This window comes from Anopheles ziemanni, chromosome 3 (genome assembly GCF_943734765.1).
Source record: "Anopheles ziemanni chromosome 3, idAnoZiCoDA_A2_x.2, whole genome shotgun sequence".
Taxonomy (NCBI): Eukaryota; Metazoa; Arthropoda; class Insecta; order Diptera; family Culicidae; genus Anopheles; species Anopheles ziemanni.
The window spans coordinates 34714596-34855031 of record NC_080706.1 but is presented as its reverse complement, the minus strand read 5'-3'; the positions used below and the strand labels follow the sequence as shown (position 1 = coordinate 34855031).

Sequence of the window (140436 nt, the reverse complement as noted above, 5' to 3'; positions counted from 1 at the left end):
TTGGATTTCAAAACATTTTTTTTTTTCAATAAAAATGTCTATTTATCGAAGATCAATTAGATTACTGTTTTAGTTTCACAAAAAGAACATCCAAATTAATTTTACTACATCATCTTATTTTTTGCTTGTTATATATTTTCATGAATATTTACTTTCGGTTGCTTAAATATTCAGTTGTTAAATTCTAAAACGCTACTTTTCAAACCCGCGATAGTTCATCAAAAGCAAAACAGTGCCCAATTTGTTCGTCCCATTTTCCAACATAAATTCCAACACCAGCGCAACAATGATAAGGAATGTAATTGCTCTCAATTGCACGGAATGGGCAACTATTTGTTACGGTGCCTAAGAAAGAAGCAAGGAAAAAATCTCCACAACATATAGAAGCCAGACGAGTTACCCGGTCAGTCGAGCGTCCAACGCAATTGACTTTGTGGGGAAACAAAAAATGCACACACACACACACACAGCAGAAATACAAAATAGTAATTTCTCAGGTGGTGCTGCGGCTGCCCACGAACTATACACTTAATTCTCAATTAGCGCACAACGCCTCGGCTTCACCGTTCCATCCAGAACGGAATTGCGCACGCATCCGCTTCCGTTCATAAATAATTCGTCTCGTAAACTGTAATGCGCGCCGGAAGCAGCGTCGTCCATCTGCGAGCGCGTCCATCTTGTTACAATTATTAGTTAATTAAAACAGAACGACCAACAGAACAGAAGCGCAAAGCTACTGACGACGGGAACAACGGCTGCTTCCAAAAATGGACAATTCATTTGTTAAAATCCACTTAAAATCCACTCTGGCCGCGTCTGTTCAGCGTTGTTCAACAGATGGGTTTATTTAAAAAATAAAAAATAAGACACGTAGCGAACATAAAGAGTGCATTTACAGTGCATCCGCGAGGTGCAGCGTCTGTTCCGAGAGTCCGTTAAGAGTGGGCACATTCCAACGTTCCATTTGGCCATCCAATTCGCTTTTGTTTCTGACAATTCTAGTTCAGGCAAGTCAAGAGTTACGATTGACAATGGAAATTAATTTGATGATGCCCCGTTCCGTGCAGTATTCTGTGAGTGTATCCGATGCAATGGTCAATCTTTCCTGCCCAAGTTAAGAAAATATTAAAACGATCATCAGCCACTTGAAAATCGACTTTCCACGACGCGATCGTGTCTCGAGCATCGTCGAACAACGGCGGTTCGCACCAAAATGCATCCAAAACCGGGTGGATTGATGAGCTCATCCTTTCCCCCGAGAGGGTGCAATTTTGATGGAAATATTACTATGTTTTCTTTGCGAACGTCAGCCAACAAAACTGCTGCCCCTCAGACTGGCCCAGAATTGCCCTTTGTCCAGACGTCCAGACGATGGGTTGAAATAGGCAGCACAGACGCACGCACAACAGCGAATGGGTGGCCATCATTTCTGGAGCATTATTGAGACGTTCAATTTAAATTTATAAATTCGGCCTGTCTGTCCGGCCGGCCACACTCGCCAGACATTTGACGGCACTGAACAGGAAAAACCGCGCCCGGTTGAATTATGTTTGCCCAGTTTTTGCTCGCCCGGTTCGCTTCTACAAAAAATATGAATCACTCAACCTACTTGCTTCGCTTGGTTTAAGCTGCCGTTAGAGCGTGGGGAAGGGAAGCGAAGGGAAAACACTGCCATAGTAACAGACCACCCGAACCCGTCCTACACCAGATGGCTTTGATATATGCGATCTCTGCCACGATCGTGTAAAATTAGAGTTTCTAGCATCCCCAGGGGTGGTTGTGTTAATTCCACCAACCAAAACCAGTCAGGCGGACACCTCGCTGTAATGAAATACTTGCAAACAAAACGGTTCACTACTTCTACGTCCTGCATTTTTGGTTTGCTAGTTCCTTTTTTCAAATGTAGGTAAAATTCTCCACATATCATTCGAAAACTATCAACGCAGAGTAATTAAAATTTTTACTTAATTCAATCAAAGTAAAAAGCAAAACAGATTTTAAATAACTACACACTTGCTAAAACTAAATGCTGATGACTAAAGGGTCATGTTTTTCTCCTAATGCAGGCTATTCTTACTCAAGAAATATAGACCATGTTTACGTCCTCTAAAAATACATGTAATTTCATTTCTCAACTTTACATAATAACCATCCATTAAATGAAAAGCATTTGTTACAGATTTAATTCTAAAAAAGGGCTCAGCAGCAAAATTGTTTCCCGTTTCACTTTATGAACAAAAACAGTATTATTTATCAAAGAAATAAACATTGACGAAAATTTTAAATAATTGATAGACTTTAGTATTACATCAATGACTGTTACTGGATAGTTTTTTTATGTGGAGTTGTTACAGGAGAATCGATAAATGGTTTAATAATTGAGTAAAAAGACCAGTTTTAGATGTTTCTAAAAAGACAAAACTGGAATAAGAGATGCAGCAGACAACCTTAGCAATAAACCTTAGCAACTTATTTCCCGCAAACATGAGCCAACACGAGAACGGTACGGTTCAGATTAATGTATCTGTCAAACATTTCGCTCCGCACAGCCTTGGGATACGCAGCGCTAATGAAAACCGCAAAATAAATCAAATGAAAATGTTTTTCGCACCTTTTCCGGTGTCCGCGCTAAACACGAGTGGATTCACAACTGCAACCGGGCAGAAAGTTGACACGGATTCGGGACAGCGAAAAAGTGCATCGTCGATTGCCAACATGCCACCGCCATCGGGATCGGTGTATGAGAAAATACGCATGCAAAACCTGCTCGCTCAAAAAAAGTCGCCACATAAATTAACACGCTCCCGCACGCACCGTGTGTGTGTTAACAGGGGGAGGGAAAATCGGACACGAACGTTCCCACGAAAATGTGCCCGGCGGATCGATGCACTTTTTTTTAAGGTACACCGTTTTCCTTCCACGTTGCTAGTCGGTTGTTCCACTTCCCGACGGCGAGGACGCCACGGGCGGATGTGAAAGAAAGGTAAATCGAAAAAGACAAAAAGAAGTCCTTGCCAGAAGGCAGCGCAAGTGCTTGTGTGTGAAGTTGGTTGCGTGTAGCGCACTGGCGCCGTACCCGAATTGCTCGGATTCGGCAGTTCCCGGCTGTTCCCGGCACGACCCCTGGATGTCCCTTTTTCACCGCATTTTCGACCCTGACCGAAACGAGCCACGGTGTCGCAGCACACGCAGCATGATACATGGAACTGCTTTTTCCGCAAACACTACCCACCCTCGACCCCTTATTATCGCTCACTCTGTCCTTCTGCAGTGCACCTCGTTTCGTTCGGTTCTCTTCGGGACCGTATGGTAACGGAAGATACCTTTGCGCACGATGCACCAACCAGTTATGTGAAAATTTCACGTTGCTTCAACATTACGCCATCGATCAGGTAGCGGCGGGCAATAAGTCTCCGCTGCAAGGCTTTGAAAACCCAGGGCCCAAGGAACGGTGGGAGTTAGAGAGGAAAAGGCCCCGGGATGCGCACCGTATTCAAATACCGGCGTCATCGTAAACCGTTCGGAAAGGCACCGAGTCGTTCGGGCCGTCGAGCAATTGGCCATAAATTGTACACCATTTCTTAAAACCCCTACGACCATCGGAGTGGATCTTAAGGTGGTCGGGTCCAACAAGGTACGTTCGATGCAACCAACACTTCGTGCATATCCGCTCTGCTCATCAGTGACTTATTAGTCTCACCAGCATCTCGAAAAGGCCTCCGGTTCTGCGCACAACCGGGATCCGGGTGATTTATGATACCGCGCGGAACGGGGATAACAACTACTTCAGTGCTCTTCAGACGTGACGCCACAACAACACGACACTCTCGCCCCACACGGTCCGGGAGTTCGATCCCGAATGACATTTACACCTAATATTCATTACCGCAAACGAGATGATAGCTTCGGGACCCGCATCCAGTCCAATGCCATCAATCATCCTTCGAGCAGCTCCTTAGGGCGGTGTGTGAGTGTGTGTGTGTGTGTGGGTGAACGTCGACGAGCCGACGAGTGGTAAGTAACGGCTGATTAGCTACCGGTTCCGTGCAGAGGTCGTACTGACGCCACCACACCAAAGATCAGGTATGAGGCGCACGATCGAGCACCGACGAGAAAAATGTCTATTCTGGAAAGTGTTGATTTACCTTCTCCTTCTCCTCCTCCTTCGGATCACAAGCCTTCCACCCCATATCTGCCTAAGCCTATTACCGACATACCGATCGCGGTCACCGACGAAAGATCAACGAAACCCTCGAGACGTCAACACACTCCCGGGCGATCAAATTCTCCGTGTCAGCACATCTTCCGCATCAATCATTCCCCGTCCGGAACGGGGCGAACCTGCCATCAACGTCACCGTTGATCTGCTTTCCTAATGAATGAGATCTTTACCTCCAGCCTCCCGTGGCCCGAACCTAATCCTTCCCGTCCCATGTTTTCACCCGGGAACAAGAGTGCGCCACAGCTCACCTGGCAAAGAGCAGCAACATAGGCGGAACGTCCCATCAAACCACCGAACAAAGCAACACCAGAAGCCCTCGGCCGGCAGCAGAAACAACGAAAGTTACTTATCTAATAGCGCTAATATTTTGAGCCGTCGCTCCACAACAACAACCACCAGGACCCGTTTCGTCACGGAATGCCCAAAGCTTGCATCAGATAACCCTCCCGTCCGCCGAGAGATCAGCCGCTGCACACCCGAAGGGACACTATTGTAGTCGGCGTACGGCGTACCAGCGAACGGACAGACGCCAACGCAGGCCGGCTGTCAGAGGCACGGTAGCCCCGGACAACAACAGATCCTATAAATCGGAGCAAAGTGTACGATCGATCTGCCACTTAAGATCGTACCCGCTAGATATGGCCGTTGCGCCATTCCGCTGGGAACTAGGAAGATCGAACGCAAACATCGATCGTCGGGAAAGGAATAGAGGCGAAAAAGGACTGACAGCGTACCGGACCGGAGACCGGATCCGTTCCGACTACCTGTCTTACGGAAAGCATGTGCAGACGCGGGCCCATCGTACAGGGGCGATATGTTTGCCTTTTTTTCTCACTCCTTCGCAACTCATAACTAACATCCTAAATCTGAAACGATAGCAAACAGTTTGGAAGTGGCAAAATGGGAAGATACCGGTAGGCCCCTACCGGAAATGATGATTTATTGACACGCAATGGTCAATATCCGTGGACCAGGTTAAAAATCAAGGGTCTCGATGTGAAAAAGGATAATGGAGTCATGTTAGAATCACTTGGTCTAAGATGTTTGTTTCGGGGAAAATGCCTCGCCGGGTGACGTCTAGTATGCAAAGGGAATGCTGTTAACAACCTAGGTAGGATGACACTGTATCGTTGCATTTAGATCTAAAACGAACAATACACATTTCTTTAAACAATCCTAAATGAAAACTAAGTCGTGGTGACCTAAAACAAACAAGCGTTATTTGCTTCACGTGCCTGTTCTTAAATTATGTTAGTGGTTCAACAATGATATTTTTTAAGTTCTCTGGATGGCATCAACAAAGCATTTCCATATATTGTAGATGAAACTACATCACAATAAATATGTTAAAAATTGAGCTTCGTAATTGGTATACCGTTGAACAGGCTTCAGATGCAAATAAAATTATCGATTACTTGCAACCATCCTATTTTTTCTAGAATGATAAATTCTGATCACATTGGTTTTAACTGTGGTACCCATTATTGAATTGACTTATTTCTCATCACCTGATAGGAAGCGTTAAATTCAACTGTTACACACCTGAAGAAAGAAAAAAAAACACATCACCGAAATCAGACATAACAGTTGTACCAAAAAGCTTTTGAACACATAAAAGTTCATCATTGTGGAAAGAAAAATGCACGACAAATTCAAACATGTTTAGTAAAAAGTAAATATAAGTTGCCACCAGGACGAGGTTTGAAATAAAATGATTGTACAATTGAAAAATTGCTTTTTGATCAATAATATTTGTTACTTTATTATTTGATGACACAATCACAAGTTGGTTCCGTATTGTCATATATTCGGATTCTAGCCAAAGAGTGTCGAATTTTTGCATTGAATTTCCTTTTTAAATTAGTTTAAATTTAAAAATTGCTACTCATTTTTGCACTACAACATTCAGATAAATCTGACAGCAATGCAAAGGTTATTGCGTAAGGTATTAGAAAAAAACAACTAGAGTTTGGTAACGTAACAATGTTAAACTAAGAGACCATTCGGTTGGCCATCGTCCTTTTATCTCGCACAGCATTTTGAAACATAAAGGGTATTATAAGATCAATAAAGGTGTAGGAATGAAGAGCTAAAAACATCATGTCTCATTAGAAAATCGTTCAACTTTTCAAGGTGTCGTCGAACTTCGATAAAAAAATGTTAACATCGATCGAGTATCCTTAAACGTCATTAGAAAATTGGCTGGACAAAGGTCGGTTTGTTTTGGTTTTTGTGATTTGTGAAACAACTGAGATTTGTTTAAGCACTTCACATCATTTTAATAGTTTGTGACAACAAAATTACTTTCTACAATTTACTTTTTTGTGATGCAGCTATGTGATTACTGCATGTTAATTTCCAACACTAACTCTTTTTTGTGTTATGTCGAGTATGATGTTACAAATGAATGCTAATGCAAACGACGCGGTGAACCTGAAACCAAACAACTCACATTCTTCCGCGCAATCTCTCATAATCACACCCGCATTCTTTCATCTCGTCTTTTTCTCCGCTAGAGTGGGTAGTACAAGCTCACCCCACAACACTAACCTGTGCACCAATTTTCGAAAGTGACCCGAGTACAATGTTTCTGGCACCAATAAAGTGCAAAATTGATGAGGTTGCTTTCCCGTGATGAACGAATCTTAAATGGCACGTCGGCACTGCTGCAGCCGATAAGACGTTGCTTGCCTTCGGGGGGCCAAGCCTTCGGCCTGCGCAAACAGCTACCGTTTCTGGCCAAAGGGGAGGAAAAAGTAAACTGAGTGGGTAAGTCACTACCGTCCCGCGGCAGCGTTCGTCGGTTTTAATTGCATCTTCAAACGCGAACTGCCCATCGATCTTGCGGCACGAATCCCGGGCTTCCAAAGGTTCCCGCAAGCAAGCGGATGCGAAGGAGTTGACGTGGTGCTTTTAGTGATTGCTGACCTCCGCCAGTCGGTGGGTGGATGTTTTGGATGCCAACTTAATTGTTTCCCTTCGTTTAAGCTACACTTTTTAGTTGCAAATTGAAACCTCGGCATATTTGGTTCGTTCCTGTTCCACCATTTTTTAAAAAGGGACTTTATACATCACCTCGAACGAACCTACCGTGCTGAAGCGAAGGCTCATTTCGGCCACCGACAAACACCGATCGCCGTGGAGCCAAAATAATGTTCGGTTAATCGCCAAACCAACCCACGGCAAGGCACAACCACTCGCGGCGGCTTCGCTAAATTAGGAAGCTTATTAAGAAACTTTAATTAATCGCCAACCGCCAACGTCACTTTTGGGCAACCGACGTTTGGTGGGTGGAATCTTAGGGTGACCGTTGTTGATGTTTTTTCTTTCCCCAAAGCTACCGAAAAATACCACCACCCTCCTCAACGGCACGCTCCGTTCTACCCTCGTTACGCAACGAAGACCCTCCCTCGAGCACACCGCAACGTCTCCGGCATGGCCGACAAATTGTCTTACGGCCCGACCACATGCCAACGGTCCATTAAGTGCCACAAATTATGGTCCTACGAATTACTGGTTGGTTTCCATCACCCTCACGCGCCCGTTCTCCCATTTTCGCTCGTTCGCCCCGCATCACACGCTCTGGGAAATGGGAAAACTTTTCACCCTCGCCCTCTCTCGCGGGGAGTTTTCTTTTGTGTGGCCATTGTGCGTTTGCTCCGAATGGCAAAAGCCATCGCAGTGGCGCGGGCGTGCGCAATACCTTCCCCGAGGGAGCGACCTTCTGCCATATTGTTTCCAGTCCCCGTTTCCCGTTCCCTGCGTTCGGGGCTAATTAAAATGTCCGAAAGGTTGTGGATGACGGAACTCGCGTCCCTTCTTCGTTTACCCGGGTTACTTCCGAAACGGAAAAAAACACCCAATGGAAGACCTCCCTTTAGTTCTTCCAATTTTCGAAAGTGTGCCCAGCCTAGGGTCAGTGGCGGCCATATTGTTCTTCCCAAATCGATGCCGAAGAGCCGGCGTGTTGCAAAGTTGCATGCCGTCGGTCAATATATCTTGAGCCGTTGGTTTTATGGTCCCTCGTTCGTGCACGGGCGCCTCCATCTTACCGGTGACACCGGTGTCAGGTCGTAACAGGACAGTTTAATTTCTTCCCAATCAATTTGGCCCTGCCCGTGGTATGGCTTTTCCTTTGACGCCCATTAAACCGGCACCCATTGGCAGTGGGAAAGCCAACATCGGCCGATGATGATGGTGATGATGATGACCGATGCCGATGACGGGTTTCTCCCTGCGCCGAGGAAAGTCACCTTTTTTATGTCTCTATTTGCTCATGGATCATGTTGATGATTTGTCCACCGCCACGTTCCCGCCGTTCCGTTGCTGCTGCCGGCGGCCGAAAGGCTTCCAACAAAATTCCTACGCACGAAGAAATGTCTCACTTACGGACGGGCAGTTCATCCGCTTAAAAGATGTGTTCCAAGTAGGGAAACGATCGCACCATCACCAGAACACTCACAGGCAGGCTCACTTCCCTCAAGCGAGCCCTCGGGGGAAGGGTTTCAGCCGGGCGAACGAGGGAAAAAAAAGCCAGAGCCACCGTGTGGGCCGTACGCTGCAGATGTGTGTGCCGAGCGGTGCGTAAAAAGCAGAACGAACCGATGAGTTATAGGAGAATGCCATTAAGCCGCCAAAGAAACAACCAAACGTTCAAAAAAAAAAACACCCAAACCCTTAACCGCACATAAAACCGCGCCGTACAACTGCGGAAGAAGCTCTAAAATCTTAAGTGCTCCCAAAAACGACAGTTAAACCGCAGCTTTAGGGGTAGTTCCCGACCTCCGGCCGAGCAGTAGTAAAGGCGACCAGAACAAATGACTTCTCCCATCGGGAGTGGATTGACAAAATACCGACCTCGTACAAGCGTTTTCATTGCCTTGGTCATGATGAGTCGTTAGGAAACAATTGTTCTTTGCATCTTCAAGGTTCAGCTTCCCATTTCCTTCATCCAATGAGTTGGTAATAATGTATTTGATTCTAAGAAGCGAGTCAGTAAAAAGAAAGGATTCATTCCGAGGTGAATCTAACAATTGTTCTTCATCACGGTAGTTAATTCGAGCACGACCTCGAGTGAGAAAGAACATTTCGAAAATACTCTCCCAAAGGGGTCATAACTATACAAAATTATCATGACTTGTTTCATCTTCATTTTATACTTTTGCAATTATTTCTGTGGTAAATCATCCAAACATTCAAACTCTTTGTTGTGTTTTACAAACTTCTATAGTCATTTTCGGTGAATCAAAAAGTAACACGACTCGCCGAAAAGCTGAGCGGAAAGCAATAATACAAGCGCATTAAACATTTTACTGGAGTTTAAGTGTTATAACAAATTAAAGTGAACTAACTACCTTTCCTTTCACCAATATTTTAAAAGTGTAGATCGGACTGATACGATGAGCACCTTTCGTTTGACGGGTTGCTTTTTATGTTATCTCGGCACATCTTTATCCTATCGATAATTTCATTAAGCCATCAGTGTTATTAAATGACACTTATTCGAACAACCCTTGTGTGGCATGAAATTCAATCACATTACACGAAACTTTAGCGACAATATCATCCCATTTCGAACGGTTATTTTCCCTGGGAGGTGGAAGGTAACATCTCTTATCCGTCGCAATGTTCACACATAGCTGACAAACAGCCAGATGTCCTACATCGATAACTTCATTTCGGCAACCGGGGCTGACGCTTCCGTGAATCGATCTCCAGCATTAAAACGCCACCGACCGAAGTCACGATCGCATCAAAGTATCATATTTCAGCGATCACCGGATTCCTCCGGTCTACCCCGTTCCGTCCCGACATGGTGCAGCATTGGATCGCGTGGTACGCGTTCGAAGCGTACATTAAGGACCTTCCGTCCTTCCGCAGCACGGCCAGCCTTACCGAGCGTCGGCATTGACGAGAATGCACCCGCGCATCACGAGCAGGCAGCGGCGTACGGGTTTTGTTTATTTTCACCATCTCGCTCGTCCGTCTCGGGCGGCCGCACTTTTATGGTAATGCCACTTGAGATTCCATCGAGACGAACGGTTCGGCAATTTCCCCTTTTCTTTTTTCACAAACCCGCGGAGAAAGCTGCTCTTCGACTTCGGCCAACCTCAGCAAAACAGACAGCGGTGCATCGCGACGGTTCACCGTGATGAACAATTATAGAAATTAGTCCTTGCACTTAGCCCCGATAGCCCGACGCAGGGGCCCACTTCACTTTGAGAGGACATGTTTGATTTAGTTGCGATCGTGTTGTTTGAATGGCAAGAGATTGAACATATGTGTAGTTGCTCACGCTAGAAGCATAAGGTGAAAGTGTCGGTAAATGACAAACGGGAAAAAAAGAAACTATTTGAGTCAGTCAGTGTTCTGAGAGCAAGAAATTAAAATTTGAGATTAACGAACAGATTTTGATAAACAATTAGGCAATATCCATTAGAATGAAAAAAATATGTTAATAGTACCAAAAGTACAAGTCTCTGCTGTTCCACAACGCTTATAGACATAACACAACAAACTCTAACATTTTCAGGAGGCTATATCTACTCTCAAGTCACAATTTCGATGGTTTTTAATAATGTGTTAGGTTTATACCAACCTTATTTTGACATAATTTTTAATGCTATGAATTCCATAAAATCTAATCCATTTGTCTAAAATACTATTTTTATATATTTTTCATTTCCAGCAATCTATAAAAGGCTACCAAGTTGTCAATCACATTAACAGATGCTTTAGATTGAACGTGGAATTTTGATCATGCCTAATCCTGAAAGCTTTTTTATTACATTTTTATAGTCCAATCCTTTCTAGTAGTCGAGACCGTCAAAACAGTTCCTATTATTAAAAAAACAACCTGTCTACCGTCAAATATGAAACAAGTAGGCCAGACACTGACTCAATCTTTGACCGATAGACGGCCAATGCAAACTCCAGCTAGCGTTGAGGATAACCGCAACTGGGAGATGTGGATTTCATTACTAGGCGCGCCTTTTTGTGGTTTCATGACGTACTGTTGTGATGTTGTTGATTTTCACTAAAACAAAAAAAACTATCACACACCCATCAAGGAACTAAGAACGATGATTCACGGACAGTCTAATAATAACATAAAGATATCTCTAGTTTCGTATACAACGTTTGCTAGTATACGTACAACCATTAGTAGTAACGATCGGTTCGCATTCCGTCGCAAAATGGAACCCAAGTCACGACATTTTTTTGTTTTGGTTTCTCCTTCTTCTTTTTTGATCCATTTGTTCGGCAAACTTGCGCAAATCACATTCCTCCGCGAATTATTCAAAAATGCTACCCGTGCCATACGAATCCGAAAAATGTAGCTGAGAGAGCGGGCGAGTGAGGGAGCAAAACAAAAAGAAAACCTTCCCCAGAGTGGTCTTAATTGAAATTTTCAATCAATGATCAATTAAAACAAATTGTTGTCGCATAAAATTTGCATACATCTAAGCGCTCTCTCGCTGGAATTCGGACGCGGAATGAGGGCCGAAAGGAAACACAAGGTGCAAAGTGTAAAGGTGGAAAAGCATCAGCCCCGCAAAAGGAACAGGCAACGTAATACAACCACACATACACACACACAAATAAACAAAAACCCCAAAAAAACAACAGAATCAACATCACCCTGGAAGGCGTCTCTACACATTAGCGGCAAATATATGTATACACGGGGCGGAAGGCGGATGCCTTTGTAACTTCCCAAAAATGTGGCCAAATCCCCGCGTGCGCCGGGGAAGTGTTCGCACACAGGCAGCGGGTTGGTGAGGGTAAGATTTTCGGACAACGCCACCGGAGCCTTAATGGAGCCATGGACAGCGGACATTGTGGGCAGAGCGTCACCGCGCATCGAGCCGGTGCCAGAAGGGGGCGAGAATCTTTAGCTGGGGGGGGAGGGATAAAAAGGAGCCAACAACAACGAAGCGACACCACTCAAAGCGAACCGGGCCGCGAGCCGCGGTAGGAATCAAAGGCTTCGCCGCCAATCGGCACAACCGAAGAGTGTGTCCGAGCCGATGGATTTCAATGTATTTTGAATAATTTTTCCCCAAAAAAAAACCACCGATTTTCCCCCTCGGGAGAGAGAACGAAGAATTCTGATCCCCGTCGGTCTCGCTCTTCCGTCCGATTTGGCAAACCCCGGGGAAAGGTGTTGCTCGGGCATTGTCGAAAGGCGAAAGGCCGCCGACACTCGGCTGCGGCGATGGCCACCGTAGGCCGGCGGCTTCAAAGGCGGACGACCGCGGGTAATGTTTTAAGTGAAATTTTATTTCATAATAAAAGAATAATTATGGTCATCTTGATCGACGTTCGGCGTACGTATTGAGCGCATCTAAGACATCCACACGAGAGTAGAAAAAAAAACAAAACCCACGAACCGCGAAATGAAGAGGACAAGAAACATAGAACATGGACCGGCGACCGTTAAACCAGCCTTTGGACGCACGATCGGGACTCGAGGCTAGAACTCGATCTCTAGCCTAGGGAAGGGGCGCATTAAAAGCTTTACGAGCGAGCAGAGGATGAACAGACAGAGAAAGAGAGGAGAGGGAGAACTAGCGGCAGTGTGTGTTGTGACAGTATAATGTTGTCTAAATGGAGGCTGATGAGTTGCTGCCCGGGACCCGGGAGGACCTCGCGGGTTAAGAATCAATCATGCCGTCCGGAGTATTGCAGCGAGCTGCGTGCGACCAGAGCGGAACGAAGATAACAGACGGAGGATACGATGAGGTGGCATGGCAAAGGGTTGTGCAAAAAAATACCCAACCAGCCAGTGCCGACGGATGTCGCGTTTGAGCCCGTCAGCGGAAATTCGTCACGATGGCCAGTGCAATGAGGCGACGTGTGCTTGTGCGGCAGAACCATTAATCTGATCGAGTGGTAAGATCTCCGGGTTTTATTTGCAGTCGTTCCTCATCGGCAGTAATCCGAGATATCGAAGCGAGACTGGAGACTTTTAGCAGAGCAAGTGTGATTTATTGACGTAAGATGCACCTGTCCGGGAACGGAATGCGTTTGAGTTTTAAAAGGATATCATAAAAAGGAATCCATTCAGAATGAGGTATAATCTGGTTTGGTTGGAATGAAAATAACATAAATAAGAAAAGAGAATTCCCCACTCTGCAGCTATGTGATGCTAGTACGATATGGTCAAAACCCTTTTTTATAAAATAAAATAAAAATAAAAAAATAAATAAATAAGGTTATTGAATAAATTGATAGTCTAGCAAAACGATTTCCAAAGTAACCATTTCTAAGGTTAAATAATGCAGCGAGCGTTAGCATTAATGTGCCATTAAAAAGTATAAATTCTCAGCCTTTTAACATATTTTGCTCCCAGCTGCTTTGGACCGAATTTGCACAACCAAAGTCGCCCCCAAAATCATCTGCACATCATCCTGCCCATTTCAGCGCATAGATTTGCATGATTGGTTTTCGGAGGAGATTTTATAGATTAGTTAAATTTAAATCGGTGCCGTCAAATGTCAAGTGCGATTTTGACATTTCCGTACTGGAGTGAATCCGCACGCTACGCTGAAGCCGTTCACACCTCAACGCTCGCGTTGGTTAAAGTAAACCAAAAAAAATATATTCCGCAGAAACCACGGAGATAAAAATGTAAACAGTCGTAAAAAAAGTTTTACGATCTCACATCGGTGTGATTGATCCACAACCAGTTCCCGAACCGGCCCACGAACGACGACGACGACGACGACGACAACGACGACGGCGGCGACGGTGATGATGATGGTGATGATGGTGTTGATGAGCGCCCTCTCGTCATCCATCCATTAGTGCATTGATCCGTTCGAACGGAGCATAACTTTAAGTGGAATATTGGATGAGTGCGATGAAGTGTTGCAAAAAAACAACAAACCAACCAACGAAAACACATTCACGGATAATAAAACGGCTCCACCTACACTGATGAGAGGAAGCATCTGCCGCTCCGGACTCCTTTCATTAGGCATCGGGGCTTTATGGTATGCAAAATAAAGCAATCCGAAAAAGGTCAGGAAATAGTGAGCATGCTTTGCAAACTTCTTTTATTATTATTATTGTAAACGTGTTCACATCAATCTGGTAAAAAAGATGCTGATTATAAGATATCATATAATCTTAAAACTAAACCAGCGAATTGACCCTAGCCAAGGTACAAATCGAGGTATTCATTCAAATAAGAACATCATACCAACCATTCACAAGACTCGACCATTCGACTTCCGATTCATTCACCAAATCAACCCATTTGATTCACGTGTGAGCATTAAGCATCCTCGAGGTTCCCAAAGCCGAACCGCCTGGAGGTCGATATTTGCCGAACTCGCCGGCGAAGCATAAAGCGGGGAACGAAAATCGCAAGACAAGACATCGCGACATCCGCCGGCATGATCACTCGCCCGATCGTGCGTACGGAAAGGAGGGGAAAAGATAAGGGCACACGAAAGTATGCAAAGATACGCCCCAGAACTGGTTGCCAAATATCCGTCGCTACCGCATCGCCGGAACTTGGCTGAGAATATTCTTATGTCCCCTCCCTCCCATTCCGTGGCGTGTCCCTGGAGACCTTCGTCAACGCTGGTACCGTGGACCGGCCGGGTGGACGGACGGATGGTGCGGACGTTTTGACTAATTTTCGCCGCCAAACTAGATACACGATTTTGGACTTAAAGGTTTAGGGGTGATCCGTTCGGTGCGAAGCTGTCCGGGAGATCGATCGCCGGTGGTCGCCCGTTTGATGGCGAGCTCCTGGACTTTTGCTCTCTTTGTTTTGACCGCTTGGGCTGGCGGTGACTTCGCTGCCGAGATTTTCGCGTCACCCCACGGTGGAGCACGAAGGCACTTTGAGAATGAGTGTTTTCGGTTCCACTTCCTTACTTCCACTAGCTTCCATGGAAAGGTTTTGCCAATTACCTAAAGCGGTGAATTTCGTTTGATCCGCGCGTCACGTGGAACACTATCCCGAGTATGAATGAATCGCTTCTTGTAGTTTGAATAACGATTGAGTGAACAACAAAACAGAAAATCGAAGAATACCTTTCGATAGAAAGAATAATAATATTTTTATTATCATTGTTAAATCAGTGATATAACCATTCAAAATAAACTCAGTTGGACAATACTAAGGCCCATACCTCCAAAACATCTTCAAACTTCGTTCGAATCTGATACAACATCAGAATATTTTAGTTTTAAAGTACAGTAAAGCAGTACTCTGCAATCAGATTTGATAATCACAAAACAGTGATGGTAAAGCCTTGATAGCAGCGATTTGAATACAGCCATGAATGGCTTGAAATCCTGTTCTTCTTTCATTAAACAAAGATCATTTGCATGACAAATGTATATTGAACTCCTACTCACTTATTAACCGACAAGTCTAGTTAACGCAAACATAAATAAGGATCTTCTAAGTTTTTATGAAATGTTTGTCCTATAAAATCTTCTCAATTCAAAATTCTGTCTTTTTCCCCGCTTCAAAAAAACTGAACCACTACACACTGTTGATGTATTATATATTAGATATTGGTTTTTGTTTATTATTAATTTTGCCACAAAAAAATAAGAATCAACTGAACCGACCCATTCAAGTTTAAGTTCAAATCCTAAGGCTATGTTTGAGTGTATAATAGAAAAGCTTGTATGTAGTTGAATTGAGATGTACGTATTTTTAATCAGTTTAAGAATAAGAATATGCAAATTTGGCAGCCGTTGGTTAGTTTTACTTTAACAAAGCCTTTATCCAAAAGAGCAGTTGGTTACTAATCATACTACAACAATGCATTTGATCAATCAATCCAGTAGAACCTTACATTATCTGAAATAGATTGATTTGTCACTTTCATCTATAAGAACTCAAATGCTCCAGTTTGTTTGTTGAACAAGATAGCAAACATATCGACAAAACAAGTTTTTTTAAAGTATTATTGAGCCATTGTTTTTCTTTACAAAATTAGTATCGCTGATGTCTCATTTTAAAAAATAAAGCTTTTTTTCGATGTATTGAATCGTTTGACAGATTTACTATTTTTAACAATACAATCGGCTTTTATGTGTTGAATCATTTCAAAGCCCCCTCGGCTGAACATTACGTCTATCAAAATCTTTATCAAAGTTTATACCCGCAACACCCGTTTATATTTGGAAATAAGTTAGTTGAAAAAGTTTCGAATACAAACAATGTAGTTAGTAACTCCTGAACAAAAAAATGTGTATTTTTCTGTCAACACGGTCATAGTGCGTTCGTTAAAACAGCCTTGACTTGCACCGTCAACCGTGGCGATAAAATCGTTTATCAATTAGCAACAAAGTAGATCACCCACCCAACTGGCCAGCATTTGCCGGTAGGACACTTATTGAGCTGCTGATTATGATCTCACCCGATGGCATGGCATGCGCGGGACCAGGTCGGTTCCTACTTTCGTCCCGTCGAATTGATTGCTGTCCCCTAATTGCTACCATTAAACCTAATGATTTACGTGCGAGAGTGTAGCTAGCGGGCTTAGGGCGAAAAAAGAAGAAGGAAAAATAGGTGCTACTTTTATCGGCCACCCTATTTCACTCGCTCCATTCGCCTTTTCTAATTGCAACGCGACGGACTCGATCTTGCTTGTAACCTAGCCGTAGCGTAACGCCAGGCGGGCAAGAGTGTGCAAGAAGCGTGTCGATTTGCTGAAGCATCTACCATTATCGTAAATAAGGTGTAAAAATAATGCCGTGCCCTGGCCATATCGCGCGCTGGCCTTTACGGTACAAATCAATTAACTCACCTAGATGGTATTGACACGCTGTCCTGTCAGCGTTTTGCACTCAAGGACTCCTGTACGATGGAGATGGTTGCAGGACCAATTACGATGAAATTTGATTTGAAAACCTTGCTCTGCTTTTCACCGGAATGCGGATGGTTATGCTTTCCGTTGTTCCTTTTCTGCCACTGGGTAACGATTTGTAGCGAAGAATTTACTGATAAACGACGGGACACGTATATCTATATAGAGATCACTTTTTTCCTTTAATTGTAGTAACTTTTTTTCGCCAATATTGTTGTATCATCCAGGGACTAGAAATCGTTTTCAACACTCTCAACTATTTCATCACGATTCCTGTGCTCTAATTAGAAGCAGCTAATACAAATATTGCACCAAGTTTCCACTTTCCTATGCACATACTAGTTTTCTGTTTGCTTTTTTATTAGGTGTTAGTTACTTTTAATTATTTTCCACCAAAACAAGCTCACTTATCGGAAGAGTATAAACATGCACTGATAACAGATTATCGTCGATTATGTTTTGATCTTGAAACCATCATTTGTCACACCACTAATTAACGATCCTAGAGCGTCACCAATCTGCACCGAAAATGATTCAAAAACTATCAAACAGCACGATGCAGCCGAACTTAATACACTCACTAACCGCATAGATATGCAGATATCGAATCTTATCGAATCAATCAAACGACCACAACGGCTCGGACGCCGACTACACCGTCGATATTGCAATCGAGATGAAAGAAGAACAAACGAAAAAAATCCGTGATCGTCGAGACTCGCAACACCGTCTTGTTCCTCTCGATAACTGCTACCAACTGACAGCCCGAACGATCGACGAAGCCGAACAGCGTCGAGGATGGTGTCTTTTTTGCCCTCTTTTGTCGTTGTTGTGTTTTCCTTGTTCCACCCGGTCGAAGAAGTAGGAAGCACCTTCCTGCGAAGCCGGTCCAACGAGTTTCTTTTTTTTTATGCTGCAGCGCATAAACAAACTTGTCCGCGTGAAGAAATAAAAGCATTAAGAAACGACCGCGTTAGAAGGGGAGGAACTACCAACCGAAAACCGGTTGTGACGAAAATAGCACATGAAAAGGTGATGGGAATATTGATCATTTCTCATTGAAAACTTTATTTTATCTCCAAGCATTTAATAGAAATGGATACTGCAATAGTTACTCTACCAAGCAATACGATTTTTATCTTCTTATGATCAATATTAAATGTGCAACAACGATTTTTGTGAACCCCAAAACCAGCCATTTGATATGATTTCGCTTGCTTCGTGTTTGCAGTAGGCGTGTCCTTTGGGAGAAGAAGAGAGACAGCTAGAGTAGACACATTTTCTATTACCGGTTCGCCTTTCTTTAATTACCGATTCGGTGACCGCCACAGTACAAAACCTGTCGAATTTACCGGTAATTGCTGTTTCTCCTCTACCAATCAGAACTCTCCATGCTACGTTGCATTTGTTTGAAGCTCACTTAAGTGTTTTATTTTAAGTTAATGTTGTAGGGTGTTACTTCTATTTCTTATGCACCGGGAATCGATTAAACTGACCTGCCCCTGCAGGTGATGTTTTCAGTAATGGCGTGCAACTCTGTCCCAGTGAGACACACAATACTTATTAGGGCATTCACACAAACGAGGCTTAAATGAAATTGGTCTTGCGACAACGAGCACTTCAAATTCTCGAACTTCTCCTCAACGATGTTGGCTGTCTTCATTTCTAAAAACTTCTCTGCCCCTGCCACGACCTTCTCTTTCCTTACAATCTCCCCAAGTACCAACTCCAACACGTTACCGGAACCTTTTAAGGAGCAACTTACGCCACACTTTACGGCTAATCTTTATGAAGCGCTCTTTGGCGAAACTTGAAGAGCCGCCGAAAGACCGAAATTCACGCTCCGGTCGCTTATCCGGGGGTGCACGTGCCTGTCAATTGTTTTATTGCCCCAACGATCACAAATGGGCACGCCAAACTATGGGCCACTTGAGCCGCTCCAAAATGGCCTCCTCGTATCGGGTACTAATGAAATGGTGATACTACGCGGATAGCGGATACCAACCGCCGATGGGTGAGCTTTTCGGGTGGCAACCAAAGACGACGATTTGCATTTTTTAAAGCAGTACCCCTAATCCAGCCGGTGAACCTCTCTTATCTCGGTACTTTTCGGCATTATTCTAACACATGAGGATCTATTAGAAGCCATGCAGTGCGGCATTAGAAGTGCCGAGCATTAACATGGATATAATCACTTATCTTATTTATTGCTTTATCTGTTTAATGACTACATTAATTTCCCATGACTAAACACGATCAGTTCGTTTGATGGTAGTAGAAAAATAATTCATTATAAATTCATTTGAACACAATTTTATTTTTATCGAACAAATTTCTTTATTCAAAGCGTTCAATATCGGTAAACACGGGTAAAAACAAAGTCCCTTCGTAGTTTGTTATGTTTCTTGCATACCGTTTCCAATATTTCAGTATAAATCCATTTGAACACAAAATGTGACATTTATTTTTACCAAACATATTCTTTACTCTGAGCGTTCAATATCGGTAAACACACGTAAAGTAAGTTTCCGTCATAATTTGTGACGCTTCTCGCATACCGGTTTCACTGCTCGGTATCTGAAGCAAGTTTGAACCTACTTTTACTCGAATGAATTTTCAACATATATCGGACATGTGCAATTGCTTGCTTCCATTTGTTATCAAACCATTTCACTTCCGCTTTCAACGCCTATCACTTGACCGATATCATAACGAACAATACCTATGTTGATGGTTGTTGAAGAACAAACAATCGTCTAGAAGAATTTTTTTCGTGCATCCTCCAGACAAAGTGCATTTGCATAAGTGCATAGGCTGAAAGCATTTTCAGTTGTGGTACTTTCAAAAGCAATGAACCTTTTTGAAGAGAGAACCACGAAACTTTCTCCATGAAACAACCTTTCTCCTCTAGAACCATTGACAGTGATTAAAAAGGAATTTTGAATAACAGCGAATCCTGTTATCGGTAATAAGGCTACCATTGGTCACCAAGCATCCTGAATTAATCCGATAGAGCCTGCGGAATCTCCCACACGACGCGTCCAGCCTAGCGGAGGCGCCATCCAGAAGCGTCAGTCCGCACAAACCGGCGATCCCGAACGTCAGATTGCAGACAATAGACACATAAAACTGTCACATAAAAAACGAAACCCAACTGGCCCCTGGCGCCTCTCCTGGGTGACCTGTGAGGGTGTCTGTGTGTGTGTGTGCCGTCCACCTGGGATGCGACCGATTCGTCTGGCTCCTTGCGATCCTGCGCATCTCGCCAGCGTGCTCTCGTTGCGTAACCACTGGCCATCGTCCTGTCCGGGCCCTTTTCCCGAATGGCAACGAATTGGGCAACCAACAACAGCATCGGTATTTATGGCTCGATCCCTTTTCCCCTGGTTTCCTAGTGTGTGCTTTCCTGGCGACACGTAGGCAGTCGGGTTTGTGCCTAATGTGCCTCATGTGTGTTTTCTTCCGTCCAACCTACAGTGATCACGACCCGTTGATGTTGCACCAGCGTGAAATTAGCTGCAGGTCTACATCGACGGTAGACCCATAATTTATCCTCCTTGAATGACTTCTAATGTGTTTTTATCTTTACCGTTTTTTACCTTCACATAACGGAAGAAAAATCAATGAATGAACTGAAGCGTGTGCAAACTAGAGCATAGTATCGGTTGAGCATAAAATAAAATTCAAACCTCAGATGATGATGACTCATACCACACAACCACCACAGGCTCAACAATAAATCAGTTAGAAACGGTATAAGATTCTTTAAAAAGTTTTTAAATATTATTATTTAATGATTTGGTGATTATTCGACAACCAGGAAAGTGGTCCATAATGATTCTACATTCTCAGCGTCATAGCGTCAGTAAATATTTAAAATTTAATTTTCTACTTAAAACGCCCCAATTGATTTCCTTGATAAATATTAAACAGTAACAACAAGGACATTTCCATAAAGATTTGGAATATTAAGAAGTTTTTCATACGATACATAAGGCATCTCATATTGGTTTACCTTTCAAACTATTATTGTACTTATGATAGAGTAAAAAAACCTTTTCTTTGCAGACGGTCCTTGACTTCAAATTTTAGCTAGAAATGTATGTATTGCGTAACAATACATGTCATACATCCAACTCACAAATACCAGACGTCGAGCTTATTTCTGTATAGTTTCAGTTTATGATATGTCTACTAACATATCACGCAATTAAAAAGTGTTCAGTGTTTTCATTCGCACCTGATCGCAGCACGTTCGTTTTCGTGATCGTCGCAGCAGCATTACCTTCGAATATGATTTATGAGCCCTCATTGCCTCAAATCAGACTAATCTTATCGCCAAACAGTAAATACAGTTTTACCCGTTTCTGATACCTGCACGCGAACGGTGGAAAAAGGGGAGCCAGCCAGGGGTACTTCTTCCTTTTAAAAACCTACGAAGTATGACCCGTTTCTGGCCGTTCCCATTTGCAACCGCCGAGGCTGATCGAAGCCACGCGACGATCAGCTTTCGGAAAAGCTCTCCCACAAGCAACCCCTCTCCTTCGGGGCCAGGCCGAATCAATTCCGTCGGTAGCAACTTTATTAACAGCACGCACATTTCTTTTTACTGCACACCCGTATCGTGGTGCCAATTAAATTTTGGTTTTATTCACTGATAATATCCAAAGCCGAACTCGAGCAGTTGGTGTGTGTGTGTGTGTGTTTTTTTTTCCTGCAACTTGCTTTCCCACCAGGGAAACGACGCGGTGGACGCACTAGGAAAAATGGAACTGCACCTCGAACCGCCCCGGGGGTCTCGGAATGCCTCGGCTCACGGCGCCATTTTATGACGGCCGCCTACGCGTTTTTATCGTACGCGTTACCATTTCTTCGATAAGTCGCCATAAAAATTCGTCCCTCCGCCATCCACGACCACGATCATGCGCTGTGGGGGAAGCCAGCGATCGTCGGGTCGTTGATTTGTGATTGGATTCTTTAGCGCGCATTCGTTGGTTCGTTGTCTGTGTGGTTAGGCCGAGGTAACATTGAATAGATTTTAAAAGCTACGAATGGAAGAAGGGCAATAATGAGTACCTTGAGCTTGCAGTGATCGTATTTACTGCAAAAAGCAACGCCAGAAGAATTGCTGATGCTGCAAAAAGTCACAGCGCCAATGGATATCTTCATTTCTATGCCTCTCGAAACCTTTCAATTGCTGATGGCGCACAATTTTAGAAGCCACAAGATTCAACTGAAGCAACCCATTGTTTTGCCTGCGCTTCGGAAAATAAGGTTAAATTTTTCCCGTTTCTAACTCACCAAAGCTGGAGGTGGAAAAAGGCTTTCCAGAGCGCCCTCCCCTTTGCGCGCACGGGAAAATGGGTGGGCGCACGGAACCTTTCTATTTTCGGTAGATTTTACGACTGAGAAATGGTCGTAAAATTGGACCCACTCGCCCGAAAGGAGGCACCGTGGGCCATCGTAGGCCGAACGCCAACCCCGAGCCATCGAGCCCATAAACCAACCAACTAGACCATCAAATGGCGGAATGCAGCGAATGCGCGGCGATTGGTTTGCTGGCCGGCCGCCAACGAGAGAGAGATGATTACACTGTTATTACCCGGGGCCCTTTATGGTTGAGCCGCAGAAGAAAGGCCTTTCTCGGCCGGGAATCGGGACTGCGGTGGCGGACAGCGCCAGCGGAGCGCCGATCTTCCAAGCCCTTAATGGCGTAATAAAATGAGTCCTTATCGGGCACGGTGGCATTAAAACGGAAACGAAGGAAAGTAATGAGATGGAAAACATTTCCCTTTTTTCCCGCTTCCCCGCAGTAATTTTCTTTGAAACACTAGAAACATTGTCTGTAGGGGTCGGAGAGAATCGTAGTTTTGTTTCCTCGAGAGAAATGTTTTCGTATAGCACAGAAAGGCAATGATTCGTTTTATAAGAAGTTAACTTTTTCAGAGCGATTCAATTTATATATATAGCCATATAGTAAAAACATTACCAAAATTAAACTTCTCAAGAGAATTTAATAAGTTTACATACAAATAGAACTTGGAACTAGCACAGCCTTGCCTTAAAACTCAATAGAAATATCAAATAGTTAGATTGCTTCCAACGGTACTCTTTATATCGGAAAGTGGAAATCGGCATCTTTTATCTATTTCATATTATATTTATCATCAAAAAATATCAGTAAACGTACTATAAAATCTATGGAGCAGAGTAACGAACAACATATTACAAACGCAAAAAAAATAGTGTCTTCTCTTCTAGCTAAAAATAACTTCCAAAAACCCACACCAGACCGAGTCCTTTGGTTCTTTTTACGCTTCCAAAGAAGTCGTTCTGCGCTACTGTTGCAATAATTAATTTCTGGCAGTTCCGTTGCAACTTAATACTTCCGGTGGTGGCATCTTACGAAATTAAAGTAAAGAAGGTAGAAGTAAAATTTAAATAGTAATCTATTGGATAAACTTTGAGACCTTGGACAAGTTCGTTCGAAAAGACAAGTTTGTTGAAAGGATTTTTAGGACCTTAGAAAATTGCACCATTAAACAACTATGAAGCTTGCAGTATAGTGCCATTATGTTAGGAATCTATGAATCACTATGATGATGACTCAAGATTCATATACAATTAACGTTCCTGTAACGTGTTCAAAGTAAATTACCATACATGATTTCTGAGTTAATGAGCCCATTCAACTAACGGTCACTGCTAAGTACACGCCAATTAAATCCACTTGCATGCCTTGTAGTAACTGCATATCGCTGCCAGCGTCCCGCGCTATATCTTATCCGAGGCAAGAAATGAGTACTTTTGCTACAAATATTCCATTATGCAACAACTTTATTAAGGTGTCGAATAAAGCATCGGAACGTGAAAGCTCGCCCAAAATCCACCCGCCACCTTTCGGCTTCACACACGAAGAAGCAGTCAGAGGAAGGGCTTACAGGGTCCTAATCGGGTGCTGATCAACAACGTGGAAAAAGGGACACTCCCGGGATGGTGAACGGTGCGGTTTGAGAGGGTTTTCTCTTGGGTTTCGGTTTCCATTCCAAAAACCCTTCCGCCAACCGTTGCCTCGGCGTCGCAATCGTCGGAGTAAGGCAACCGCACGCAATACCACCAAACGATCGCTATCAGCTTCTATTAATATTTATGTACCTTTGGCTACGCGAGTTTTATTGCTTTATTTGACCATAAATATTAATTGAATCGTTTAAATGTCCATAAACGGGTACTCATTCGAATGCACGAACACTCTCAGGAACGCGCGTCGAACAATCTGAGGTACCCCGAAACTGACGAAGAAACTGCGGTCGAAACAACTGATCGGGTATGTTGCATGCATCTTCAATAAAAACGGTGTAATAAAACGGTAAAACATCACAGTAATTTTACAGTAAAATTACGCTTGATTGTAGTGATTTAGCAGTGAAAAATTGATCCTAGCAAGAGTACAAGAAAACGCCTTTCTGGAAATTGGACAAACATTCTCATATTTTCTAAAACTACTGCCAATTCTCTAAATCGTATCATCTTTTTAGAAAATTTTTCTAACAAATATAAACCAAAATAAAATATTTCCCCGATCACCTACCAGTTCAACAATACATTTGGTTAAACTCTTTGTCAAATACTCAGCAGCTAAGAAGTAATAGTTCAGATACATTACTTTCAAACTCTTATGATTTGAAATCAAGATTGATGCAGGTCTGATATATCAAATAATGCATATGAAACCTATTTTTGTTAGAATTCAATTCATTTTCAATTCTTGCAAACTAGTACAGCATAGCAAGAGTAAATCTTATTTAGATTATTTGATCCTTTTTAAATACATGGGTAGATATTATTTACCATAACCGAGTAAAAATGAAAAATCACTCTATATTCATAATATTATATGATGAGCAGATAACTTTCAAGTACTTGAAATTTAAATTTGTCCAAATTCGAGGGAATTGAACATGAAAAATGTAGTAGATGTTTGTTTACTGAAATTAAAAACATTTTTGTGAGGTAAGAGTTCCATCAAATCAATACAATTGAATGTTTCTGTCATATTTGGTAAACGAACAACTATCGATCAAATTCCAAAAGTAGTCACTTCAAAGTGAAAAACGAAATTCTTTACTCGCGGAGCCCTTCGCAAAACGGCGCAATTTTCCACGCAATCCGTGACCCCCGTTTTCGGACTATATTTCTCCCTCAAAAGAAGCCACCGAGAGCTCTGCTCTAAAAGCCATTCTATGTTGCAGTCTGAAAGCATGTCGCGACGCATCGGGTGCCCAAGCGTACCCTCGTCTTACCCTCGACCCGACACCAGCAAATGTTGGGGTGGCGCATCGTCGTTGTGGTCGCATCGTTCGAGGAAAAAAGCGCCACCATCGCCGCCTTTCCCATAATTTCCAATGCATCATTTCGGCCGGTCCAGACCTCGGGCCTTTCCCCTTGCGCCACAGCTTCAGTATGGTGGCCATCATGGCGACCATTATCTGATTAATTTCCCGCTCCTTATATAAACGTAAATCAAGTAAACCTCCGAAGTACCCGAAGCGCCCCGTAGGAATGTGCCATCCTTCGCGCCATCCAAGGCAACGTGGCTCGTCCAAGCGATTCTGCAGTTCGCCACGGCAGAACAGCGCGTCAGAACTAAGCCGCTAATTTCGTTTTCTTTTTCTCTTCACTTCTCTCTCAAAAGGCCGGCATGCGTGCCGGGTCGCAGCGACGGCGTGTATTATATTGCCGATTCATACCGACCCCCAAGCCGCACTTCCCAAAGCTCCCCATACCGCGACGGCGAACTGGTTGATTCTATCGATCGGCCGATCTGGTGACCGGGGCTAATGCAAGCGCGTTGCAGCATCGTATTAATCGCTAAAACACTGCGGCCCTCTTTCACCATCTGAAGTTCTCTGGCGTTTGTCTCACTCCCTTTTTCTTCTCCTTTTTTTGTTATTCTCGGCTTTTACCCCTTCGCGGCTATGCTGCTTTGATGATGTTACCCTGGGGGTCTTGGCATTTCTCCATTCATTTGACCAAGCAAAAAAAAGCAAAGGCCCCAGTGTTGGTCCACTACCAACAAAGGCAAAGGAGAAATAAATCTCGCGGGTCAACTTTATGTGGCGCCTACGAAAAACTGCGAGCAGTCAATGGTTATTTTCTTTGGGTGAAATAGGCTGACGTTTGAAAAAAAGTACGCCAAAATACAAATTCTCACCACTTTAAATGAGTGAAATTAAAAATGAAATCCGATAAATTAGTATTAAATAAAAAAATAATGATTTCCGATCAAAGTATGTGAACAAATAATAATAAACACACTAAACCTCCTTACCAGTAAGCACCAAAATGATTATCAAAAATACTTTTTAATACGTTTTTTGTTCCAAACAGGTATGTTAAAAGTGAAGATATCTTATTCCAAAGTAATGAAATTTAGTAAACAAATTAATTTTATTAATAAAAAAAAAACATTAAAAGGAAGATTTATTAAAAGAAAGATATTTTTACCAAAATGGATCAAAACTTTTCTAAAAGAGCTATGCATAGTAAAATTGTATGTTATACAAAAGATTATGTTTTACGTAGGTACAAATGGTATAGCTTGATATATCGGTTAGCTTTATACATTGACCAATTTTTTTTATGAAGTTAATAGAATGCTGAAATCATTCGAAAGAATATCGTCTATCATTTATTTTACACCGGCAAAAAACACTCACCATGAAGTCCTTAGCTGAATTTGATTCAATCAACAGAATGTTCCTTTTTACATGGTTAAACTTTGCTTTGTGCCATCTTCACCTTCAGCTTGGAAGATATAAAACATTTTAAAAAGCAAATTACCATGCTACGAAGGGATACTCTAGTTTTCCTTTTGATAATTGTTATTACATCATTTTTTATTTATTTAAAAACTTTAGACTAAAAGATTGTCAATTCCAAACCAACTAAATTCCTATCGGTCGCTATAATATGAACCTAAAATAGAGTATGATTCATCCCACGACACCCTTTACTCTAGCTTAAGAGCATCAAACTTCTATCAACCGTCTAATTCCTCTTTCAAGTGGCGAACGAACCTTGTAGAAAACCATTTAAGCTTCTCGAGACGATATGTTTCATCGCATAGGTTGAGTCTTTCTCCGCATTTTGTACGTGATGTTGCCCCAACGCAAAAGACATTAGTTACATGTATCACAGATAAAGTACCCGCGGGAAGATAAACGAAAAGGCGACAATTGATCCCAAATGCTCATCCCAAAACCCTTGGGATACGCGTCTCGTTGGATAGTTTAGATACGATGCAACCGAAGATGAGTCACTGAAAAGAAATGATGATTTGGAAGAACTTCAAACGCCGGGAACGTCCTAAAGGTATTCGGTATCGCCTGGTTATGTTGAGCAGATGAAGATTGTTAAAGTAGTTTCTTTGATTTCATTTATTTATTTTATTAAGGATACCTTGGGCCTCGAGTGACACTCTGCCCTCCGCGACATTGTACAGTTCTGGTTTCTCTCAAACACGTCTATTCGCTATTTTAAACTATTCGCTGGAAAGGTACATATTTGGTACTAGACGTGGCACACTGGTAATTGGCCTTTGCTTGATTTTCTTTCTGCTTCACCTAACGATTTTTGGCACTGGACCATGATGAGGTCACACTCTTTGCTCATACCCTCACAAAAGTTTAAATATTGCTGCTATCATTGCTTTTCCCCCAATTGATTCTTTAATTGCTGGAACGTTCCGCCACGGCCGTGCTGGTGATGACACTGGTAATCTCCCCGTTCGCTGCTCTATTTGCATCCAGTGATCCCCTGCAAAAAGATGAGAATTCAGTAATGCTAGGTTACGTTTAGATGGCGCACACCGAATAACCTACGGTATCGCTATGTGGCGGGGCAGATTGTTGGGGACGGTGTTCAGGTGATGGGGTGACGCATTTCCCCCGTTGCCGCCGGGAGAGCTGTCCACGTAGCGCGGGTCTTGGCCGGGACTGTGGTGTAGTTCCATCGGTTGCGAGGTTGCCATGTGCGCCGGATTGGAGTTCATGAGCTTTGGTTCGTTCGCGATCGAGTGGTACTGGGACGTGATCATCGAGGGTAACAGTTTGCCTGCAATGACAGTGCCAAAACCATGTAGGGCGCGGTTTAGCCGATCCGTGATCCGGTGCTTTGCTTACCCGTGTTAAGTCCGTTGAGACTGGGTTGCATCTGCTGACTAGATTTGGGTTTGCGCTTCCGCGTCTGGATGCCATCCTTCTTCATCGTGAGCGGCCGGTTGACGCTGTGCAGCTTGTAGTACAGTCCGCAGGCGTTGCACACCGGATCGCCTTGGTTGTTCCGGCGCCACAGCGTCGTGGTGGTGGTCTGGCAATTCGCGCACGTTACTCCCGAGCGGCGATTACCCTGAACTGGCGGTACTTTCTAGATAAATGATCGAAAAGACATTTATCAAATACAAAAACATAAAAGGGGAATCTTAAGAACATACAGCCCACAGCTTGTTAAATTCTTTATTGAGACATAATGAGGCTTCATATTCTACTAATGGATGATAACATGACAGAAGATGATTTCAACCCCTTCACAGTCTCAGTGTTTTTTAAGATTGTTTGTGATTTAAACTCGGGCAAAACTGTGACGGGATTAAAGTAGGTTATTTAAAAACTACTTCGGGGGTCCGGGACAGCCGAGCGGTAGAGCCGGTTAGAAAATCGGCCCATGAGCGCCGGGGCTCACCACCTCGACGGCGTAAGTTCGAATCCCAACCAAGACCGGACCCTCCCCTGTACGAGAGAACTGACTATCTACGTACAACAGAAAAACAAGTCTCGTAAGCCCTTAACGGGCAGGCATGACCAAAGAGGTCGTTACGCCAAGAAGAAGAAGATTTAAAAACTAATATCTACCAATAATTAGTCTAGGTTCCTATACCCATGTTTGTATACCTATTTCATATATCTTTTAAGCGCAAAAAATAATTATGCATTTGCGGGTTCCGCTATGTATGATAATATAAGCTGATCACCGATTACGGATGGAGATGCCAATTTTAAAGTCCGGATTATATGGTAGTAATGTACAAAAGGCTAATATCATTGTGTTTTCAACTTGTTGGATTTGTTCAAGTTTGTAGTGACGTCGAAAATCACACCTGAATTATATTTTTCGAAGCGCTTTTAAAATTCAGAAGAATGATAACCTTCTAATCAGCGATTGGTGCCTGGAACTTTCCAACGCAGGCGCATCGTTAATCGCCAAGAACACAAATTACGTTAGAGCACTTACCACTGCTTGTTTGGCCTTCTGAGACCGATTCGGTGGCCGGTTCGTCCCCGGATTCTGGCGCGAGTAAAGCGCACAGGCGTTGCACAGGGTATGGCCAACTACATCGCGCCTCCAGAGCGGCGTGTCAGAGCTTCCACAGTTGACGCACTCCCGGTGTTCCGTCGCTGCAGCCAGCTGAGGCTCGTAGGCTTCGTTCAGCGAGCTAATCTGCCAGTGCTGCCCGTTCCCCGCATACTCTCCGACATTGCCTCCCGCATTGTCCATGACGATCGTGCCGGTAAAGTTCTGGGGACGATACAAACTGTAAACCTGTGTTCTCAGGCAGAGTTCTCGTGCCAGCAGTACTCACGGTGTTATAATCCACGCCGGCGCTATTCCAGTACCCCGAGTAGATCTGCTGGGCGCCCGGTGAGCTGCTGCTGTGACCGGTGGCGTTCTCGTACATGTTCTGCGAGTTGCCGATCGGGGGCGTGTAGTGGATCTGCTTGGTGATGATCGAGGACGAGGTAAGCGTAGGGTCGCCCTTATATAGGACGGTGTTTGGACTGGCTGGGTGGTAGTAGATAGCTTCCTTCTGTGGCAGGAAGGTGGTATAGTTGCCTGTCGAGTAGCCATCCGACGCGATGTAGTAGTTTTGGGGCGAGGCGAGCGTGTGCACCGGTTCAAGGTTGGTGTAGTGCGTCTTAGCGTCCACGACCGTACCTTCGACCACCTGTTGCACCTCACCCGGCCCTCCGGAAGCTTCGTGCGTCTCGTACACCTGGATCGTCTGGTGGGACGGCTGTGCCTGCACTTGGACCGTCGCACCGGCCTGTGTCGTGAGAGCCACTCCGGAGGAGTGCTGAGGAAGTTGCTGTTGAGTAGACGAGATCAGAAGAGTTAGCTCAATGATAAAAAACAAGCGTTACTTTAAAAAATCTTGAATAAAATAGTCAAAATATTTAGCCAATCCAAATTTAGACTAAATGAATAAGTTGCAAGCGTAGCAAAATATAATAATTTGTTGATCGAGATAACATAACATTAGCATTAACAGATAACATTTAAATTAGCAAAAGGATATCTTTACATTTGAAAATTTCAGCCAAAAATCTGTGTAGATCATTCTGAAAACTTATACGTTAATCATCTTAAGGTCATCAATTTTTGCTTTCAAATCTCAGTGCTTCGAATGCTAAATTTCCTCCTCAACAGCCCAAGGCCTCAAGATGAAGTCTTCAAAACGTTGTAATCAAAATGGTTTATTATGAGTGCGTCAATTACCATAAAAATAATGATAACAAAATATATTGCGGTTTAAATGTTTAAGTTTTAATAAGTACCGTTTCAAAAAAAATTAAAATGGAGATGAGCAAAACTTCCAAGCGAAGCAAATTAGTTATGCTTTTCTCCAAAATGTTTTATCAAATGCGCGATGAGTTTATGAATTTACTTTTAAACTAAAGTAAATGTAGTAAAAAAAGGGTTTTAATCCAGAAAAGATACCGTGCGTTTTGGGTAAAACTGTGAGATCGTTGCACTAACATAAAATAAATAAATCAGTGTAAAGATATTATTAAAGGAGAGGATAATTAGAATAGTTTGAGGATAATGGACAAAAGTAATGTCCTGCACATGTTTGAATACATACTGATTACAATTACGATTTTACTTTAACATGCACCTTTTACTATCAACTGATCAAAACGTACTGAAAATGTCATAGGCAAGTTGGAAACACACTTTTAATTAGGCACTGATTAGTACTTTACCTGACTTGATTGCGGGTGCGCGTGATGATGAACCTGGTGTCCAGGTGGACCCATTCCGCCATGTCCGTGATGTCCCGGATGGTGAGGATGGTGAGGATGGTGCGAATGATGGGTGACGTGCGGATGGCTACCGGAAGAGTGTAGCGCTGGGGGAAGTGGCAGTCCGGCATGTGGCTGCTGGTAGATGTACCGCGAATGTGGGTGGTACTTTACATCCTCGTACCGATTGACGTACCGCACCGCCTCCTCGCCCTCATTCTTGTACTCCACGAAGATGGTCTGCGTCTGGACGGGAATGAGTGTGGTCTCGGTACCACCATTCGCCGCTGCACCCAGGGCCGCTTCCTTTTCGATGGCAAGCTCACGCTTCACGATCTGCACGTTCGATGGCACGACGGCGGTGGTGGCCGGACTCACCACCACTCCCTGCTCCTGACTAGTGGCCGGCCCCGACTCGTACGGACCGTAAGGCCCGTGCTGTTCGACACCTCCCCCTGGTGGTCCGACCTGCGACTGATGGTACTCCACTCCATCGTAATCAGACGACTCGTTTGGGGGTTCTTGACCGTCAGAAATCTCTCTGCAACGACAAAACAAAACACATTGTAACATTGTACACGATCGCTCGTTCGTTATGGTTCATGAGGACTCGTACCGTATCTGTCCCGTGGTGGTGATCATGCGCTGCTTATGCTGGTTGATGATCACCGCTGTCTGCTGCTGGCCGGGCGAGCTCCTTTCCGCGCTCGAGTGCATCTCGGAAGCGACGATCATTTCGTCCACCGGAACCTCGGGCCCGAGCGGTTGTGACGCTTGCGAAACGGCCACCGATGACGCGTGATGAGGGTGCGCTTGGTGCAGGTTGGGCTGGGTCATTTCCGGACCGGGGTTCTGTTCCGGTTCCTTCGGCTCCTGACCCGTCTCCATCTGCGGGCGAAAAAGGGGAACATAAAGTACGATGACTTAACAAACCGTCCCCAAAGGTGAGTCACGCTGTTAGGTCTCCGGCTGAGCACACATCTCCTATAACGCCGGTTCCAAGGTACACCGTCACCAGCGCGTCACCAAAAACCCATCATACGACACACAACCGATGCGTTAACCAACCGATGTAGTAAACAAAAGCGGCATAAACCCATTATACGACACACAGCCGATGTAGTAAACGAAAGCAAGCATCGCTTGACGTAAGTCTCGGTGAAAAAATGGGGATTCCGTTAAACAATCACGCGTTAGTCGAACAGCAGAGTTGGAGCAATACATCGACACTCCGAAGACCTTCTTTTCCACATTGACAAGCGATATAACCAAAATTGCTCAGCTCTTTCAAAACAATCGCGAAAGAAACAGGTAGGAGAACAGGAGGAATTATATATTACAATGGGGCGCAAACTCGCCCCATACATTTATTTCGACGAAATGTATCGAAGTTTCACCTCTCGTTACTCGCATAGTTGTTTACATTCTATGCTGTTTATCACCATGCTGTCAAAAGCCACGGTCGCCATTTTCTAAAAAAAATACCTCCTAAAAAGTCACCAATTCAGTATTTAATCATCTTGGTGTGCATATTTTGCCAAACGATAGGCGGTATATATTGCCCCGCCATCTCCTTCTTGTTGAAGTGCAGTTTGTTTACTATTTGGCAACAGAAAGCAAGTTGGTAAAAATATCGATTACAACGGAGTTTAACAACTGAATTGCATTTAAGAACAGTATAAATAGGAAGTAAATTAATAAATTGGATATTTGGTGGTAAATTTTGCTCGTTTTTTTAGCGTTCCTGTTTCGTTTTGTTTACGATTCGTCCGTTGGCTTGTTTACGTTTTGAATAAGTCTTTGACGCAGAGCCCTACAACAGGAAATTGGGGTAAAGCATGATCGCGTATGGGAACAGTTTCGCTGTTTCTTTGTGGGGCCCGTGTCAAACAAACCCATTTCCGGTCGCGATCGAATCATCCGTTGCCTAAGCTCATCGCTTAAAAACTCTGCTTGGGTCCCGAGGGGGGGAAGCAGGAAGTTGCGCATACGGTTTTGGTTCCGTTCGAACCGATTGCTGTCGACGAGCATTAGGTTCGAAGCGAAAACGAGGGAACTTAAAACAACAATTGCTGGTCGAGAGTAAACGGAAACTAGTTGAATGACCCAAATAGTTGTGCTAAATAAAGTTGTACATGTACAAGCACTGTTCAAACGATGCTTCCGATCGTCCGGTTGAACTTGTTTGGTGACAACGTGCAAGAAAAACACATGAAAGTTTTAACAACATATTTTGTCTGATGAATAAAAGAATAATTTAAATAAAAGAAAAATACTCGTATAATCTAAACTATTATTTTAAAACATTAGCAGCACAAACTGTTATTAAGATTGTATTAATTTTCTTATTCGTTAGTAGTTTTTCTTCCAAGGGTTAAAAAAACCGCATTCATTGCTATGCCGCTCTATTAATTGAGAACAATAAAACAGATTTTCTATCCAGTATATTTCTTCAATTTCAGATTGAAGTTACAGACCTTGCATGTTACTTACATTGTCTATAATAATCTTGGAGTATTTGTTTTGAATTAGTTTATCCCTCGAAAATAACCTACAGAATCGAACATTCCTACGGGCGAAAGAAAAGTTTACTAATTTAAAACGTACTTGATTTTGAGAATTGAGAGGAATTCAAAATATAACAACGAAAAGGAAACCTGCATTATAATAAACTAAAAACTTGAGAAAACTTTAACAAATATTTTAATCACATTTAAGAAACCTCTTTCGACATTATTAATTAGAAGAGATTGAAAAGTAGTCGTACCAAAGGGATCAAAACAAACAAAACAGTAGGATTTTGAATAGAATTAAATGCAAATGGAAACTATTAAGCAAACCAGCTGAAACTAATATTTTCATTCAAATACTAAAACAATAATCGCATTCATAACGATTCCGAACTAAATAAAAAAAGTGCAATGCAAACTCAATATCTAGAAATATTTAACAACTTAAATCAATTAATTTATCTCTTAACGGGCGGCATAATTGAAAACAACCGTTGAAATCTTTCACCATTCTTGCCATGGACAGAACACGGGGCACACTCGCGTGCAATTCATTCCACCGTGAATATGCGTGCGTGACACGTGCGCGACCTAATGAATCTATCTCTATTACCGAAAAAGACAAACCAAGCGGAACGTTTGGGCCGCAAAGGAGCAGGTATCGTGAGCCTACGCTACTTCTACGGTCTTGGCGAAGGAGATTGCCCGACTACGATAAGAACGTAAACACCAAAGGTTACTTTCCATCGTCGAGCAAACAGCGTCACAGCGGGACCCTTTTGGGCTCTAAAAGAAGGAGGCTAAAAGGTGCCATTCTGCGCCAACCGAACCGGAGGCTCCGCAGGCCATTCGAGACCTTTTGATCGCTGGGTACCAGTTGAGGGTGGGTACAAGTAAATTGGATTGAGTAAAATGGGTCGAAGGAAAAATACTGCTGTATAGGAAAGCAAAGTGGCAACAGAAGGAAATGAAGAACGGAAGATAAACACCCAAGGTGCGGAGTTTATTAACTCGTTAATGATGTGATGTAATTCATTGGACTTCATCTCTGCTGCGTCTCATCCATCATTACGCCCTGCTTAGGTTAAGCTCAGGCGTTACAGCCCAAACAGGCAAGAAAGAGATCGGCACTGTTGTGTACGCTGTCGACAGGGTCGCTGCCTTTGCATCAGGAGTTGTGACACCTGACCATCGAGCCCATCGAGGAGATTATCGCGCACTAAAGTGTCGACTTCACGTACGCAAACTATTGATACGGACTCCGATAGCTTCCCGTCTACTCCTACTGGTCCGAATCATATCTTATCCGATCTCCTGACCTACGCCGTCCACGGCCGATAACCTCGACTTGGATGGCACTTGTCGGCCGCCGGGGAAGTGTGTACCGTACCGCTGGTAACTGTTCTGACGCTTCTTGTCTTGATATCCCGAATGGGACCGTACCCCGATGGGAGATACGATGGTGGTCACTTTTGCCACCATTCTTCTGGACAAAATTGCGAAACGGACGACGTGGAAATTCTTCGAACCTTGAAGCAAAATGTACGAGGCAGAAGGGGGCAAACAGCAAATCCCTCACGCACAGTTCCCCATAAGTGAAACGGTCGGCCGGCCTTCGGCGACTTAAGGATGGCTTATTGCTTCGGTACATCTTGTTCCCGAGCGTTTCTCCAAGCGTTTCCCTCCCCCGGGAGTGATGGAGTACAAGGAAGAACCGTATCAATTCCACGAATCGAAAAGAAGGCTCAGCAGACCCACCCTTAGGCCTATCCTACCATCGCTGCGAAGAAGAAAACATATACCACCCCAAACCGGGAAGGAATTAGGAAGAAACTCTGTCCGGGCTTTCCGTGTGCGGGAGCTCATAAATGTCAGTAGCGTTCATAAAATTTCGTCTTATCTTCTCGCTGTACGCAATAAAAGTAAAGAAGAAAAGAACTGCGTTGGAAAAAGAAGCTTCACAAACGAACGAAAAGTTAGAGTCACTCGATAAACTTCGTCCATTTCGGCGCGTTTAATGGCCAGCCAAACACGAACACCCTGTCACCCCAGCCCTTGGCGGTGGCGGTAATTAAACGCACGTCTCACCTTTGCGGCCTCGGATGCTCCATTTCGCGACATACGGGAAATATGGCCTCAACGGTGTAGGTATTTATGAGCGCGACAGCGAAGGCGGCAGCGGACCTTTGCGGCCTTTGCTAGGCCGAATTCGTGCCATATAGGACACTAATTAAATGGTTGGTGAACGAAGCCAGTTCATTTGCCTTAAATTCAACCCTTGTTTCAAGGATGTATCGCAGTGTAACAGAAATAAGTCGAACCATCCCGAGCATGAACTCAAGTCGTGGCGAAATAGAAGTTCAACATTCTACAGAGCCATCGATCACGAAGAAAAAAACGCCCGACATTAGTGTGTCCAAGGCGTTGGCGCCACCAAAAGCAAACGTTGGCGCCCGAGTGGGAATGGGGCGAAACGGAAAATAAAAAAAGGAAAACTCAACGCACTGAATTGTCGTCGATGACTCAACGATCCTGGAATGTGCCGGGTATCACGCGGCAGGGTTCAACAACTGTTCAAAAGCAGCGTCCCGTAATAAAGAGCAGAGTCTTTTGTCGCCGCTCCATCGGCTGCTAAGAAAATTAGATCATTCATCAAGACGACCATTTTCGGTCGGAAGGCACCAAAAGGCTCTCGAGGCGTCCGCAAGGAATCCGGCCTGACGCGAGGAAAGCGCTAGCACACTCTACTCTACATTCCACGCGAAGATCATCGGTACAAGTAAGATATCACTATCAGAAAGCTATAAATATGTGAGAGAACAGAGAAACTGTGACTGGGCTGAAGCCGGCCGGAAAAAGCCCCGAACAGCCAGAAAACACTTCCAACGGGTCGATCTTCCCAAATCGGACGATCAATCGTTGAGCGCACCTGAGAGCGCCTGAATCGCACGATCGCCCCCGAAGATCGCTCCTTTCCTCCGTACCAACCCGCACTTCGTTCGTCCAAGTCGTCGCGATAACGGACGAGGGAAGTTTTCCTTAAAATCTTTCCCCTTTGCGAGTGCAGTTGCTTCGAGGAGCGGCGAGTCGCAGGCATCGAAAACCGTTCCCTCCAAGGGCCCAGCGGATGGACGAACGACGGCGACGAAAGGGCACGCGTTATCTAACCAATTTTACATAGGTTTTTATGCGTGACGTGACATCGCATCGCTCGGACCACGTCCATTGGAAAATTGGGCAGCCAATCGAATGGGACATGGTTACTTCCCCTAACCACTCGGACCACTAAATTACGATGCGCCGGCGTGGGCACGCCGTGTGCGAGCAGATGTCGGACGAAGTGCATTTTTACGTGCGTTTTGTCGGCAGGTGCATTTTCTAAGGAGGTCTGTGCCTTGTTTTGAAAATCGAGAGCATGTAAGATGTATTCAAAAGTTCTTAACGTAGCTCGTTGACTGTTTCCATTCAATTGAAGTGTTGTTATTAACTTTTAAATAGTGATGGACAAAGAAATACCTGACAAGGTCGACACCGGTTTCATTTCCCATAAAGGTTCCTTATTTGATCTTCATATATTTCATTTATAATTACCGTTTCTATCGTAAATTATTATTGAGGGATGTTTTAATAAACCAAATACATTTACAACTACAAATACAATTTTTCTAAAAAGTTCTAAACGAGGTAAAATGTAGGAAGAGTATATTCAATTGCAACTTTGAAATGATTTTTAAAAAGAAACTTACGAAGCTACCGGAACAAAGTAGAGATTGCTTTCAATAAAGATAGAATTTAATGTCGGTTTTTAATTCATGCCATTTCTTTAATAATTTGTCGTCGTCAAATGGTGGTTTATCATCCTGTATGAAACATGACTATGTGATTTACACAATATAAATAACAAAGCAATGGGAAACGATAAAAATCCTCCTTTATCATGATTATCACCATCAAACATCATCACAATGCTTGAGTAAACTGAAATCTGAAATCATAACATGTGCGATTTTAAACCCGACAACTAAACGCACACTATTACTGATCTTCCGAAAACAAAACCAGGCCGTTCTTAATAGCCGGAAAGAAGAATAACCCGACCGACAGGTTTGCTTTGAACAAATTACTGAAGAAAATAAACTCATATTTTTTATGACAGAAAAGAGTTCAAACGCTTCAGTACCAGGTATTATGCCACAAAAAACCCTCATTGCTGCCATAAACTTACAACCCGAACAAAATAAATTTTGCTCCAATTAGAATAACTGACGGCACGCTCGGGTCCAATAAAAAAAGCTCTCCATTCGAGTTTTAGGTCCATATCGCATCAGAGATGTGGAAGAAAAATCGTACAACGTAACATCACGAAATTGGTCCTTGACCAACTGTGGACAATAAACGAAGGACAACACCATGCAGAGGCACAAACCTTCGGTTTCTATCCTCCAGTCAAGTGGATAATCCTTCCTGTGGTAGATCCTTTACGAGGCACAAAGTAACACACAATGTCCAATGCTAAGCCCAGTGTGGGTAGAACGAAGTACAGGAGAGGCACGTTGACCTTCAGGAAGCTCAAGGAAAAAAACCCATACCCAAAGAAGTCACCCGTGTGGCGCCTGGGTTATGGTTATTGCGTCTTCCCTGGGCGTTGCGTCGTAACTAGGGGGTAACAAAGATCCCAATCCTAAACAGTGAATACCTGCCTATGTCTAGGTACAGCACATTTGCGTGGCCGGACACCTTGCCATCGGTTCCACCTACGGCGTACATCCGTCAGATAGTGCGTACCGTAACCGATGCCCGATTGGAGGAATACCGGGAGAGAACCTTTCGTTATTCGAAGCAAGGAACCATTCATACCGTTCCCCGGTCCACATTGGACCTGTTCCGTCCGTCGGGATGTGATTTATGGCCATTGCTAAGTGGAAAGTTGACGTAACAAAAAGAACTGGAGAAATGGGCCCCGGGAAATGGGCTTTCTTTTGGCTTTCCTTTTTTTTTTTGTTTGAGGTTCTGCAGAAAACAAACGTCAAGTGTTGTTTAGACCTTCTCTTAATTGAAACATATCGCGATTATATCTTCAATTTGTTTGTCACTCATCGATTAAACGGGGTCTATCCACGAAGTTCGTTTACTGATCGTTTCCTTGGGAAACATTGGTATTTATCAATGCCAGCTTCATTTGTTAATACTCAATTTAACGTCACGTATGAGTCATGTGATTCTAAAAAAACTGACGCAAAATGGACGCAATCATAGAAATGCACAAAAACTAATCAAACCTCTACAATCGTCTGCATAGAACATACGCCACAACAGTTGTCGCGAAAAGCACAACAAACCGCAACCGGTTCTACACTTGCGATAGCACTTTCTTTTTATCATTTCCCAAACAGACCCAAAACAACGTGCCAACCAGCGCTAGATTACGCATCCGGCGATAGGGCCTATCGATAGGCAAACGCCGTGCGCCCAGAGCCGGCGTCCTGGCTAGGAGGACCACGCGCCATCCAAATACCGCCGACGGGCCCTGCCTATCGGAAGCGACGGTGGGTGTTGGGATTCTCCGATAAAAATATTTTATCTCCGCAACCGTAGGAGCGAGAAGCTGCTGATACTGGCACCCGGTCTATCTGCCGGCAGGGTCTGGCAGCGTCCTCTGATTAGGAGCTCGTCCTCGGCCGATTAGAAACCGGCCGGCAGAAAACGCGGGAAACGAAGCATCCAAGCGAAGCGTCGCGCAACTGCCCCATGCTGCTGTACCTTGGAGGGATCGCTGGCCATATCGTGGCCCGATGGTGCCGACGTTCCCGCCGGATCGTGGACCGAGGAATCGCCAACCGGCGCCGCCGAAGCCGTCACCGTGCTCGTGTTCGCCGGAACACTTGTCGCTGCCGAGCTGGGCACCGTGCTGGAATGGGGTCCACTCACCGCGACACCGACGCTCTTCGGATCGGATGAGACGGCCATTTTCGGCGCTGCACCACTTTGCCACCACTACGCTGCCACGCACCAATAGCCCGCACACCACGTGATCTTCGTAAATCCCAAACTCCAAACTGTTTAGCAAACTTCTCACAAAATTAATTGGAAACTGGCTGATATTGCTTTATCAAGTCCACTGGAAGTACTCCTTAGCCAAAACGCGAGGAACCACTGGACCAAGTATTTCAAGTAATTCGCTACCGCCTTAAAGGAAAGGACCAAGTCCTTGCCCGTATCCACTGGCGCTCACGGAATCTGCTTATGTCTCTAGCAACCAAAGCACGATCCACAGGGATCCTATACAGAGTGCTCTATATCGATGATGGACCACTTCACCACTGGACGACGATCACACCAGAAGGAGCATCTCGCTGCGACTAAGAGGCGCGGTAACCGTGCGCGACATGTGGTGACTACCGCACCGCACAAATTATATGTACATATTGAACGAAATTGATGGGGAAAATTGTAGGCCGCAATGGAGGAACAACAGCAGCAGCAACAGCAGCAGCAACAGCAGGGCAGAAAGATGTTTTATATATATATCGTCGAAGCCCATCCACCCGAAGTCGCGTTCCGGGGGCCGTTCGGCAGGCGGTCCTGAGTGCGCGCGTGTGTGTATGAGTCTTGCGCCGTAGGGCCACGGTGGCCACTCGCCCATCGATCCGACGCTCACACGGCCAGCGGTGGACCTCGTCGTGATCGCTTATCTTATCAGGCACCGTGGACTGATGTTTCGTTTGTAACAGTAAAATCTCACACCTTCGCCATAGGCAACCGGTGGAGAGGAGGGCCACTCTACTTACACACCGACACACACAGACACACCGTACATCCACGTACGCCTTCGGGTTGGTGGGTTGGGATATTTTGCCCGAAAATCCTATCGATTCTAACCTATCAATCAAACCGGCTCGCGGAGTTCTCCCCACGAGAAGATGCACGATAGCACGATCGATCGACACACCTGGAGTCGCCGCTGGAGCTTTACCGTCTAGGGACCGACACCGCCGAAAGCTTGAACGTGACTCCTCTACGGTCCTGGGTTGGTCTTCGCTGGCGTTCCCTCTCTCTCTCTCTCTCTGTCTCTCTTCGATGCTCCCTTTGTGCATCCCATTTCCCGCCTAAAATCGCACTGAACGTCGACCGCCGAGCGTACAAACCGTAAAGCCTCGGTCGGTCGCTCGAATCCGGATGGTAATGCCCGGTCCACCCTCGCCTGGTCGGTTCCGGGACAGTTTGCCAACGCACGTACGAGGGAGGAAGGAAAAAAAGCGGACCGACATACATACATACACACACACACACACAGGTTGTGAGGCCAAAATCAACATTCGGCTCGGTTCCCGCGACGTCCGTCCGGGCCCGGGGAAGGAAATGGGCCCTCACCGGGTCTGCCTCGGTTGCCATCGTCATCGGTCCCGTTGTTGTTTGTCCAGAGGGTGCAGATTTCCACCCCGTCCCCTTTTACACCCGCCATCCGGCCAAGACCCCGACACACCCCGCCCCGCAGCTAGGACCACCGATGAGCAACATGTACTAACTGCAATAAACCTCGGGCCCGCAACGCGTTGTAGTCACCAAAGTTTGTGACTGTATATGCGCGCCTTTTCTTTATTTCGTTTTTTTATATCTCCCTGTCGCTCTTACTCTGGGTGCGTTACTTTTTCACCAGAGGACTCCGGAGGCCGCCATAAGTCAGCCGACGTCGCTGTTGTTGTTCCACAACCCCCGGTTCGTTTGTTTGTCCACGGGTTTTAACTGTTGTCACGAGTTCCCGAGACACCACGCGCCGAGCTGAATTTGAGCCGGAACGTCCAACACCGGAGCCTTCAGTCGGCCCGAGAGTCGGTTAGCTGGAACTGAAGAATCAGTCATGAAGGTTGATTACCGTCAACCCTGCAAGGAAGGTGAATGTGTTTACCAACGGTAAAAATTGCTCTAAACTTCAGAAATTAACATCAGGAATGCCTCGAACATGTTAGCCAATATCTATCGAGAACGATCGATAAAACCCACATCCAATACCCCAACACCTCGCACAATACCTTTGCGATGTGAGTGATCTTCAAGAGGTATAAGGGGTCTACCAAACAACCTCAAATATCCCAACACCTTTACCGCAAGTGATCTTCAAGATCTGCCAAAAAAAAACAATGACCTGTCGCCCTTCCGGTCCGCCATCCTACGATGGCCGCATTTACCACGCAAAGGGCGAAGATGGCTGTTGACTTGCCTGCGCCGAATCTGTTTGTTTCCGCTCCATTCGCCGCAAAGTCTTTCCCGGCTTCGAGCGGAAGAAAAGCAAAACACCGGAGGGGCTCGTGCCCAACTGGAACTGCGGAACCAATTTGTTATTTGCTCGTAAATTGCTCCGTTCGGAGCAGCACCGCTTGTGTTTGCATCGCTCGACACCACCACGCACCAGCCTCCGACGCGTGAACTCATCCGGAAAACCCCCGAGTGGCGGTACCGGGCGGATAAGATAGTCTGCACACGATTTGCAGAACTTGACGGAAACACACATCTACGTAGCCTGAACGAGGGGTGCGCGGTGGGGGTGGGGGGAGGTACGGTTCCCCAGATTTCCGATCCTCTCGCTTTCACTCCAACCGCAGGGCACCGCAGTTTATCGGACGCGATCGCGATCGGATAAGCTAATCGAAACAATCGTCCGAGATGAGATAGTGGAGACACCGGCTGGAGTCGTACAATCGTTATCTGCATGCGCGAGAGAGAGAGAGAGAAAAGGAGAGTTTCCCAGCATGGTTTTGTCTTTCAGGATATCTTCCCCGACAAGAGGAAACAATCGAACAAATCGTTTTAATTTTTTTAATCGTAATTTCCCCAGCATTCATCAGCAAAGGGTAATTTCGGGAATAAAACAGGACGTCGCTGCATACACCGGCAGCGATCATCGGTAGGTGTAAGTGGGGTGGTAAGGCTTATCTTATCACAAACCGTATTCACGGAAGGTCCCTCAGGTAGAGCGAGGCTAGGATACACCTCCCTAGGCTCCTAGACCAACGTGATGGAAGCTCCACAAATTCCCTTCCCCGGGGAGGTTAGAGAAGAAAAAACAAACTAAAGAGCAAATAGTACGCCGGGAGCACCATAAATATCTAGCGGTGGAAACAGGCTTAAAGATACATTAACCAGGATTAGGCAACGTTCCGCGCAGTGTGTGACCGACATGTGGAAAGCCAGATTTGAAGCACCCTACGTACGTACTGTAGTGAGAACCTCCTCCTCCTCCACGGGGAACTACTGAAATATGATTTGATTTTGGAAATGGAAGTCAAAGGATTACCAAGAACTGAGGCTTTCTGGGGAAGAAAATAACAATTACTGAATGGTCCTTGTTTTGCTTCAGGACAGCCATTAAAAACCGGACGGTAAGTCACCACCAAACCAGGGAGAGTCCATTGTGCCCCAACAAACAATGCCCGGGAATTGCACCAATATTGACAGTATAGTTATTGATCGATGGTGAATGCCACGCTCGGTTCTATCAATCTTCCGTAGGATCATTATTGGCGATGGGCAAAGCGTCAAAATCTCCACTCGATCGATCCCCCCGGGACCCTTCGGGTGTCAGGTGAAAACTACGAAGAACCTGCCACGCATCGGGATGAGCAACGTTGTGGGAAGGGAAGCCCACGACGGTGGGGGGGGGGGGGGGGGGGGGGGGGGGGGGTTAGATGTGAGATTAAATTCTCTCGGTGATTTCTCCACCTGCAGAAACTGCGCAACTTATGTTTGCTCCGGCGTCGGGGCCCCGAGGGGAACGGTTGTTTTGCTACAATTTCTTCATTTAAGGTGGGCTCCGGGGCGTGCTCTTATCTGCCCCCACCCCCCTCTCTCTCCCCGACCGAGCGTGCGGCACATTGCAACATACATGACGCGTACACACACACACGCACACACCGTTGCACACCGTCGCACACCATCGCGCCAAATGCTCATTAGGAAAGGTAAACAGCCGATAATGACTGCAACGGGGTGGGATGGGGTGCTTGAGCGGGTGGCAAGCCTGGTGATAACGAAGACATTACCTGTTCGGTTGGACCCGTCGCCGCAGTGGTGGTGGTTGTCTTCTTCGCCTGCGCAACTCGTCAAATCGGGCGTCCCCTCGGCCGGCAGGTTTTTATCAGCCTTTTTCCATCGAGCATGGGAACCCTATTGGTGGATGGATGTCATCTCTCCGCCTTCCCGTAGCCCCACATGTCTCCTACCCCCGATCACGGCGACTCCAGAACAACCATGACTCGGCGTATGTGCTCCAATTTGTGGCCCGAGTTTAATATCGCACCGGTCGGATCTGATCAGCGCTTCAGGGCGGGAAACATGCAGATGGCCCAGCGGCATGGGAGGGCCCAGTAAGGGGGGCCGTCCGCATCCCAAACACTCACGCTAGCGGCTCGATAAAATAATAACTCAACCAACGTGTTCGCGGGGAAACCTCTCCGGTGTCGCACACCATCAAACGGACAACGATATGGTTGTGCACACAGGTGCCATATTGCGATCGGACCCTCCGCTGTCTCCACGTCAGCCATGACAGCTACGCGATTGAGGAATCCACTTAAACACTAGCGCACGAACACACACAAAAATGCCCTCCAAATCCCTTCCGTCATTTTGACTTTGAGGCGAAGTCGCTTTGAGGACACCAAGCGAAAGAAGTGAATTATATGGCACGGTTGTAAATTTCGATACTGACTGCACAATATCACAACACGCACGTCACGTCTATCGCGGCCCGTCATCTTGACACTTGCCGCTGCACGGGATGGGGTGGGGGAGTGCTAAGGCGCACTTAATTGCTGTGCTGTTACTCTTTTCATCAATTTGGTAAACTTGACACGTACACTGGTGGTTGCGCGTAGCAACGCCAAAGGGAGTCCGACACTAGCCATTACGCTCGATTCCGGAACAACACTTTCGGTGGCCATATTGTCCACCTTTTGAGAAACACTTGCTCGAAAACACCAAACCAATGGGAAGATGTTGATGTTTCAAAGCACACACGAAACGTATCACGTACACACAGCACATCGTTGGAGCCCAGGATCCAAGTATCGCCACTTCCGGATCCGGAGCCCCGGCATGGAACGGTGGGTGTTCACGAGCGCAGCGCACCGACCGCAGCGCTTTCCATCCTCAAATGATGGCTCAAATATTGTGATAATATAATATAATATTAATTTTAGCACTCGTGGCTCTTTGCTCTTTTCCCTGAAATACAGTTATATCTCAGCAAAGATAGTGAAGTGCTGCAGGTGATAAGTTAACATATCAATCTGTTGTACCTTGATTTCCCTCGGTTACGGTTCGGGCCCTCGTCGGGCGACGGAACGCGACGTACTCTCTAGAACGGCCGGCGACATTTCTCGATTCGCTGCACGTGGCATATTGCGGGAATGGCTGGGAAAGTCTGGTGCGCCTCGCTGAATCCTTCGAAAAGCCACCTAGAGGGGTGCACCTTGCACCGGTGACGCGTGATGGCACCATCACGAAACCCGACCAAGTTGGCCACCTTGGGCCCGCACGACAGTCACTTCTGGCGAATCGTTCGAACGTGGTGGGCAAAGTCATACGAAAGCCCTACACGGCTCCGGCCACCGGCAGCTATCTCCTATCATGCTAACCTTATTATTTCTTACATGCAAAAGGATGATAACTCCCTATCTCTGACAACAGTTTTATCAACCTATATCTGGTGTGGGCGAAGTGGCCAGATAGGCGATATAACTATATGCTGAGTCTAGTGCGGGCCCCCTCGCCGGAATGGCCAGGCCTAGTGCTCCAGCCGGGACTGAGAATGGCGAACAAGGATGCGGAAGCGAATCGCCTTACGGCCATTTTAGATCCATGGTCATGTGACGCTACTCAAGTGTCCCTGGCACGCGGATGCATACATCCAACATCCTCTTTGGAATCTAGAGATTAATTCTAAATTTTCACAAGTACACCATGGCCATTGTAAGGAGAGTACTCAGATCAATTGAGCTATCAAATTCATCATCATCAAATGTTCTACGCAAAGTGAGTTATCAAGTATAATTATAATGTTAGCATTTTAGACTCATTTTAGAGACATTAAATTTAATATGAAACATATCCAATAGCAATAGACAATTAAACAAAATCAATTTACTATCAATGTCACAATTTAGATGGAAATAATTCACTAGAAAGGTGAATTGTAGCAGCATTGTCGTGGTGTCCTAAAAAACATGGATAAAATACATAAAAATAACATTCAAGTCGTACATTTACAAATGGATCTTAAAATAAAAAAATAATAAGACAAAATAAATTTGACAATCAATAAAATTAGGGAATGCCGGTTACCCCTCCAATTGCTTCCTTCAATACGGTTCAGGGCCTAATATTTCCTTCACTCAAGAGCAAAGATGGATTAAGAGTTTTAAGGCATCCAAGCAGCTACACGTGGAAGGTCCGAAAAAATGCACAACGTAATTTTTCATCTCTCAAATGTGCTGGAGTGTTTAAAATTTGCAAAAATAGAAACATGTTGAGGATTATTTCCATGTTTAGAAATATGTAAGAAATTTTGCTAATCCATATTTCTCCATAATCCTCAAATAATTCTGAGAATTCCTTCTTCTTTCACGAATTCTCAAAAGTGATGCCTCAAATATGTGTACGTCAGTTTTTCAAAACAAAAGGATTTCGTTTTAAACTTTCTCTTGCGGCATAATTTGTTTCAATTTTCAAAATCAATTCTTCAAATTCCACACAGTTCAGTGTCAGCATTCTCTAACTTTACAATTCAATTTTGAACAAAAGCCAGAAAATCAACAAGTATTCGATGAGACAATTGCTCTCAGAATCAAGGTATTAATTCATACCAACCCAATTTACAAAAAGCACAAGATCTAAGAACGAAAATACTTAAGTTAAGTAAGGAAAGTGGCGATGGACCCAGCATTGAAAGCTACACCCTTGTCACTGATAAACACTATGGCATAAGCAATAGGCATGAACATGCATGATCTTTACCAGATGTTTTAACAGAATATCATCCGATTGCTCCGATCCAATTAATATTTAAGATGGATATCTTCATCTAATCAGATGACAGCAAACAGAGAATGTTCGATTTATTGATAAGTCTTCTTCTTCTTGGCATAACGACCATCTTTGGTCATGCCTGACCGCTCGAGGGGCTTAGTAGACTTGTTCCCTTGGCTTACGTGGATAGTCAGTCCTCTTGTACAGGAGAAGGTCCGGTCTCGGTTGTGATTAGAACCCACGCCGTCTATTGAGTGTCTCGGTGCTCATGAGCCGATTTTTTAACCGACGATACTGTTCGGTTGTCGCGGACCTCCCTATGAATTTGGTAAGTAACATGTTTTCCAACAAATGTCTTTTTTACATCATTATCTAACTCGATCTTTAGTAATACTTATATTATTTTTTAGAATATCGTTAGAACTACCTTTTGAGTCTTGAACTAACAATTCTCCCTATTACAAGAAATGGGTTCAAAAAGCATGTTTACCCCGAAACATAATTATTTACTTATCCCATTAAGGAAACGGTGACATGGTTTCTTGCGTCACCAAATTCTTTGCGCTCTTTGCCTTTGGGACAGAACTCTCACAGGCCCGCACATTGGCTGGGAAAGAGGTACCCCATGCTTGGTGGGCAAATTTCTGAGTATGGTTCTGATGACGCGTACCGCTTAATCGGAATTCAAATATTTGCCCTCCAGGAGGGAATCATTCCTGTCATAAGAGTTAAGCTGTTGCGGAGGATCGTGAAGGGGGCTTTCAGGCACTACGATAAACATATATAGATGTAGTTACGAGAGAGGGAAGGGGAGGGGGGAATGGATCATAATTCTTTCGAAACTGAGCATGAAAGACGTTTGATTCATCCTCCTTCTGGAGGCTCGATTTTCGCTCCGGGTTGCCCATTCTTGGAAAATTCTTTTTGGGCAGCCTGATTTTACACTTCATTGGGCTACATTCCCTGTTCGATTGTTGCCTACCTGTAGATTGTTGTCTTTCTTTTCCATTTCTTTTTGTACCCCCATTGTATCATTTCCTTACGGGCTTCTTTCACCTACCACCCTAAGCCGAGATATAGACAATCAGTACGATTGTACAGATAACCGCAGATAGAAACTTTCATATCTACCAGATATGGCCTCACCGAAGGAACCCGGCGGCCCACTCGAGGCCTTTTCGTCGCCTGGGCAAACAGATAAAATTGCGCGCGGACACCCGGCAGCACCGGGCGTCGACTACGAGTTAGTTTCGGCCTTGCCCCCGGTGCAGCGGCGCGCGCGCGGTACGCCGGGGTATGCCATAGTAAATAACATTATCAAACTTATTATCTTATAATATGATTATCGCAGATATTCATTACAATATTTCCTCCCAACTTCCTGGGGCCTATCGGCGGCGGTTGCTACTCCTGCGGTTCGAGCATTAGCTTCGACCGGCACGTCTCAGTTCGATCACGGCCAGGGACCCAAAAGGTGCCCGGCGATCCTTCTCCCGTGCGGTGTCACCGCTTGGCGGTTCGTGCTGGAGTGCAGAATGCACTTTGCACTTGAATTCAGTCGTTTTGTTTCAGTGTGTGGTGCAGTGTTGGGCGGAAATATTTCGTGAAACAACGGTCCGCTTGGTTCGACTCTGGGGTGGAGTATGTGGTGCGCATACGTGGCAAATGAAACAATTTAACCCCGCTTGCGCATTGCACCACTGGCCTGGATGTACTTGTGATTTACGGCCGCAACAACACGATGAAAGAGACCTTCGTTGGAGGAAAAGAAAACTGCCTCGATATGAAACCCTGGACAAACCCGTCAAGATGGACAAATCGTTCATCGCTACCAAAAACACGATCGTGATACGTGCGGTGAAATCCCGTGGAATTTATTAGAAGAGTTTACTTCTGACTCTACCATTCGCCGCCCATCGAGTTGGCAAAACTGGGTCGAAGTCGAGTGCCACCAAAGGGACTTGAAGTCGAAAAAAATTACATGTATATAAGCGTTATCTATATCACGCCCCTTATCGAAAAGCAGAGCGAAGTGGTAGACGATAGGAAAAAAGGGCACTGCAATATACACGTATTGCAGAGTGTGAGTACTTCACGATCGCACAAACACGAAAGAGTTTTTCGTTGAAAGGAAAGCAAAAATAGAAAAACTGAGGTTCTCGCCGATATGTTATGAGCAATTCCCAACGGAGTGATAATGTGCCAAACGTATGCAACGAATTCGCTATCAAACATGACTCACAGTGGCCAAGTGAAACGAGCAGACATAAAACCACAACACAGTCCTAGAAATTGTTGTGTTAATGAAATTGTAAACTCAAAACTACAAACTATAAGCACACCAAATTTATGACACAACTTGTTTGAAGGGTAAAAAGGATTTTTATTAAGATAAGCGATTATTCTAAATATTGATTTGACGTCATTATTGAAAAAAATATGGTAACACCCTGATTCTATAAATTTACATTCTAGCCAAAGGTGTATTTTAAAACAAGAGGGTAGTTAATTTTACAAAATTAAAAAAAAAAAACAAAAACAAACACAGTGTACATACATGGTGCGGGTTGTTACCAGCTGTTTCCTATACAAATTTAGAATATGTTTGAATGCATCACATTCACGTATTATATTCCTACATCTAAAACTTTTTTTTTTGCTAAATCAAATAATGATTATCAAATTTGGAACGTTCGTGAAGTACCCAGAGAGCTACGTTTCTGTACATTTGTCGGTTTTTGCTCGACGCCGAGAAGCCGATAAGCTTTCTCGCGTTTGCCTGATTCATTAACATTATTTACAACTAACTTTCGGTGATTGTATATGCTACCTTCGCCAATGCCAACGTTAACGAATCCTTATCCTCTGAGCTTGGTCAAGTTAAAGGAAAACAGTATTGCGTCGCTTGAGCGATTCGATTGTTTTGGTACGGATGATTAGATGATACACTCTTTCCTATCCTGGATTCTCCACACAATCCCATTAATCCGTTTGGTGCGCTCTTATCTAACAAGCGCGTATGCTTGTGGTGCGATGAAAGATCGTTTGTCATATGGCTCCTGTCACGGCACCGAGATGCATCATCGTAAGGCTAAGAAAAGTGCACATGCTTAGAGATTCGTCCACCTAGGATGAGCCGGCGCAGTCTTCGGGCCGTGAAGTCCCGCCTACCCGCGATGAGTCGACCAGCCTAGCGCCCTTAAATAATATAACCTAGTCAATCGGTGCAACTTACTCGCTAAATAGGTTTAACGTGCGTTTGTCGAGTCTTTTGCGTTTGTTCAGTTCATTTGGCATCGTGAGCATCCGTAGAGCGACCCGTAGTGGTGTGTCATGTGAGATTCGTCTTGTTTCGCACATTCGAGTATCCCGTCAACGGGCAAGGCTGTTCTATCGTGACATCGACACCACCGTCGGGCGGTTAATGTTATGCTTGCTCTCAACAATATCCTGTTGAGCGTGGCCCTGCTCACTTTCGTCCTCCGCCACCGAAGGACTGCGGCTGTGGTTGTTTGTGCCGCCCTGTCCATGGTGGCTATGTCCGAGCCCACTGACGAGTGCTTCGTGGTGCAGGCCGTGCTGGCCATATCCACCGAAATGGTTACCGCTCAGTGGTTCCATCTTCACGATCGTCGATAGCGAGTGCTGCTCGACTGATCCGTTCACGTCAGCCGGAAGCATATCGTAGTAAAGGTTGTCTTCCGGCGATTGCGGCGGGCTTTGGTGGTACTTGGAGCTGACTATCGAGCCATTGTTGCTTCCGTGACCACTACCCACGCCCGAAAGACCGTAGCCAACAGGGCTCAGCTGGCCACCGGACGATTGTTGATGGTGGTGTGCTGACACTGCGCCCGACGTGGGGCTTCCTCCGAACATGTTACTCATGGAAGACGGCGACGAGAGCATGTAAACATTGTTGTTCTTCTGCTGCTGGTTGTACTTGATCGTACCGCTCGTCGGTGTGCTTGTGATCGGCGATGGGACCTGCTGTGTGTAGCAGATCGGTGACATGTTGTTGTGGTGTGCCGGCGACTGGTTACTGCCCTCGCTCGACGGAGACGATGGAAGCATCTTGGAGTCAAAAGTGGACGATTCGTTCAACATTTTCAAAGCTAAAACACAAATAAATCAGTTCAATGTGTGGCGTACAAATTCACAAGCACAAATAAGCAATAATCAACACAAAGTTACAGAAAGAAATGATTTCCCTCGCGATCACCGAAAGGATCTCTTTTCCATCTTCTAATGTATCTCAACTCTACGAATCTTAGTTGACGAGTAGCTTTGCATTCAATATCTTGCCCGGTTCTAGAAATCTAATCGGAAAGCGCCCGAATGTATGCTTACCGTCAATCGTCTTCGGTGTCTCGACGTTACCACCCGTGTTTCTGTTGCTAGCAGCGTTACTAGCGTTATTTTTACCAGCCCCACCATCGTTGTTGTTCTTGCTGCCTTTCGGTTTCCGTTTGCGAGACTGTAAAATGAAACAAAAAGGTTTTATTTAGTTTTAACTTTAACAGCTGCCGTATATGTTTCCGTACACTTACCTGAATGTTGTCTTTTTTCATGGCCAACGGACGATTCACGTTGTGCAGCTTGTAGTACAGACCGCAGGCATTGCACACCGGCTCACCAACCTGATTGCGGCGCCAGAGCGAAGTGTTGGTCGTGTTGCAGTTCGAACATTGCAGACCGACTCGTCGTGCCGAGCTCTGAGGGAGTGGATTGAGGATAAAGAGCGTTAGAATGTTCGATTCAAATAGGCCATCGTACAGAACACGACCTAAAGTGTTACGGTGTCAGTTAGCTCACTACAAGGCGAAAGAACTATTAGTAAGGATGTTAATCGACAAGGAACACAAGAAATGCAAACGGACTAAGGGAAATTCCGAAAAAAAGGTTTTAGAACTACTAAACGGGGGGGGGGGGGGGGGGGGGGGAGAGGGCTGCACTAGATGAAAGCACCAAGGAATAAGGGTAGGGACTACAACCCGAGGGCGCAAGAGGGAAGCTCTACGAAATCCGTTCCAATCCGATCCGAAGATAATAAAGACACCTACCATCCGTCGACTTTGCTTCTCCTCGGTGTTGCGAGTGGTCAAGCTATTGAAGGTATAGTTGTTCTTATAAGGATCCCCGCCCTGCTCTGCGGCCACTGGAATTACAATTTTGGGATATGGTAGACTTGGATTAGTTCCTCACGAAAACAACATTCTAATATGGGCCCGCGATGGTACGCGGGGCTCGAAGCGAACACGCACATGGTTTTGAGCGTTGCTAGCACTACTTCTAGGGAACGAACTACGGTAATCGCTGACCACGCTCACCACAAGCGGCGCAGTGGATGGTGGACCGAACGTGAATCCGACGCATCACTCCGCGGTGTGGGGGCACGGACGCGACTCAACGGTACACCTTCACGATCTCTTCCAAGCGAGCACAATAAGAAATTTAATGGAAAATTGGCCGGGCGGGGTTCATTTGGTGATACTGTTTGTATGTCGGTACAGAATTAAGCAACGAAACTCTAACGTTAAGCTCCACAAACGGCGCTGCCCAACGATACTCCTGGTTTTTGTTACTGTTTCGTCTTTTCTTCCGAATTGGAATGGATTTCTCTAGACCTTGTACACCCCACCAGAAAAAAACTCGCCCTCCCCCCTCCCTGGGTCAGGACAAACACACAGACATAAGCACAAGGACGTTCAATTCATTCCGGTCCGGACAGGTGGAACATGAAGGTGGGATGATGAGTAATAAGAAAAAGGACATCTATGGAGGAGCTTATGTTTCAGTGCGGACAGTGACAATGCAAAAACACATACACATACGAATGGGTAAGGACGAGGGGGAGAGTTCAGAGAGGGTTCCGCATACAAGAACTAATCCTAAACAGTGACGTAGAGAAGTTGAGAAACTCTAGTTTACAGGTTCTTTTACCAAACGTCTTGGCTGTTTCACCAGGGGACGATTCATGCCGTTCATCTTGTGATAGAGTCCGCACGCGTTACACAAGTAGTGGCCAGTTCCGTCGCGACGCCAGAGGGGCGTCTGGATGGCACCACAGTTGACGCACTCACGCCCCTCCGTGAAAATGTCCGCATCGAGGCCCACTGGTGTTTTGAGGGGGGAGGGGTGGATAAATACGGTTAGTCCTGGTAAGATGTGTTTTGTTGAAATAAAATATTCTAGGATTTTTGTATTTAATCTCCTCTAATGTTTGGCGGGGGGTGGTTTTTTTTAAAAACTGTTGGAAGAATTTGCGTTACTGCAATTGAAAGAGAACTTTTTTAAAGGAAGGTTATGTAAAGAGTCCGATAATTTTGTTAGTGCAACCCTTTTTCTTTAATCTTTTTTCCTTACAACATTGTAGATTGAATTCTTATCACAGTTCCATTAAAAAAGAGCTTCAGTTTTTGAACAATTGTTTCGAACAATGCGTATGCTAAGTAGTTTTTCTAAAACCACCATTTTAATATACAAAAGTTCATATTTTTTACAAACTGTTTTAGCAAGAGCACAGCACATTTGGTAAATACGGAATTTCTGAAAGAGGCTAGTCAGTACGAAATTAAAATGAGTATATTTTTAATAAGTCCGTTATAAGATATAAAAAATCTAGAAAAATTAACTAAGTAGCTAAAAAATGGAATACTGAGATTAATCAAAAACCTATTGAACTGGAAACTGAAACAGGGTGGCACTTATAGGGACCACTAATGCCCCCTTTTATAAAATTTCAAGTTCTTACGAATTACCACAGAAAAGATGTAGAAAGAAACTCGATCAGACAAAATTAAAGTAGCTGAGCACATACATCGTATACACCAAATGCCCCTCGCCCTTTGGCCTGTGAAATTGTTGTTTTCCGCCCGTTGGTTTTTCCACCACCGATTTTCCACTACTAGCAGTGGACGTTACCTTTCCCAGACATAAGCCACACCTTCCGTTCTGGAGTGTGGTTCGGTGAATAATTAGAAGGAACAATCGACGAGCTCGTAACGTTTTCGTCATGCCCGATGGCTGAAGCATTTCCGCACGCGGGTTGACATGATCCTCGATCATTATTTGTATGTGTTTCGTTTTCGTGCGTCCCACACTCTTTTCCAACGGAAGTTTCAGTTACGGGCGTTTCGCGGCCCTAAACCCGATAAGGTGGGTGTGGAGACAAAAGAAATGGCAAAAATGCATCCTCTTGGTGTTGTCTCGAGGAGGAACGACGGGGATGGCACGGATGCAGGTTTCGTTTGACCGTCCGATGTGTCAAGGTTTTCCATACGGATCGCGGTAGACACCGGAACACATCATCCACTCGTTGACTTTCGCGCGAGTCGATGCGCTTCCGGTAGACGGTTCGATGATTCGATAGCGCTTCAGGGAAGGGCGGGGGAGCTGAGCCTGAGTATGAACCCGCATGAAACATGAAACCCTTTCCTGGCGGCGTCGAAGGATGTGTGTGAGTGTGTCAAGGGGAAGTTACTGTACTCCCTCCTAGATATGAACAAAAGAAGGGGGCGTATGGAATCGTGTCGTTGTGGTCCATTGCGGTACTTTATCGGTTTTTTTTTTCTATCGCTGGTAGTACGTGCAAAACTGGAGAAAATATTACTTATGAAACCACGTCGCGGGTACACACACAGAGTGGTGTACACTAATCCGACAGTGTGTGCTCCTTTTACCACCTGCTGTAGTTAAGAACCTTGTCGTCACCTCAAAATGCGAGATTAATTTCCTTCAAATTCATAAATTTATAATACTCGCAGAAAATCAACGATGCCATTTTCAGCTAAACGCCCAATACACCGCTAGCAAGTTATTGAGTCATTAACTAAATAAAAAAAAATCATAATTAAGCAGCTGCACAACTACCGAAACTAAGTATGTGCCGAAATGACCAACTAACTCCCCAAACAATACTTCAGCGGGTAATTAAAAAAAAAAAAAAGAAGTAGCGACTTACAAAAACAACCAAACTTCCGCTGCCATCCCGGTGGCAAAACAGCAGACCATCACTGTTACGTGATGATAAAATATCGGACGAAATTCAGGTTTCCCGTGCCGTTCCATCGTGCCGCATTAAAGAAAAATAAAAGCCACCCAAAAAAAAAACGGGTAGAAACAATATGCTTAACTTTTTTTTTTTGTTTAATTTTTTCCCTGCATTATAGGTGTTATGTTGCCGAAACAGAAACCGACAAAAACAAAAATTTCGTGGAGTAGGAAAAACCATGTCCGAAAGGAAAACAGAAAAAAATGAACCAGATTCTATGAGCATTTTTCCCGGCCAAGTTGAATATCCGTGCATACTTTTGGGACCATTGCTCCCCAAGTGCGGTGTAAAAATTTGAAGCCCACTTAACGGGGACTACAAACCATAAATTAAGCTTCTTATTGGCTGGCAGAGAAATTCGTTTTCAGGTTTTCTTTGTTCGTTTTCGTCCACCGAAGCACGGACAGACTGGGGGTTTAAAGAATCGAAACAGGATTGCTTACGTGCACTGAGGGAGGCCGCGGCCGGGAAGTGCGTGGTGGCGGTGGTCGAGGCCACCGGCGCCCGCCGGTTAACCGTCGCTGGCGTCGTGCTGGAGGTGGCCACACTGTACGCGATGCTGTTGGTTTCATAGTGCTGCGACCACGTGTCGTTCTGGAAGGATAAGGCAGAAATAGAGGTAGGTAGAGTTTTAGCAACGTCCGAGGATCGTTTCCTAAAATACCCGTTTATTACCTGCTGAGCGTAGGACGTAGGGACGGCACCGTACGGGTTGGTGCGGGAAGTGTTTGTGGCCGCTGCGATCCGCTGGAAACCGGGCAGGGCGCCCTTCATGTAGTCGTTCTCCAGTGCGGACACTCCCGTCGACCAGATGTGGGCCGGATCGTGGGTCGGGCTGGCGTTGAAGTACGACATGGGCGGGAACGAGCAGCGTCCATACGAGGGTCTGTGGTGGGGAAAGAAAATCCGAGCATAATCGAACGATCAGTAATCAGGACATCATCCGAGTTTTAAGCACAAAACAAGTACTGAGAAAATCACTTTACTGCTAGTTTATATTTCTTACTCTACCACCCCCAATATGAGATAACCGTACATTCCGTGACACACTTGCTTTGCTTTTTATTATACTACTTTTCCACTCTTAAGCGACGAGCACAAACGATTACTCTCGTATTTTTCTTGATCAATTCTTTACAACTGTTTTAAACTGTACTGCTGCAATTTCTGGAACAGTTTGCTAACGCGTTTATAAGTGTTTCTTTCTGTTCTCATCCACTTCTAACCGTACAACCAAAACGCTGAACCGCTTAATCTTGACTGAACCGCGACTTAACATCACCGTGTCCAGAAGGAGTTTGTTTCATTCAAACTCCTTCCAAAATATGCTGTGACGGACAAAAACTGCTGTCCCATCGTCACACATGTTTCAATTTTATGACTCCGGCCGCCCGAAACCCGGCTCCCTAACCCCACGGGTCGGTCGAATTGTTTTCGTTCACTTGGACCGGGACCGTGCTCTTTGTTTACAAACAGAGCTGAACCGAACTCACTTCACTGTCGTCGCGCCCACCCATCGAGAGATCCCATCATCATCATCATCGTAACGATGAATGAAAACGCGAACCCCCCAGTTCGGGTGATGGAAAAAAGTGTCAACGTAAAGAAAGTAGTTTGCTCAGCAACATAAGCGAGGGCGCGAACGGAGGGAAATGGGAAGGAAGGAATTTACCAAACCCCGTGTCCACTTGCGTCTTCCCCTCCCGGTTGTCGGTGATGATCTTGGAGCGATTCACAATCGAAACGATTGACCGAAGCCAGATGGTACCGCGCGCCAAGAGGAAAGCCCGAACTTACAGGCGGTAATTCATTCTGTCGGGTTTGCTGGCCGATGGTTGCTTGCCGATGGATGGAATCTGCGTTGAACGGATACAATGTTCGATAAACGAAAAACCACCAAAAGAGTCACCAAACACTTTTGATAAACTTCGGACACGCTTCGGTCACTACTGTTCCTCGACCACGCTCGGACCACTGGAACAGGCACACAGGTCGGCGTACGCGCGAACGTCCGGTAAGTGACGAGTCCTGCGGGTAACTGGCTGGCCAAGTCGCAACTTTCGGAGCCAAACACACACCTATCGATGGCAACCGCTGGCGGACGAATATCGCGCCCAGGCACGCTGTCGCCGAACAAAAGTACCTCGCGGGGACGCGACCAATGTTTTGCGATATGTCGCGAACGCGCTCGAGCCCTTCGGCACGACCCAGAGCTTGCCCCCCCCCCCCCCCCCCCCCCTTGCGCGTGTTGCCCTTCTTTCGTTCGGTCCGGGGTCTGACCGGTATGTTCGATAGTGGTGCTCAAATCAGTGTTGCCCGAAAGAGAGTAGAGAGCGATCGTGACACTTTGCTTTGGTTGTTCTTTGTCCAATCGGTCACGCATCCCCGGCTGGCGGCCTTGGAATGCGGTGACATTGGAGCTAGGACCTTTTCCGCCGCACTTTGGCCTTCCCTGCGTACTCGCTAGAACGGGCAATTTGCGAAAGGTGCGATGTATCCTCGAAACGTTTTTATTTTTTCAATGATACGGCACGATCGTAACAGAAAAGTTTTCCTAAACCTTTCAAATCGCGAATGAACTCGTACTCCCTCCGCAGAAAGAAAAAACTCCACCATGTGGGGGTGAAGCGAAAACCAAACAGTGGCACGAGCACGATCGCACTTCTTTCGGCCTGTTTCGACCGCGGGACGTCAAAGAACATCGCAAACAAATATGATGTAGAACCAGCGGCCCCAGTTTGCGGCCCCAAACGAAATGGGAGTTGTGAGCCACACATATCATAACCAAAACAAAGCCACTGCTGGCATTAAATAACGCGCGCACGCCCGACTTTTGTCCCTCGGATCGAGCAACGGACCAAGGGTGGGAGGGAGGGAAGAGGAGAGAGGAAGGGGGGTCGTCGTTGTATCTTACTTAACTCGACTCGTCGGCTGATTCGTTTAGCACGTGACTTTGGCGAGTGAGGAGGCGAACGAAGTACCTGCCTTTTTCCAGCTCATACCGTACCCGCCCTTCTCCTCCCCCTCCTCCTCCTTTTTCCTTTCTTTCCACCCCACCCCACGGGCGGCTGTTGAGCGCACGCATCGGATGATAGCATGTCAGTAGGGGGTGGACAAAAGGTGTCAAGTTGGTGAAACAATTGGAAAAGCTTCTTTACGATATGATTATCCTTTGGAGTTTAAAATGTGGTGATTGAAGTACAACGCTCGAATTTTTCAAAACATTTAAATTCGATAATTTTTGGCAAATTAATCATCTGCATTACCTTTCAGCATGTTTAAAAACCCCACCTTTTTAATGAAGACGCATATCTTATTATTCATTTGTATAATGTCCCAATGCATTTGACAAGACAACACTTGTAGAAATTCTTGCAATGTACTTATGAAAAATGTTGATTTTCGAATTGTTTTTTTTTTTAATACATATCAGTGATCGGTTCCATAGAAATTGGAAACATATTGAAGAGAAAAACAATCTAAATTATTTCCAAAACATTAAAAACGGCATTTGAGCATTCAAATCAATTAATTTTTCTTCACAAAAAGTTTTTTTTAGACTCCAAAACTCCTCGAGTCGATTCAACGGCTTGAGGTTTGCTCAAACTAATCTTTTAAACCCCAATTAAAAAGTATTTATGAAAGTATGTTGACAGTTTGAATCAAATTAAGGGTGAATTTTATAAAACATATTTCTTTAATGTAACAGTGATCGTTTTATCTCATATTTCAGTGTGTTTTCACATGTGTTAATATTTAATTAACTAATTGTTTTGTAAAATCTCTTCAAATTGGTTAAAGAACCGATTTAAAACTGGAAGTGTTGAGCAAAACAAAAAGACTTACTCCATTATATCCTTTCGGGTCGGATCTACCTAACCAACTTTACCACCTCTCTTTTCACCACCCTGCAAACATTCCACACCTCTCTAAGTTACGTAATCAGCCCGAAATGGTCGTGGTTACAAAAGGCAGTGCTCGCGAAAAAATCCCAAGAAAAGCACGATCGTCTTACGATCGCCTCGGAATCGTGCTTCGAGGGTCCAAATTTGTCACAACTGGAGAACCCCCCTCTGGACATCCAGCGGAAGCACCCCTCCCAAACAGGGTGGCCAAAGAAAGCAAACACTTATACACGTGTATCACACACACACACATACACACACACACACACGCCAATTCATGCTCGCACATTTGGCACGCGAAAAAGTCCGCTCATTTCGCGACAATGAGGCACGTTTGGGCCGTGTTTCGTTTGCAGTGTTTCGTGAGCAGCGTTTATGTTTTGCTCTCACTACACAACTGTTTTATTTTCTTGGGCACCGGGCCCGTTTGTTGCCCGCTGTTACTTCGTTTCGGTGCCAGCGGTTTCATCAAGTATTTGCTGCAATGAGACGCACCCCGATAAAACCGTGAGCATGGGAACGTTTGGTGGGAAATTGAAAATTGCGGTCGCCATGCTCCAGGAAAGCTCCGTGAGTATAACGGTAGGGGTCTAATAATACCGGCATATGCACAGAGAGAGTCACCAAAGTTGTCCAAAGCGATTGAACCACCGATCGTTAGTGGACAAAATGGTGCTACTGATCGTGGATTTGTTTGAAAATGGAAAAATGTAACAAGCCGTATTCAGTTGAGCTCGATAAAACAAATAGTCCCTTTTAGTATTACGTAAAAGGTTATGATTAAAAAAGTATTTGTGATAAAAATACTCTTTTTCTGCAAAAAAAATTAGGCTGACAACAAATCATCTAGAACATTTCTGCACACTTTGTCCGTATTGATGCATCAAAAATCAGTCTCAATCGATTTGTCAAACCACTGATATTGGTCTAACATGAAAACGAGATTAGCTGATGAATTTAAAGTCGGTTTTGACTAAAAAGAACAGAACAATTTTTTTGCAATACATTACCCAATAACGTTGGCGCACAGATAATAGGTCGCTTGTGCAACAACACTGTTTCAGCAGCAAAAATAAAGTGTGTTCGAAATTAATGCCTCCATGAAAGTTCACGATCAAAAAACAATCTGATAAGCACGCGAACAAGTGCTACGAACTTCTATGCCCCAAAACTGGCTCCTTGGTGGCAGACCGAGGGACGAAGGATGTTGGGCAATTCCCCACAGCACCAAAACGTCTTATCAGGTTGGGCAAAGCCGGGAGATTCCGATTTCTGGCAGCCACATCTGATTGATGTGTTTGTGCCCCACAAGTCGTGAGTACGACATGATCTCGGCACAAGAAGTAGGAATCCGATCGTTCGCCCCACGGCTGACGTGCCAGCCGCCAAGAAACTGAGCTGCGTTCGGTTTCGGACACGTCCACAATGCATCCCCCAGATCGGTGTCCTCCCCGTGCCCTCTGGAGCCTTCGCGGAGGACAATCGAAGACCGATCGGCGTGGCAGAATCGGAACGCAGACAACGATCAGGAACACGAATGGAAGATCTCCCGCTCCCGGTCAACGCACAAGGTCATCCTTCTTGCGATACGCGACCATGATGAAGCCGTTTCTGCAATCTCACTACTCCCCACACCCCCCCTCGAGCCGTCCAGGGTTTCCCGGACGGGGACGAACGTGCCTATTCGCCTATCAGTTGCCTTCCGAGACGCTCGGGTGCTTTCACTTTCGCAACGATCTGTTGTCGGACGTAGATGTTCCAAAGATGGAAAACAATTACCACGTATGTGTGTATATGTATTGATCCATGTACGTGTGTCTAAAGACCAGATTCCGTAAGGTTTGAAACGGGTTGGAAAAAAAGTCAAAAGTTCCTTTTTCCCCCATGTTATTTTCTTGCGAAACTTAGTCAAAACAGCGACAAGCATTACACTAGCGAAATTGTAGGTATGCGTGAAGTAGACGGTTCGAATTGCATCCTTTCGCTACAAACGCGACAAAAACTTTGTCTGGAGAGGAGCAAACCTCTTAGCGACGCAGTCATAACAAGCGCGTTGAAAAAATGGAACTATTTCTAGGAAAAAAAGAAGGGGTTTCGGTTGGATGGAAAAGACGTCTCTCAACGCGAAACACAAAGCGCATGACTCAAGGTTTTCAAACTCCTGAAGTATTGGACTGAAAGGTTTTTGCAAACCAGTGGCAAAGTGTACGAAGGAATGATTAGATGCCATTCTTTGCCCTAGAAAACTAAATTATCGATCGGTTAACGACGACTTTGAAAACAAAACAATCCAAACTCTTCCTGTAAATGCCTACCGGGCAATGATGTCTTTAAGTTTCGATCTCTTTGCCGCACTTCACTAAACAAATAGCACACACAAATACGCCGGCCCGATCGCGGACACGTCATATCGCGGTCACCGTCTCGATGTTGCTCGTAACGAATCGAATTCGATATGGATTACGGATAGTACGGTAGGAAAGAAAGCTATGGATCGTAAACTCACCCGCCAGAGAGGACACCCGACTGGAGCGTTTCGTAGAGGGACAGACTGCCATCGGCCGCACCGGAACCGGCGCCCGAGCCGCCAACCGCCCCGTTGCCGGAGTGCAGCGCCAGATGGTCGGGGACGGGACCGGGCGAGGAGCTGTCCGTGGCGGCCACGGACGTCTGGGAGGCCAGGGCTGCCGTGGCCGCGGCGGTGGTGGCCGCGACGGCCGCCGCTGCTGCCGCCGACATCTGGTGATGGTGGTACATCGCCGACGCCGTATCGCTCGCTCGAGGCACGTTAATCAACTGAGTGAAGCTCTGCAGGCCGCCGCTATCGTACTCGTCGTGCTGCGCGTGCGAATAGTCGGGACTGCGCGAATCGCCACCGCTGCTGGTATGGGTGTGATTATGCTGCTGCTGCTGTTGCTGCTGCTGCTGCTGCTGCTGCTGGTGATGGTGGTGATGGTGGCCGAGCGCGGCGTGGTTGTAGTTGATGACGCTCTTGTCGTTGTTGTTATGATAAATGCTGACGTACTCCTTCGGCTCGTGGAGTCCGTGCTGCTGCTGCTGATGCTGCTGATGCTGCTGTTGCTGCTGGAGGGCGTGCTGTTGCGCCAGCTGGTGGTGATGGTGCTGGGCCACTCCGTGGTGGGTGGGAGAGTCGGCCACCTGGTGATGGTGCTCGTTGACCAGCTCGGGCGTGAGGTAGCTGTCCACGATGGCGCACTGCTCGCCCTTCAGCGTGTCGGCGATCATCTCGTCGATGCTGTGCTGGTGGGCGACCGCCTCGTGGTGATGCTGTTGCTGCTGGTGATGGTGCTGCTGTTGCTGCTGGTGATGGTGGTGCTGCTGCAGGTGATGCTGGATGGCGCTCATGTCGTCGTGATCCTGCGACTGCCCGTGGTGCTGAAGCGAATCGCTCGGGTCGTCCTGCAGATGGTGCGAGCCGGCCCCGAGCGGGGACGCGTACGCAGGGTACATGGAGAGCAGGCTTCCACGCATGCCGGCGATGAGCGAGTGGTCGGCCGTAGAGCACACCAGCGGATTCAGGTGGCTAACGACGGCGAGGTGGGGCGATTGCGGCGACCCGCTGGCGTCCGGATCACCGATGTAGACGGCCCGGGGTGGAGTGGGCTGGTGGCGGGCCAACTCACCCGGAGAAGGCTCACTCGTCGGCGAGACCGGCCGATGGTGATGGTTGCCGTCCACCGGCTTGTAGCTGAGGTCGCACGGCCAATGATGGTAGGGGGCGAACCCGCTGGCCGTGTTGATCACCGTCTGCAGGGTGGAGAAGCGCGGGGGCGAGCCGGGTGGGGCCGGGCTGGCGGCTTCCTGGCCGTGAATCGGGTTCACCGTCACGAGCCCCGAGAGCGCCTTCGAGCAGGACGTTATCACCGAGGGCGTGTTGCTGCTCGACGCCGTCCCGGACGGTTCGGGTCCTCCGTTCGTCGTCTCGCGCTCGGTCGCTTCTCGCTTTCCGTCACGCTCACTGTCACTGTCCACCGGAACCGTGCCACTGGTCGATTCCGCGAGATCACTATCGTTCGGTTCGTGCGTCGAGTCTGCCGATCGCGACTGTTGTTGTTGTTGTTGTGGTTGATGCTTGCTGCTATCGCTGGCGTGCTGATGCTGATGCTGAAGGTGGTGTTGCGCACTCGCTTGCGGTGTCACAAGAACTGGCGACTTGTACGCACCCACGATCGGACCATAACTCGCCTCGGTACCGTCTGGGCAAGAGTTGTGCGCGGCGCGCGGAGGCACGGGAGAGGGAGAGAAAGCAGGCGGATGAAAAGAAATGTTACCGTGGTAGCAAAAGGGCGCAAGAGAAAGAAAGAGAGTGAGTGAGTGTGAGAGAGCGAGATAAGGATAGAGCGCTAGAAGGAAACGATCGAACGATCGAACAAAACAAAGGGCGCAAAGGAAGTGAAAAGAACCTTAAGGCAGTGTATCTGCGTGTTTGTGAAAAAGAGAAAGAAAGAGGGCATAAGATTCCACCCAAGAAGCAGTAGCCCCTAGGAACGAAGAACGGCGAACGCGAATGAAAGGAATGACCGAGAGCCAGAAGAAGTAAAGCGAAGCGAAGCAACAAAAAACAAACGGACGGAAAACATCCTCCCAAAGCATGCGCACACAAACAAACACAAACACACACGCACGGGCATGCGGGAAGAAGCAACCGAACCGAGAAGAAACCGTACAACACAGTACCGTGGGTCGATCGTCGGGGCGACTACCGCTTGAGAATCCCTCCATCCGGGATTCCAACCCACCTCAACGACAAGAAGCCCCTACAGTACGAGCGCAATATGCAAACATCAAGAGCAATGGCGATCGACCACCCTCCGGCAAAAGGCGACACACCATAAATACCGCAAACACAGTCAACCCAAACCGCAACACGGAACGAGCGGACGACAGCAGTGTGTTCGTACGCAATGATAAGCAGGCAGTGACAAGACCGAACACTCCAGCGGTGGGGTACAGGAAGGCTAGGGGTCCGTACCCCTAGCAGAGAGCAAGTAAACGGTTATGCTACCCGCGCCCGTCGACCAACACACACACTGCTGCCCATGCAGCTACCCGTAAGGACACGCCGCCGACCAGGACGATGAATCAGTGCCATAAACCGTGACGACGATGATTCAACTGCGCGAATCATGCACCATGTCCAGCAGCAGCTCGACTGCTCGACTCCAGCACTACTTTCTCCGCGTTTGCGATCGAACACGCACGGTGGTCGTTATGCGAACACCACTACTGTGCCCGATCGCTAGCTCCGCCCCTTTATAATGGGTGCTTCGATTAACACCGCAGATCCGCTGCTCGCCCGATACGAATAAAAAGAAACCGTAGTCCCGGTCGCTAGCGTTCCGTCTCCTTCGTGCGGTGATTCGTCGTCCATTTCTGCACGCTTCACCCAAAACGATGGACGCACGCGCACCCCTTGGTGGGGGGGCAAGCGGGAAAAGCGTCATTTTGATTCACATTGAGCTTTGATTCGGGGAATTATTCCAACTACTTCTTCGCCGGCGGACGACGAGTGATTCGCCCTCCAATGACGTTCGTTATGATGGCGGAAAACTGGCTCAACCATTGGACCATGTTGCCGGGGCCCTAGCGCCGTTCGGCAACATAAATCCATCACAAAATCAACCTTCGTCGGAATCCTGAGCCGTGCGAACAGGATCTCGGTGCCGTGTATTTTTGGCAAAGGTTATCACTTAATCACTATTATTCGTGTAATTGTAAACATTCGTTCACCTTTGGACTGTGATCATTTCATTGCTTTTTTGCTGATGCGCTTTGCGTAACGACTTCGTTTGTGCAACGTGATAAGACCAATATGAGTCTTAGTTTTTTTTTTCAGCTAATAACCTCCCTTTTGGCAAAGGTAAATGGTTTGTTTGTTTCAAAACAGTTTTTTGATCATTCGGAATAACTACTATGAATTCGCTTCTGCAATATTGTTCGATTTTGTTGCCCTCGCTATACTTTTTTTTAAAGAAAATGTTTAAATTGTGTAATCACTTATTCGCAGTCAACTTGTTAGCAACCAAACCGGCGGACCATTGTGCACCCGCAAAGAACACGGTCAACTACCCCAAAACTGCACTCCGAATGTAAGGCAGGCCCGATATAAATTGAATACAAAGCTCCACAACGCGCCTACCCACGATAAGGCGGTTGAATGTGCGTGAAGAAAAACCATTCAACCCAACCCCTCGCGCCTTGCACGAAGGCGAAGAAATTCTACAACCGGTTCTGTGTTACCGTTGGTATGATTTTCATGCTCCACTTGCATTAATTACTAGAACGGTGACATGGCTTCGTTGGGCCCCGGTTGAGGCCACGGGGGAAATTATGCTACACCTTTCGACACGTTAACAATATATGTGCGACAATTGGCTGCCAGTGCACCGCGCGTTCGAGGGGATTGGTATTGGAAGAGTTTTCCGCTATCAGTGGGACCTTCAGTCAACGGGAAAATGAAACCAATCAGTAAAGTAAAGTGTAATTCGAAGCACTTGACTATTAAACACCGTCCACCAAATGGGCTTCGTGAGGTAAGGTGGGTAAACTAGTACAAAAAAAAAACTAATTTAAAAAAAACCGGGTGAGCAAGAAAACCAATTGCACCCACGAGAAACCCGATGGGGCTGAGCTTAATGGACGCGTAAGTTATGAGAACAAATTTTTCAACCGCGCAACAAGTACAACATCTCGACCATTTGTCGCCCGACAGCCAGGTTGCATCGGATGCAATTAATCAAACCACAGTGCTCACAGTGGAAAAAACGGCACTTTTTTGGTACAACAAATTATGATAGACCTCGCGCTGCCCGATCGGGAGCTGCGTGAGGAAATTTTCACACCATTCAAGCACGCAGCAAGGACTCCGGCTCTAAGCTCCGGCATGTTCTCAGCCACCCGAATGTCAACGTGGATCGCAAGAAGAGCGCAACGATGAGTCAAATTTCACGCGTAACATGAAACAAATGGGCCCGAACCCGGCCGATCCTTGCCCGCGTGTCCCTGGAGGGACACTTTCTTCGCGAGGACCTTCCAATAGGAAGGAAAAAAAATAAAACAGCCATTAAAACACGATCATTCACACACGACTTCTTGGTTCCGAGCCAAGGAAGGCTAACAAACGACATATTTACGAGTGAAATTTGGCGGCTCACAACAAGTGTTTGGCGTGTAGTGAGGCTCTTTTTTTCAGCTCAAAAGTGCAGCAAGAAACACTGAAAAGGACCCTGAGTGGCGTTTCGAACGTGTTCCAGCGGGATGAAAGATTTATTCCCCGGGAAGTGATAACTTTGCACTTGAATTGGGCTCTTCCCGAGCTGGACGAGTTCCCAAGCATCTCTGGTTGGTGACGAACAGTGAACAGACCTTGCGGGTCAGGGCCGAAGCCGTTCGAGCGGCGAACATATTCATAATTGGCCGTAAAACACTTATCTGCTGCATGCAAGTGCGGTTTTTATTGCTGTACGAAATGGGACACAATTTAAGCCTACAAATTCCCGCGGCCAACTGGGCGGCCAATGAAATCGCTGAACACAGAACAACTCCGGATTGGAAGAGTTTCTGTAACAACTTACCAACCCAGTGAAAGTATTCTACTAGAAGCCCGACGGGCACTACACACAGGATCCGAGGATCACTGTCACAGAGTAATTTACGACGGGCTTTAGGTCAGCCTCATCCACCGCGCATTAAAACTAGAAAATCAAACCTGAAACATTCTCCCATTTCAAAGGCCGCTCGGCTGCGTAACACTGAACAGAGACTGCAGCTATAAAAATATGAAACCTTCCGTCGGGATGCGTGCATTTTATGCGTTTCTGGAAAAAACTGCAACGGTACGGACCGTGACCGTGGAAGTTCTTTGCGACATCCGGTGCCCATCAAACGCGACACATTGCAGACGCTCGGCGTGTCCTGCGAACACAGTCCTGCTGCGGGCAGCGAAAGAAAAGCCACAACACTCGCTACTTGCCGGCGGTCCGGTCCGAACATACCAAGGAACATAAACAGTAAACAATCTGCCAGGACGAACGGGGCCGATAACGGACGATCGGGTAGAGGAGAAAGAAAAAAAAACATGCCAACGATAAAGGGCATTAATGTTGGCATAATGCAACCCGAGCCAATGCCGCATGAAAGAGTTACCACGACTGGTCCGGTTTTCCCAAAGGGAGTACAATCTTCCGAGGACACTGCTAGACTATCAGCTAATGAACGGCGTGATAAGAAACAGAAGATTTACGATGTTTATGCGATGCGCGCGAGAAAGTTGGACTTTTACTTTTTTTTGAATAATTATTATTTCAAGAAATAGACTTATTGGACAGCTTGACTCCATAGATTAGTTTTTTAATAGACTTGCCTTATCACAGTTCGAAAACGTGACGTTGATAGTTCGACGTATTGAACGGATTACCTAATTAAGATTGAGCGTAGTATTTTCGGTGATTTTTTTTTCTAAAACCAAATTTGAGCAATTATCAACTCCGTTATACTGTTTAATTTTTTTAAAGTAACATGTACTTCAGCTCCCAATCATTCTTTCATTTTTTTCTTCTTCCTCATGACTCATTCCACTCCGCAGATCAAAGATAAGCGGAGCTTCGGTATCCTTATCACCAATCGTTTACTTCTCGCAGTGCACCATTATTTCCAAGGGCTCGGTACGGATCCACGGGTGGTTTTTCTTTCGCAGGTCAACGGCAAACGTTCGGTGGCAGTAACCCGTGCTGGAGTTACTCATCGTATCCAGCCTCCGGGTGGAATTTCCAAACACACAATTGGCCCTCGCAGTTGGTCACAAAAGCCTCTCTTTGAACGCTTGACTCACGGAAAGGACCCGTTTGCTGTTTGTTTTTTCTCAAACTTTCCTGCACTGATAAGACGAAAATAGAAGGAAAGTGGCATAAATACACCCGTTCCGTACGGTTTCTTTCGGTTCCGTGATAAGCGCAGCGGCCACTGAGTAGCGTTCTGCGCAAACGATTTTTGGCATCTGGATCAAGCGAAACCGTACAACGGAACGGTCGGATTTTCGGGGGGCGTCAGCCTGGGACCGTCCCCACCGGTTGTTACTGACCGCGCAACCCTTACCACGGCATATCAGTGGCCATTTGCATACTTCATCCGAGCACCACAGCGGTGTCCCGCTGTTTCGGGACAACCTAGCAGAACCTCGAGGGGCGTATCGCAGTTTCGAGTGCATCTGGTAAACGCCACGTCGGCCTGCAATGCGTCAGAGGCATTGAAATTCCTCCCCCGAACCGGCACGGAAGGCACCCAAAAAGGGAGAGCCAACACCGACGCAATCCACCCCATGCTGCGACCGGTGATCGATTCCGGTTTCGGGGCAGGAAATGGTCTTCCTTTTGCTTTCCGGTTTATTTTTCCCTCGACCGTATCCATCGGGCGGACGGTTTTTGGCTTGCGGTTTTTCTCGGGCGTTTCCGGGCTCCGGTCTGACGCCGGATCAATTTGAATAATCCGCAGAACCGATGTTTTGGCAACTGAAGAAAACTGCTTCGCACGCTGCGTGTGTAATGTGCTATGCGACCGAGAAACTACAATATTGAGTATGTCATAACGGTGCTGATGCTCAAACTTAGGATGATATTTATGGTGAGCAGTCAATCATAGTATCGTGCCTCTGGACAGATGGTTTTTACTGTTGCCTTCAAAAACAGATGGCAGACAATCGATTTAATGTTTGATATTTTTTCATATTATTATACAATAACCGCGAATCGATTATAAACGAAAGCAGGTAACAAACGTACCGTAAGATCCTTTTTATTTGCTCAATTTTATATGCACACAACTTTTGTCAAACACTTCACACTACATAACGACATGCGGTCAAAGCAAAATTTTCCGACAACGGGCACGGGACGTTGGGTTTGAAATTCGACGCTTCTACACCACTCAACTGAACGATGCCGACCCTTGAGATGAAGAAAACACTCGATCCTTCAGACGATCACTCGTGTGCTGTCGTGAGTTTACACCCCAAAAAACCCTCAAGAGCACTTCACAATATAAGTTCATACAAGTGCCAACTTGCGAAGCGAAGAAAAACGATGCGCTTTCCTTTTATGATGTCACCGAGGATAGTTTCGCTATAAGGAGTGTTTGTTTTTGCTAAGCTTATAAAAACATCTTTTTACCAAAATAATGTTCTTGCCGCACGTGTCGCGTGTCACATCGGGTTCGTTTTGACGTTTTGAAAGACATAAGAATCGATATCTATGTTAAGAAAATGTCATCAAAAAACATATCCCGCAGCCTAACGTACCCTTAATACTATTACTATGGCAATTCGTCTGTAAGCTTCAAGCTTTTGAAATGTGTGCTAAGTTGAATTTTATGCTACCGGAAGCAAAACGAACAAAAATAAAAACAAAAACCGAAAGCAAACTCGAACTCTCCAGTACTGTGGTGCATATTCGTGACGAATTCTTGCACTTTGCACACCCCGAACGAAACGAAACCCAACATGGACAGGAAGTTGCTGACCGGTAATGTGCATCGCGTGTTTTTTCCTTTTACGTTCCTTTCGGGTGTTCCTTCCTACCACGGTCTCGGCATGCCAATGCCATCCGGCTCGAGCGTTTCTGTTCAATTTTTACAGGCATGTTTTATTATCCACGCAACTATTTGTGTGCCCACCAGCGGGGATGCACATCGTATAATGGGAACTAATCTAAATGTACCATTTTGAAAACGAAACGGAACATCCAAATGGCTTGAGTATAAATATTACACGAAAGCATAAGAAAAAAGGAAAGGAAAAATCTATCACATCCCCAGGGTGGACAAATGACGAACAAATTTCTTTATTCTTTCATACTAAACATTCTGCTCTACCTGGTTCGTTCATTATATTTGCTCTGCCACTCGTCCTGTTTAAATAGAGACCTCTCCGGAGCTTCCCCGAGCACGCAATATATGACCCGAAAGCCAATAAAAATATAATGCAATCCAAACCTTGGCAAATAAGCACTTTTATTCCTTTTCGAGGATGTCGCGTGGCTAGTGGTGAAGTGGTCGAAGGGTCTCAAACATTGGTAAGACCATAAACACATGGGAAACCTTGCGAGTATTTTATCATCATAATTTCAATCGATAAATAGAACACGCAGAGTGTTTTTTTTAAGTCAAAACATTATTAGCAGCGAAAGTTCTAATCAAAAATCAAAAAAATAAATCATTAGTAGCAAAAATTATTGTTTGATATGTTGTTGTTCTTATAAGATTGCGAAGATCTCGAAAGTACAATCAATAGGTTTAAAAAATAATGTCCTTGGTACGAATTTTGGTTTTTGTTTAAGATACCATTAAAAAAAACTTTGTGATGAAATTAGGTTGTCTTTTTTGTGTTGGTCGTCAAATATGTGTTTATGTTATTACTCAATTCATTTTATTGTGGTTCTTGCATTTTTGCAGGAGTTAAAACTTAATGTTTACATTATCGTTTTATTTTTTAGCATGCCTATCGTGGTTTCGAAGTGAATTATGTAGATTTGTTTGGCAAGCAGATTTTCATAGAAAAAAATCAGCAGATTTTGTGGTTTTCAAATTTCATACGCATTATTTAATTCCAGATAGGTTGAATGTGTAGTAGCCATTTGTTTGGTCAAGTGGTAATTATGTTGCCAAAACTATAATTTAAAGTTTATGTTTTATTTAAAAGAAGTATTTAATTTGCTTTTTTTTAATACGATCACTGGTCAATTATATTCATTCACAGCTATAATAACAGCTTAACAATCCCTGTTTATAGCATAAGTGATTTCAGTCAACAAATTTCAAAAATGAATATTTGGATCCCCAACTGCTTTTATTTATTATATGAGATTTATATGAATGCTTTGCCTTTTCCTATTTCAAAAAATAAAAGAAATTGTTGTATGTCAAAGAGACCTTTTGGTTGGGGCAAATATAAAACTGTGACTGCGATTAATTGATCTCTGAGTTTATCCCCACCATCTTAAAGCCAATTTCCTCAGCAACTTGTTATGTTCCCGTCGAGGTAAAGTAATACATTTTTGTTTCTATTTTCCAATATTCTATTGCCGACGTTCCGCTACTTGTTTGCTCGGTACGGTGCATTCAAACTGTTTATGTTGGAACAAAACGAAACAATTCCAGTGCACGGCGTTTGCACTTGCTCGAACCGCACCCCACTGCAAAAGGCACAAGCGTACCGTAAGATCGAGAATGTTTTGCCTGAGATCGACGACGCAGGGTTTTGCAAAAATGCACGGCAACGTTCGAAGCATTCGGTGAGCCCACTTTGGCGTGCCGCTATTTTATGACTCGCAGCAGCGACGGAAGATGACGGCAACGAATGTCGTCCGTTGCGTTTTGTGCAACCGGCGACGGTGCAACCCAGTGGAACTGCACACACACACCACATACATACATACATACATACATACACAAACACACACACTGCGTTGGGGAAACTTTTGGCCTACGTCTAATAGGCAGTAAAGTCCCTCGAGGAGCACTTTTTGCGTGTGGACCTCTGCTAGAGGGAACGAACGCCAAACAACAAGCTCGGTACGGAAAACCGTGACGGTCATCCCACGTTTACGACAGTTCCCCGCATCCTCGCACATTTCGCCACCTTCCCAGCGCCATTTGCCGACCGATGGATGACCAAACGAACGTAGTTGTTCATCGGTAGCTTACTGGATCGATGCTTAAGGTGTTGGAAGCGCACAAAAGCGTACTTCACACGCACACGGGGCAGGAAAAAAGGGAAAAACAACTGCATCCGACCGGGGAGGAAACAAGAAAATGCGGCGTGCCGGCGGCTCGGGGAAACGGTCTGGAGCAACTGGTTTGAACTTTTGCGATTCGTTACACTCTGCCCGGGGTTGAAGCGTCTCCAATTGCGCTAGGGTGCGATTCTAATTTCTTTCCAGGGCTTCTAGTGGGAGAGGGTACTACGGTTCCGAGTCGTCGATTTCGAGAAGCACAAAGTTAAGTATTTTTTAAACACCTGCGGGGGAAAATGGAATCGACCCACTCGACACTAATTTCGCAATAGTTAAGCGATGCCTCACCCCAGCCCAGGTGAATGTTTACGACACTCTCCAGAATGGTACAAATCATTCACGATTAACCTCACTGATGTCGATCTCCAAATTGATAAATAAAATCGAATCCCTGATTCACCTACAAACGCCGGGTAAAAATCTAATCCGCAAGCAAGCAAGCTCCTATTCCCGATGGCCAAGGCGTGCGAATTGGACCATCCCCAGGGCCAGCCAGAGGGCCACCATACCGTCCGACGGCGAAAGCGTCACTGGTCACCGGCGTGGTTAAGGCACGGCTAAAGCCCGATCGCTGATATCGCTTCCACCCGTGTGCTGTTATCAGGCTGGTCCGGCTGACACAATCGGAGGAATTCCCTTGCCTCAGATACGGCCCGTCGTCAGTCAGGCGACGGCGACGGCCCCGACGGTGGCGGTGGTTCGAGGTGCAACGATTCGATAAGCGGAAAGCAAGCAGCACCTCTTCACCAGCGCGGTTCGCGGGGACACTGGAAGGGGCCGGGTGACATCAAAGGGGTCTGTTTTGTCGCGAAAAGGCGGGAACGGTGCGGTTACGGTTTTCGGGCGCCCTATCCTGCCTTCAGCCTGGTGTTTTGTGTTGATCGTTACCGGCGATCGAGAAACGGTGGGTATGGAAGAGTGGATGGAGAGGACACAACACAAGGTAAAGAGACATACACTTTGTACATACCGTAGGATCCCTTGCCTGGCATTCTCACGTTCGTTGCTGCTTGCGCTGGTATGTGCGTGTATCGCTTGACACTTCCCGATTACGATCTTCCCCGATCAAGACTCTCTGCTCTCGCGATATCAGTTGCGTTCAGTTTATCTGATCGACCGATCGATCCGATCGATCCGATGCGTGTGTATTCACAGCTTCCGATCACCACACTGCCGTCCGAGGCACACACGAGGTGAGATCACCACACAAACTCTCACACCGGCCAGGATGACAATCAGGAGACGGACAGACAGGTTGAGGGCCGTACGGGTGTTTGAATTGTTTTCATTCGTTCACCACCGTCCGCAAGGTAGAGATGCATGCGCTTGGAGCCTGCACGTAAATGTGTGTTGTTCAACCGCACTGGCTCGAGCGACAAATCGTACTTCGCACTTTCACGTCCTTTCGAATATCCTTACGAATGGTCAAATATCTAAACGTGCATTGGAAGTTGGCACACTTTTCGAGGGAGGAATTTTTTTGCACAGAACCACGTCGCACTGCGCCACCCACAGCAACGACTACGACACGACGGTGACGACCACGTCCACGGACAGAACGGCCAGCGCAGTAATCGTTCAATACTGAACTGATCAACAAGAGCGCGCTTGCGGTGCGCGTCGGGTCCGCGCTGCGATCGGCTCGGATGTACACAGTCAGTTGCGCGACCACGACGACCGTCACGACCACCACGATGAACCGTCAGTCGTGGAACTGAGCCCCACAACCACTCCCTCCTCCCCATGGCCCCCCGCAGTCTAGGGACCGGAGGGAGCATGCAGTGCCTTTCGTTCGGGCGCAAGTGCAAACGCCAATCGCACCGTCTCCATCTCGCGCACGCACCACCGAGCTGTAAGTCGGTCTTCTCAACGGGCTCCCCTTACCACCCTCCCCCCCTACCCCCACCGCTACCACCACTCCATCCAGTCAAACATCAAACGGTCGACCTGGACACTGCCATCCTTTACGAGAACAATTCCACCGGTGGTCCTTGCAGTGGTGGAGAAACTTTATGGAGAAATAACGGTTCGTCCTTAAAAACAACGAAACACCGGGAAACAAGGGATGCTGTACTGCGTGAAGTTGTCTCTTGACGCGCCTTCCCTTTTCAATGCCATTCGGTGCGAGTTTTTCTTGGCGCACATGAATGTGGCATCAACAACGTTTCAAGAAAATACGGTACATTTCCTGTTCGTTGCCGGGCATCGGACGGAAAATGTTTTTGCTCCAATGTTCATCTACACCACCAACTAAAACAACCATTTCAAACGCTGACTCTTTGACCCGGACTGTTTTTTATTTATTCAAAATTCACAGACTATTGCTTACAAATATACAAAAAAAAAAAAAAAAAACAAACCAGAAACAAAACACCCTCGAAGAACACTGCCCGAAGCTAGAAAACTCGTTAAAGCAAACCAGTACAGTCCGTACCCCCGGGGCCACATATTATATTGATAACGGTGTAATGGTTTCGAATTTCGACATCCTCCAGGCGAATAGGTGGCTTTTTTTCTCATTATTAAAAAAAACATGGACTCCGTAATTTATGTGATTTTTTTCTTCTCTTCTTAAATTGACCTCTACGAAAAGCATACCCCACGGTGCACGGTCCGATTGGAGCATCGACATTGATGTTTGAACCGCACACGGGCAGCTCATGCGTTCAATTACAACTGACCGAAGCACCGAGAGTGAACACTTCCGATGAAGATGTTGTTCACAGGACGACGAGACGGGTCATTAAGATAACGGAATCAGTTTCAAATATTTGGACAAACACGGGTTTCTTTCTTGATGTGTTTGTCTTCCATTTCGGCACGGCACGACGGACCGGGTTTTTTTTTCATACTTCTTTGCTCAAATACAAACGAAGACGGTTTGAAATTGGAAAATCGGATCGTATAATAAATTGTGCTCTTGATCAATCAAAAGTTTTGTTCGCTTTGTTCATCAATCCAAAGAGGCTGGGACGAATGTGACCCAATATTGTTTTATTTTATTGTTGATTATTAGTCGAAAAACTAATGACATAACCGTAATTTAAAATAAATATCTTCATGAAGAATGAAACAAAAGTCATTTTTCTAAGAAATAGTAAATATGTCTTCTTCAACACAATTATGCTGTTTCATCATAATACACGATTTTGTTTCATCATTTCAGGAAACATTACTCAATTAGAAGGCTATATGTATGTTGAGTCAAATTGACTCATTTCATACCAGTTCATCGACTGGTCAACTATTTTCGTTTTAGTTTTTCCTACATCATAAACAAAAAAATAAAAATAAATATGTAAAAGATCGGTTTGTTGTGACAAATTGTACTGGATTCTAAAAACTTGGTTCCAGTTTAAATAAAGACAATGCTATCAGGTCGGTGCAACAACTCTCACTGATAATCCTCAAATAGAATGATTGATTAATAATGGCGCTCTCCGGTGGCCGGCTGCCCATATTATAGCACCGTACCGATAACAGCCGGTTTCTACTTTTATGCTACTCTTACATACTCCCTTCCGTGTCGACCGTGTTCTGGCGATAACAACACTACACACTGATAGCAAGACAATCGGAACAGGTGTGATAAGCGCAACGCGGCTTGCATAACGTCCATCGGGCGACGTTCTATGCTTGAACTTGAGACTTCGATAACGTAAACCGTGCGGCGCTGGCCACGCGTCAACCAGGTGGCCAAGGTCGGTGTGGCAAATTTGCCACAAACAGCCACTTCCGCCGCGACACTTCCCGGGGACAGCCCCGGGTTGGAATATCGCGGATCGCGCCTCCCGGTACGTCACCGAACAGCTGTTGATAGCCCAAGGGGCGGACGCCCCCGGGATGCCGCTGATACGGTCCCGAAGCCCCCGAACCGCCGGTCGGTGCATCGGGTGCGTCCTCCTCAGCCAGGCGGAGAGCGTCACCAACCCCGTTGGTGCCGGGTAATCGCGGGAATGGCTGATTAGTAGTAGACATCGCAGCGCGCTTGTGTGTGTGAGTTTGTGAGGGACGGGAAGGGGAGCGGGGCAGGGCAGGGAACGTGGCCGTGCACTGATAAGATAAAATTTTAATTTACAAACTAATTTGATAGTACCGCTCAATTCATCCAGTTATCAACGACGGCGGACCAGTTTTGTCCGGGGTCTTGTGCAGTTCAGTCTTGTGCCGTTCGCAGAAACGGTTGGATCGGTAGGGATACACGCAGTCCAAGGACCACGCAAGCGGTGAGCCTCGGCCCGGAGGAAGGGTGACACAATGGATACAGCCACTTGCAACCGCGACAACGCCGTGCTCGTACGACGAACGCTTAAGGATGACCTACCGGAAGTGATCGCCATGATACAGGTACCTCCCCGGAAGGGACTCGTCCTCTGTGCTGGACCGTAAAACTCATCCACCCCCGCTTCGCACAGGAGCTGGCCGACTTCGAGAAGATGCCGGACGGACCGCAGCTCACGGTCGCCGATCTGGTGCGGGACGGCGGCTTCGATGGAGCGGTCGCCGGCGACGGGCCAGTGTTTCATAGTTTCGTGCTCGAGCTCCAGTGCGACCCGCAGGGCCACGCTAATCAGGACCACTCAACGTCAGTGCCGTCATCCGATCCGTGCGCTGCCAGCACGGGACCTCTAACCCGGTAAAGGCATAATTTATAAATACGCGTTGTGCGCAGAACCAGCGCCGGTGGTTTAATTTTCGTTCGTCATCGGCTAGGACATGGATCTGGCCCCGTGAAGGGGGAGGGGGGACAGAGGTTGGAGAGAATGAGTGCACATTTCGCCGTATTTATTATGCCCGCGACGGACAGCAGAAAGCTTCATCCATTCGATCGATGGAAGATGCTCCCCCACCCCATGTGCATTCCTCCCACCGACCGACCCCGGGTGGGCAACTACTGATAAGAATTGTCCGGGCAGGACGATCGCGAGCATGTTTTGTTTTCCAGAGCAGGCTGCTGCTGCGGCTGCTTCTTTTTTCCAGCCCATATTTTTAATCACTCTTCTCCTCCGCCACCTCGCACACTACCCGGGACCGTGGGACAGAGAACCCGCCGTCCTCCATGCGGCTATCAGTTGGGTTTGTTGATTTTCTATATTTTTCCCCACCATCGCTGCGACCACTGCACCAACCAGCGGGCATTGCGAGCGATCCTAAACCGACGAATGGACGGACGGACGGACGGACGGATGTCAATCTGTCGCTTGCACAGTAAGCCGGCCCCAACGCGCTCCTAAGTACACACGCACAGCACGGGCGCCTTCGAGCCCCGGGGTCGCTTGGTGGTCGTCCTGGCTGGGCAGAGGGACGATTCTTGTTTGCACAATTCCCGCGTCGGCACAGATCGGCACATCGGCTGCTTGCCCTGCACTGCCTTTGCTTGCCCTGCCGAGATGGTGCGATCCGTGTGAGACGAAAACCACACAGCTGTAGATAACAGTGTAGCGCATTTCTGGGACGGCCGTGGGTCCTCTTCTTACCGCCGCGTTTCGGGCGTCATTGTCGCCGATGTCAACACGATGCAGCACGGCCTGGACCCGGACTGGCCACAGGCTCACGGCTACCTCCCCTCGTGAGCGCTCGAGAGGGTTGCCCTCGTTATCTTATCAGCGGGCATGTTTAACCATGAATCCTCCCATTATTATTTCCACTTAATAAGTGGCTGGCCACCGCACCCGGACTGGTGCCGTGCCGGGTGAACCGGGAAGCAATACGGCCAACGCTGGGAGGCATGACGAAGAAGAAAACGAGTAAAGTAATGTAAATCACAACTGAAATGCCGCATCAAGAGCCGGAGGATTGGTGAGCGAACGCTGTATTATCGAGAATTTCCCTCACTGGTACTTGTTGCCCTGCGTACCAAATTATGGCTTTTTTTCAGAACACTACCACTCTCAAAAACTGAAGATCATTTTTAAAAATAACGGTACCGCAAACCGAAGTCGAAGAAAACCATGCCACCTCTCGTTACCATGGGGATTTTTGGGCGCAAATGTCAACAAACAGCCACCAACTTTCCGTTATCCTTTTCTCGCATCGTACAGGCAACTGATCGGATACGCTATCTGCTACTACTCGTACTCGACCTGGCAGGGTAAATCGCTCGCGCTGGAGGACATCTACATCCGCCCGGCGTACCGTGGCCGTGGGTACGGGGAACAGTTCTTCAAGGCGCTGGCAAGACACGCCCGTGCAAGTGGCTGCTCGCGGCTGGACTTCCACGTGCTGGGCTGGAATCCGGCGACCCGATTCTACCGACGGATGGGGGCCCAGGATATGACGGAAACGGAAAGCTGGCATTTCTATCGGTTGCAGAAGGATGCGATAGACAAACTTTGTACGGAGTGAATACGAAGAAATGGTTGACTACCATTGCAGACTACCAAGCCATTGCAAGTATTGTGTACAGGCAGATTCTAAGTATTTTTTAAACCCCTATACAAACAATGTGGCATTAAAACTGTTTAAAAGTCTGACTATTTGGCCCACGCGTTTTGTCAGGAAAATTTATGCAGCTTGATCAAACTTGTAGCGTCAAGAAATATTGGGAAACTTTCTTCAAATATTACTATTTCGTTATTTGCACGGTCAGATAATTGAAATTAGAAAGTGAAAAGGAGTCATTTAATCGATATGGTTCAATATAGCTAGCTTCAATAGACAGTTTTAGCAAAATTCAGGTTCACACTGCTAGAAACACTTACAAGATACTGGGAGTAACTATTTACAATTAGTAAATGGGTACACATAAATAGCACAGCTGATTATGACACTCTTTTAAGTTTATTTTCTTAAAAAGAAATACAGAGCTAGGTTGTATTATTTGAAAAACTAAAAATTTCGCCTATATTGTTCTACACAGTCTTGTTTCAACAAGCAGGTCGAAAAATTTACAAAATTTTTATAAGCTCATAGCCACAATTTAATAATGTCCATACTATATCGTTTGGGAATACTTTTTCGTGCTCATATTTGATACACATAATGAAATGTACAATGTAGGTATAACGACCTACCGAAACTCTACTCTCATAAACCAATGCCGTTCAATTTGGCACTCTATCATGTTTTAAGTCTTTTCCAATGCGAAATGTGGCTTAAAAATTACAAAAAAGAACCCTGTGGAATACTTGAAAACGACATGATAGCTTGAAAACATTTGTCTAATTATGAGCAAAAACATTTCTACCATTAATATTCCGATGGGGAAGCGGTAGTGGTTCCTCTATCCCAAAATACATCAGCGGTAGTCATAGCCTCAAAAGGATTCATCGAAGTTTTTACGTTTGCTAACATGAGCTGGCACTTATTTTCCGCTTCCTTCAACATCAGCACACTGCCAACAAGGTTCACTAAATATACCATCACCACCATGAACATTGAGGCGTTGTAGAGACAATTGAAACAGCCACTAGGAAGCGGCTTACTACATCGAAGTCTCCCAAACAAACCCATGAACCCGTGCAAAAACTGAAAAAAAACAGGACGGTGATGTCATCAGTGATCGACGTTACGTTACGGTCTATACTTACTAGCAAAACGAGCGACATCCCAAAAAGTCCCAACAGCAGGTAGTACAACCATCCTAAGCCTGGCCCAACCTTCAGGATGTAGCAAATCTGGCAAAAGTTGACCGTTATCAGGGTCATATCGAACATGCTCTGTACGAACATATTCCCCTGGGGACTCTTCGGTTTCGGGTCATCGTTCCGCGGCTGCAGGTCGTTGGTCTGAGGCAAAATACCACCCGCGATGATCGATTAAACATTGGACATTTAGTTTCCGAAACAATTGCTACTACCTGTCGTGATCTCCACGAATCATTACTCTTTTCCAATATATTTCAACTTCCAAATTCGACAAATTTTCCTCTCTTAATTCTTACAATCTCCAACCACTCTCGTCAAAATCAATCACAAGACTGATGGTTCAATCCATTTCGTTTTCCAATGTCTACTTTGTTCCATCTTTTTCAATATGCAGATCCATCTCGGTTCAGTAGTAGGCCATCGCTCTTCCAATTTTCATTGCCAACTATATAGCGAATGATTTCATTTTTAATTTTTTTTCGTTTCCTCGCATTCGAAATTCGCTCGTTTATAATTTCGATTAATTCGTTCACTATTATTATACAATATATTCATCTAGCTCGGCTCAATCCCTACATCCTCCACTACCTCTACTCTTAATCGAAAACGTGATACATAACTGTATCCTGGTATCTATTCGGTATCTTACATTTTCTTCGGGGTCTTGTTTGTAGATTACCGCTGATATGCTCGTTATCTTCTGCAGGGTCAACTGCTTTTCCATTGATCTCTAAGCCGCTTCCTTGGTTTGACTCCTGAACATTCTCTCGATCCGGGGCGCGTTTCACGTCTCTTACATTTCTGGTTATTTTAGCTCCTGATTCGCTTATTATGACCACTTTTGCCCCATCTCTTGTCAATACCGTATATCTCTCGCTGGAAAATGTTGGATCGGTTTTTGTTCTTTGCGGAATAGCAAGCACCACTGTATCTCCGACTGTTATATCGGATTCTCTTGCTCCGCGATGTTTGTCTGCGAATTGTTTACTTATTAGTTTAGAAACGGCATCAGTCTCCTTAATATCTGAACGATCGAGTGGCTCCTTACTCTCCCATAGGCAAGGAAAAGTTCCGCGGAATCGCCATCCGACTAGAAGCTCGAAAGGCGTAACTCCCAGACGCGAATGGTGTTTCTGGGTATTATGAATGTATATATACTCCTCTAATGCGTCTCTCCAATTCCTATCTTCCTCTTTTGCAGCTGCCATTGCTTTAATAATACCTTGATTTTGTCGTTCTACTGCTCCGTTCGATTGTGCGCTCAGAGGAATGGATTTCCGGATTCTTACTCCTTTGTCTTCCCAGTATTCTTTAAACTCCGAGCTCTGGAATGGTGGACCATTGTCACTCTGTATTATAAGAGGCAGGCCCCAAATTGTAAAAACCTTGCAAAGCGCAGCGTTGGTACTTTGGGTATCCGTTTTCCTCATCTCCGAAATATGCAAATAGCGAGAATAAATATCGACGGTTATCAGGAATTCTCCTGATCCGTATCCTTGCAAAGACAAAAAATCTACTTGCAGAATTTCCCATGGCCCGTTTGGCATATGTCTACTGGAAAGCGGGATGGGTGGGTTTCTTTTCGAAATAACGATGCACGTCTCGCAATTATTCACAAAGTTTGCAGCCTCTTTTGACATGTTTGGCCACCAAAAAAATTCTCGAAGGATTCGTTTTGTTGCTCCACAATCGACGTGCCCACGATGTGCCGCTTCCAATGCTGTAGAACGCAGCTTTGATGGTAAAACTATTAAGTCATCCTTGAATACGATGGGATCCAAACTTCTAAGATTCTTTGCTTCCGACTCAAAACGACGCAGACTTTTAGGCCACTTTCCGGACTGGATTCCTGCCCTTACAGCAACTAGTTCTTCGTCTGCTTCGGATGCAATCTGAATTTCCATCCAAGAGATACTCATGTTGCCGCCGTTTAAAGAATATAGCAGGTGCTTTTCGTTGTCTTCGTCAAACTCGTCATCTTCTTGTGATTTGCTAATCAATCTTGACAAAGCATCCGCAACATTTAGGTGACCTGGAACTCTTTTAACATTGAAATGATAAGGAAGTAACCTAAGGGCCCATGCTTCTGCACGTGTCACCGCTCGTCTGCCCATACGATGTGTTCCATTAAATATAAATTCGTTAGCTTCGGAGTCGGTTCGAATAACGAAATATTTGTTCAATAAGTAATAAGTAAATCGTTCTACGCTCCAAACAATTGCCAGCGCCTCCTTCTGCGTTTGAGGATATCTCTGTTCAGAGGGTGTAAGTGTCTTTGATGCGCATGCTATTATCCTTGGGCTACCTTCTTCGTTGAATTGTATTAATACGGCTCCAAGCCCTGTAGGAGATGCATCAACGTATAATTCAGTTTCGTCTTTTAGATCAAAATAGCCGAGTTTGGTTATATAGTTTAGTGCTTCGTTTTTCAAAAATTGAAATTCTCGCTCCTCCTCGTCTGTCCAGTAGAAGTTATTAGAACTGGTGAGCAATCGGAGTTTTTCGGTTTTATCAGCCCGTTTAGGTATGAAGCGTTCTACGAAAGTCATCAGCCCTAAAAAGCTCTTAACCTCCGATAAATTCTCAGGTCTTCGAAAATTCTTGATGGCTCTTTTTTTGTCCTCTTCGATCCTCCAACCGTCACCAGACAAATTAAAACCTAAAAACTTGACGGTTCTAGCTCCGAATACGCATTTTTCTGGTTTAGTCGGACGTTATGGTCCTTCAATCGTTGAAGTGCTAACTTCAAATGATTATCGTGCTCTTCTTTCGAACCACCAAAAATTAAAATATCATCCAAGTAATTCAATACACCTGGGCATTCTTCCAGGACTACTGTTTGCAACAGTTCTTGAAAAATATCCGGTGAGTTGCAAAGTCCGAAGGGTAATCTTTTAAACCGATATGTTCCCGTTCCGGCGAAAAAATTCGTTAGATGTCTGCAATCCTCGTGAAGTTCAACGTGAAAAAACGCGCTTGTTAAATCTATCGTCGAAAACCACGAAGCGCCGTTCAATTTCGATAATATTGCTTCGAAGGTTGGCATCCTGAATGGGGTTCTGATTATGTTCTTGTTAGGACCTCTTAGGTCTACGACGAGACGAATGTCATTTTTTCCTTTAGGAACAACCAACAACGAAGAACAAAACGATTTCTCCATGTCTTTGGTAACTCGCTCTATGATTCCCGTAGAAAGTAGATCATCTAAACGTTTCTCCGTTTCGAGCTTAAATGCTGGAGGGATACTGGTGAATATGTTTCGAGACGGTGGTAAGCTCTTGTCGTAGTGCAACATTACTGGAGCTATGTTAAATTTGGGAAACTCATGCTCGACAGCGATGGCAAAAATCTCTCCCGGGAGTAAGCGATATTCATCATGATAACCTATCACTGGAATATTCATTCCGAGTTGTAGGACGCTGTACCTTAGTGCTGTATCCCGGCTCAATAGTGCTCGTCCCCCTGGAATGACGTAAAATTTCTCCAGCAATCGTGGTCGATCTTCGGAAATGAATAGTTCGGCCACGAAGGAGGCTTGCACTTGGATCTCTTCCTTTACACCGTACGCTTTCAGCTGTCGGTCCGTACCTTCCTTCAAGTTGAAAATATCATTGTTCTTTAAGCATTCAAATGTATTTCCGTCTACTGTATTGACATCTGCTCCGGAATCTATTAAAAAGCTTACGGAAAAACCTGCTATTTTTCCAACTATAATCTCCTCATTCGTACTGTTGCGGTTAACCATGTTAACTAGGATATTTTCCTTAACTTCCTCCACCGGAGTGTGTAGAGAATTAGTAACTTGTTGGCTCTCCTCCGTGTACACCATTCTAGGTAAAATAGACTGCTTAGTTTCAATCAGTTCCTCCTCTCCTTGGCCAGAATCGTCAGTAACCGCCGCGATTTTTCGTGGCTCCATATTCTGAGACGGGTTATTCCCATCTGTGTCGTTGCGCTTCCGAAAAGATTCTTTGCACGCGCGTTCAATGTGACCGATGACATGACAATTACGGCATCTTTTGTCAATAACCTTACATTGTTCCGGTAAGTGATAATGGCTCAATCCCTACACTACCCACCTCCACCTTCTCGCCCAGTTCCACCTGGGGAACTGTCCGGTAAGTTTCCGTATTCCAATCACTATCCATTGCTTTGAGACCACTCATGTACCACGCCCAAGACTAAACGCGCACTGATCGTTTTTTGGGGTGAAAATGATACGCCATTGCCATTAGTGGCATCCACGTACGCTTATCAAAGCACTTATCTCTATCGATTATGAAGATAAAGTGTGAAGACTTCCAACGTCTGTTATACAAAGGTTTTCTCTGAATGGACTAAATGAATATTCCAATTTCAAAGTAACATACCATTAACTTTTCCGTAGAAATATCCCCAAGCATATTTCTTTAAAACCAATAAATGTTGTGTGACTTAAACTTAAACGGTTGTTAATCCTTGTGGGTATCGATTTCTACAATTAATTTTATAATACATTTTAGTATTGGAGCATTGTAAGGCAGTTTAACAGGTCATGGGGACTCAAATGCCTTTCGAAACAGTACGTGAATTCTCGTAGAAGACGTCAACCTTAGTGCTCCTCAATTTGTTATTGTCGCACATGATTAAAAAGTTAACTGGTATACCGACAGAAGTAGAAGATTGACTTGGTAAGCTGCACTTCGATGGTCAGATGATATGAAAAAATTGGTTATATCCAGATGATTTGTATATTACTTCATTTTACGATTTCAACAACTTAGAACTAAGAGGCAAAAATGGAAAAGGAATAACATAAACAACTTCTTACCATATAAACAATTACAATTTAATTACTGATTTAGTTTTCTATGTAATGGTATTTGTTCGGTATGGTATATTTTTCTAGATTGGCGAAATTTATGTTCGCCAATAACTTTTTTTTTTTTTTAATTAGATTCGACAGAAAAACATTGATACAAAATAGGCAGAAAGATCCACGTGACTAATTCTGCTTCATTTGAAGTCATTAACCTCTTACCTCTATATTTTGAAATATATCGTCCGGAACCGGCGGGGCTTTTAAAGATTTTCTGTTTTCTAAACCCTTTGTGAACCAAACTGTGTCGTCTAGTTGTGATTTCATTTATTTACGTCCCAGCAATGTCAACCTGCATTGATTTCTCTAACTCTGTTTCGCTCGAAATACCATGTTCTACCTGCAAATGTTGTCTCAGCATCATCTTGCGGTCGGATCTTTTATCGCACAGTTTGCAAATGAATGTTCTGGCTGTTTTGCGCGTTATTCCTTTATGGCCATTCAAATGCGTTATCATGTTGTATCTGAAATTGGGATCATAAACGATGAGCTCGATACGATGTTAGCTTCTCGCTAGCAGACTTACCTTTGGGAAAACTTTTGTCCACACTCAGGACATTCGAATGGTTTTTCTCCCGAGTGTGTCTGAAAAGAAAAATAAAACACAGAAAAAATAGTACCACGTTTGGCGGGCGTTCTATATCCCTCTCGTTGTTCGAACTTACCCTCATGTGTCGCTTGAGATGCGAAGTTGATCGTAGCTCATAGCCACAAATTTCGCATTTCTTCGACCTGATATTGTGGTGCGCCAGCTGATGCATGTAGTAGGACGAGTAGTGGATGTAGCTTTTGTCACACAATTTACAACTGTATGCCGTCTTGCGCGTGTGAATAGCCATATGTCTGACGAGTGTTGCTTTTTGGTGGAACTCCTTCTGACATATCTTACATTTTATGGGTGCCCGGAAATGGGTTGAAAAATGATTGCATAGTGCGGCCCGCGTTTTTGCCAAGAAGCCACAGATTTTACATTTGTGTTGCCCATTCTCCATGGAATGTACAGTGTCCATATGCTCCTGCGAAATAAAAGAAGAAAAAACAGAGTAATCTAAACAGCTTTTAACAAGCATTCAACCTTTTCCAACCTTGAAAGATTCTTGAAAAGAGAAAAACTCGTCACAATAATAACACTCTCTTGACCGTTTAGTTTTAGCTGGCAGTTCTTCCAAACTTTCGATGTCCTCTTCATCAAGTTTTTCAATGATAAATGCTGCCGCCGGACCATCATCCGCTGTGTCATATTGAATATCGTCCGATTCCTCCATGATATCGCCGGTCTCATCCTGATAGGGCGACTGTAGAGATTCAATTGAAAGGTCAGGCTCATTCGTATCATCGCTGTCGTTTTCAACTTTCAAATGTTTATGTTCTTGCATTTCGCTTAGATTTTTAAACTGCTGTCCACATGCGTTACACTTCCAGCTAACTCCGGAAGACGGGGTTGATTCTTCAGCGTTAAGCTGTCCCTGCAAGAGTAATGTTGCACCACCCGCTTCTTCCGAACGAAGTGACTTTGGTTGCGGATCATCATTTTCTTTTTCAACTTTGTCGACTTCGCGCAAGGGAACTTGCGAGTCGCTGTCCATTTCTTCTTCGTATTCATAGTAATCCAGAACCTCCAAGTCCGGGGCAATTCCCAGTGGGCTGTTTTTCAAGAGATCCAGCAGTTCTTTCTGTATAATAAGTGCTTTCGTGTAAGCAGCATCGTAATCGTTCAGTTTCGCGTAGCACTCGTTGCAGGCAGCAGATTCGGCCATGTCGGTGCCCAACTCCGACAGATCATATTCGATGAAGCGTTCCATCAGCTGGTACACAGTTGTCCCCGAGAACTTGGTCTTGAGCGTCACTAGGTTGGGACGCAGGTTTGAACCACCGGCGCCACAAATTCCGCACTTTTTCTTCGCGAACTCCATCGTTCCACTGTTTTTAAACGCCGTTTTGTTTTGTTTACAACGAACATGACAACCGATGTACCAATAGGGCTTATTTCACTCACAGCACAACAGACTAGTGGTGGGGAACTGAATCCCTACCGGGAGTCGAATCTTTCGATTCAAAAGACGATATTTCGAGCTGCCAAGCGGTTAGGACATTTTTTTGGGACGATTTGCTCGAAATCGCCTAGCGGGACATCGGTTGATTCTGACAGGAAAATCGGTTTTTGACACCTGACCGCATCCGTTTTTTGGTATGGTACGCTTGATGTAGTCACGCGGTAAAAAATGTGCTGCAGAGCTACCGACCAGTTGGTAGGTTGCATCGTGTAAACAGGCTCACACATTTACTCGGGAGAAAGTGCAAGTAGAAATCAAAACAAGTGATCCTCCCATCGTGCAGGGTGTTAAAATGTGTTTAATTGTTCACTAGAAAATTCGCCACCACTAGTGGCGTCGAATTTTACGTTGTATCTCGGTACTGTGGATGTTTTTCAACGCCTCACGGCATTAGGAGCGGCCGAAAATGAACTGCAAACCTATACTGACGTGTAAGTAGGACGGCTTGGTCCCATTTTTTTTGGATGACCACGTAAACAATATACCCTTGCGTGCGTCCCTCTTCCAGATTCAGGCGATGTGCGTATTTTCAAAACACTGGAACCGCACATTGTCGCGGCCCTTCCATCCGACACGGCCGAATGGAAGCGGTCGTACGGGCGCCCGGTGAAGAATGTGCGTGTGGAAGCCACCTTTAAACCGTTCGATCAGACCGCGCTGGAAAAGTTCAAGGATGGGCGGTGGAACATTGTGGATCATCCCGTGCTGCATATCTACGTGACGGAGTGTAGCGACGTCGAGGCGTACCGGGGCTCGGTGAAGGAAGAAATCGACCAATGGCTCAAGGTGCTCAACAACTACAACGTCACGGACTGGATGATCCTGCTGTTGGAAACGTTGGATATGAAGAAGTCGAAAAACATACTCCCGCGCACGACCGTGCTCGACAAGATACGGCTCGATTTTGCATCGAAGAACGGCGACCGCTGTCTGTCGGTGCTGAATCCGGCCAAGTTTGAGATGAAAGCAACGGAATCGTTCCGCTGTCTGCTGCAGCGCATTCGTCACCTGATGCTGACCGGATACAACAAAACCATCGTAAAGTACGAGGAACTGATTCGTACGAACCGGGAGAATCGCATACAGGAGAACTGGAGTTTTATCGATTACTTTGTCCTGCAGGAGCAGCTGGCGTTCGTGCTGGAAATGCTCGGCCAGTACCCGGAGGCGCTGGTGCAGTACGACGAGCTGGATGCAATGTTCTCCCAATTTATCCTCAACACCGTGTTCGGGGAGAAGCAAAAGTGGCTGCACATATTCGAACAACCGCTGAACGCGTTCCACGGCATATCGCTGAATGCGGCTAAAATGCGTGAGACGCGCGAAAAGATCATCGCTGGCAACGTGACACTGCTCGAGTTCCGTTCGTATCTGTTCGAGCGGCAGTGCGTTCTGTTGGATGCGGCCGGAAAGCCGTGGGAAATCGCTGAAAGGTTGCTTCCGTTCCTGTTTTCTACGCTGCGTGAAATCGAAGCTCTTAAGCTGGACACACCCGAGGGAGCCATGGCCTGCTGGGAGTTTGTGTGCGCTCTCGAGGTGCTTAACCTGTGCGACAAGGTGCAGGAATCGAAGGATATCTACAAGTGCTCTCAATTTTCGGCACCCATCTGGAACCTGGCCAAAGAGAAACTGTACGGTCTCGGCAAACAGTGCGGGCTGCTGCCCGGGTTCGTGCCAACCTCCGAGCAGCTGCACACGGTTGTGCATCTTTCGGCCGGTATGGGCGATAGCTTACCCGAGCTGGGTAACGGTGGGGCGGGTCGGCTCGAGCCGGAGCTTGGCACCAAACAGGCGACTCACTCACCCGCACGTAAGCCGAAAAAATCGGCCACCGATACGCTAAAGGAAGCGCTCGGTTCGAATCAGGCATTCAGGAAGCTTTACCTCGAGCTGAGCGAGTTGGCGATCAGCACGTACAAGCACGTGTCCCGGTTGCGATCGGCCCGATTGGTGGGATTGGACCTGGGAAACTTCTACATCACCCTCAACGAACCGCAGAAAGCGGTCAACTTCTTCACGGACGTGTTGCGCGAACTGAAGACGGAAAATTGGCACTACCTGGCCAGCCAAACGCTGCTCGATCTGGCCTCGTGCTATCGCAAGATGGAGGACAACGTAAACTATACGAAAACGTGCAGTGCGATCGCTTGCTGTCCCGATCTGGAGCTACTCGTGCGCACGTTCTATTTCGACGAATTTAGTAAATCGCTAAGGACACTGCAGAACATCCGCAATATCGATATAAATGCGCTCAGCGTAATCAATACCCTGGAGGACCACTTCCGGGTGGTTTCCATAGAGCTGGACAGTGTTTCGATCGTGCAGGATGACTTCATCCTGGTGACGCTCGACCTAGAAAGTAACTTCCCCCGTGAGCTGATCGCTGACCAGGTACTACTGTCCTTCGAAATGAACGCCAAGCAAAGTCTCGACGCCACCCCGGCTGCGGTGGGTGTCCAAGGGACAAAAGATGTTGGCGCACAGCTCCCCATTATACTCCATCTCGACTACAAACAGGACAACACGCTAGCCGGATCATCGGTGGCGTGTGACAATCGCACGAAGCAACCGGTCCGTCGGAGTAGCAGCACGCGGCGCAAGATCTCCCCTACGCAGCGGTCGGACTTTACCCATTGTCTAGCGAGCGAGCAGAGGCTCATCCTGCAGCCCGGCCGTAACACGATCACGCTGAAAGCCAAAGCCACGCGCGTGGGAACGTGGAGCTTCCGGCAGCTGTCGGTGCAGGTAGAAACGGTAGAATTTCTCTCGGAATCACTCTCGGTGAAGCTGTCCAACTTCGAAACCATCACCAAAGCCTCCGTTGCGTCGTTGAACTTCGTCAATCTGGTGGCCGGCGTTGAGCAAGCGGTTGAGCTGATTATCTCCGCTGGAAGTTTTCGCTTTCCGAAGGATGCCACTGCCACGATGCGCTGCTCGAAGAACCTCAAAATGAGACTACCAGCCGGTGAGCAACGGGAGCAGCCGGCGTTCGAAAAGGAACTGATTGTTCCGTTGCTGAATTTTGCGCCGTTCGAAAAGCGCACGATCGCACTCGAGGCGATCTGTGAGCTGCCCGGCAAGCGGGAGGAACGTGCGATCGAGCAAAAGGTATCTCTGGCGGTGCCCTGGAGCCGGAACGAAATTTCCATCCCGCTGCACTTTATGCCCGCCCTAATTGCCTCCTGTCGGCTACACTCATCCGGGGCCCGCAAGTTCCTGCAGGTCGTGCTGAAGGGTGTCAGCGACTATCGGCTGATGTTGCGCGATGTGCGCATGACGTGCGCCGCCGAGGGCGTCACCATCATCGACATTAATCCGCCCGAGCAGCAGGAAACGGTCATGAGCAAAGCGCTCTCTATTTCGTACCTGTACGAGTTCCAGGTGGAGGCACTTAAAGCGGAAGCGGAGCTGCCCCTGGTGCAGGTGGTGTTTCAAATGCGCTTTGCCGACGCTGGGCTGCCAGAGGAACGACGCCACTACCTACCGTACAGCGTCACGTTCGACGTGATGGACTACACGACCCTGTTTACGATCTGCGCGAAGGTGGAACCGCAAGAGCTTTGCCGCGTGAACTCCGTCTGCCATCTGAATCTACGCATCACCAAAGTACATGACAATCCGTACGGCGATCTGATGTACGAGGTGCTGGCCGACCAGAACATGTGGGCCGTTGTTGGGCGTACGGCAGGTAGGTTTAAAACAATCCACCTGGAAAGTTTGTGCTGTGAATTGTTGAACGATCAAATCGACACTGTACCTTCACTTTTGGGAGCAACTGTATATACAGTATAAAGTACCATGTGGTACACCATCTAGTTCATCTGGAAATTTCTTGATACTGATCAAGTAGGCCTAGGTAATTATGACATATAGGGTTCAGGGCAGCTTGCAGACTTGTTTCACACGTAACTTTCTTGGAGTTTTCAATTTTGTTGCTAAATGGAAGAGTCAAGACAGGAAACTGGCGTTGAATTGAGGAAACGAATTCTTGCACTGTATAGCAAAGGATATTCAATACAAAAAGTTGGTGACATAGTTGGGCGAACACGTTCTACAGTCCAGCATGCTATCGGCAGATGGCGATACGAAAGAAGAATTAAGATTGACTATCGACGTACACTAAGCGAAAAAGTCTAGTAAGCCAAGTAGGCATGACCGAAGACGGTCATTACGCCAACGTTACGGTCGTTCATTTTAAAACCGCCGAAAACATTTTAAAATAAGATAAGGTTTACATGATCGGAACTAAGAAGTTGGTATAACAATAGCAAAACTAACATTCGTGTGCAACGTCTTCCCTACTATTCTTTTCAACTCTCCCCATCCAGGTGTCATTTCGATGGAGGAGGTCGAAAGCCACAGCATCACGCTGGATGTACTGCCGCTAACCGCCGGCTTCCTACCCCTGCCCAACATCCGCCTATCGAAGTACATCTCGGCGAACAAGTCGAAAAATGACACCCACTCCCGGCTGCAGCCGTTCCCGCCCGGTCAGATCTACAACTCGACCAAGAGCATGCAAATCCACGTCCTTGCCAGCACCAGCACCGACCAGCCCCAGTAATAATGGCCGAGTGGCCCACGTGCTTACGATATGATCGGTGGCAGGATGGTGTATGAAATACAATTTGCGCATCGTATTGTTATTATATTAAAAAGCTTCAACATGACGCATTCCAAACGCAAACCTACGTTACATTTGTTAAAAAATTTCTTACTTCGGATGCGGAAAGAAAAGATTCCTAAAGATAAGGCATCCGAACCGTACCGTATACTTTTTAGGAACCTGTTTGTTGACAGGCACCATTCAAAGAATATGATAAAGGTTTTATTCGTCATGTCGCCTATTTCGATGAAATTTTATTTTCTTTATTTTTTAGGAGAAAATAAAGAAAAATTTTGGGTGTGCCAAATGATAGATAATCGCTATCGCCAGATTATCGAGATTTTGACTCGAGCAACAGTCAAAAATAAAATTGCATTAAACACCTAGCCCAGTGGCAGGTTTCGTTGAAGTAGGGCATTATTCCTAGAAAACGATGAGATCACCCTTTTTATCTTATCGACTGTCCCAAATGCATCGAATGCACCAGACAAACCAAATTACGTTCGATTTCAGTTTCATACGGACATCCGAAAAAAGCAAACAGTGTCGCTCCCGATGACCTTAAGAGTGGTCTAGCCATCCCGTAGGGCACCAGTTGTTCCATTCGCTTCGCGATATCATGGCCGATCAGCCCGACAGTTCAATGCAAATGGTTAGTAGATCGGGCGAGGAAACAGAGGACAATAACTCACCCCGTCGCACCTCAGTGGACACCGGAAGGGAGGAAACGGACACGACCACGATCGACGTGAGCAGCATCGCCGGATTGATCACGATTTTAACGGTCAATCTACACCAGCTCGAATCGCTGGTGCAAGTGGGACCCGAGTTGGGTCCAAAGTTTTGGTTCAACATAGTCTTCATCATCATTTCCATCTTCTGCGTGGTATGTGTGACCAGGCCCGGTTTGCTGTATGTTCGTTCATTTTTCTCTTGCACTCTTTCAGTTCCCACTGATAGTCATACGAAAAATTCAGAGTGAAACGAAGCAACCCCCTTCTTCGTTACACCGAGGACTTTCTTTGGGGCTAACAATTGTCCTTTTTACCGTCAACCTGACGCTACAAATTTTTAACGACATAAGCGCCCAGTGTACGGTGCTGTTCAACCAGCAGTTACCGCCCGTTCCGCACCAACATTTGGTAAACAGTTCTGCTTAGCGGGGTTTGATAACCATTGACGATGGACACGCTTCAGGTGAGATGACCCACACGGGTAGTATTAACATACTGTTCAAATGCTTATATTCTTTTCCGTTACATTTCAAACCGCAACGGTAATGTCCAGCAGCGCCCGGCAGAGTCACGTTGGTCACGTTGTGATCCACAAATTGTCATTAAACTCATCACGATTCTTATCATCAACGGATGGCAGGTCGAAAGCTATATCAATGCACTAAACACATCGGACAAGTTTGTTGTCCTATGGATTTTGCTGGCTGTTGTTTCGCTTTCGATTTTGCTGGCCATGCTACGCATCGTCGCCAATATTGCAGTGCAGATTAGTCGCAGTGGACGCCGTTCGGTGCGTAACAAACCCCGCGGAAGAGTGCTGACGGTGTTGCATAAAATTGATGCTCATGTTTGGCCAGCCCTGTGCCTGCTGACCATCAACCTGGGGCTGCAGGTCTTCAGCACCATGTCGTTAATTTGCGAAAGGGACTTAAATTTACAACTCAAACCAGAGGGTTTGTAAAAAAAACACATTTATTGTACGGTTGGGATTTTCTTATGCTAAGCGCTAACCTTAGAATGTCTATTATTCGATATATAACGCTTGCCGTTTGACCTAACGATAAATGCTCTGAAAAATGTTTGCGACAGTCAAGTCTTGCAGTCGAATAAAATGTCCGTTCGTTTTGGCATGCTCGCGTGCTCGCTGTTTTGTTAGTATATAATGATTCGCTCGTTTTGTTTAAAAAAATATTCAGATATATGCTTAGCTTTGTTATTCAAATGTTTGCTCTATAAATTAACACAATAAACCCTTCCTAAACGACGCTAGAACTGTTCAGCACTTTGTTTTTTCGAACCTTTTGCATCTTGCACGAGTTCACCTGGGACGCGAAGCGCAACGATTTCACCGTCTCCGTGAAGCAGTCCTGGAACGGGGCCACGTTGACGAACATCAGCGTCTTCGAGTTACCGCCCAGGCTCGGCATCAGCAGATGCGTTAGCTTCGAATTCCGGTAGGGGATGTGTTCGTTGCGCTGCACCAGCGCCAAGATGACATTGCTCAGCTCGCTCAGCGACCGGTTGATGTTTTTCGTCTCGTCCATCCGGGTGCTCGTCTTTGGACTCTCCGAGCCTGCCAGATCGACCAGATTCACCGAACCGACACACGTTTCACCCTTGTCCTGGTGCGTACCGATAAGCGTGATTTTCGTGACCGCATGCGAACGCGAGGAACGCTCATTGCCGGCGGTGGCCGCCGTGGCCCGGTTCATCTTTGCGATCGCCATCAGCTGGTGTAACCGACCGGTCGAATCGACTGTCTCTTCGATGATGTTCGACACGTACACTTCGGTTTTGTTTTTCGCATTTGCCATCCGTATCTCCAGGTCCTTCGTCGTGCCGGATGTGTCCAGCAGGTCGTACAGGATCTCGTTGTAAATTTCAAGGAAGGTTACACGAATCTAAACAGAAAAAAAGCAAGATTAAGTTTATAAACACATCCAACCACTGGATCAAAGTAACGCATGACCCGCATACCTCATACTCCCAACCGAAGCGTTTGTAGTCGTTAATGGCATTGAAGATTAGGTCCACTGTTCGAGGGATTACTCCCAGATCCTCCGGCACACCGTCCATGGTGTACGTTTTACCACTTCCCGTTTGACCATAGGCAAAAATGCACACATTGTACCCATCCAGAGCCGACTGTATTAGGGGCGATACGTTGTCAAAAATGTCTTGCTGTGTAGTTCTCGGATGAAACACATGGTCAAAGCTGAAATCGATCCGCTTGTTGGTGCCATCCATCGCCGCCAGCTCGAGCGACTGTTCGTCCAGATACTTCCAGCCGCACTCGACCCTATGCAACTCCGAAGCGAGCGGGGGCCGCACGCGGCAAAACACCCGAATATTGCCACGCAAATCCATGACCATATTGTGCAAATCTTTCCGCTCGATGTTGGCCTGAAACAGCAGCTCCGCGTTCCGCTGGTTCGTGTACTGAAGGGTAACGTTCTCTTCCTCCAGGAAGGCTGACCGCTCCTCGAGCTCGCGGAGTTGTTTCTTGAGCTCACGGTTTTCTTCGTGGGTGGTGGTAAACTTTACCTTGTACTTGTCCAGTTCCGCCTCCGTGTCCTGCAGCGCCGCCGATAGCTTCTGGCTGGTCAGCTTGAGTTCGCGATTTTCTTCGCTGGTCGCTTTAAATTCACTTGTCACCGCCTGGTACTGGGTTTTTAACTCCTCTAGCTCGCTCACGCAATCCTGATACTGTTCCTGGAGCGATTCGCGGCTAGCGTGGTCTTCCGTAAGCTTTTCGTACTTTGCCTGCAGCGCCTTATGCTTCTCATGCAATTGAGCAAAACGTGCTTTGTAGTCGTACGGAGGGATGCGTTTCGTCATGGTTTTAGCAGTTCCGCTCGGTTTAGTTCCATTTGGGCCTCCGGTTTTAGAGCCAGTGGCTGCATTCGTTCCAACAATAGTTTTCGGCAATTGCATAGGTTTTCTCGCTGTTGCAGCGGGCGGGACTGAAACCGCCGGCTTCTGCGCTACGTTTCTTGCAACACCAACTGCCCCAACCCGTGCCGTATCAATCTTTGCCACCTTTGCCGGCCCATTGTAATTGCGCGAGATTGTAACAGCTGCCACCGGTTGTCGTTTGATTCCGGCCAACGGTTTCGGTCCGCTGGTGGACGACGAGGTTGTCGTTGATGAGGCCGTCGAAACGTTGGACTTCATCGCAATGTCGCAGGCAGAACGACTCCGGCGAAGATGATGGTGTTGAGAGGGGCCATTTTTGAATCCATCACCGTGCACCGATTTCACCAAATCACTGCTGGCCATCATAGCGATGGTGGCCGCACTGATGTTGACCGTTCGGGATGGAATCGTCCCCAGGTTGGTCACATATTTGGGCCGATGGAAGTCGGGTCGATTAAGATCAGTTGCCGACCGGCTGCGGCGAAGTTTGGCACGGTTTAGCACACCATTGCTTCGCTGCTCCGGTGATGCTGCACGTACCTTTGAGAACATGGTCGAGTTAGCGGATGGTAGATTAAGCAAATCTCTACTCAACGGTAGCCGGGCATTCCCGGGTAAGCTCATAGGGCCGGCCGGTTTTCTGAGGAACGACGGTTTCGGTATCTTGGAGTCCATTGTGAACATTTCACTTTGCTGGATCACTTGAGGCGTTAGCTTCCACTCTGTCTTTTCCGTCACAAACCTACCGTTTTGGTTAACACTCAATTAGTCACGTCTATGGAAGATAAAACGATACCAAAATATAGCTAATACGCCATTCACTGTGCTACTATGTTTAATTCGTGTGCCTACCTAGCTAATTTTTGCAACGAATCTTCACCAACACCGTTTGTTTTGCGTCTTTGACGTCGAGTGCAATCCAAGCTGGCGGTTTTCAGTTATTTCTGTCGTTGAAAAATTGAAATTGTTTTGAGTGTCCGCTTCGGGTACTCACGACTGACGGGAGCTCATGACGCGGGAATATTTCACGTCCTTTCAAATTTTTCAATACGTTAAATTAATTATGTGCTTAGCAGTGATCTGTTGAGTAATTTGTGTTTCAGCTGCCATAAGCTACAAAGTATCTTTGGTTTTCTATGAAAAATGTTGCATTATTTTGGCTTTTGCGAAAAATGGTTAATTCCTAAACGATGCGACTGTGAAGTATTGTAGTGGTGACCATAAACAGACTATTTTAAGATTTGTCAACAATTGTTGTCGATTCTGCCCAAAGTATGTATACATATCAAGGTCTCACTGGCTACGTTTGTCATGTCCGCCACCGCTATGTCAACGTAGTTAGTTTCATCACTACAAAAGTACTGTCGCAGTTAAGGTGCTTTTCAGAATTTCTTTTCAAGTTTATTTATTATGATTATGAACCCATTTAGAGCTATTTATTGTCACACATTGGAAAAGAACTTTATTGTTGGTGCGAGAGTTGTCACTTGACTTTAGCTCACACTTTACCTTGTAATGTATACATACCGTAACATCCTACCTCGCGAACGAGCGAGAAAGATAGAAAGCTCAGAAAGCAGATTCTCTGGTCAACACAGTTGTGTTCTAAAGCTGGTGAAAGTCAGGAACCGAAACGTACGCCAGATTGTGCGCTAGCTTCGCTTGCCCGGTCGTCCCCGGAGAGCCGCCGACTGTCGGATCCCGTCCGCGTTCGAAACGGTGCGAGACATCAAGACCTCAGGCAGCGCTATGCCTACTTGGTGATCTTGGCTGCGGGAACAAAAGCCATAATCCACCTTCTAGGAAAAGCAGTCCGGAACCGAAATCAACAACAAACACTTCTCCTCGTGCTCCGCGTCGTTATCAATTATTCGGCCACGCAAAAATTGATTGTATAGCATAGTCAATTCGCCTATCAACATCGTTGTTGGCGTACCGAGCGAGCGCAGCCAACGCGAATCGTTCATTTCTTCTTCCTACTCTCCGATCCAACTTCATCCGGTGCTGCGGGTTCCTCCGTTAGGATTAGTTTGTTTGCCTTCTTTGGTTTTCTTTTTTCCCCTTTTCTTTTCTTCAAAACCGTCGGAAAGCTGGATTATTCAATAGTCTTCGAAGCGATGGCTGACCGACTAACTCAGCTACAGGACACGGTGAATCAGGTGAACAACGATGGACGATCCGTTGTTAGCTGCAGTAGTACTGATGGCTTGTTGTGGTGTATTTTACCTTTTCTTCCAGCAAGCGGAACACTTTTGCAACAGCATCGGCATCCTCCAGCAGTGCTCGGTTCCGAGCAAGTTTGCCGGTTTTGAGCGTACCGGATCCCAAACGCCTCAACAGCAGGTGCAGCAGCAGCAGCCACCGGAGGACTTCCCGCAGCTATTCTCCACCCTGATCTCCCGATGCGCCAAAGACATTGACACCCTCATCGAATCTCTGCCCAGCGAGGAAAGCTCGATCGAGCTGCAGGTGCAGGCGTTGCAGCGGCTCGAAACCGAAAACAAAGAGTCGGCCGAAAAGCTGGAGGAGATCGTTCGGAAAGGTGAACTGCTGCTGGAGAAGATCCAGGCCGCCCTCAGTGATATCGCTCAGTCACAGCTGGACATGCAGTATTCGTCGTAAAATCGGTGTCGTGTTTCTCGGCTGGTCAGAGAAAAACAATTTGTTAATACGAAACGGGAATAATATCAACGGTTACCGGCAAAACCAGTGCGCCGTGCGTTTGTTAGATTTGTTCGCTAAAACGGCAACAAATTAAAGCCTACTTCAGGGAAGCAACGAGCAGATCGGATTTGGATATTTAGTCAATTGTACACCATTAAGGTAGAAGGCAAGCGAATCGTACTAGCGTGACCGGCAGGAGTTAAAGACAAAGCGAAGCAGCAAAATGGGAACTGGATACTTATGAAAGCCAAGAGAAAGACGACAGCGAAGACCACGACGGACAGTATGGGTGCACTGCTTGAGCTGCCCAAAATCAAAAATAACCCCTCACTCATAAAACCACCAACACTGGAGAAACGGATATTTTATTTCAGTTTGTTCATATATGTTCATTGATTTGTAATGTAAGTAAAATAAAGGATGGATTTATAAGTAAAAAATTACGTTCAGCAATGTCGTTCTTGAGGTTTTATAGGAGAGAAATCCTTAAATCCTGTTCATGTTGAACGATGTCTAGGCTTTAGATTAACATAAGCATTACATTTAAAACAGCATTTTCAATTCAATTTGGACACGTTTTACAGCGTGGTATTTAAATAATCGTCGTAAATTATCTGGATTATAGAAAAGCCTAGGAAAGCCGACGGCCGGGTACTCCAATACGCGACATATTGGCGAGCAGGGACATCGCGTTCATGAGGATAATATACCGCTATGCAAGAGACACCGGCTTGGTCCTATGATTCCCATCCCTTATTCCTCCCAAACCCTATCCCTTCCCCAGCTCAAGTTGTGTAATTTCGTACAGCCTTACATGTCCTGTGTCTAATTAGATCTGTCCCACGGAGACCAGACCGGTTTGTGGAGTCACATAGAGCAGGGAGTATCGCCGTACCATAGGTAGGCAGACTTGTGCGTTGTTGTCTGGGTTTTTTTCTGTTTTTTTTTCTGGTTCTTTTTCCTTTGGTTTTATCCGTAGGGTATTCGTAATTCGGCTGACCTGAAATAGGCGAGGGCAGAAGGAGCGCTGCCAGTGACAAAAGGCACAAATCAGCCGCCAAGAAGCTCCGCACCCGGTTCATACATACCCACCCCCGGATTCCCACACACCATCCCAGCAATAGAAAAATCGACGCACCTCATCACACCACATACTGCAATAGTAAATCAACACACACCAACCCCGCACACGAGTTATAACAACCGAGAAAGCCCGGGATAAGGCCCAACCGTAGGGAGGAAATGCCCTAAGAATAAAAAAGTATGTTAGAGCATGTTGGCTCTAACAATACGGCAACTTCCGTCATACCCCAATAAATAATAATAATAATAAAAGCCTAGGAAGGGGCTATATTTTTCCTCCAAGCCATTATTTTCAATGACCAATGAAGGGATAATTTGGGAAAATTAGGACTTTTTTATCCGCGACAGCCGAGCGGTAGCGCCGGTTAGAAAATAGGCCCATGAGCGCCGGGACTCACCAACTCGACGGCGTGGGTTCGAATCCCAACCGAGACCGGACCCTCCCCTGTATGAGAGGACTGACTATCCACGTACAACAGGGAAACAAGTCTCGTAAGCCCTTAACGGGCAGGCATGACCAAAAAGCTCGTTACGCCAAGAAGATGAAGGACTTTTTTTATAAAAGTATACAAGGGGCAACTATAAATGGACGTGCCCATATTGTGTTTGTTTACTTATATTTTACCGATTTAGTAGAAATTAAACGACATAATCCATTTGATCCTTAAAACACATAATTTCTCAACATTTTCACGGAGCAGAAATAGTACAACAAACCAACGTTTTAACCTGTCGATTGGAGTTCCTTTTCGTTTCTTTTAATAATTCGTATTTCATTAAAGTGTATTTTTTCTGTATCGACTATGCTCTATTGATCAAGATTAAATCTCCTATTTGTATGCCTTTTTTTTGACTTCCGCAACGTACGCAACGGATGGGGTGGTCTCCGGCCACAGAGGGATCTTCGATGGTTCCTGCTCACCCCTTTCCCCTTAATGGAGGGGAATTGTTTCCTCTTGCAAAAGAAGATTTATGCACTACGAGGACAATGAGAACAAAACACAACAATTCAACTAAAAAAAAAAGACTCTTGACGATACACCACCACAAAACTAACAACTATTCGTCGATGCGGATAGAACGATCACACTCGGAAGGAAAGAAAGGAGTACACTCGGACGGGCCAAGGTCTGCGCAACGGTAGCGGTGGCAGTGGTGGTAGTGAAGTTAATCAGGATGCTACTGGCCGGCGCCAGTAGTTGTATAATTTTAAATTATGACCAACTGCTACCATAAAAAAAGGAAAACTATTCATCTAAGAGACGGGAGTGATCTCGCGCTGTTGAGCATTTTTTCTAATGGAACAAATATATATACAAGCACGAATATGTACAGATGAAGAGAAGGTTCGTCCTCGGAAAGTGTATGTGTGTGTTGTGTGTGCGGTGTTTAGTTGAGCGTGCCTCGGCACCCGGGAGCACCGCACAGACAGGGAATCTTTTCGTCCTCCAGCGGAAACTTGTAATCGTACGTGATCTCCTCGTTCACGCCGATCGGTTGCTTCGAATAGATGACGATTTTCTTCTCCGACTCGATCGTGATAACCTTAGCGTAACAGTTGGGCTAAAAATGAAAGGTTGGAAAATTCAAGAAATTAATGGTATGCGTGGGTGTATGTGTGTATGTGTGTATGTATGTGTTAGTAATTTAAAAAAAAAAAACTCTTTTTTGAAATGGGGATTTGAGTTAAACAGATTGAGTTTAAAATCTCCGTTATGTGATTCGATTTCATGTTACTCTTTTAATTTTTTGATGAGATTAATTTATACCATCTTTCATCCATAATACATTCAGATTGATTTATGAATCTTTGAAGATTCGAATATCAAAACATCGATGGGTGTGGATGGACCAAAAAAAGGGAGTCTTCCCTTTTCATTTTAGTGACTTTATGGATCATGAATCTCTCATTCAATCATTTATGAATCTCAAAACCGAAACGAAGAGGCATTCAGATTCACTAATCTGAACCTGAATAACCCAACTCAAATTCGAATGCATATTAGGGATTCAAATCAAAATCGAAAAGGAGTTACAAAAAAATCGAAAAAAAGGTTCTCGGTGTGTGTGTGTGTACTTACATTACAGCTGTGGTTGATGAATCGCGCCAAATTGCCACATTTGGTCGCATCAATGATCGTCTCCATATCGATGCGGAACAGGTACGAGCTGCCGATGCCGATCGCCTCGTACTTGGTCTCGCGCAAGTCGGCCACCGACGGGCGCACCATCTGGCCGACGTACTCGATCACCATCTCGTCGGCGGCGATCGGTTCCATCGCGAACAGACCCCAATCGTGGATGGCCGATTTGGCGAACTTGAGCTGCTTCTTGCGGAACTTGAGCTGGTTGAACTTGAGCAGCTCCGACTCGGTGCTCGCTCCGAACGCGTTCAGCAGCCGGCGCTGGTTTGAGCGGGCTTCGCGCGAGATGCCCTGCATTTTGGCGACCGCCTTCGCCAGCTCCAGGTTGCTCAGGTGGTTTGCGGCCGCCGTCCCCTTCAGGTGGTGGTACTTGTACTTGGCCTTCTCGCGCGGATCGATCTTGTAGTAGCCCTCGGTGCGTGCGCATCCCGTCCGGTGCTGCTTGATGTCGGCCAGCGAGGAGCCACCGCCCGCTTTGTCCTTTTTGCGCCGCTTGGCCGAGTGCGGTGGCGGAGCGAGCAGGGCCGGCTCGAAGTTCCGGTTGGTCGTGCAGTGGTCGACCCAGTGCGTCGCGTTCAGCCAGTAGCTGCTCGCATCGTCTAGCAGCATCATGTCGTAGCTCTGCCGGATGTACCGGATGTCCTCGTTGTCGATACCGCGCGTAAGGAAATCGTACAGTATGGCCATCTCGGAGTGCATATCACGCTGCCGGTACTTCGGCACGGGCACAAACCGTTCCAGGGCGGCGCTGTCGGCCAACATCGCGTCCTGATCGACCGACACGTCAGACGGTCGCTTTTCTGGCCGTTTCCGTTCCTTGTCCTTGTGCGCCGCCGGTGGTGGCGGTTGCATCACAGCCAGTTCGGTTCGCTTCGGCTCTTCGCCCGCCGCCGCGATCGGGACCGACGCCTCTTTGCCGCCCTCGGTGTTGTTATTCGTGTAGCCATGATCGTGCGCCAGAGCTCTATGCTCCGTGGAGGGTGCGTATTTGTTTTGCGTCGGTGTCGATGAATCCGACTGCTGGTGGGGCGACGAGGAAGACGGCGAGGCAGACGGGGGTAGCGAGTAGCAGTGGTCAAGCGCAACCTGACTGGCCTGGCTGGAGCTACCGTCCGAGGAAGCCGGCGATGCCTTCGATGCACGACGAACCTCTTCGCTGAAGAAATCATTCGATGATGTCCCGGTCGCCATGGGCTGATTTGCCGCCTGGTGCTCGTAGAACCCATCATCGTGGTGGTGGGCTGCCGTCGTTCCAGACCCGGACCCATTGAGCCCATCTTTGGCCCCTTTCCGAGCGCCCTTCGGTGCCTTCGGTGCCTTCCCTCCGGTGGCCTTCCTTTTCCTACCTGCCGTTGGAGACGGCGACGGTTCGCTCTTGGGCTGACTTCCATCGATGGCTGCCGCCATTGCCGCCGACGCATCGTCTGCGTGCACCATCGGGAACATCGACGATAGTGGATCCTTACGCAACTCGCCCAAACTGGCCCCAGGAGTGGGTGGCGGCTGCGAGAGATTCGGCGTGTGCGGTTCTTCCAGACTAGACATTTTGCTGCTCGTGAACGCCAGGCTCTTGACTCGGTCGCCGATTGTCGTCGGGGGTATAGCCTTATCCAGGGCTGCCATATCGGAAGGCGGAACAGTTGACGCCGCGGCTGCTGCTGCTGCTGCTGCTGCAGCAGATTTCTCCCCGGCCGTCTTACGAGTAGCCTTCTCTTTGGCCAGCTTCTCCAGCTCCTCCTGGTACTCCTGCTCGACCTGCTGCAGATATTCGGCCTTCCGGCGTCGCTTTTCCTGGTACTCACGCTCCTCGTCCGAATCACTGTAGATCCGGTCGGACACGATACCGTACGACGAGGACGAATGATTCTGTTGGCTTGTAGCGCCGATTTTGTTGTTGTTATTACTAGCCGTCACCGGCGTTCCGCCTTCCGCCGGAACCGTCGGTGATGATTCACGTCGGCCCGGTGTGGGCGGTGGACGGGTAGGGGTGGTTTCGTCATCGTCATCCTCCCTCAGCAGCATATCATCACCGGAGCTCGGCGAGAAATCTTCGTGCAGTTCCTGCAACGAAAGCCGGGGAAGTTGCGAAGGATCGATAACTGCTGGGGGCGGCTTCTTTTCCACCGGGCTGGAACTCCGACTGCGACTTCTTCGCTTCTCCGTCGACACGGAGGGTAGGCGCTCCCGTTTCCGCGGCGAACTGGTCATCATCTCGTCCGAATCGGAATCGGAGTAGATTTTACCGACTTTACTGCTGGACTCTTTCAGGCGACGCGCGGATCCTCCCAATCCGGGTGAAACGGTAGCCCCCGGAGGACGATGCTTAACCACGATCTCCCGATTACTGTCCGAGTCGGAATAGATACGATTTTCACGCTCACGTCGCTCCCGCGCCCGCTTGGCACTGTAACCAACGACGACGTCCGCGTCAGACAGCGATCCGGACTCGAGACTGTCATCGGAATCGCTCGCACTGGAGTCCTCGTCCTCTTCACTGCTGGACGTAAACGACGATACACTGGGCATTCGCTTATCGCTCGATCGAGAGGCGGATCTCAGCACGCCCGCAACACCCGAGACGACAGACGGAGTGGATGCAGCAGCAGAACCACCTTCCGCAATCGCACCCTTCGACGGAGAGCGGGCTGCAGTACTGGCGGAGGTGCTGGTGAGTCCACTCGACGATTCCTTTTCCGAATCCGAACCCCGCACCATGTCCTCCTGGTCGCTCTTGCGCGAATCCTCGTCCTGCGGCACCGGACTCGGTTGTTTCCGTATGCGCCGGAAGCTGGGCATCTTCGGAATGGTCGCGCGCAAACCAAGACCCACAAACCCACCACTGTTGCTGTCCAAGTTGTCATAGCTTTGACTCAGCAGCTGATTAATGTCAGGGGCTTTGTCCAGTTTGACCACTGCGGCCCCGATGGTCGTGGTCGTTGCACCGCTTCCAATCCCCGCCAGCCCCGATAGCGACGATGAGGAGGAGGAGGTAGGCTCCAACATTCCGGCGACACCGCTCTTACCGCCTTCCCCTCCGAGCTTACTCTTGCGTTCCTCCTCGTCCCACCAGGCTTCGTACTTCTTGAAGGCGGTGTTTTCGATCATCTTTTTGTTGAAATCCTTCTTGAGTATCTGCTTCAATTCGGCCACCACACGATCGACCACCGAATCGATCGCGATTTCGTACTGGTTTCGCTTTGCCCCACGGCTCCCCCGGTAGTCCTTCGCACTCGAGCCGAGCGCATCGTGATGGCCATCGTCAAACGAACCGGACCCCTTTTTCCCACCGGAAGGGTAGTACATTCCGGTGGCCGCACCGGGGATACCGTACGCATTGAACAGTGGGGTGCCTGGGAACCCGGTCGGGTAGCCACCATGGTGATAGTAGCCCGAGCCGGAGCTCGTTGCCACTGCCGCCTGCTGTTGGCCATAGCTGTAGTAACCTCCCGGTCCGGTTGGATACAGATAGGAAAAGCTTCCTCCACCAGGTGCCCCGCCCGGAGGTTCCGCTGGTGGTTCCGATGGCGGTGGTGGAGCTGGTGGCGCTGGATCACTCGGTAGTGGTGGTGGTGGTGGTGCTGCCGGCTGAAGAAGTATGCCCGTCTTCGAATCCTCCGAACCTTCGATTAAGCTGGTGGACGGCTTCTCATCATAGTCATCTTCCTCATCCTTCGCCAGGATCTCGTCGTCGCTGGACGAAATATCGCTAGCGCCTTCCTCTTTGAACGTTTCCAGCTTTGGCTCACGTTTCACTGGTTTTGTTTCGATCGGTTCTGGCGGTGCCTCCGCCTCCTCCGGTGGAGGCGGTGGTAAAGCGGGTTCGGCAGGCGGTTGTGGTGGACTTGGTGGCCTTCCGATGTCCATCGGCGGCTGATCCAGCTCTTCCACTTCTTCCTTCACCACTGGGGTCGCCGGCGCTGCTGGAACGGGCGGCTCTTCGATGACGGCCGCCGGTTCGCTCTGCTTTCGATTTTCTTCCTCTTCGTCATCGCTGAGCTGCAAAAACGAGGCCGCACCGAAGGTTTTCTCCTTGAAGAGTAGCGCTATCCGAGTGTCTAGATCGAGAGTGCTGCCACTGTCATCGTCCGTCGGAGTGGTGGTCGATTTTATCGGTTTCGACGGATCATCGGATGTTGACGATGATGATGCGGGCAACGGCGGAGCTGGCGGTTGGGAGGCAGGTGCTTTCGTGCCAGTATTCGAGGGAGCCGCTTCCGTATCCCACAATTCGCCATCGTCCATGATCGTCCTACTGTTGTTGCTGCCACTCGGAATAGGCGGTGGTACTGGTGGTGGCTTCTTGGCCGGTTCGTCCCACAGCTCTTCCGGTGGGGGAGGTGGTGGCAGCGGTTGCGGTTGCGGGGCACCCCATTTGGACGATGACGGAGGTGGTGGTGCTCCGAAACTTCCTCCCTCGCCCGGTGGATAACCGTACATGCCATAGTCCGAACCACCCGGGTACGACGAGGAGGAATAATAATCGTATCCTCCATCGTATCGAGCGCTAGTGCCCGCATATCCGTCTCCGGGTTCGCCGTACCACGATTCACGATAACCTTTGCCACGAATCTTTTTCGAGTCCCACTCACGCTCGCGATATTCGTGATCACGCATTCGATCTCGCTCACGCGGTCTGTCACGATCCCGATGCCTTCGCTGATCCCACTCACGTTCGCGATAGCTGTCCCTGTCTCGATCCCGGTCACGTTCATGGTACCGATGGTCACGGTCCTTTTCACGATCGCGCTCTCCCCTCAACCGTTCACCCCCCTTGTGGTGGTGATGGTGATGCTTACGGTCCTTTTCCTCGTAGTACTTGGTTCCACCACTCCGGCTTTCATCTTCCCAGTCATCGTAATGGCTTCGAGCCGCGGGTTTTTCCTTGCTGTAGTAAGTCGAGTCCTGGCTGTTACCCGCACTTCCCGACAGATCAGCATCCCAAAGTTCCGTATCATCACCAAGAGTTGCTCCGTGCGCTTTCTTATCCCACGGTTCGGGAGTATTGGGCTCCGGAGGAGCCTTACGATACTGCATCGGTTTCAACGTTTGTGCTCGCGATTCCGGTATGGACGGAGGTGGTGGTTTCGTGGCCAGATGATGATTCGAAGCACTAACGCCGGGTGGTAACGGGGGTGCAGGTAGCTGCTGCTGCTGCTGGGGCGGTGGTGGCGGCTTCTTTTCGGATGTTTTTTCCTCCAACAACCGCTTGCAGTGTTCACCGAATGCATCCTTGAACACGTTCAACACTTTGCCCATCACGGAGGTGCCGTTAAACTTTTCCACGCACAAACGCGCCGAACGTACGTTCTCGAACACTATTCGCGCCAACCCGAGATGCTTGTTCGAGACGGGATGGTAGTAGATATACAGCTCCGTGTACGTGCCACATTTGGTCAGCATTTCGGAAAGGAACGGCTTGTCGATGTTGTCATTGAGGTTCGTAATCGTGATCTCTATTGCCGGTGGTTCACCCACGTAATGTTGATCTATTTTAAACCTGTATCGCCATGATTAAAAAACAAAAACAATTTAGGGGGCAATCAACATACAACAATTCGTATTCTGCAATGTTCAAACCTTGGCACCGGAATATCGAGCGGTTCCCCTCGGGATCGTATCCGTCGGCTGCGTGGATCGCGAGGAATAACCGGCGGATGGGATGGATCGCCCGGGACAACTCCATCGTATCGATATACCTTCGCTGCACCGCGGTGGAGAAACGGATCCGCTAGCAGCTTGAAGTTACGGGCCGTTTTTTGCAACGACAGACTGTTCAACGCCGCTGCCGATCCCGGTGTCAGTGGAGCACTTGGCATTGCGCCACTTTCCATCGTTCCGTTCATTGCTGCCAATCGAACAACAGAACACAATTAATTCGGGGTCGAAAACTGATTTGTTTATCGTTTCTTTTCTGACAGCTGCGTGCAGCATCCTAACCTCAACTAAGCAGCCCCCCATCAAATGTCAAACAGCGAGGTCCGCGAAAAATCGAAAGATTACCTTTGGGACACTGAAAATGTTACCTTTTAGTTTTGTTGAAGAGGGAGTGCGATAACGAAATTGCTTTCACTCGATATCCCAGCCGTGTTTACGACGGTCGAAAGGCTTCCGAGGGTCCGGAAACCAGTCCTAGTACAGAACAAACATTGGCCATATCAAAACAACCACTCTGCAGTGCTGTAATGAATGAAAGGGATAATTTAGAAAAGTTCGCAGCGCTGCTTGTTCAACCACTGTTGCTACAGTTGTACTTACTCGCCAATTTGCGACCGAACGAAGCAGTTATATTGTACTGTGACGAAATACACGCTTTTCGCCCTTAAATTGGAAATATTTACAGAGCAGCCTCACGAACAACAGTAAGCTTTGCTACGCTAATCGCCTACTGTAGTGTTGGTAGAATCGAGATTTGGAAGACTTGAAGATTCGATCCCTAGACAGATTCCAAAGATTCGAATCCCATCCCAGATCCGAATCCCAGATGATTAGATTGGGATTCGAATCAGATTTGATTTATTTGGGATTCATATCAGATTTGATTTGTTTGGGACTCCATTTGATCCCAATCTATTTGAATATGGTATGACTCGATCTAGACACGAGGTGAGTTCAATTAGTCTCGTTCAGTTTACTCGAATCGGGCGCTGATTAGGATCGATTGGATAAAGGTAAAGATAGATAAAGGTTTTTGTACGATTTAACTTAGATTCGAAAAACATTCATGAACCTATTTTTAACAAAGAAATAGAGTAGAACGGATACGAATACGGAGTGACAATTATTCAAATCAGCACCTGATTTACATTTTTACCGGATTTTGAATAAAACTATCACTCTACATTCATAATCTTCATAGACAATGTTATATACAAAAATAACTGTAACCGCTTTTCAATGCCTGCGAGGAACATCCCGGTTGACAAAAATTCAAATTTTTTGCAGCTCATGTAGTTACAGCAATTTTTTCCATGGCAGATTGCTAGGATTCTTGCTGGAACTACATGATAGCAGCAAAAATTTAAATTTCTGTCAACCAGGAACGTTTCCTTACGATAGTATATTTTTATGATCAACAGAACTGCTAACAACGGTGAAGCTCACATCGAAAATGTGTGGCATGTTTTTATTGCGGAAAAAGCGAGTTTTCAGTTGTGATGGGGATTGAGATTAGAATAAACAATTTCCAGACTAGCACTGAATGGTTTCTATCGTATCGCTACTGTTTGGTGGATTGGGATTCGGATTTGGGGATTCGATGTACCCACCACTAGAACAAAGCTGCAGCGCGCCAACAAGCTTCAGAAACCTTGTTCACAGACTGAAATCCCGTAACTTAACAACGTGCAATGTTTTTCATAGGGATCTCTGCAGTATTTTCACTGGTCGCTCTTCTGCCAAAACGGCGAGGCCTGTCTGTTCTGGTAACCAGAAAAGTCAACGAGTTATATCATCACCAGACTGTAACTACTTTTGTTAAATTTTAGCAAATTGTTCGGTAGAATGTCCTTGCTGATTTAAAAATATGCAAGCCCCTGCCATGCCGTTCAACTAGCCTATAATTTGCGTTGCAACAATCCAGATCATTCGTTAGCTTACGTGAGTTTTCCCTCTATGTTATTACAGCTTCTCTCGGTGACATCGTAGTGACCCGCACGCTACCAATCGACCGACCATGGCTGCTAGGAAATGGTTCTCGTCCTTCTTTCCATCCGTAAAGGCTCAGGAGGAGGAAGATATAGTCGACCCACAGACGGTGCTGCGGGTAAGTGCTTTTTTGAAACATTGTCGGCTGCCCAACAACGTCAGGCGTTGTGATCAAACTCTTCCGTTTGTTCTTTGCAGGAAAAGTGCGCCCAGCAAGGACATACTACCCAGCTGTGGGAAAAATACCAGGCCTGCAATGATCGTGTAGGCAGCCGTTCCCAAACGACCGAGACCTGTGTCGAAGAACTGTTCGATTACCTGCACGAACTGGATCACTGCGTAACGAAGTCCCTGTTCTCAAAGCTTAAGTAAATGGATGTACCGAGAAGGACATAGGGCAATTTTGCAATGAGGCGTTATCCCTAGGGGTACTAGTTGGTTTAGCTACACCACCCGGTCTGCCAGCAAACGACCCAAGATGTAAATTTGCCTATGGCACGGCAAGTACCAACAAACAACAGCTTATAAAGTTTACTCCACCAAAAACAGAACGCCTCATCGAATTTGGTTTTGTGTTCCAGTATGTTGGAATTAGTGAATAAAATTGAGTTTTGAAAACTAACGCCCTCTCGCATTAGTTGCCGACGTTAAAATATAAGCACGCGTGTTGAATCGTATTTCATAATCATTCGATTCTTTCTGAGGAAGCAATTTCACTGCGAAGCTGCATTAATTGTACGTGTCGTTATATTTTGATGTTTGTTCCAGTTTGTGTGTGTTATTATGTATATAAATAACCGTCTCTTTACGAATAACGAAAAACTTCATAAAATATTGAATCGATAGAAGAAAAGAAAAAAAATAATGCTCTGAGATGTGGGACGAGGCGTACGGGCGGGTATGTCGTGCCCGGGGCTGCGTCGTCCACAGGATATTATCTCGCGTGCCACACTTCCTGCAGAAGCTCAGATCATATGCACGTGCACGTGAATGGTCCAAGTGAAACGAGGAGGTCCATATTTGTTCGAAAAATTGTTCTTACACTCCACCGCTGCCGATCTGGAGTACCTCGAAGCAGACCGAGCACACGCGCACCGGTTTGTTGATGCCAAACTTGATGATTGGCACATCGTTGTTCGAACACCGGCTGCAAAGGATGCGCCCACAGTGGCGGCTGTAAATGGAAAGAAACAATTATCTTACCATCTACCCCAAGAGTTCGCCGAGCGAAACACAGTCCATACCAGTGATGTTTTCGCATGGTAAGCGTGAACTTGGTGCCACACTCCTGGCACAGCTCCGATGAAGCCCAGGGTGATTCCTGCGGCAGTTCGTCCAGCAAACGGTGCAGCAGTTGGTTGGTGGCTAGCTTAAAGTTGAATATCGTCAAGCCCTCCTTGTTCTCGGCTCCCAGGCAGGCACCTTTTTTCACCAGTATACGGCACAGCTGCGCCTGGCCCCGCATGTACGCCAACAGCAGGGGCGTGTTGCCCTGCACGTCCGGATTGTTGATCGGATAGTTTGGCATACACTCGATGAACAGCTCCAGGATGGCGGCCGATGTGTTGTCCTTCCCGCAGCGGCACAGCTCATGCAGTGGATTGCGCCCCTTCAGGTTGACAGCTTCCGCGTTGAGCTCCGATTCCGTCAGCAGTTCGCGCACGACCCCGATGTGTCCCTCGCGGACGGCAATGTGTAGAGCATTGTTACCGTCTCCATCCACTGCATCAAAATCGGCACCGTTCTGTAGCAGTGCCGATACGGCCGCCACCGTTCCCCGCTCGGCTGCCACGTGGAGGGCCGTTTTCTGCGTCGCGTCTCGGTCGTTCAGTCGCGCCCCGGCTAGGATGAGGTTCCGGATGAGCATCTCCTTCTCGGAGGCCGCCGCCAGGTGCAGCGGTGGCGTTTGGTTTACATCATGGACGCGCGAGTTTACGTCCACATGGATGGATAGCAGGAACAGCACCGACTCGAGATCGTCACGCATGATCGCTAGGTGCAGGAAGTTGCGCCCCCGCTGATCGATCTGTTCGGCCGCATTCGGTAGCCGCTCGAGGATGTTTTGGGCGGCCTTGTTATTGCGCACCTGCAGCGCGGCCGCAAACGGTGTGTTGCCCGTTTTGTCCCGTATCTTTAGATCGATGCCTGGGTGACACAACAGAATGCCTATTATTTCCTCGTGCTGGTTCTCAATCGCCACGTGCAAAGGCGTTTTCAGATCGCAATCGATCGCATTCACGTTCGCTCCATGGTCGATCAGGGTGTGCAGAACGTTCCGTAGGCCCCACTGGCAGCAGAGATGCAGCGGTGATGCCTTATCCTTCGCCTCGTCGCCACCCTGCCCCTGGGGACCCGGTTGCCGCGGCGAGTCCAGATCGCAGCCACTTTTGATGAGAAACATGGCCGCCTGTTCCTTATTCTCGTCGATCGCACGATGCAGGATAGTCTGCAAGCAACCATCCGGCCCTGGGCCCCAACAGTCCGTGTCGACGCCGTGCCGTACCAGCACGGAGGCTATCTCGAACTGCTCCGACTCGAGCGCACTCCACAACGGACAGTCGCCCTTATTGTCCGGTGCACTTAGCGAGACACCCCGGGAGCACAGGGCATCCACCACGTCCACCAGCCGACAGTGAATGGCCAGCTGCAGCGGGGACTCTTGGTCCGCCGTCAGTGCGTTCATATCGGCACCCTGACTCAGCAGAAAGACGGCCGTCTTCGAGTCCTCCTTTAGGATGGCTTGATGAAGCAACGTCATATCCTGGCCGTTGCGAGCGTTCAAATCGGCTCCGCCCTTGATCAGCAGCGGTACGAGTTCGTTGAAACCCAAGCTAAGGGCAAGGCTGAGCGGTGAGTCACCGAATGCATTTTTCAGATTGAAATCCACCGTGTCCGGGTTCTCCTCCTTGTACTCGATAAACGCCTCGACAACGCTCAAATGGTTCTCCTCGACGGCGCAATGCAGCGCACACTTGAGCTCCGTCACGCTGGACTGCACGTTCGGTGGTGCGCCCTTCTCTAGCAGGGCACGCGCTAGATTTGCCAAGCCCTGTGAGGCAGCGACGTGCAGTACCGTCGAACCGGCCCGATTGATATGGCTGAGGTTGCAGTGATCGGTGAGAAAGACGGCTGCATCTTCCAGCTGTTGCTTGGCGAGGATATGCAACAAACTGTCGCCCGATTCCGGATGGAGGACGTTCGTGCGCGCACCGCGCTCCAGCAGACGGCGGGCCAGCTCGAACGGGGGTCCGTCGGTATGCGGTGGCACTAGTGCCAGCTGTAAGGCACACTTTTCGTCCTTCGTACGCACGTTCGTGTCCACGTGGGGGACGGTGGTTTCGTTCAGCAGTTCGTCAATCATTTCCACATGCTGCGACATAATGGCAACATGCAGTGGAGTACTGGAGAGAGAAAAATATGTAAACAAAAATTGTAAAAATATATTTGTAGTAAGAGTGAGTGATAGTTGTCAGGAAATGCGAAGAATATCCAGCTCGAACTACATTTACACCTTTTAGCACCGTTTAGCGCGATTAATATTTTCATTTAGAATCATTCAACATAATTTCTCTTGAAATTTAAAAGAAGCTAAACAAAAAATATTCACAAATATTGATACATACCGAAAAATTCAAACCAGGAAATGAAACATCCACCTCTACACTCAACTCTTTGAACAAAAGTGCTCACAACAGGTTCAGAAAAATGACTGCCGCTAAAAGGTGCGACGAACGGCCTAATAGATGCGGCCAACGCAATAAGCGTGCTCCCATTGTCTTAGAAGGGTCTGCTATCTTCTTAATGTTTTATGTAGTCGCTAAATGACGCTTGCGTTATCTCAATAGCTCCGGCGATCGTATGAATAGGTTGGTCGGAGTTACTAATAGCCTTGGCCATCGCGCTAAACGGTGGTAAAAGGTGTAATGCTTTGGACGGAGTCGCTAAGCGACGCTTGCGTTATCTTAATAACTGCGGCGATCGTATTAATAGGTTGGATGGAGTTACTAATAGCCTTGGCCATCGCGCTAAACGGTGGTAAAAGGTGTATCATGAATTCACTTTGTTTGCACAAATAACAAATTTTAACAATTTTTCGGGGAAAAATCAAAACCACTAGCAACTTTCTTTTGAAAGTATCATCAAGAGTAGCATTTCTTTTCTGGTCAAACAAAGTTTCACAGTGTTATCATTGAAATTGAATCCTTTGTGATCAAAACAATAAGCCTTGACTATTTGTTCGCATGTTAAATCGACTAGTGAACAAATTTAATGTTGTGAGACCCTTCGTCTCCGACGAAATCAGCCGATGTGTATTTTTTAGTATTTTGTCACTTATGGGGAAAGGCTAAAAAATTATTTGGAAGCTTAGTTCCGGCCACGGACCGTTCTTCAGGACCCCAAAGTGCAACAGAGACCGTAACGGTAGGCAGAGAAAAAATGGCCTAATTATCCCTTTCTTTGGTGCCTGGAATGTTACCAAATAGTCGAGAAAACTTGATGGGCATTTTTATACAAAAGTCCTGGCCGAGTCGTTACCCAACCACAATGATGCATGCCCAAAGATCGGATCATCGGAGAAGTTTAACCGGTTAAATATCATCAATACACCCGATAGAAGTTGTGTCCGTGAAGGTCACGTCATCGTTTTGTCGTCTTGTTACGTCAAAAAGAAGAAGAAGAAGAAGAAGTTGTTTGCAACAGTCGATTGGCTTCGAAGGACAACAAAAAACCAATGGAATACTTCATCCAACACATTAATGTCCTTACAAGCCCTTGCTGTTTTGCATGTTGGGATCGGCCTGTTGGGCCAGCAGCTGCCGGCCAATGTTGAGCATTTCCCGGTGCGTTTCCAGGTCGGTACTGCGCTCCGAGTACGTGCAGACCAGGTGCAGGGCCGTGTCGGACGTATCTCGCGTGACCAGATCCACGTTGCACCCCTTCTCTAGCAGAAACTGTGCCGTAAAACTGTCGCCACGTTTAATCGCATCGATAAGCAGCGTATTGCCCTGTAAAGTGTAGACAAATAAAAATGAAACAAATTTTAGTATTAATGACAATTTTTCTTAGAAAAGTGTCATTTTTCTCGCTACAAATAGCTACAGCTTTATAATTTCTTACCTCCGATGTAAAGGCATTAATGTCAGCCCCACCCGTCTCCAGTAAGGTCTGTGCGATCGTCGTACTGCGGCCCATCAGCGCGAGGCCCAGAGGAAGCTGGCCTTGAGGTGAAAGGCTGTTTACAATTTCCGGTAGCTGGAAGTACATAAGAGAATGGAGAGTTGTGTGTGTTTTAATTTACCAACCGTTATACTAAAAGATTCCCATGTTGTGGAAGAGGTATCTATATTATTTTCTGGACTAATGGATTTATCGTTTTCCTGTGTTTTATACTTTTGAAAATTGAACAATTTAGCATAGCTTAATTTCGAACACGCCATACACCAGTCTCACTTTAAATTCAATCAACTGTTGTTAGATGGTTTAAGATACAAATGCGTTTCCATTTCGTTACCTTCCGTTCATTGTATTCGGGTTTCAAAGAGACTCCATGATTCGGCATGCACGCACGTTGCATTACCCACCCCGTAACGCTGAAAATGTGTCACCCTTTTGGTGTACCAAAGCTCGAGTTGGGGCGTCAAAGAAAGACTCCCCATTGAGTGCGATTTGTATGGTATCAGCGTGTTTACCAAATTTGATTGATGATTAAACACTTCACAAGTACCACTTCATTTGCTCGATGCGTGGATGTAGGGCTATCAAGCGTAAGCACTTCCACTGGTGTATCCACCAGAGACACGTCTCACGACTAAATGGAACCCCAGCACGTTAGCAATCGGGAAGAAAGTCGAACGATTCTTGTACTGCAAAGCAGATACTAACTGGATGTACCAATTTCAAATAACATGTAAAAAGTACACCATTGAATAGTATTTCATTTTTGTTTGTGCATTTCACTCAAATCTATTTTCATCGGCCATAAGCTGCAACGCGTCATTTTGAACAAGTTAGCGAAAGACCTTCACCTTCCATGCAAATTTGGCTAGCTGCAGAACTGCAAGTTTGCCAACGTTTTCCGTCGCCGAAACGGGTTGGTTGTTTGAATATATTATAAGAAATAGCATCCATTATTTTGGCGTTTTCGATATTTTCGCAACCGATAGGACAGGTACGATTTGCATAAAAACTGGAATATGGTCCGGAAGCAAAAGAGCATATACCAAATAGAGGAAACAAAAATTCTACACAAACCACGTTAAATGGAACATAAAAAATGAAAAGAAGCGATAAATTTCCTTTTAATTTTTTAAAATAAATTATACTAAGAATGATTTTTCCACGAATGAGTATCACAATAGAATTAGGTTCCTCCAATTTTCATTTCATAAATGTCTGATAGTTGCAATTTATGGAACCATAAATTAATTTTTAAGGTTTTATCCTTTTTAAAATATCGCATTCATTGCAAAAATATAGCTCACATTTCCGTTGTCGTATTATAGAATAAATTTTTAAGAATGTTTTCCATTTAAATCATTTGAAAGGCTGTAGAAATGTTAAAAAAGGGTGGTTGGAAAACAATTTTTTTGTTAACTGTTAATGAATTTTAACATATTAAATTCTCTATTTTCCTCTAAGTATTTAGTGGGGGTTGGAGTTTAAAAATGAGATGTTTCTTGGTCCTGTTTTAAAATCGCGTGCTTTAAAGGGTTAAACTGCTTCGTAAATGCACTCATCCGGAGAAGGAGATGACGAAAACAAGGGAGCGAAAACAAAGCTTTCACGTAAATTACTACGAAACCATACCGCTCTTTTGCTGGCAACGTCTAGCCTGACTGCTGGTGCACAGGTCAAGGGTAAGATAGGGACCAGAGCACAACCAGATAAGTCGACCAGAGGCAGCATCTTTTCCGGAAGGAAAAACAGAAGGCACCAAAGCATAATAACCGAGAACCGACCAAACCGACCACGTACAGCATCACTTGCCGGTCGGTTGCGAGTGCAATGCACTTCGGGCGGGCGCGGTACGAAGACGCGGGACTCGGCTGAACTTAACCAGGGGTTTCTGACTCGCCCCGACCAACCTTCCTCCCATTTCCTCAATCGTGCGGACGAATTTATATGCGTTCGTTACACTATCGCCTCTCGTGTATTGTTTTGCTTTTTGTTTTCCGTCCGTTCGCTCTCTGGCCGACCTCGTTACTCTTTCTTGAAAGCTTTCGCCAACCGGCCTGAAGGGTTGGCCTATACAATGGTTCCTTTCTATCCACGGTTTCAACCCGTTTTTCTTTTTATGGTGCTCGCTTCTCGCGCTCTCCATCTCGCGGTCAATATCTATTCTCTCGAGATGAAACAAGCCCGTTCTCTCGGTTGCGAGCGGCTTGGATTCGTGATGGAAGGCACCGATGCGACCGGTCGGTGGCATGCCCGACCGGTGCCAAACAAATCCTCCCCTCCTCGCGCACCACCATACCACAACAAACCGTACTGCACTGCTCTCCGGTCCTAGGCTCGGTCGGATACGACCGGCCGGCCAAGCTGATGTGCGAGCCGATGATTCAGTTTACGGTAGACTGTTGCGGCGGTTGGATTGAACATCGTCCACGAAAGAAGAGCAGGGGCTCTGGTCGATCGAGTGTGGTCCCACGAGGCAACGGTGCGTGCGGTGCGTTATACGCCGATTCGGGTGTATTTTCAAGGCACGCGCTTATCGCAAATAACACGCAACAAATACCGAGCTGGTGCTGGTGGTCCGATAGCGGCCGAGAGGCGGTGATTGCATGTGACCTAAAAAACAAAGGGTATCAAATCGGTTGGTGGATGAACCTCGTAGCGATTAGGCAAATCGATCGATCGTCGCTTTAAACGAGGCCAATACTCGACCAACACCACTTTCGCTCATGATGGCATCACGATCGCCGGCGACTGGAATTTAGTGCCACCATTTAATTGGCGTTTTTTGTCCCCCCCTGTTTCCTTTCGTTCATCGTCGAGAGTTTGGTCTGGTGTTTTTTGGGGTGCGAAAAGCATAGCGAGTGTTCTAAAAATAAAGAAATACAAAAAAAAAAAATATCCCAAGTGGATGTCGCGGAACCGTGTGGCGACATATGTCCACTTTTATGCTGCTGCCGTCACTTCCAACACCAACGGCAACGACAACAACAACAACGCCGGCGACCGGTGGCCGTGACCTTGTTTTCGGGCGGCAACACTTCCCATTTCCCCGATTGCTTCCGCCCGCCGGACAGTGTGCGCTTGTGTGTGTGTATATGTGTGCCTTGGAAAATTTATTATACGTCTTCTCCCGCCGGGGAGTTTTGTTGCCGTTGTTTGTAGCCAAAATTTTGGCGAAGTCAATTCCGTGTTGACCTTTGCTGAGATGTTCGTTGAATTTCGTTGCCGTCTGCTGTTGAGATTGCCCATCGAATTTCGACTGTTCCAGCGCTAGATTTGCGCTGCGGAGAAAGAAAACGGAACACACAGCGCGACTGCTCATTCCTGTACCATCCCATTCACCATTCCAACCATCCATCCAGAGGTAGATTTCTGCACCGAATCGTTCGTGGTGCTCGGTTCGCGTCGACAAGGCAGAAGAAATTTCGTGTTCGTCGAGAAGAAAACGGGATCCGCCGAGACCGAGGCCAAGTACTCTCGACGGGCGAACGACAGTGCGCGTCATTGTTTTACCGGTTTGCCAGAAGGCGAAAGACGTAAACGGCCAACGGCTGCAGTTTGGCCGCATCATCGTTGTGCAGCACCGTCGGTTCCAGCGAATGGCCAGATTGAGCGGCTAGCAGGTTTGCTCGCTTTCCAAAGCACTCCTCAAGTTGGGCGCCAACTGTATTTTGCTTGCCTGCCCGAAAGGTTAAGCCTTCCCGTTTCATACTGGTGCACCATTTCACCGCCATCCACCATTCCACGTGTCCCGCCGTCCCACGACGATGATGTGTCGCTCCGATCCGATGGGGAGGTTCAGCAGTACGATGGTTGTGTCCGCAGTAGCGTTACTTCTAATATTTATTGCAGGTAATTATCTTTCCCTTCGCTTTCCTCAATACCGTTACAAGACGGGGGTTTTCCTTCACACCGCGAGGTCTGGCTGGCTGCTAGTTCAAGGTTTGGGATGGAGTTTTTATCGACTAGAATCAGCCAACGTTGATCCAACAACAACAATTCTACCTTACGTCTTTAAGAGTGTGGTGAAATCAAACCAAAAGAGAATCAATCCCCTTGCCAACCGTTGGCAATCAAACTTGCATCTCGTACGTGAACCTCTCTCCCTCATCTTCGCTATCTAATGAGATCATTGACATTGGTTCATGGCCGGGCTGGGTTTTGTGGAATGCTACGGTGGAATGTCTGAATCGTTCACTAGGAACGGTGCGAATATCTAAACAAAAAATGGCTCTCCGTGAGGCCATCGTGATAAACAGTGCCGAAGACGGAACGCCATTCATTGGTGAACACAAACACACACCAAGGGAATGCGATTAATGATATGTACATATTTCCGGCTGGGACGTTTTCTCCCGTCATCCCTGGTCCGGCGGGAGGATGCCTGATGTTGGGTTTTGTGTTGCCGAAACGCTTCTGACACGTGCAAATTCCCGGTTTCCCCTGGCGGGCATATGTTTCCAGATTGTGACTGTTGCCATCGAGTTCGAGTGTTTACAATCTCAGTTGCTTCGGTTCCGTTTTTGTATGCAGTTCTGCCAATGTTTATCCATACGCGGGATGCCGATAGCTGTCGACGACCAGACGTCGGTCAGTTGCGATAGGGACAAACCGCAGACTGCCGAACAGTATGGTCCTGATAGTCCCGCCATTTGTATTCCTCCCGATTCGAGACAAAAAAAACCCTGGTGTTGGTGAAGTAAGAAAAGATTTAGCAAATGATACGCCTTGAAAATATGTTGGGTTCACTTTCATTAAACCATTTTGTCGATTCAAAATTGGACAATTGTTCACGCCTTATATCTTTTTTACGAAAATTCCCTAAAGGCAAAATGAAATAAGTAAATTTGTAATTTGGCTTCCTTCGGTTTCATTCAAACTTTGATTTACAATGTTTGAATTTTTCGATTGGGTTCAAATATAAGATGAGGAAAAAATGTCGATTCAGGACTACTATCTTCATTTCCGTTTCCCATTCGACATGATTATTCTACTAGACAACTTCACAAGGTTAGAAGTGCCTTTCAATTGGACCAGCGATCGTTCACAAACGAAGCATCATTTTCTTTATAGCTAGTGACTCACTTTTAAACACTTCCACGTTAGATTAGTTCTGAATGATGCGACGTAGCAAAAAGACGTTTCAAAGAAAAAAATAATCATACCAGTTCCATACTATATTTTCCATAAGACCATGTATCACATAAATGATCATGTTGGGAAGGAAGTTTTATACAAAAGTAATTAGTGGTCGAACATGACTCCGGCCGGACTTTTATGGATACTTCACGCGACAAAACGGGGCTAGTTCAAGTTCACCACACCAGATGGGTGGGCCAGATAAATATAACATTTTCGTTCTGGCTCGTTGCGGTCGCCATTGGCCGAGCTGTGAAGGAAATGTGGCGGCTTTCGAATCGGGCTTCGTCGGAAGTCTAGTGTGACCACTGTGAGAGCGCCCAAAAGATTTGATATGTCGATGCCACGCAGAGGTCCGATCACTGTACGGGAAACAAACAAACATACAGCTCACACGTTGTATCGGTGGGCACCACACATTTGGTGGGGTCCAAAAGTTTGAGCGAAGACTTTTCACCATTTGTTTGTTTTTCTAATGAACACAGTATAACGGACGGCTCGGGCAGAGAAGATTTCATTGCCAAAGAAATCATTTGCCAGAATGGGGTTGATGCCGTTTGCAATCCGTTGACCGGCGGTAATAGATTTCCCCTTAGTTATGCAAACACCTGTGCGAATAGATTACTGCTTGCCGGAAGGAAACGATGAATTTGAAAGCACAATGTCATTGCCGGTTAGTGTCGCGATCGAAGGAATTGACTTTTAAATGTGATGTGATCGGGCGTTCCAAGAACCACATTAGTAGAGGCGTAACGCGTTTGAAATCATTAATATGTATAAAGATTGGCATCGAAGCTGTAGCTAACCTTCTGATCGAGTTCTGTTAATTTTCATGTGAACTAATCTTTTCCTTGTTTCAAGCTTTTACATTGGTTTACGCATTGTTTCAAACAGGAAGCATAAGGTAGTTTGATTCTTCAAAATCTTCCTATTACGCTTCCCAACCAGAAGCTCTCGACATTGTTTGAAAGTCACTGTTAATTCCCAATGAGTCACAACCTTCTCACCCACCACGGTGTGCGTTACTGAACGGGATGGATCATGCCAGAACCAAATATCGCAAACTCCGTGGGAAGATGTGATTCCATAAAGGAAAGCAGCTAATGTGACTCAATCGTGACTAACAACAATATCTCTTGGTTTGAATCAAGCTAAGCGATTTTCTTTTAAATATCAAATGTAAAGCTAAAGCAAAACGAAATTATTTGACGAAAGACGACAAAGAACATTGTTTTAAGACATGAAACCAGATCCTTTAGTAGAATGTTCTCTTAAACAAAGGAAAATAAAGGCACGGACGAAACACTTCCTTATAACACATTCCAAGTTGTTGATTACGAGTTCTGCGTTGGCTGTGGTGTTTTCAACGCTTGGTCGCTGATAACCTTTAAACGGTGCTGGGATCCTTTCCTTGGAAAAAAACCCTCATTAGACTAGACTTCGTTGGGGCTTAGCTGCAGTGCGTGATTTAATATAGGTATTTTTTGTTTGCAACAAACAATCTGACCGACTGCACGAGAACTAGTTCCACACAGGACCGAACTAGAACAGGTTTTCAGCGAACGCAACGACGATCACGGAAGGATGACTTTCTAGTCCTGCTGGGGACTGTGCTGTGCTGTGTTCAAGGTGGACGGGACCGTCGGGGATCAAAAAGGCGCAAGTGTCCGGACAGGAAAGCGTTGATTGTACCCAATTGGTGGTGGTGGTGCTGGTGGTCTAAAGCTAAGAGTCGCCACCGTACAAAGACATTCCATCCTCCCCCCGTTTGGATCGACAAGACGTTCAACAATAACAACAACGACCAAGATGGTATTAATGATGCTAACAGGATGAAGTTAAGAAAGGCGGCCCTTGGCGGCATGAAGGGACGGTGGGATGCTGAACTTCCGACCGACGTTGGTTAGCACCGTTTTATCAAGTTTCTCCCGTCGAGTACATTCTGTTCTTGATAAGAAAAAAAAAACGAAGTCTGACAAAGGTTTGTCCCACGAGACCCCTCCCTCCACCCGTACCGCTATTTGTGTCCGATTTGTTTGGCACACTTCATCTGGGACAATTAGGGAAATGGGTCATAACCTGCTTGGGCAGCTCGGGGTCGTTTGCCCGTTTGCGATGACCGCGGGCGGTGTGTGTGTTTGTGCAACCAATACCACTACTGTGTCACACCGATGTCGGCCCCACATGTCGACCACAGGGTGCGGCCCTTTCTGAGTGACAACCGCAAGGAAAGCTATCGGTGATACAGTGTGTTTCATTAGCTTGATTAAAATCATTTCACACCTTCCTGTTCAGCCATCGATTGCGCTTTGAGCGTTACTTTTCGAAACGCAAGTGGACACGCGTTCCGTGCTCCCAAGACAGAACGAAGCATTTAAAAGTAGAACGTAACGAGCCACATACGGCGTTCTATGAAACCTGTTTAGTTCACAATTTTATTCTATCGTCCCTGGCCGTGTGTTTATTCGTGCGTTGTCCCATAATGCATTACCACTTTGGCTTTTTAGCGCTCACAAACCGCCATTTACGGCCACAGGCTGCTGAATGCAGCGTTTCGAGTGCGTTCTTGCGCTAGGGTGATGTTCTTTAAATAGAAATTTGCCCACCAGCAACAAGATCAAGTGGCCGCAAGCTGCGAAACTACTGGCCGACCTAGATCAATGTTTACGGCCCCGTACCCGCTTGCCTGGGGTTTTCCGTTGAGATGTGGTTTGTTATGGTAGGTTCTTTTGCGAGCATGCACGTTGGGAATCCATATTGATAAACGTTTGCGTTTCGAAGCCGATTGTGAAGCATAGACAAATGGTTTTAATTTTTGACTCATTTTTAACCCAACCATTTGGTGAACTGGCGAAAAATAAAAACCGATATCGTATCCAATTATTCGTGCAAAAGGCGACCAACTACAACGTGCACGCGGTGCACATTAATTCACAAGAGACACGCATCATTATCGAGCTCCATTTCCTGCGGCGGACACAACACTACCAAATCGGTCACCCTTGTGGTGGGAAGCGACCGCCCGCCAACGGGAAACCATTCGATATTATAGCCATCATATTTTGCTTTCGAATCATTAGTCACAATATGTATCTGGGAAGTGTGCCGCCTGTGTAATCGATGGATGAGACCGCCACAGCGTTCCAGGGCTGCCCATTCACGAAGGAAGACCAGGATGGAGGCCTGATGGGCCAATCCTTCCACCAAACGTTCGTCAAGTGGGCGAACGAGAGCGGAGAAGTGCCTTTTTTCTCTCGGAGCACCTATATCAAAACGCCTCTGTCGTCACCACATGCCATCCCTGGTGACGCCTGTCTGGCTGCGTGACGTTGTGCTTTGGGTTATTGCTTTATCCTCGATTGCACTTTAACATCGGAACCGTTGGCCGGTACCAGGGTAACCCGGGGCCAGACACACAAAGGCAGAGGAGCGAGTTCAACTTCTTTCACGCACGACCGGAAACGTTCCGGGACTGGTTCGTGGAGGCGAATATCTTTGTGCATGGTCGATTGTGATCCAGTGCACTTCAAAGACCCGTACCCAGGCACCATACACGAGTTATTCTGCCTTAGAAGTTGATTTTTTCCCTCCGTCAATGAATCATCATCGTGAGAAGGCCATCATGGAGCACTCGTGTGGCGCGCTTAACTGAACGAAGAGCTCTGTGCGTGCTCCGGGCGGAAATGTTGATATTATCGGATCTCCACTTCCCTTGGCTTCCGTTGGTTCGACCCTTCCACGCCAGTCATCAGCTGGGCATTCAGCTGCAATCGAGCGAAATGCAACTGGCATTCATTGAAATGCTACTGCAGCCTGCCGGCATGCGGTAGATTCTTTTAATATATATTTTATCCATACGGAGAAATGATTCTGTATCATTTTTCTCCGATTCTCCGGTCCCCATGGAACCGCACAGCAATCCGATGAGGAACTGTTTGACGACGGCATTCTCGGTTGTTTCTAAACTCAGAATTTTGAGGGGAATTTCTTCTAAACCGTATGTTAAGGTTCAAATCACATTTCAAAGCTAATAGAGAGTCCCCTTCCTACCAAACAATTTAAAAATAAGAGGCTCATCATTTGATCGATAAAATAGAAGGACAGTATGATCGTGTATCGGCTGTGTTATTTTGGCTTTTCAGTCTTCATTGAAGTGTGAATCAAATAGCAATGTAAATTTAAAAAATTAGTCGAAGGTTTGTGCAAACATCGATGGGGATAAAAATAAAATACACCAGTTTGAACACATATTTTAAAATGAATTAAGTTCGTATCATGAACACATTTTCGTTTTCTTATTTACGAACTTGCTGCCCAAAACGTTTTCTTCAACGCAACGTTGACGAAATGATAAAATTGTAGGAAAAAAATAAACCTTTACCAATATCGTAATCTGAATGCCCTTGCACAAGCTTTCGCCAAAATTTTCGCTAACCAGTTATTGAGTCTCTTTTAAGTGAAAGTCACTGTGGCTTTCACTTTTGTGTGTGGCAGTTAAAAATTATGCCCGAAATGCAAATTCATCTTAAAACTCATCCCATCGCACACATAACGTAACCGATGAGGTGTTGCTTTTATGCTACCTTTTGTAATAAATTAAGCGTTCGTTATATGTTGTATCGTCCCATTAATCTCTTTTCTTTTCCGTTTCCTTTTGCCTTTTTTCCAGATCATCAAGGCGTTGCGGCGATAAAATGTTACCAGTGCACCGTGGCGCCTCCAAGTCGACATCAGAACAACACCAAAACACAACTGTGTTCGAAGTTTGACGAGTCGGACCTTTACCAAGTGGACTGCCCCTGGTCAACGATGTGCATGAAGCGCATTTTCAAGCTGCAACTTCTCAAAGGAGAGCAGGAAACCGTGAGCCGAGGCTGTGCCCAACAGAAAAACACGGAACAGGTAAAGATTCGCCGCTTGTGGACGAACTCGTACAAAAATAATCATGGGCGGTTTGTTCCATTCCATTTAGGTCTATAAATCTGGTGCCTGGACTCCGGAGCACAATATTGAAGAACCGTACGAGGAAGGCTGTCAGACGCTGGATGACTCAACATACTGCTTCTGCCGGGGGGCCCTATGCAATTCGGCCACGAAAGCTGCAGAGCGAGGCAGCTACCACACGGACGCGATGGCCGTTATATTTGTATTCAACGTCATGAAGTACATTCGAAACATAGAGCATTAGAGGATAATGTCAGCGCCCGCTTCGAAGTGGAAACCGCCCACCCCCAAGTGAGGCCGGGGTAGAGCAAACTGGTCAACAGGTTTCAACATCTGATCGCAATGTGATATCGAAGTGCTGCCCTCAAACGGTACGGCACACTTCAGAAAACGCTTCCTCCATTCTAAATGCACGCGTCACGAACAAAGTGGATTGTTGTATTGTTAATTGCTTATTTTTAAGCTAACCAACATGTGGCTTTTGTGTAGAAATATATAAAAAAAGCAAGAATTATGATAAAACAAAGAACATGCGTTTCACTCACCGAAGCATTGTTTTCGACGAGACACAAAAATACGACGTCCTCCCGGAGCAACCGCACGGCGGCGTGTAGCGGATGTTTGGTTTTGCTTTTGAGCATTTTGTACAGCAACGGGCTGGACATGTGCTCGAAGTCTTGCGGCGTTAGGTCGTCCCAGTGCGTGGAAATCAGTCCAGAACAGTATTCGAGTAGGTTGGACGCACCGACGTCCTCCGCGACGCAGTAGAATCGCACGCAGGAGCGCACCGATACGGACGACACGAGAGCCCGCTCGCACAGCCCCATCAGACCGGGCAGCTTGAAACGGTGGGATGTTTTCAGTAGCTCCAGCGCCAGTGAGTCGTGCTGCAGGTCAACAACGTCGGTGTAAATCCAGCGAAGCAGTGAATATCCTACGTCTGCATCCATATCGGACCAGTCTAAAAAAGGGATCGGTGTTAATAGTCTGTCAGCAAATAAATACCCCCACAGTTCATCGAGCGAATATCTCGAGTCGGTCTTACCTAGCTCAGCCTTGTCAAGTATCACCTCCTCGCGCCACTCTTCGCTTCGTGCATTCAGCACAAACTTGTGTGCCGGCATGGATTTGTCCTTTAGTTTGATCGTAATATCGGAGTATGTCGTCCTGCCATAGAGAGTGGCAACGGTCATCACCAGGCGGGATATGAAACTGCTGAACTCCCCGGTAAGATCATGCTCTTCGCTTGCTGCGGCCGCCTTGCTATATTTACGCTCCAGTTCAGCGTAGTTTTTCTGTAGCTTGGTGTACTCTTCCTTAAGCAGTTTGAGGTGTTTTTCCAGTTTTACTGTTTCACTCGTGGCCGCTAAAAAGAAAACATTAAAAAAACATAATCAAATGACTTGTAACGATTGCAAACGTCCAACTTAATATGCGGAGCGACCGCATGGAGCGCTGCTGTCCTGGCAAGAAGAACTGATAACACCAAAGATCAGTTAATTGGATAGCAACACAAAAAACGCCCTTTCCGTCATGCTTGTTTTCCAGCACACTTTATCCATCCATCTGTCCTTGTCTGCCACATCCTCAGCAGGGAATAAGGTGTGGTTTCAGACGCACAATACACACTGCATTTCTGCTTGCATCTTGCATTGGACATGGAAATACGACACAGAACCGGCGACAACAAATTCCTGTCATCACCTATCTACGCTGGACAATCGTCTTTCGTCCGACGGACCACATCTTCCTAGAAGATTCTTACCCATCGTGTGTCTGCGATTCACGATTTTCTCTACACGTAGCTAATTCCGGGGAAGCGCAGGGCTAGCGATTGGCTGGATTAAAATGAAGTAATCAAAGAAACAAATGCGAAATTGGGCACCCGGTTCACAGCACGGCGGACATGACTACACTTTTTTCTCCAAACCACACACAGTTGTTTGGCGCTTAGTTGTTGTTGTTGCGCTTAGTTGTTGAATGTTGTGGAGGAATGAGGCAGACTACCAACGAAAACCACAAAAGATGGCTTTCCACTGGCTACACTTGTTAACGGAGTTTTTCCTGCACAAAAAGGCCTGGCTAAGCAGAGCAATTTGTTTTAACGCGCGGATAACATCGAGCTGTTCTGATCTGATCTGTGTTGTGATTTTTCTGTCATTTGCTAGTGTTGGCAGAACCTGGATTCAGAAGACCCAAAGACTCGAATCCCTTGACGGATTTTAAAGGATCCAATGGATAACGTTGTCAAATCAGATTTGATTACCCGGCTGACAGAAATTCAAATTTTTTGCTGCTGTCGTGTAGTTCCGCTGGACTTCGTGCTGCACTTTCCGTAGAAAGAAAAAAATGTACATGTCTACCAAAAACATACCTTGCCAAGTGTATTTGGCCACATTCGCGCGACATCGCGCAAGGTTTTTTTTATATGGAGTTCAGCTCCTGTCAGGCGACGTCGCGCTGTAGTGTGGACCCCGTGTTAGATTTCGCGCTTGTTTAATCTCCCTCGGCATCCTGTTGCACGATTGTACTCCTTTGAAAAACAACAGACACTTTGAAGTGACCGACATCGAGACGATGTCGCGACTGTTTCTTGGATTGGGATTCGGATTTGGGGATTTGGTTTACCCACCACTAGAACGAAGCTGCGGGCAAAACTTGATGCAACAAGCTTGAAAAACCTTAGTCACAACTGGAAATAATGGCTAAAATAACTAATTTGTCAATAACTTTTTAGTTGCTTGGGTAATTTTAGCGCCAGACCCCTTAAATGAAAGGTCTTTTAAAGACAGACAACTCTGTATAACAAAGGCTCTTCCGTAATTCTTAATTTATTAAATTTTGAGGCGTAGGTGCAGAAACCTTGGTTGGTATTTTCTGCTGAAATAACAAATTTGTTAATATCTTAATGATCGCTTTTGATCGAATTTGTACATGCGACGCATTGAATGAACCGATTACCGATTTCCACAAATGTACCTTGCCTCAAGTAACATATTACATTTTTACCATCTTTTCTACTTTTTCTACCAGCTCTCGGTAAGAGTGCTCTGAATCGCATTTCTAAAGCTACGTTTGGTGAAAAGAGGCAGCTATTATCGAATTACGGGCGGCAGTTACGGCTTCAACGGCAAAGATTCCCATAATCAATGAACATCTTCCCGTATGCCGAGGCAATGGATGATCTTGCTACTATGTAGCAAAACCAAGAAACACGACGCCCGAAGCTTCATTAACCCTTTAACCGATTACATTTGAGTATTCCAAACTAAAAAAAAGATAAAAAAAAAGAAAAAAATAAAAATACTCATGTCCCAGGAGTTTTCTTAGTGGGTAGGAATCCCACACTACCCATTCTCTTAGGAGAATGGGTGTCTTGATCGGGGATAACACTTGCCCTCCCGAACCAGAAGATCTTTCTCCTGGTAAAATAACAAAAAAGAAAAAAAAAGATTTCTCTCTTTTCAGAACCGGAACCAGCGCGTTGTATCGAATGAATAGATGAAAACATCCCTAGATGAATGTATGGAAGCTCCTTATGAAAACAAACTTTTCCTCGACATGTTTAGTTCGATTCACTTTCTATATGTGTATAAGATGCAACACTAGTCAATTCGCGATACGAGCTTTTGGTGGATTTCAGTGGATTAAATTGGTTCGAATGTTGCCATCCTCTCTTCTAGTGGTTGAATTTGATTAATTTATTTTCATATATACTAAACGTTTTGAGCTACGAATCCGCACGCACTGAAACAAAACTATATAAACGCACAGCCTACCGTGGTTGTTGAGAAATTAAAAAAATGGGAAATTAGTCAACCAAACTTCGCATCAAGTAGTCTGATTGTGGAAAATGTAACAAAAATGTTTATAAATCAAACGCAGCACTCATTTAGAATCAATTGTTTATGAGACGAGATGGCATGCAGATGTGATATTATTCGCTCCCGCTCAAAAAGGCGCTCAACCCAAACAACAACTATACTTAGCGCCTTTCTGAACTTTATATTTTGCAGAAAGAAAAGGTCTTCACCGACAATGGGAAATGTGGTGGGGAAATGTGTAGATTGCCAACAAAAATCAACAAATAGACGCGAAGGATTTAAAACATTGTTCACCATCTTAGACAACGAGAAATATGGCTATACAGCGGAAGAAAAAGAACGCAGGAGGAACACCCAGATTCCAATATATTACAAATATAGGTATAGAGATAGAAATTATAGGCCTGTAAGTAGATATAAACAACTTTTTCGTATAATAAGGTGTTTTTAGATTGAAGAATGGTATTTAAGCAACTTTCGTTTTATTTATTTTCAGATCACGAAGAAACCGAGACTCTCGGATATTGATGAAAATGAGGAAATTTTCTTCTGATGTTTAATAGTTTTTCAGTAATCGATTAATTATGTATTTAGTTTTCTCTCTTTCTTTTCTTTTCTTCTTTTTTTAAAAATGTAATTTAATAATAATCGGGTAAAGGCAAAATGAAGCCTCGTGTGCCGTGTCTACTGGTTTTGCTGTATGCATACAGCCTTTGCCTCGGCACACGGAAAGATGTGCCTTGATTATGGCAACCTTCGCCGTTGAAGCCCTAACTGCGGCGGGTAATGCGGTAATAGCAGCCTCTTTTCCGAAAACGTGGCTTTACAAATCCGATTCGATGCACTCTTTCTAACACTGCATATCTTCAAGCATTTGCAAGCATATTAGAATACTCTCAAAGAAGATCAGTCTCTAAAATTAAAAAAACAAAAATTATTTTTTATAAAAAAAATTATTGATTGGTCCTTTGGGGATGTTCCGATCAAAATATTCCCAAAGAAGATCAGTCTATAAAAAACACAAAAAAAATTTTATAAAAAAATTATTGATTGGTCCTTTTGGGATGTTCCGATCAGAATATTCCCAAAGAAGATCAGTCTCTAAAACTCAAAAAAAAAATATTTTTTATAAAAAAATTATTGAGCGGTCCTTTGGGGATGTTCCAATCCAAATATTCCCAAAGAAGATCAGTCTCTAAAATCAAAAAAAAAAATTTTATAAAAAAATATTGAGTGGTCCTTCGGGGATTTTCTGATCAGAATATTCCAAAAGAAGATCAATCTTTAAAACTAAAAAAAAACATTTTTTTTATATAAAATATAGAGTGGTCCTTTGGGGATGTTCCAATCAGAATATTCCCAAAGAAGACCAGTCTGTAAAATAAAAAAAAAAAACTGCAAAATTATTCAGTGGTCCATCAATTGCATATCTTTGGGGGTGTTCCGATATGCCTTCCAAATGTCTGAGAAAAAGGTGTGCTAGAAAGAGTGCATTGCAATGCATTTCTAAAGCTACATTTGGTGAAAAGAGGCAGCTATTACCGAATTACCGGCGGCAGTTACGGCTTCAACGGCGAAGATTCCCATAATCAATGAACATCTTCCCGTATGCCGAGGCAATGGATGATCTTGCTACTATGTAGCAAAACCAAGAAACACGACGCCCGAAGCTTCATTAACCCTTTAACCGATTACATTTGAGTATTCCAAACTAAAAAAAAGATAAAAAAAAAGAAAAAAATAAAAATACTCATGTCCCAGGAGTTTTCTTAGTGGGTAGGAATCCCACACTACCCATTCTCTTAGGAGAATGGGTGTCTTGATCGGGGATAACACTTGCCCTCCCGAACCAGAAGATCTTTCTCCTGGTAAAATAACAAAAAAGAAAAAAAAAACGATTTCTCTCTTTTCAGAACCGGAACCAGCGCGTTGTATCGAATGAATAGATGAAAACATCCCTAGATGAATGTATGGAAGCTCCTTATGAAAACAAACGGCTAAACCTCAAACGGTGGTCGCAGTGGTGAGCGTGAGCCAGCGCCGGGCAGCTGTGAGAGAGCCCGGGTCGTCTCACTCATGCTCATTTCTCACTCATCCAACGTTCTGCTCGACTGGTTTGAACTGCATGACTATTTAAACTCTCACTGTGGAGCTTTCTCCCGTCCACCCGTCTTACCTTCTCTCTCCCTTCCTTCGCGCCCCTCTGGCCCATATACACACCAGCCAAACCGACTCTGACAGCCGCGTGCGCAGCGTTCTCGTGCATGTTACTATTTCAATTTTTATTGAAAAGTCTGCGCAGTATGTTTCTGTGTTTTGCTATCGATTAAGCTATCCAAATTATTGCAGATATATTGTATCGTAGTGGCGGAATACGTTTTATTGCTTACCTATTTTTCAGCACAGCAACTCAACATTTACAGCTACATATTGCCAATTTCATACTTCCCATGTAGGGTGCACTGCCGAACATAAATTAAGAAGGTAGGTGACTATTTGTTTGATTTGCCGCCGAAGATTTAATATTTCACATGCATTATATCCAATATTGGTGAAATATCCATATTTGTCTATATTGTCATAAAACATTGCTGTGTTTGCCGTGCTGTGAATGGAACTCTATGTCATGACGTATTTTTTAAAGAACGGTGTGAAATGTCTGTGTAATGCTCAAATACTATGTATTATCTTAAATTTCGTTAAATCGCAATTTTTGATTACGTAGCAAATGTTTACGAAAGCCCCTGAGATCTCCACCGAAGAAAAAGGAGAAGATCAGCCTTGTGGTCTGTGAAATTTAAAAACAACTTGCACGAAGCTGCGGAGCGAACTACCGCTTGCTACACATTAAAAGCCAAGCCTTTCGTAAGCTGCGTTCGCTGTTTACGGTGATTACCCGATCCCACAGGGTTTAAAGTTCGATCTCTAACCGGAATACGGACAAAACCTTGAAGTGCACTCAACAACTGGCTTAAGCGACCGTGTCAGCTGAGTAGGATTGCCGTATTCCTGGTCCCCGTAGTTGAAACTTGATTCCCCGCTCCATTTGGCCAAACTTTGAAACTCCTGGGCTCCCTTGATACCTTTCGTGGAAACGCCGCCCCAAGGTAGGGTGGGTAGTGGTGCTTCTTCTTTTTTGAAAGCACAAGGCTCGGCCTCGGCAATTTGCAGATTACCTCACTGTTCGATGGGGGTGCTAGGTGGTTGTCTGGGGATCTCAACCCCTCCCTCCCATCCCCCCTTTTCACCTTTTCCTGCTCGTCCTGTATCCCTATCTGTGGCCGCAACGATACCAGACGGTATTGGACGGTGTTGATACCTTCGTTCGATCCGTCGTCGGCTTCGTGGTGGTTGTGGCCGCTCTTCATTTCATGATGCTTCGAACAGGAAGGCAAACGACCTCCCCGGGCTTTCGACTGGTGCAAATCTGCTGGATGAGACTTTCTGCGCAGCCAGGGTTTCTTCGGGAGCGCTAGATCACATGACAGGTGTGGTAAAAACGAGGGCATGTGAAGAGGATGTGTAGGGCCTATTCGTCTTTGTCCAAGCAAACGGAACAGTTTGCTGTACCCTCGAGGGGTTCTCTGTCGACACACTAGGTCAACAGAAATCCGTGCCCGGAAAGAAGCTGAGCAATGAAGACGTCCGTTTCCTCATGCTAAAATGAGGAAAGGTCAGGACTTCAAATAAAATGATCACCGTCACAAAAAAAACCAACCGTACTCGTCTTTAAAATTATGGAACATGAATTCGTCTTTGCGCAATTTGGTCGTGTGATTGAATGGTACCGTAAATGGAGGTGATACCTCTCGTAAATTCTAAGCGTAAAACTAATTTTACGAAAATGATTAACGGTGGATCGCGAACGGTGATAACGGTTTATGCGTTTGAAACGGACGATCGTTTTCGAGCTGTTAGCTCCCGAGCGCCATCTACAAAAAAAACAAAAAGCTCGTGTGATAAGCTTGCGAGTTGAATTTCAAAACAAAACGATTGCTTGACCGGTAGCCACATCTACATTGTCTGAATTTAGCCAAAACCAATAGTTGAATTTCTAACTTGATTGACACTGCTGTAACATGCATATAAAAGAATGGATGGATGGCTCCGAAAGTGGGCTGCCGAATTACATGAGTTTCTGCCGTATTTGTTGGCCCGACGGCCAGCTAATATGGATCAACGTTCCTATGGTCGCAAACCTCAAACGATGGTTTACGGTCGAGCTGAGAGAGAGTGTGCGCTGCTTGGAGCGTGCGTAAGTGAGAATGTGCCCCACAGCTTGAGCCGAGCTGGTATGATTGATGGTGGACCTCAAACGATGATTTCAGCGATCGGAAAGAACCTCTTGAGCCTCGGAAAAATCATCACCACGTATATTTGGAGTAATTATGAAGCACAGAAGGATGTAACCACCGTTTGAGGTTTGTGCAATATACACAAACCTCAAACGATGGTTGCAATAAGCGATCTATGGTTTAAGCCTAAAAGTATGCATCGATTTAAAGGGATATTTTTGGGCAGACGCCATGACCAACGCCTTGGATTTGGTCACAAACCTCAAACGATGGTTCATGGATGAGCCAGGAGGGTGTGAAAGAGACTCCTCGCTCAGTGAAGCGCGCGCGGCTTGAAGTGTGCGAGAGCGGGAGAGTGATCCACGGCTTGGGCTGGTAACATTGCTGGCGGACCTGAAACGCTGGTTTCACCTATGAAATGATGGTTTTCTCCTTGAAAGGATCTCTTGAGCTTCGGAAAAATCATCCCGAAGTATATTTGGGTCTATTTTGACAAATAAAAGCTTGAAACCACCGATTGAGGTTTGGATTTTGACAAACCTCAAACGCTGGTTTCACCCACCAAGCGATGGTTTTCCACATATTTAAGGGTATTTTGAGGTCTAGAATGATGTAAAATGTATAATGATCGATTTTCTGCGATTTTTTGAGCCCACGGCGTGGAAATTCGTGCGGCGCCTTGGTTTTCGGCACAAACCTCAAGCGATGGTTTACGGCTGAGCTGACGGAGTGAGCGAGAAGGGGAGTGTACTCGACGGCTGCGGTTTTACCTGTTGGCGGACCTGAAACGCTGGTTTCACCCATAAAATGATGATTTCCTCCATGAAAGGAGTTGCTGATCTTCGGAAAAATCATCCCGACGCATATTTGGGTCTATTTTGACACGTAGAAGCTTGAAACCACCGATTGAGGTTTGGGTATTGACAAACCTCAAACGATGGTTTCACCCACCTAGCGATTGTTTTCCGCATATTTAGGGATATGGTGAGGTCTAGAATGATTTAAAGAGCATATTGATCGATTTTCCGCGATCTTTTGAGCCAACGACGGGAAAATTCGTGCGCCGTCTTAGCTTTGGTCACAAACCTCAAGCGGTGGTTTACGGGTGCCGTGAGAGTGTGCGTGAGCCGTACGGTGCTCCACGGCCTGGGCTGGTAACATTGTTGACGAACCTGAAACGCTGGTTTCATCCATGAAATTACGTTTTCCACCTTGGAAGGAGTTGCTGATCTTCGGAAAAATCATCCCTAAGCATATTTGTGGCTATTTTGACACGTAGAAGCTTGAAACCACCGTTTGAGGTTTGGGCTTTGACACACCACAAACGATGGTTTCACCCACCTAGCGATGGTTTTCCACATATTTAACGGTATTTTGAGGTCTGGTAGGATGTAAAGTGCATATTGATGGATTTTCCGCGATCCTTTGAGCCAACGACGGGAAAATTCGTGCGCCGTCTTAGCTTTGGTCACAAACCTCAAGCGGTGGTTTACGGGTGCCGTGAGAGTGTGCGTGAGCCGTACGGTGCTCCACGGCCTGGGCTGGTAACATTGTTGACGAACCTGAAACGCTGGTTTCATCCATGAAATTACGTTTTCCACCTTGGAAGGAGTTGCTGATCTTCGGAAAAATCATCCCGACGTATATTTGGGTCTATTTTGACACGTAGAAGCTTGAAACCACCGATTGAGGTTTGGGTATTGACAAACCTCAAACGATGGTTTCACCCTCTTAGCGATGGTTTTCCGCATATTTAGGGATATGGTGAGGTCTAGAATGATTTAAAGAGCATATTGATCGATTTTCCGCGATCTTTTGAGCCAACGACGGGAAAATTCGTGCGCCGCCTTAGCTTTGGTCACAAACCTCAAGCGGTGGTTTACGGGTGCCGTGAGAGTGTGCGTGAGCCGTACAGCGCTCCACGGCTTGAGCTGGTAACATTGTTGACGAACCTGAAACGCTGGTTTCATTCATTAAATTACGTTTTCCACCTTGGAAGGAGTTACTGATCTTCGGAAAAATCATCCCGACGTATATTTGGGTCTATTTTGAAAAATAAAAGCTTGAAACCACCGATTGAGGTTTGGGTATTGACAAACCTCAAACGATGTTCACCCATCTAGTGATGGTTTTCCATTAATTTAACGATATTTTAAGGTCTAAAATAATGTAAAATGCATAATTATCGATTTTCAACGATTTTTTGAGCCGATAGCGGGAAAATTCGTGCGCCGCCTTGACCTTGGTCACAAACCGCAATCGATGGCTTACGGGTGCCGTGGGAGTGTGCGTGAGCCGTACAGCGCTCCATGGCTTGGGCTGGTAACATTGCAGGTGGACCTGCAACGCTGGTTTCATCCATTAAATAATGATTTCCTCCTTGAAAGGAGTTACTGATCTTCGGAAAAATCATTCCGACACATATTTGGGTCTATTTTGACACGTAGAAGCTTGAAACCACCGTTTGAGGTTTGGACTTTGACAAACCTCAAACGATGGTTTTACCCACCTAGCGATGGTTTTCCACATATTTAACGATATTTTAAGGTCTAGAATATTGTAAAATGCATAATTATCAATTTTCAGCGATTTGTTGTGCCGATGGCGTGGAAATTCGTGCGCCGGTCGCAAACATTAATCGATGGCTTACGGGTGCCGTGAGAGTGTGCGTGAGCCGTACAGCGCTCCACGGCTTGGGCTGGTAACATTGCAGGCGGACCTGAAACGCTGGTTTCATCCATTAAATAATGATTTCCTCCTTGAAAGGAGTTGCAGATCGTCGGAAAAATCATTCCGACGTATATTTGGGTCTATTTTGACACATAGATGCTTGAAACCACCGTTTGAGGTTTGGGTTTTAACAAACTGCAAACGATGGTTTCACCCATCTAGCGATGGTTTTCTATTAATTTAACGATATTTTAAGGTCTAAAATAATGTAAATGGCGTCATGATCGATTTTCTGCGATTTTTTGAGCCAACGGCGGGAAAATTCGTGCTCCGCCTTGGGTTTGGTCACAAACCGCAATCGATGGCTTACGGGTGCCGTGGGAGTATGCGTGAGCAGGCAGGTGCGCCACGGCTTGGGTTGATAACATTGCTAGCGGACCTGCAACGCTGGCTTCATCCATTAAATGACGATTTCCTCCTTGAAAGGAGTTGCTGATCTTCGAATAAATCATCATCATGCATGTTTGCGGATGTTGTAGAGTATATTCGCGTGCATGAAACATTAGCGTGGGTTTTTCGACACATTTTGGCCGGCGGCATTCGTGCATGGCAACGTGTGTCAACGCATTGTCTGGGCGAGAGTGAAATGGCGTAGTTTTTGCATTCGTTCTTCAATCTAAATAACTAGGTCAGACTTGGGCGATATCAAGTTCAAGGTCGAGACGAATTTTGAACCCAATCACTTGCGGTTTGTTTTGGCGCGCTTGTGCAAAACCTGCAAACCGTGGTCTACGGGTAAACGCGCTGCGGTGCGAGTTGCATTGTTTTCCAATTCTAAGGAAGCGACTCGCCGCTGCGTGAAGCCCGCGCAGCTTGAAATGTGCTTGAGCGGGAAAATGCGTTCGTAACGGGATAAATTGTTGTTCGGAAACACCAACCCATGGATTGGCGAGTGGGATGATGATTTTCGCAAGCACGAAAAAATCAGTCGATCGACATGATAATCAACAAAACAAAAAATATAACGATAGTTTTAATATTTCAATCAATGCTTCTTCTTCTTGGCGTAACGACCTCTTGGTCATGCCTGCCCGCTAAGGGCTTACGAGACTTGTTTCCCTGTTGTACGTGGATAGTCAGTCCTCTCGTACAGGGGAGGGTCCGGTCTCGGTTGGGATTCGAACCCACGCCGTCGAGGTGGTGAGCCCCGGCGCTCATAGGCCGATTTTTTAACCGGCGCTACCGCTCGGCTGTCGCGGACCCCCTCAAGATGTAAGAAAAACGGATAATTCGATTTATTATATTATTGAAGTTTTTATTGAAATATGCGTCACACTACTTTGTTGGAACGAAACGTCATCATTTATCCATCATAACGATGGAAAAAGATTTCAAAGCATATGAAATTAGACTTACAATAGCAAACTAACAAATTCAGACATCATTAAAAAGTATAACACTTCAAAAAGTATCGTAAAATCACCAAAGAACTGCTCTTTGCAGCACACAATTCGGGAAAGGGGAGGAAGAACCAATCGTTTCATCCCTTTTACTACTTTACTACTTAAAAGAAATTTTACTAAAAGTGTTTGTTAAGTGCTCTAACTATAAGGAACTATTTACACTGGAATGGGCTGCATGCCAGAACCCCGGGAGAGAAATTATAAATATCGGAGAAAAATTGAAAACTACGATTCTGTTGCTAGAACTGATATCGATAAATATAATGATTTTAGGAACAAATTATTTCATTCTACGTCGAAAAGATAGTTAAAGTTAAACAATCATGATATTTTGTGCATGTCCTGTTTACAGTTGACACAAAAATTCGCATTTTTTTCTCAGATAGAAGGCGATACATATGGTGCGTTCGAGGGAAAGGGTTTCACCAAAATTGTCCGAGTTTTTGAAGGTTCCTAAATAATATGAGAGTGCATGTAAGCTAAAGGAGTTGGAAAATTACATAATATTAGGGGAGTAGTTGAGAATTAGTAGACGGGCAATAGTAACTGGGTTACATCAAATGGTTTTTTGAATCATTCTACCTCCCTTTTCCCGAATTGTGTACTGCAAAGAGCAGTTCTTTGGAGATTTTAGGATACAATCTTACAACTTGAGATATCAAGTTGGTGCATCGGAATGGCACAAACAGAATGGGTCGATAGCATTTGTGTATCGTTCTGACTTTATTTGTAAATCGTTAAAAAATTAGACGTACAAAGATTTAATTCTGCAATTCAATAACACGAAGCTCTGTTCCACACTTTATCGGTTTGACCGCTTGAACATCGACAATTGAGCCGCTTCAGTCCATGATTGTCTTTCAGGCTCAAGTGACTGATCAGCCCTACGACGTGGACCTTCCAACAGAACCTTAGACATGCTGGACAAAATGCGATGCGATTGTGATTTCTCTATATCAACACGTGCTTTTCGGTGAAACAATTTTGATGATTTCCGAAGCCTTCCCTAGAATCAGAAGACAATGCAACTCGCACCGTTAAGCGTTCCCCGCTGTAGCGCTTGTACCCGTATTTTCCTTGCAAACCCTCAAGTTTTTTTTCCGTTATTTACCCGTTTGACAGGGATTGCATTTATTAAATAACGGTAAACTACACATTGTATGATGAATTATTCCCACACAAATAGCAAGAACATTGGATTTACAAAACTGATCTTGAATTTCTACCAACGTTGCCCTTGTTATTTGTAGTGAGTAGCTAAAGTTAGGGCGACGCACACAAAGGCGTTAAAATATCATAAGTTGACGAATCAATTTCTATGCATTATGCACCCTTTTGTACTGAAAACCCATCGTTACATATTCGTGGTGATGATTTTCCTGTCAGTCGACTGATCTTTTCCAGGAGAAAATCATCATCCCATGCGCCAATCCATGGGTTGGTGTTTATGAACAATAATTTATCCCGTTACGAACGCATTTTCCCGCTTAAGCTTCGCTTAGGCTTCACGCAGCGGCGAGTCTCTTCCATAGAATTGGAAAACAATGCAACTCGCACAGCAGCGCGTGTACCCGTAGACCACGGTTTGCAGGTTTTGCACAAGCGCGCCAAAACAAATCGCATGAAAATTGGGTTCAAAATTCGTCTCGACCTTGAACTTGATATCGCCCAAGTTTGACCTAGTTATTTAGATTGAAGAACGAATGCAAAACATGCGCTATAACACTCACGCCCAGTCAATGCGTTGACACACGTTGACATGCACGATACCGCCGGCCTAAATGTGTCGAAAAATCCACGCTAATGCTTCATGCACGGGAATATTCTCAAAAACATCCCCAAACATGCATGGTGATGATTTACTCGAAGATCATCAGATCCTTTCGAGGAGGAATCCGTCATTTCATGTGTGAAACCAGCGTTGCAGGTCCGCTAGCAATGTTATCAACCCAAGCCGTGGTGCACCTGCCTGCTCACGCATACTCCCACGGCACCTGTAAGCCATCGATTGATGTTTGCGACCGGCGCACGAATTTTCACGGAGAGGGCTCAGAAAATCGCAGAAAATCGATCTGTATGCGTTTTACATTATTTTAGACCTTAAAATATCGTTAAATATGTGGAAAACCATCGCTAGGTGGGTGAAACCATCGTTTGAGGTTTGTCAAAGTCCAAACCTCAAACGGTGGTTTCAAGCTTCTACGTGTCAAAATAGACCCAAATATGTGTCGGGATGATTTTTCCGAAGATCAGCAACTCCTTTCAAGGAGGAAATCATTATTTAATGGATGAAACCAGCGTTTCAGGTTCGTCAACAATGTTACCAGCTCAAGCCATGGAGCGCTGTACGGCTCACGCACACTCTCACGGCACCCGTAAGCCATCGATTGCGGTTTGTGACCGGCGCACGGAATTTTTCCGCCGTGGGCTAAAAAAATCGCTAAAAATTGATAATTATGCATTTTACACTATTTTAGACCTTAAAATATCGTTAAATTAATAGAAAACCATCGCTGGGTGAGTGAAACCATCGTTTGAGGTGTCTCAAAGCCCAAACCTCAAACGGTGGTTTCAACTTCTATGTGTCAAAATAGACCCAAATATGCGTCGGGATGATTTTTCCGAAGATCAAGTGATCCTTTCATGGAGAAAATCATCATTTAATGGATGAAACCAGCGTTTCAGGTTCGTCAACAATGTTACCAGCTCAAGCCGTGGAGCGCTGTACGGCTCACGCACACTCTCACGGCACCCGTAAACCACCGCTTGAGGTTTGTGACCAAAGCTAAGACGGCGCACGAATTTTCCCGTCGTTGGCTCAAAGGATCGCGGAAAATCCATCAATATGCTCTTTAAATCATTCTAGACCTCACCATATCCCTAAATATGCGGAAAACCATCGCTAAGAGGGTGAAACCATCGTTTGAGGTTTGTCAATACCCAAACCTCAATCGGTGGTTTAAAGCTTCTACGTGTCAAAATAGACCCAAATATGCTTAGGGATGATTTTGCCGAAGATCAGCAACTCCTTCCAAGGTGGAAAACGTAATTTCATGGATGAAACCAGCGTTTCAGGTCCGCCAGCAATGTTATCAGCCCAGGCCGTGGAGCACCGTACGGCTCACGCACACTCTCACGGCACCCGTAAACCACCGCTTGAGGTTTGTGACCAAAGCTAAGGCGGCGCACGAATTTTCCCGTCGTTGGCTCAAAAGATCGCTGAAAATCGATAATTATGCACTTTACATCCTACCAGACCTCAAAATACCGTTAAATATGTGGAAAACCATCGCTAGGTGGGTGAAACCATCGTTTGTGGTGTGTCAAAGCCCAAACCTCAAACGGTGGTTTCAAGCTTCTACGTGTCAAAATAGCCACAAATATGCTTAGGGATGATTTTTCCGAAGATCAGCAACTCCTTCCAAGGTGGAAAACGTAATTTCATGGATGAAACCAGCGTTTCAGGTTCGTCAACAATGTTACCAGCCCAGGCCGTGGAGCACCGTACGGCTCACGCACACTCTCACGGCACCCGTAAACCACCGCTTGAGGTTTGTGACCAAAGCTAAGACGGCGCACGAATTTTCCCGTCGTTGGCTCAAAAGATCGCGGAAAATCGATCAATATGCTCTTTAAATCATTCTAGACCTCACCATATCCCTAAATATGCGGAAAACCATCGCTAAGAGGGTGAAACCATCGTTTGAGGTTTGTCAATACCCAAACCTCAATCGGTGGTTTAAAGCTTCTACGTGTCAAAATAGACCCAAATATACGTCGGGATGATTTTTCCGAAGATCAGTAACTCCTTCCAAGGTGGAAAACGTAATTTCATGGATGAAACCAGCGTTTCAGGTCCGCCAGCAATGTTACCAGCCCAGGCCGTGGAGCGCTGTACGGCTCACGCACACTCTCACGGCACCCGTAAACCACCGCTTGAGGTTTGTGACCAAAGCTAAGGCGGCGCACGAATTTTCCCGTCGTTGGCTCAAAAGATCGCGGAAAATCGATCAATATGCTCTTTAAATCATTCTAGACCTCACCATATCCCTAAATATGCGGAAAACCATCGCTAAGAGGGTGAAACCATCGTTTGAGGTTTGTCAATACCCAAACCTCAATCGGTGGTTTCAAGCTTCTACGTGTCAAAATAGACCCAAATATACGTCGGGATGATTTTTCCGAAGATCAGTAACTCCTTCCAAGGTGGAAAACGTAATTTAATGAATGAAACCAGCGTTTCAGGTCCGCCAGCAATGTTACCAGCCCAGGCCGTGGAGCGCTGTACGGCTCACGCACACTCTCACGGCACCCGTAAACCACCGCTTGAGGTTTGTGACCAAAGCTAAGGCGGCGCACGAATTTTCCCGTCGTTGGCTCAAAAGATCGCGGAAAATCGATCAATATGCTCTTTAAATCATTCTAGACCTCACCATATCCCTAAATATGCGGAAAACCATCGCTAAGAGGGTGAAACCATCGTTTGAGGTTTGTCAATACCCAAACCTCAATCGGTGGTTTCAAGCTTCTACGTGTCAAAATAGACCCAAATATACGTCGGGATGATTTTTCCGAAGATCAGTAACTCCTTCCAAGGTGGAAAACGTAATTTCATGAATGAAACCAGCGTTTCAGGTTCGTCAACAATGTTACCAGCTCAAGCCGTGGAGCGCTGTACGGCTCACGCACACTCTCACGGCACCCGTAAACCACCGCTTGAGGTTTGTGACCAAAGCTAAGACGGCGCACGAATTTTCCCGTCGTTGGCTCAAAGGATCGCGGAAAATCCATCAATATGCACTTTACATCCTACCAGACCTCAAAATATCGTTAAATATGTGGAAAACAATCGCTAGGTGGGTGAAACCATCGTTTGAGGTTTGTCAATACCCAAACCTCAATCGGTGGTTTCAAGCTTCTACGTGTCAAAATAGACCCAAATATGCGTCGGGATGATTTTTCCGAAGATCAGCAACTCCTTTCATGGAGGAAATCATCATTTTATGGGTGAAACCAGCGTTTCAGGTCCGCCAACAGGTAAAACCGCAGCCGTCGAGTACACTCCCCTTCTCGCTCACTCCGTCAGCTCAGCCGTAAACCATCGCTTGAGGTTTGTGCCGAAAACCAAGGCGCCGCACGAATTTCCACGCCGTGGGCTCAAAAAATCGCAGAAAATCGATCATTATACATTTTACATC

The 140436-nt window shown here is 46.1% G+C and overlaps 13 protein-coding genes across 13 annotated transcripts; 6 read left to right on the top strand and 7 right to left on the bottom strand.

Moving 5' to 3' along the window:
* Window positions 1–27797: 27797 nt before the first annotated feature.
* LOC131288035 (uncharacterized) lies at window positions 27798–39625 on the bottom strand. The gene is made up of 8 exons (XM_058317132.1): window positions 39419–39625; window positions 31765–32036; window positions 31110–31689; window positions 29708–30241; window positions 29359–29643; window positions 28251–28494; window positions 27951–28182; window positions 27798–27885 (listed from the first exon to the last, which is right to left on the bottom strand). Exons 1-8 carry the CDS (start codon window positions 39623–39625, stop codon window positions 27798–27800), a joined length of 2442 nt encoding a protein of 813 aa, XP_058173115.1.
* A 10187-nt stretch (window positions 39626–49812) lies between these two features.
* On the bottom strand, window positions 49813–72431 carry LOC131284637 (box A-binding factor-like). The gene is made up of 8 exons (XM_058313501.1): window positions 72410–72431; window positions 61143–62853; window positions 55407–55617; window positions 55175–55325; window positions 52610–52794; window positions 51229–51393; window positions 51029–51155; window positions 49813–50793 (listed from the first exon to the last, which is right to left on the bottom strand). Exons 1-8 carry the CDS (start codon window positions 72429–72431, stop codon window positions 50072–50074), a joined length of 3294 nt encoding a protein of 1097 aa, XP_058169484.1. The 3' UTR covers window positions 49813–50071.
* A 3265-nt stretch (window positions 72432–75696) lies between these two features.
* On the top strand, window positions 75697–77784 carry LOC131284636 (thialysine N-epsilon-acetyltransferase). The gene is made up of 3 exons (XM_058313500.1): window positions 75697–75786; window positions 75855–76075; window positions 77481–77784. Exons 1-3 carry the CDS (start codon window positions 75697–75699, stop codon window positions 77782–77784), a joined length of 615 nt encoding a protein of 204 aa, XP_058169483.1.
* An 843-nt stretch (window positions 77785–78627) lies between these two features.
* On the bottom strand, window positions 78628–83191 carry LOC131284635 (uncharacterized). Its single transcript, XM_058313499.1, has 3 exons — window positions 83105–83191; window positions 78969–79166; window positions 78628–78906 (listed from the first exon to the last, which is right to left on the bottom strand). Exons 1-3 carry the CDS (start codon window positions 83189–83191, stop codon window positions 78628–78630), a joined length of 564 nt encoding a protein of 187 aa, XP_058169482.1.
* Window positions 83192–84056: 865 nt separating this feature from the next.
* LOC131284634 (zinc finger protein 107-like) lies at window positions 84057–85796 on the bottom strand. The gene is made up of 4 exons (XM_058313497.1): window positions 84969–85796; window positions 84549–84899; window positions 84410–84468; window positions 84057–84347 (listed from the first exon to the last, which is right to left on the bottom strand). The coding sequence occupies exons 1-4, from the start codon at window positions 85794–85796 to the stop codon at window positions 84155–84157; spliced, it is 1431 nt and encodes a 476-aa protein (XP_058169480.1). The 3' UTR covers window positions 84057–84154.
* A 400-nt stretch (window positions 85797–86196) lies between these two features.
* On the top strand, window positions 86197–90615 carry LOC131286052 (trafficking protein particle complex subunit 10). The gene is made up of 3 exons (XM_058314914.1): window positions 86197–86368; window positions 86446–89625; window positions 90266–90615. Exons 1-3 carry the CDS (start codon window positions 86344–86346, stop codon window positions 90499–90501), a joined length of 3441 nt encoding a protein of 1146 aa, XP_058170897.1. The 5' UTR covers window positions 86197–86343; the 3' UTR covers window positions 90502–90615.
* Window positions 90616–91162: 547 nt separating this feature from the next.
* Window positions 91163–91703, top strand: LOC131284633 (uncharacterized). The gene is made up of 2 exons (XM_058313496.1): window positions 91163–91429; window positions 91491–91703. Exons 1-2 carry the CDS (start codon window positions 91163–91165, stop codon window positions 91701–91703), a joined length of 480 nt encoding a protein of 159 aa, XP_058169479.1.
* A 794-nt stretch (window positions 91704–92497) lies between these two features.
* Window positions 92498–94987, bottom strand: LOC131290047 (protein claret segregational). The gene is made up of 2 exons (XM_058319426.1): window positions 93255–94987; window positions 92498–93178 (listed from the first exon to the last, which is right to left on the bottom strand). The coding sequence occupies exons 1-2, from the start codon at window positions 94875–94877 to the stop codon at window positions 92534–92536; spliced, it is 2268 nt and encodes a 755-aa protein (XP_058175409.1). The 5' UTR covers window positions 94878–94987; the 3' UTR covers window positions 92498–92533.
* A 789-nt stretch (window positions 94988–95776) lies between these two features.
* On the top strand, window positions 95777–97013 carry LOC131287432 (mediator of RNA polymerase II transcription subunit 21). Its single transcript, XM_058316480.1, has 2 exons — window positions 95777–96352; window positions 96432–97013. Exons 1-2 carry the CDS (start codon window positions 96311–96313, stop codon window positions 96813–96815), a joined length of 426 nt encoding a protein of 141 aa, XP_058172463.1. The 5' UTR covers window positions 95777–96310; the 3' UTR covers window positions 96816–97013.
* A 1873-nt stretch (window positions 97014–98886) lies between these two features.
* Window positions 98887–106455, bottom strand: LOC131289446 (histone-lysine N-methyltransferase SETD1). Its single transcript, XM_058318708.1, has 5 exons — window positions 106340–106455; window positions 106108–106261; window positions 105662–105929; window positions 100022–105581; window positions 98887–99503 (listed from the first exon to the last, which is right to left on the bottom strand). The coding sequence occupies exons 3-5, from the start codon at window positions 105925–105927 to the stop codon at window positions 99330–99332; spliced, it is 6000 nt and encodes a 1999-aa protein (XP_058174691.1). The 5' UTR covers window positions 105928–105929; window positions 106108–106261; window positions 106340–106455; the 3' UTR covers window positions 98887–99329.
* Window positions 106456–107713: 1258 nt separating this feature from the next.
* Window positions 107714–108386, top strand: LOC131287449 (cytochrome b-c1 complex subunit 6, mitochondrial). The gene is made up of 2 exons (XM_058316497.1): window positions 107714–107846; window positions 107927–108386. Exons 1-2 carry the CDS (start codon window positions 107757–107759, stop codon window positions 108098–108100), a joined length of 264 nt encoding a protein of 87 aa, XP_058172480.1. The 5' UTR covers window positions 107714–107756; the 3' UTR covers window positions 108101–108386.
* Window positions 108387–108463: 77 nt separating this feature from the next.
* LOC131288827 (rabankyrin-5) lies at window positions 108464–124826 on the bottom strand. The gene is made up of 7 exons (XM_058318005.1): window positions 124752–124826; window positions 124032–124352; window positions 123532–123947; window positions 112847–112981; window positions 112496–112734; window positions 108973–111129; window positions 108464–108902 (listed from the first exon to the last, which is right to left on the bottom strand). Exons 1-7 carry the CDS (start codon window positions 124753–124755, stop codon window positions 108767–108769), a joined length of 3408 nt encoding a protein of 1135 aa, XP_058173988.1. The 5' UTR covers window positions 124756–124826; the 3' UTR covers window positions 108464–108766.
* Window positions 116623–123395, top strand: LOC131288828 (uncharacterized). Its single transcript, XM_058318006.1, has 3 exons — window positions 116623–116755; window positions 122712–122944; window positions 123015–123395. Exons 1-3 carry the CDS (start codon window positions 116671–116673, stop codon window positions 123228–123230), a joined length of 534 nt encoding a protein of 177 aa, XP_058173989.1. The 5' UTR covers window positions 116623–116670; the 3' UTR covers window positions 123231–123395.
* Window positions 124827–140436: the final 15610 nt, after the last annotated feature.

What these genes read in the sequence shown, in the direction of transcription:
- LOC131290047 (XM_058319426.1), bottom strand. Translation starts at nt 94,877, where the DNA reads ATGTTCACAATGGACTCCAAGATACCGAAACCGTCGTTCCTCAGAAAA. An exon ending in GCTTCGGTTGGGAGTATGAG is followed by an intron (nt 93,179 to 93,254) that starts GTATGCGGGTCA and finishes TTTTCTGTTTAG; the next exon opens with ATTCGTGTAACCTTCCTTGA.
- LOC131284634 (XM_058313497.1), bottom strand. Translation starts at nt 85,796, where the DNA reads ATGGAGTTCGCGAAGAAAAAGTGCGGAATTTGTGGCGCCGGTGGTTCA. An exon ending in CTTTTCAAGAATCTTTCAAG is followed by an intron (nt 84,900 to 84,968) that starts GTTGGAAAAGGT and finishes TTTATTTCGCAG; the next exon opens with GAGCATATGGACACTGTACA. An exon ending in ATCTCAAGCGACACATGAGG is followed by an intron (nt 84,469 to 84,548) that starts GTAAGTTCGAAC and finishes TTTTCTTTTCAG; the next exon opens with ACACACTCGGGAGAAAAACC.
- LOC131287432 (XM_058316480.1), top strand. Translation starts at nt 96,311, where the DNA reads ATGGCTGACCGACTAACTCAGCTACAGGACACGGTGAATCAG. An exon ending in TACAGGACACGGTGAATCAG is followed by an intron (nt 96,353 to 96,431) that starts GTGAACAACGAT and finishes CTTTTCTTCCAG; the next exon opens with CAAGCGGAACACTTTTGCAA.
- LOC131284636 (XM_058313500.1), top strand. Translation starts at nt 75,697, where the DNA reads ATGGATACAGCCACTTGCAACCGCGACAACGCCGTGCTCGTACGACGA. An exon ending in AAGTGATCGCCATGATACAG is followed by an intron (nt 75,787 to 75,854) that starts GTACCTCCCCGG and finishes CGCTTCGCACAG; the next exon opens with GAGCTGGCCGACTTCGAGAA. An exon ending in AGCACGGGACCTCTAACCCG is followed by an intron (nt 76,076 to 77,480) that starts GTAAAGGCATAA and finishes CGCATCGTACAG; the next exon opens with GCAACTGATCGGATACGCTA.
- LOC131289446 (XM_058318708.1), bottom strand. Translation starts at nt 105,927, where the DNA reads ATGAACGGAACGATGGAAAGTGGCGCAATGCCAAGTGCTCCACTGACA. An exon ending in CTCGATATTCCGGTGCCAAG is followed by an intron (nt 105,582 to 105,661) that starts GTTTGAACATTG and finishes ATGGCGATACAG; the next exon opens with GTTTAAAATAGATCAACATT. An exon ending in TCATCAACCACAGCTGTAAT is followed by an intron (nt 99,504 to 100,021) that starts GTAAGTACACAC and finishes TTTCATTTTTAG; the next exon opens with CCCAACTGTTACGCTAAGGT.
- LOC131288828 (XM_058318006.1), top strand. Translation starts at nt 116,671, where the DNA reads ATGATGTGTCGCTCCGATCCGATGGGGAGGTTCAGCAGTACGATGGTT. An exon ending in ACTTCTAATATTTATTGCAG is followed by an intron (nt 116,756 to 122,711) that starts GTAATTATCTTT and finishes CCTTTTTTCCAG; the next exon opens with ATCATCAAGGCGTTGCGGCG. An exon ending in AACAGAAAAACACGGAACAG is followed by an intron (nt 122,945 to 123,014) that starts GTAAAGATTCGC and finishes CATTCCATTTAG; the next exon opens with GTCTATAAATCTGGTGCCTG.
- LOC131287449 (XM_058316497.1), top strand. Translation starts at nt 107,757, where the DNA reads ATGGCTGCTAGGAAATGGTTCTCGTCCTTCTTTCCATCCGTAAAGGCT. An exon ending in ACCCACAGACGGTGCTGCGG is followed by an intron (nt 107,847 to 107,926) that starts GTAAGTGCTTTT and finishes TGTTCTTTGCAG; the next exon opens with GAAAAGTGCGCCCAGCAAGG.
- LOC131284633 (XM_058313496.1), top strand. Translation starts at nt 91,163, where the DNA reads ATGGCCGATCAGCCCGACAGTTCAATGCAAATGGTTAGTAGATCGGGC. An exon ending in TCATTTCCATCTTCTGCGTG is followed by an intron (nt 91,430 to 91,490) that starts GTATGTGTGACC and finishes GCACTCTTTCAG; the next exon opens with TTCCCACTGATAGTCATACG.
- LOC131284637 (XM_058313501.1), bottom strand. Translation starts at nt 72,431, where the DNA reads ATGCCAGGCAAGGGATCCTACG. An exon ending in CGCGGCCTCCCTCAGTGCAC is followed by an intron (nt 52,795 to 55,174) that starts GTAAGCAATCCT and finishes TCAAAACACCAG; the next exon opens with TGGGCCTCGATGCGGACATT. An exon ending in GACACCGAAGACGATTGACG is followed by an intron (nt 50,794 to 51,028) that starts GTAAGCATACAT and finishes TTTGTGTTTTAG; the next exon opens with CTTTGAAAATGTTGAACGAA.
- LOC131288035 (XM_058317132.1), bottom strand. Translation starts at nt 39,625, where the DNA reads ATGGCCGTCTCATCCGATCCGAAGAGCGTCGGTGTCGCGGTGAGTGGA. An exon ending in TGGCCAGCGATCCCTCCAAG is followed by an intron (nt 32,037 to 39,418) that starts GTACAGCAGCAT and finishes TTTCGCCCGCAG; the next exon opens with ATGGAGACGGGTCAGGAGCC. An exon ending in ACCACCACGGGACAGATACG is followed by an intron (nt 31,690 to 31,764) that starts GTACGAGTCCTC and finishes TTGTCGTTGCAG; the next exon opens with AGAGATTTCTGACGGTCAAG.
- LOC131286052 (XM_058314914.1), top strand. Translation starts at nt 86,344, where the DNA reads ATGAACTGCAAACCTATACTGACGT. An exon ending in CTGCAAACCTATACTGACGT is followed by an intron (nt 86,369 to 86,445) that starts GTAAGTAGGACG and finishes TCCCTCTTCCAG; the next exon opens with ATTCAGGCGATGTGCGTATT. An exon ending in CGTTGTTGGGCGTACGGCAG is followed by an intron (nt 89,626 to 90,265) that starts GTAGGTTTAAAA and finishes CTCCCCATCCAG; the next exon opens with GTGTCATTTCGATGGAGGAG.
- LOC131284635 (XM_058313499.1), bottom strand. Translation starts at nt 83,191, where the DNA reads ATGAGTGGTCTCAAAGCAATGGATAGTGATTGGAATACGGAAACTTAC. An exon ending in AACTGGGCGAGAAGGTGGAG is followed by an intron (nt 79,167 to 83,104) that starts GTGGGTAGTGTA and finishes ATTTTGCCTCAG; the next exon opens with ACCAACGACCTGCAGCCGCG. An exon ending in GGATGTCGCTCGTTTTGCTA is followed by an intron (nt 78,907 to 78,968) that starts GTAAGTATAGAC and finishes GTTTTTTTTCAG; the next exon opens with TTTTTGCACGGGTTCATGGG.
- LOC131288827 (XM_058318005.1), bottom strand. An exon ending in TCGTCGAAAACAATGCTTCG is followed by an intron (nt 112,982 to 123,531) that starts GTGAGTGAAACG and finishes ATGTACTTCCAG; the next exon opens with CTACCGGAAATTGTAAACAG. An exon ending in ACCATGCGAAAACATCACTG is followed by an intron (nt 108,903 to 108,972) that starts GTATGGACTGTG and finishes TTCCATTTACAG; the next exon opens with CCGCCACTGTGGGCGCATCC.